Source organism: Canis aureus, unplaced genomic scaffold, assembly GCF_053574225.1.
Source record: "Canis aureus isolate CA01 unplaced genomic scaffold, VMU_Caureus_v.1.0 ptg000175l_RagTag, whole genome shotgun sequence".
NCBI classification, from domain to species: domain Eukaryota; kingdom Metazoa; phylum Chordata; class Mammalia; order Carnivora; family Canidae; genus Canis; species Canis aureus.
The window spans coordinates 308338-438647 of record NW_027554464.1 but is presented as its reverse complement, the minus strand read 5'-3'; the positions used below and the strand labels follow the sequence as shown (position 1 = coordinate 438647).

Below are 130310 nucleotides of genomic sequence, written 5' to 3'. Positions count from 1 at the left end.
CAGGTGCGTTGTTAGTGAGCAGTCATATTTTGAAACGAATCTTTTTTTTTTCTGAGCAGTCAGTTCAACAGTGGACTTAAAACATTCAAGAAACCATGTCATAAATAGATGTACGGTCATCTAGGCTTTGCAGTTCCATTTATAGAGCACAGATAGAAGGGATTTAGCATAATTCTGAAGGGCCCTAGGAATTTCATAATAGTAAATGAGCATTGGCTTTGGCTTAAAGTCACCAGCTGCATTAGCCCCTAACTTAGAGCGTCAGCCTGTCCTTTGATGCTTTAAAGCCAGACATTGACTTCTCTCTAGCTATGAAAGTCCTAACATCCACTATGAGGCTGTTTAATCTACATTCAAAATCTGCGGTTCAGTGTGGCTGCCTTCATTAATTCTCTTTGCTACAACTTCTGGATACCTTGCTGCAGCTTCTGCATCAGCACTTGCTGCTTCACCTTGCACTTTTATGTCATAGAGATAGTTTCTTTCCTTAAACCTCATGAAATAACCTCTGCTAGCTCAGACTTTTCTTCTGCAGCTCAACTAATTAATTATTAGGGCTTTTTTTTTTCCAGAGCAGTTTTTGAGTCACAGAAAAGTTGAGGAAAAAGTAGAGATTTCCCACATACCTGTCTCACCCAAAACACACACACACACACACACAGAGAGAGAGAGAGAGAGAGAGACAGAGAGACAGAGAGAGAGCCTCTCTTACGTCAAGATTTTCCAGCGGGCAGGGGAGGGGGGCACTTGTCACAACTGATGAATCGACACTGATACATCATTATTACTCAAGGTCCATAGTTTATATTATGATCCACTCTTGGTGTTATACATTCTGTGGGTTTGGAAGAATGTGTGGTAAAATCTATTTGTCAATATAGTATCATACAAAGTATTTTCATGACATTATTCTTGTATCCCGGGGATAAATCCCACTGGGTCATGGTGAATAATCTTTTTAATGTATTGTTGGAGCCTATTGGTTACTGTCTTGTTGAGAATTTTTGCATCTGTGTTCATCAGGGATATTGATCTATAATTTTCCTTTTTGTGGGGTCTTTGTCTGGTTTTGGAATTAAGGTGATGCAGGCCTCATAAAATGAGTTTGGAAGTACTCCATCTCTTTCTATCTTTCCGAACAGCTTTGGTAGGATAGGTATGGTTTCTTCTTAAAGTATTGATAGAATTCCCCTGGGAGGCCATCTGGCCCTGGACTTTTGTGTCTTGGGAGGGTTTTGATGACTGCTTCAGTTTCCTCCCTGGTTATTGGCCTGTTCAGGTTGTCTATTTCTTCCAGTTCTAGTTTTGGTAGTTTGTGGTTTTCCAGAAATGCATCCATTTCTTCTAGATTGCCTAATTCATTGGCGTAAGTTTTTAACATCGTTTGTATTTCCTTGGTATTGATGGTGATCTCTCCTTTCTCGTTCATTATTTTATTAATTTGAGTCTTCTCTCTCTTCTTTTTAATAAGGCTGGCTAATGGTTTATCTATCTTATTAATTCTTTCAAAGAACCAACTTCTGGTTTTGTTGATCTGCTCCACAGTTCTTCTGGTCTCTATTTCATTGAGTTCTGCTCGAATCTTTCTTGTCATCTTCTGCTGGGTGAAGGTTTCATTTGCTGTTTCTCTCCAGCTCCTTTAGGTGCAAAGTTAGCTTTTGTATTTGAGTTTTTTCCAGTTTTGAGACGGATGCTTGTATTGTGATGTATTTCCCCCTCATGACTCCTTTTGCTCTATCCCAAAGATTTTGAATGGTTGTATCTTCATTCTCACTAGTTTCCACAAATCTTTTTAATTCTTCTCTAATTTCCTGGTTGACCCTTTCATATTTTAGTAGATGGTCCTTAACCTCCACCTGTTTGAAATCCATCCAAACTACTTCTTGTGATTTCGTTCTAATTTCAAAGTATTATGGTCTGAAAATATGCAGGGGACAATCCCAATGTTTTGGTATCGGTTAAGACTTGATTGGTGACCCAGTATGTGGCCTATTCTGGAGAAAGTTCCATGTGCATTTGGGAAGAATGTGTATTCAGTTGTGTTTGGATGTAGGATTCTATAAATATCTGTGAAATCCATCTGGTCCAGTGTATCATTTAACACTCGTTTCTTTGGAGATGTTGTGCTTCGAAGATCTGTTGATTATAGAAAGCGCTGTGTTCAACTCACCAAGTATAAGTGTATTATTATCTAAGTATGTCTTAACATTGGTTACTACCTGATTGATATACTTGGCAGCACCCACATTAGGTGCATATATATTTATGATTGTTAGGTCCTTTCTAGTATAGATCCTTTAAGTATGATATAGTGTCACTGTTCATCTCTTACTACAGTCTTTGGGATAAACTAATTCATCTCATATAAGGATGGCTACCCCTGCTGTCGTTTGAGGACCATTTGAATGGCAAATTGTTCCACAACCTTTTACTTTCAGGTTGTAGGTGACCTTACGTCTAAAATGAGTCTCTTGTAGACAGCAAGTAGATGGGGCCTGCTTTTTTATCCAGTCAGAAACCCTGCACCTTTTGATGGGGTCATTAAGCCCATTCACGTTCAGAATTACTATTGAAAGATATGAATTTAGTGTCATCATGATACCTATTCAGTTCCTGTTTTTGTGGATTGTTTCCTTGGACTACCTCTTTCTTTTACTGAGTCCCCCTTAATATTTCTTGCAGAGCTGGTTTGGTGCTCATCATATTCTTTCAGTTTCTGCCTATCTTGGAAGCTCTTTATCTCTCCTATTCTGAATGAGCGCCTGCTCGATAGAGTATTCTTGGCTGCAGGTTCTTCTCATTTAGGACCCTGACTATATCCTGCCAGCACTTTCCGGCCTGCCAGGCCTCTGTGGCGAGCTCTGCTGTTATTCTAATACTTCTGCTCATAAGCGTTAGGGATTTCTTGTCTCTTGCTGCTTTAAGGATCTTCTCTTTATCTTTAGAATTTGTAAGTTTTACTATTAAAGGTCAAGGTGTTGAGTGGTTTTTATTCATTTCCCCAGGGCAGGGGTAGGGGGGAATCTATCTCCTGTATCTGAATGCCTGTTTCACTTCCCAAGTAAGGGAAGTTCTCAGCTATGATTTGTCCAAATACACCTTCTGGTCCTCTGTCTCTGTCGGTGCCCTCTGGAACCCCAATTAAACGTAGATTTTTTCCTGCTGAGGCTGTCATTTATTTCCCTTAACCTTTCCTTGTGATCTTTTTTTTTTTTCTTTTTTCCTCAGCTTCCTTCCTTGCCATCAACTTGTCTTGTATGTCACTCACTGGTTCTTCTACCTCGTTAACCCTCATTGTTAGGACCTCCAGTTTGGATTGCATCTCATTTAATTGATTTTTAATTTCAGGCTGATGAGATCTCAATTCTGCAGTCATGAAGTATCTTAAATCCCTTATCCTTATTTCTAGAGCCACCAGTAGGTTTAGAATTGTGTTTCTGAATTGGCTTTCTGAATTTGAATTGTATTCCAAACTTTGTAACTCTATGGGAGAGAGGATGTTTCTGATTCTTTCCTTTGTGGTGAATTTTTCCTTCTAGTCATTTTTCTCAGTGCAGAGTGGCCAGAAACAAGTTGTACTGGAAAAAGGAGAAAGATAGAGAGAGAAAAAAAAGGGGGGGGAGGCGGAAACAGAAAACAAAAAACAAGAGGGAGTATCCTCTGATTCTATATATTGTAAATCCCTCGACTTCCCCTGTTAGTTTCCAGCACTGCTTTGGTCAAGAACTTGCTTTCCCTGTCCTTCCAGCTGGTCTTCTGGGGCATGGGCCTGCTTCTACAAGCAATGCTGATTCTCAGAGGTGTGTGCACCTGGGGGAGCTGCCCAGCCCCCTGCCAGGTGCAGGGCTCAGTGGGAGCTGTTTATCCTATGAGGCCCCTGCTGAGTCCCTGGTAAAAAGTGACAGTAGGAGGAACAACAGTGGTGGCGGCCAGGTCTCCAGCCCTGGAGTCAGCTCCCGCAGTAATTACCACAGCTCCCAGTCCGAAGGGGCCTGGGTGCTCCACAGGCGGGCTGCACCCAGAGCAGGAGCCTCCTTACTGCCCTGTGTTCTCTCGGCTTCCGCCTGTCCCGGGGGGAGTGCCAGATCCTGGGCTGCTTCCCCTGGTGCCCTGGGATCTGGGGCCTATGCCGCTGGAATCATGCTCCTGGGCCATGCAGCCCCCTCGAAGCGGAGCCGCCGCCTGAGCCGCTCCTGGCCCCTCCGGGCGCATGCTGCAGCCCTTTAGGGAGCTCGGCCCATAGTATGTGGCGCCCTCTCCCTTGGGGCGCAGTTCCTCTGTTAGTGCCCCTGGGAGCCTGAGGGCATCCCTGCCCATCCTGGGATCCTGCCCGAACTCCCTGCAAGTGCCTTTCCTTCCGGGAAGATTGGTAAACCTGCATCTCTGGGACTGGCCTTTCCTGTACTGGGGTCACTTGCCACCAGGTCTGAGCCAGGCTCTTTGCGGGGCCTCCTCCCCCTTGGATGCTTTTTATTTTTTCCGTCTTCCTACTTTGATAGAAGTGAAAACTCTTTTCACTGTAGCATTCCAGCTGTTTTCTCTTTAAATCTCAGGCCGAATTCCTTGTGCTCTCTTAAGTAAAATCCTTTTTATTTTAAAAGTGGCTTAAAAAAATCCATGGATGCTACATTTGTGGTGAGCATAGTATAATGCATACAGAAACCGAATGCCTATGCTGTACACCTGAAACTACTGTAACGGGTTAACTATACTCAAGTAGAAAAAACTTTTAACTCAATAAAATAAAATAAAATAAAATAAAATAGGAGATAAAAGAACTGATGCCACAGATATACAAGTATCACAAGAGATTATTGTGAACCATATTGCAAGCACCCATATTGTGAAGTCTATATGGCCAAGAACAAGGAACAGCCTTGCTCTTCACTGAATATTTCTATACCCACACCTCCAAACTCAGGTTTTAAGTCTTAGTGTTCAATGTGATGATATTTGGAGGTGATGCCTTTGGTAAGTGATTAAGTCATGAAGGTGTAGTCCTCCTGATTTGAAATTAGTGCCCTTCTAAAGGAGGCTGGAGTGAGCTCCCTTGACCCTGTCCCTTATGAAGACATAGGAGGAAGACAGGCACTCAGAACCAGGAAGCAGACCCTCACTGGACACTAATCTGTCAGTGCCTTGATTTTGGACTTCCTAGACTCCAGAACTATGAGAAATAGTAAGATAGTTTATCAAGATAGCTGATCCTGGGGATCCCTGGGTGGCTCAGCGGTTTGGCACCAGCCTTTGTCCCAGGGCATGATCCTGGAGTCCCAGCATCTTGCAAGCCCAAGTCTTGCATTGGGCTCCCGGCATGGAGCCTGCTTCTCCCTCTTCTTGTGTCTCTGCCTCTCTCTTTCTCTCTCTCTCTACATCTATCATAAATAAATAAATCTTAAAAAAAGATAGCTGAGCTGATAGAAGCTCAATATGCAAAGTATTTTTATTTCTATAATCTATAAACAGGAAATGAAGTTGATTTTTAAAAATAATTTAAAATAGGATCAAAAGTATCAAATAACTGAAAATAAATCTAAAATATATCTTGCAGGATCTTTATAAGAAATTTTTTTAAACACTGAGAGTAGAGCAATTAAAATATTGTTTGGAAAACTCAGTATTATAAATGTCTCTTCCCTTCAAAATATTTATAGATTCAATGCAATCCCAATCCAAATCTTTGCATTGTAAAGCTTCATAAGTTGATTATAAAAGACCTATGGAGCCCTTTCCCCCTTTATCCTTTCCGTTCCCAAAGATTTCAGTCCAAAAGCACAGGAACAGAAACAAGGAGCGGTGGTGTCCCAGAGGGAGGTATTGGAGCCTGGCACAGAATTGGGAAGGCATAAATGTAGGAGTGCCACCTGAACAGTCTTAGAGCTCAAGACATAGCATCTCTGAAAGGTGAGTAACTTAGGATGAGGTATCACAGACTTCAAAGGTTCAGGAGGCATCCACACAGGGAAAGAACAGCCCAGCATGGGTTTTCAGAGCCTGTAAGTGAGGCACATCATCTGCAGAAGTGGCCTGGTACAGGGTATCTCAGAAAGGAGGTTTTTATATATCTCAAAGTACTTCTCCATAAAATACTAATTGTAAAGTGCAAAGTTAACATTCTGGGGAAGAAAACTGAAGATACTACTCCAGCGATCAACGTCACCAACCATGGGACAAATCAAAACTGTAGGTCACGTGATATGATGCAATGAGAAGAGTAGAGGACCAGTTCAGTTGTGCTCTTGCTAAAATACATATATGTATATGTATATAAATATAATCTTAATTTTATCATAAGGAAACATAAGATACGTAAGAAAAACCCACACTGAAAAGACATTCTACGTTACTGGAATGAACTCTTCAAAGGATTAAAAGTCACAAAAATCAATGGAAAGACTAAGGAACTGTTCTAAACTGAAAGAGACTAAGAAACACAACATCTTAGTTCAGTACATGGTTTTGAATAGGACCTTCCTTGCTATAAAGGATACTACAGACAAATGTCAGAGCTTTAAAAGAATATGAGGTTTATTTTATTTTTTTTAGAAGATTTTATTTATTCATGAGACACACACACACACAGAGAGAGAGAGAGAGAGAGAGATGCAGAGACACAGACAGAGGGAGAAGCAGGCTCCATGCTATGAAAGGAGCCTGATGTGGGACTCGATCCCCGGTCTCCAGGATCACACCTTGAGCTGCAGGCGGTGCTAAACCACTGCGCCACCGGGGCTGCCCAGAATATGAGGTTTAGATGATAGAGGGGATAGTTGACGTAGCAATTGCACAACTGGGTATTTACCCCATAGATACAAATGTAGTGAAATGAAGGGGCACCTGCACCTCAATGTTTATGGTAGCAATATCCACAATACCCAAACTGTGGAAGGAGCCAAGATGTCCTTCAACAGAGGAATGGATAAAGAAGATGTGGTATGGGACCCCTGGGTGGCTCAGCGGTTGAGTGTCTGCCTTTGGCTCAGGGCATGATCCTGGGATCCGGGAAGAGTCCCATGTCCGGCTCCCTGCATGGAGTCTGCTTCTCCCCCTGCCTGTGTCTCTGCCTCTCTCTCTCTCTCATGAGTAAATAGATGAATTCTTTTAAAAAAAAGATGTGATATACATACAAAATGGAATATTACTCAGACGTCAGAAAGGATGAAAACCTACCACTTACATCAATGGGCATGGAACTAGAGGGTATCAGGCTGAGTGAAACAAGTCAACTGGAGAAAGACAATGATCATATGGTCTCCCTCATAGGTGGAATATAAGAAATAGTGCAAGGAGGGGAAACTGAATGGGGAAAAATCAGAGAGGAAGACAAACCATGAGAGACTCAACTCCAGAAAACATACTGAAGGTTGCTGAAAGGGAAGTGAATGGGGAGATGGGGTAAATCAGTGATGGTCATGAAGGAGGGCATGTGACGTGATGAGCACTTGGTGTTACATGCAACTGATGAATTATCGAAAACTTTATCTGAAAACGATGACCCTTCTAAATGTTGGGAAATTGAATTTAAATTTAAAAACATAATGTATACCTAACATAGTTTGAATGGGTGTACTTATATGCCAATTTTTAAAAAACACAGTACTGTAAATGTATTTTCTCTTCCTTCTGATCTTTTTTTAAAAGATTTTATTTATTTATTCATAAGAGGCAGAGAGAGAGAGAGAGAGAGAGGCAGAGACACAGGCAGAGGGAGAAGCAGCCTCCATGCAGGGAGCCTGATGTGGGACTTGATCCCGGGTCTCCAGGATCACACCCGGGCTGAAGGCGGCGCTAAACCGCTGAGCCACCCGGGCTACCCTCTTCTGATTTTTCTTAATAACATTTTTCTCTAGCTTACTTTATAAGGAGAATATAGAATGGAATACATATAACACACAAAAAATAGGTTAATTGACTGTTTTGGTACAATATTCTGGTCAACAGTAGATTAGTAGTAGTTAAGTGCCTGGGGAGTCAAAAGTTCACAGATTTTCACACAGAGGATCAGTGCCCCCCTAAGCTCCACATTATTCAAGGGACAATTGTATTAGTGTTGATTTTCTGATTGGCAGGGTTGTACGGTAGCTATGTGGAATGTACTGACTTGCAGGATATAGGGGCCACAGGAATTGGGCATAAATTAACAATTTACTTTCAAACCATTCTGGAGGGAAAAGGTCGTTTTCTCTATTTTTTCTTTTCTCTAATTTTAAGACTCTTCTCAAAAAGTAAATTAAAAAAAAAGAAAAGATAAAAAGCCTTAGGCAAATCTTTTTCACCATGAGGAAAGAACTATGAATAATAAGTATTTAAAATTGAAATTATACACAGGGTTTATGGCACTATAAAAATTGAAATACATACAAACATTGGTGATAGCTTTAGCAGCAGTATATCAAAATGATGTGTGTCTAAATCCATATGTCTAGTAATAAAACATAGAAAATACAAAAAAAAAAAAAAAACTACCAATTACCAGCCCCAAAACATTATCAACAACTTGGTCCGATCTACTTGGGCAGATTGGAGCCTGTAAAACTCAATAATGCTGGTTTCCATGTAGAAAATATGCTTAAATTTAATCAGATGCCAAGAAACATAGCTTAAAATAATATATAAACCTTCATTACACACGATATAACAAAATTTCCTTTAATAAAGATTTTTTGTACATCAGATATTTACTGGGAAACAATTAAAATGTTATATTAAACATCTAGGTAATAAACTTTTACTATATATCTTTCAGATCATATACTTTCTATTCAAAATCTCTACATATTCTCGTGATGCTTGCAGTACTAGATCTTGATTTACATTTGATTCGTCAGTAGGTCCTAAAGGAGAAGATCTACAGAATCCTGATTCTCAATCATGAGCAACTGAAAAAGAGAAAGAATAATATTCTTTATCTGAAATACTTTGTAGTTAACTAGAAGTTAGTAAAAAAAAAGTTGGAATCTTCTGAGTGTTAAAAGGATGAAAAATATCTACATATAACTACAATATAAAATACAAGATTACTATTAAATCAAGTTTGCTCACGATTGCCCATTGAATTAATTACTACTGTGGATAAACACTAGAGCTTCTGGTTTTCTCATTATAAGATGAGATTGCGGGATCCCTGGATGGCGCAGCGGTTTGGCGCCTGCCTTTGGCCCAGGGCGCGATCCTGGAGACCCAGGATCGAATCCCACATCAGGCTCCCGGTGCATGGAGCCTGCTTCTCCCTCTGCCTATGTCTCTGCCTCTCTCTCTCTCTCTCTCTCTCTCTCTCTGTGACTATCATAAATAAATAAAAATTAAAAAAAAAATTAAAAAAAAAAAAGAGATTGCAAGCTGATGGCACAGTCCACCCCTGAACAATCATATACTATCAACTGAAAAATCTAACAGGCAATATCTAGAGTCAAATATATCATGGCAGGTTTAAAACAAGACATTATAAGAACACACAGAAGGGACATCCTGGTTTTCTATCAATATTGTCTGCTTTTCGGTGGAGGGAATAGGAAGGCTGATACCTGAAAGATTACTCTCTTCAAAGCAGCAGAGTAGGGTAATGGCGACAGAGAAGGCTCACCAATGTGGCAAGAACCAAATTGATTTGGGTGCTTATATTCCATGCTAAGAAACCCGGAATTTTACCCAATGGCAAAACCAGTGGCTGGAGATTGAAATGTCACCTGTCAAGGGACAGCTATATGAACTACATAATTGCTTAACTAAGTATTACTAAGACAAGTCTGGTCTGTTTGGTCTTCTATCACTAGCAGAAACAAGAATTTGAGAACGCCCACATTTTCAGATTGACAGTTCCATAGCGATGGCACAAGTGAAGGAAGATTACAGCCAAAAGTGCTAACAGGCATACAGGCTGCAGGTTTTTAAAAAAGGTATGAAACACGATGACCAAATGAGGAATAAGTCTCTTATTCATTATGTTTATGTTTTACATTTTTTATTAGATATATCTAGACAAATTTTAACAAGGGGAAGGGATGCCAGTTACTATTTGTGGTTTATTTCAGAAATTAATGACCATCTAAATTTGTAAATTTGGCAACATACCTTCTTTTAGTTCTCTGATTATACTGTCTTCCAACATCTGCTGCATCTGAAATAAGTTAAACGTTACTTACAATGTTCAAGTTAAACAAGAGACATTATTGTAGGAATTTTATTTTGCTTATGAAACGTGGTCTGGAAATGATACTTTTAGAAAGTAAAAGCTACAATTTGCTTAAATAGAAAGATAATCACATAAATAAAATAAATCCCTACTTATTTTAATCTGGATAACTGAGAAGAAACCTATAATGCTGTTTAGAGGATTCTAATAAAAAGTACAATTAATATTGATCAATCGAATATACAGAATTTCTGGAAGAAGAGGACGATGGTGGAGGAGTAGGAGACCCTAGTTTTGTCTGGCGTCTGGGATTCAGCTACATAGGTATCAAATCATTCTGAACACCTGTGGACTCAGACAGAGATCCAAGAAAAGAATTGTTGCAATTCTACAAATAGAACAGCGACCGCTTTCTGCAAGGTAGGAGGTGTGGAGAAATGAATCAGAGGCATATATCAGAAGATTAAACCAGGGGGGCAGGGAACCTCTGGAAGCCAGAAGGCAAGTCCTGGAAAGTGATATAGCAGCAGAGTGCACAACCAGAACTTTTAAGAGGTCTGTTCCAGTGAGGACATCCCTGTCTGAAAGATGCTCAGGTGGCAACGGGGGGCAGCATCCTAAGTGGGACGGACAGTGTGGTCTCAGGATCCCTGGGGGGGCGGGGTCACAGAAGGAATGGGGGCGGCGCCTGAGTATGGCAGTTGCCAAGGCGTTTGAGCGGGGAAGCCAGTTGCAATCAGTGAGCCCAGGAGTGGGCATTCAGCTCAGTGTTGCCATAAACCCCAAACCGAGGAACAGTCAGGTGACCACTTTCCAAGCAGGAAAAACTGGGCAAGACCTCCTCCTTCCCCCCGGAGGCACAGTGTGAATGGGGGCTACAGGGGTCTGCAAGGTTTGGAAAATCGAAAGGGGGTCTGTGCTTGAGATAAAAATGCTTGGTCACAGGCTGGGTGAATACAGAGTGCAGACAGAAACCAGGGAGACACAGTAGGGAGTGAGATCTTTCAATTCCAGGGCTGGAAATTAGGAGGCCACCATTTTCATTCTCATCCTCTAAAGCTGCCCAGAAAGCCTTCAGGGAACAAAAGCCACAGAGAGCAATCTGGAGCTGCTTACCTGGCCTGGCCCCCTGGCAAGGGTGGTGCAATCCCACCCTAAGCAAAGACACCTAAGAATCAGTGCAACAGGCCTTTCCCTCAGGAGGTCAGCAACAACTTCCTGCTAAGACCAACTTTACTCATCATACAGAGCTGCAGAACTCTAGTGCTAGGGGCAAACAGTATACAGAACTCATGGCTATTTCTCATGACTCCTTAGTCTTTCTATTTTAATTTTCTTTTTGCTTTCAACCAATTTCTTCATTTATCAACTCTTACAATTTAACTTTTTACACTTGCATTCAATCCTTTCATTGCTCTTAATATTATTCCTGTATATATTGAAGTTTTTCTTTCTGTACCATTTCGGGAAGTAGTTCCTTCTAAGAAATAGACTAAAATACAACCAGAATCTACTATACTGCTCTATTCTCTTCATCTGTCTGATTATAATATTTTTAAAATCTATCTTAATTTTCATATTTACAGTTACATTCTATCCTTTCATTGCATTTAATTTTATTTTTGCATATAATGAAGTTTTTCATTCTTTACAATTTTGGGATGTAGTTTCTTCTAACAAACAGACCAAAATAAACTTACGATATAGTATATTGCTCTGTTCTGTTCAACTGGCTGATAATATCCTTTTTATTTTGACTTTTAATTTCCATTTTTACACTTACATTCTAGACTTTCCTTGTATTTAATTTTATTTTTGTATATATACAAGGTTTCCTCTTAACCATTTGGGGGTGCAATTTCCTAACAAAAAGACCAAAATTCACATAGTATCGGTGTACTGCTCTGCTCTCTTGATCTCTCTAATTCTATTATCTCCTTTGTTAACCTTTAAATTGGCTTCGGGTCTCTTCTGATTTGTTTAGCATGTATTTATCTGGGGTCATTCTTGATATTTTTCTATTCTGTTCTCTCACTCATCTCTTCTTCTCTGGACAGAATGACAAGATGGAAAAACTCACCGCCACAAAGAGAACAAGAGGTAGTACTGACTGCCCGAAACCTAATCAGCATGGATAGAAGGAAGAGGCTGGAGCGAGAGTTCAGAAGAATGACCATCAAGATAATAGCTGGGCTTAAAAGACACACAGAGGACATTAGAGAATGCCTTTCTGGAGAAATAAAACAACTGATATCTAATCAAGTTGAGATAAAAAAGGCTAATCTTAGTGAGATGCAATCAAAAATGAAGGTTCTAACTGCTAGGATAAATGAGGCTTCACAGAGAAGTAGTGATATAGAAGACAAAACAATGGAGAATAAACAAGCTGAGGAAAAGTGAGAGAAACAACCACTGGACTATGACAGGAGAATTTGAGAGATGAGTCGTACCACACAGCAAAACAATGTTAGAATAATGGGGATCCCAGAAAAAGAGGGGAAGGAGGGGGCAGAAGGCATATTTGAGCAAATTATAGCAGAGATCTTCCCTCATCTGGGGAAAGAAACAGGCACTCGAGTGCCAGGAGGCACAGAGAACCTTCCTCAAAATCAATAAAAAACAGGTCAATATCTCCAATATAATAGCCAAGCTTGCAAATTTCAGACCCAAAGAGAAAATCCTGAAAGCAGCTTGGAACACGAGGCCCTGAACCAAGAAGGAGAGAAATATTCAACTGGCAGCGGATCTATCCAAAGAGACCTAGCAGGCCAGAGAGAGCTGGCATGATATACTCAGGGTGCTCAAGGAGAAGAGTCTACAGCCAAGAATTTTATCCAGCAAGGCTTTCATTCAAAATACAAGGGGAGATAAAAAGCTTCCAGCACAAACTGAAACTAAAAGAATTTGTGATCCTTAAAACAGCTTTGCAAGAAGTGGTAAAGGGGAAACTTTAAGCAAACAGAGAGCCCAAAAGTAACACAGACCAGAACACGGACTTTACACATAATACAATGGCACTACATTCATATCTTTCAATCCTTTCTCTGAATGGAAACAAGTCAAATGCCCCAACCAAAACACACAGGGTATCACAGTAGATAAAAAAAAAGCAAGACCCATTGATATGCTATCTGAAAGAGACTCATTTTAGACACAAAGACAACTTCACATTGAAGGTGAGGGAGTGGAAAACCATTTATCATATTAAAGGACATGAAAAAAAACTGGAGTGGCAATATTTATATCAAACAAATTGGATTTTTTTTAAGATTTTATTTATTCATGAGAGACACACAGAGAGCGAAAGGCAGAGGCACAGGCAGCAGGAGAAGCAGGCTCCGTGCGGGGAGCCTGATGTGGGACTAGATCATGACCTGAGCCGAAGGCAGATGCTCAACCACTGAGCCACCTGGTCATCCCACAAATTGGATTTTAAACCAAAGACTGTATTAAGAGAAGAAACAACAACAACAAAAGATGAAGAAACTCACTATGCCATAATTAAAGGGTCTATCCAAAACTAAAATTGGACAATTATAAGTTTTAATGTGTCTAAAGTGGGAGCAGCCAACTATATAAACCAACTTTCTGTTAAGATTTCATTTATTTATTTATTTGACACACACACACACAGAGAGAGAACACAGGCAGTGGCAGCAAGAAAGAGAGAAGCAGACTCCCCACTGAGCAGGCAGACTGATCAGGGCTTGATCCCAGGACCTTGAGAACATGACCTAAGCCAAAGGCAGAGCCTTAACCGACCGAGCCACCCAGGCCACCTTATAAAGCAATTAATAACAAAAATAAAGGAACACATGGATAGTCATATAATAATAGTAAGTACTTTAACACAACACTACTGTAATGGCCAGATCATCTAAGCAGATGATCCACTAGGACGCAAGGGCTCTGAATGACACATTGCACAAAATGGACTTCACAGATAACTTCAGAGCACTCCATCCTATGACAACAGAATACACATTCTTCTCGGGTGCACATGGAACAAACATTCTGCACAACAGATCACATACTCAGTCACAAATCAGCTCTCAACTGGTACCAAAAGACTGGGATCATTCCCTGCATACTTTCAGACCACAATGCTTTGAAACTGGAACTCAATCTTGACAGGAAATTTGGAAAGAATTCAAATACACAGAGATTAAAGAATCCAACTGGGGCACTAAGGCACATTTTAAAACCTCATAGAAACAAATGAAAATGGAAACACAACTGCTCAAAACATTTGGGATGCAGCAAAGGTCATCGAAAGAGGATAGTATATAGCAATGCAAGCCTTTCTCAAGAAATGAGAAAGGTCCTAAATACACAACCTAACCCTACACCTAAACGAGCTGGAAAAGAACAGAATATTAAAGCCTAAAACCAGCAGGAGAAGAAAATTCGTAAAGATCAGAGCAGAAATCAATGAAATAGAAACCAAAGGAACAGTAGAACACATCAATGAAGTCAGGAGCTGGTTCTTTGACAGAATTAATAAGATCGATAAACCCCTGGCCAGACATATCAAAAAGAGAACGGAGCCAAAAAATTAGGCAATCTAGAAGAAATGGACGCATTCCTGGAAAGCCACAAACTACCAAAACTGGAACAGGAAGAAACAGAAAACCTGAACAGGCCAATAACCAGGGAGGAAATTGAAGCAGTCATCAAAAACCTCCCAAGACACAAAGGTCCAGGGCCAGATGGCTTCCCAGGGGAATCCTATCAAACGTTTAAAGAAGAAACCATGCCTATTCTACTAAAGCTGTTTGGAAAGATAGAAAGAGATGGAGTACTTCCAAATTTGTTCTATGAGGCCAGCATCACCTTAATTCCAAAACCAGACAAAGACCCCACCAAAAAGGAGAATTACAGACCAATACCCCTGATGAACATGGATGCAAATATTCTCAACAATATACTAGGCAATCGGATCCAACAGTACATTAAGAAAATTATTCACCATGACCGAGTAGGATTTATCCCCGGGACACAAGGCTGGTTCAACACTCGTAAAACAATCAATGTGATTTATCATATCAGCAAGTGAAAAACCAAGAACCATATGATCCTCTCTTTAGATGCAGAGAAAGGATTTGACAAAATACAGCATCCATTCCTGATCAAAACTCTTCAGAGTGTAGGGATAGAGGGAACATTCCTCAACATCTTAAAAGCCATCTACGAAAAGCCCACAGCAAATATCATTCTCAATGGGGAATCACTGGGAGCCTTTCCCCTAAGATCAGGAACAAGACAGGGATGTCCACTCTCACCACTGCTATTCAACATAGTCCTGGAAGTCCTAGCCTCAGCAATCAGACAACAAAAAGACATTAAAGGCATTCAAATTGGCAAAGAAGAAGTCAAACTCTCCCTCTTTGCCGATGACATGATACTCTACATAGAAAACCTAAAAGCCTCCACCCCAAGATTGATAGAACTCATACAGCAATTTGGCAGCGTGGCAGGATACAAAATCAATGCCCGGAAATCAATGGCATTTCAATACACTAACAATGAGACTGAAGAAAGAGAAATTAAGGAGTCAATCCCATTTACAATTGCACCCAAAAGCATAAGATACCTAGGAATAAACCTAACCAAAGACGTAAAGGACCTATACCCTAAAAAGTATAGAACACTTCTGAAAGAAATTGAGGAAGACACAAAGAGATGGAAAAATGTTCCGTGCTCATGGATTGGCAGAATTAACATTGTGAAAATGTCAATATTACCCAGGGCAATTTACACGTTTAATGCAATCCCTATGAAAATACCATGGACTTTCTTCAGAGAGCTACAACAAATTATTTTAAGATTTGTGTGGAATCAGAAAAGACCCCGAATAGCCAGGGGAATTTTAAAAAAGAAAACCACATCTGGGGAAATAAGATCATGAATGAAAGAAGACAGATCACGACCAGCACCAGAGAAATACAGACAACTATAAGAACACATTCTGAGCAACTATATGCCAACAAACTAAGCAATCTGGAAGAAATGGATCCCTTCCTACCAAAACTGAAACAGGAAGACACAGGAAACCTGAACAGACCCATAACCAGCAAGGAAATGGGAGCAGTCATCAAATATCTGCCAACAACCAAGAGTCCAGGACCAGGTGGCTTCCCAGGAGAATTCTACCACACATTCCAGGAAGAATTAATCTATTCTTCGGAGCTGTTTATAAAAATTAGTAATGGAAGGGAAACCTTCCAGCGTTCTCTGTGAGGCCAGCATTACTCTGATCGCAAAACCAGAGCAAGACCCCACCCAAAAGGAGAATTACACTCCAATATCCCTGATGAACATGGATGCCAAAATTTTCACCAAGACACTGGCTGGGAGGATTCAACAGTACATTAAAGGATGATTCACCATGTCCAAGTGGGTTTTATGCCTGGGCTGCAAGGGTGATACGACATCTGCAGATGAATCAATGTGATACACTACAGAAATAAAAGAAAGGATAAGAACCATAGGATCCTCTCAAGAGATGCAGAAAAAGCAGTTGACAAAGTGCAGCACCCTTTCCGGATCAATACTCTTCGCAGTGCGGGGGGGGGGAGCATATCTCAATATCGTAAAAGCCATCTACGAAAAGCCCACACCCGATGCCATTCTTAAGGGGAAAAACTGAGAGCTTTGCCGCTAAGGTCAGGAACACGACAGGGAAGTCCACTCTCTGGACAACCAGTGTTGTTCGACATAGCCTCAGCATTTAGACAACAAAAAGAAATAAAAAGGCGTCTGAATCAGAAAAGAACTCAAACTCTCACTTTTCTCAGAGGACATGATATCCTATGTGGAAAACCCAAAAGACTCCACCCCAACATTGCTAGGACCCTTTCCTGAATTCAGCAAAGCAGCAGGATAGGAAATCCATGCACAGAAATCAGTTGCATTTCTATACACTAACAATGAGATGGAAGAAAGAGAAACTGAGGAGTCGATTCCATTGACCATTGCAGCAAACACCATAAGATGCCTAGGAATAAACCTACCCAGAGAGACAAAGGATCTATACTCTGAAGATGACAGGACATTCTGGAAAGAAATTGAGAAAGGTGTAAAGAACTGGAAATACATTCCATGCTCATGGATTGAAAGAATTAAATATTGTTAAAATGTTTATGCTAGCTCCATCAATCTACATATTCAATGCAATCTCTATCAAAATACTACCAACTTCTTTTCATACAGCTGGAGTAAATAACGGTAAGATTTGTTTGGAACCTTAGAAGACCCCGAGTAGCCAAACATATCTTGATAGAGGTAGCCATAGCTGGTGGCATTACAAGCCAGACTTCAAGCTCTATTTTAAAGCTGTGATCAACAAGACAGTATGGTACTGGCACAAAAGCAGACATGTCGATCAATGGCCCAGAAGAGAAAACCCAGAAGTGGACCCTCAACTCTATGGTCCACTCCTCTTCAACAATACTGGAAAGAAAATCCAATGGAGACAAAGCAGTTTCTTCAACAAATGGTGTGGGAAATCAGACCACCACATGTAGAAGAATAAAACTGGACCATTTTCTTATGCTATACACAAAAATAGAGTCAAAATGGATGAAACACCCAAATGTGAGATAGGAATCCATCAAAATCCTAGAGGAGAACACAGCCAGCAACCTCTGTGACCTCGGCTGCCGCAACTTCTTGCTAGAACATGTCACCAGATGCCAAATTGACCTCCTGGGAATTCATCAAGATAAAAAGCTTTTGCACAGCAAGGAAATAGTTGACAAAACCAAAAGACAACTGACAGAATGGGAGAAGGTGTTTGCAAATGCCTTATCAGATAAAAGGCTGGTATGCAAAGTCTATAAAGAGCTGATCAAAGTCAACACCCAAAGAAAGATAACCCAATGAAGAAATGGGCAGAAGAAATGAAAGGACATGTCTCCAAAGAAGACATACATATGGCCAACAGACACATGAAAACATGCTCAACATCAGCTGGCACTAGAGAAATACAAATCAAAACCACGGTGAGTTTCCCCCTCACACCTTTCATAATGGCCAAAATTAGCAAGTCTGGAAATGACAGATGTTGGCGGGAATGCAGAGAAAGGGGGATCCTCTTATGATGTTGGTGAGAATACAACCTGGTGCAGCTCCTCTGGAAATCAGTACCGGAGGTTCCTCAAAGAGTTGAAAAAGGAGCTACCTATGTAAAACCCAGCAATTGCGCTAGAAGGTATGAATCCCGAAGATCACTTTGGTCGGGATCCAAAGGGGCACCTGCACCCATATGTTTATACCAGTAATATCCTCAATAGCCAACCTGAGAGATATGGATGTTCTTTGAAAGAGGTATGCATAAAGAAGATGTGATGTAGATATAAATAAATAAGTATCATATTTATTTATTAGACAGAGAGAGAGAGGAAGGGAGAGAACAGAATATTACTCAGCCAATAAATAATTAAATCTTTGGACCTTTGGGTGGCTCAGTGGCTGAGAGTAGGGCTTTGGCTCCGAGCATGATATATATATCATAACATTATAAGCTAGTTAATTGAATTTAAATAAAAAATAGTAAAGAAACCAATGGAGCTAGGAATGTGAAATAAAAGAATATACATAACTTCTGAAGGATCTTTGTAACTTCTGTTACAAAATTGTAAACAAGAGTCATTTTACACTTTAATAGTTTGTGATTTTCAGAAAAAGTGCCCTTTATGAGAGATTAATCATTTGTTTAATAAATTATTCCTCCGAATGAACTTTCCACTTTTGCACTTTTGATTTTGCACTCAACAAAATCTTGAGGTATGTTGTATGCTCTATTTTTCAGCACAGACTCTTAAATACATAAAACAATGGAAGTGGGACTACATAAAGTCATGTGGAATTTCTCCTGGTAATATTGAGTAAAACTATTTTGTTATCTATATGATGACTGATGTACTTCTTTTCATGTGAACACAGAGATTTCAGAAAATCTGCTTCAGGAAAGGAAAAAATATAAGCTAGCACCAGTTTTCCAACTTAGTTTCGCATTGATAAGTTTCTAGAATTAGAAACAAGGAAAAGAAATTTTAACTGTAACTTTGTTTCCTTTCTATGAATTAGGACCAATTTTTGAAGCACCTGACTTACTATAGTTATCATTATCTACTTAATTATGAAATATTTAGGAATATTTCAGACTACAGTTGACCTTTGAGCAACACAGTGGTTAGGTGCACTTACCCCCGTGCAGTCAAAACTCTGTATAATTTCTGATTCTCCCCAAATTTAATTACTAATAGCCTACTGGTGATGGGAAGCCTTACCAATAACACAGTCCATTAACACATGGTTTGTACATTACATGTGTTATATAATATATTCTTAAAATAAAGTAAGCTAGAGAAAAAAAGGTTATTGAGAAAAACATAAGAGAAAATACAGTACAACACAACAGCCAAGAAAGTCCATGTGTAGGCTAACTAGACCTGCAGCTTCAATTCCATGTTGGTCAAGGATCAAATGTGCATTACAAATATTCCCATCTAGAATGCTCTTATTTCTTATAAAAGGCATCCTCTCATTGAATTCCCAAAATAGGGTCTAAATACGGTACTAAGTGGTGCCTAGGTGGCCCAGTCACTTAAGTGCCTGCCTTCATTTCCTTAAGGAACGATCAAAGTAATATAATGATCTTTTCGCCAAAAGTCTTTTCCTAAATACTTGCTTCTGTGACCCTGGTTTATTTCCAGGTGAGAATTGAGTTAGATGGTAGAAATAGCTTGCAATCCATTAATAAAGAGAACATACTTGCAATTTTATTTATACTTTTCCATTTATCAAAAACATAAGAGGGTAAGAAAATTATACACATAAAAACAACGTATCAGCAAATTTTAATTCGAAGACTCATTAATTAGTAGGATTTTCTCATAACAGTTTGTTTCCAAACTACCAATCATAGAAATCTAAGGTTCCATTGGGGATACTGTAGGATTGAGGGACAAAAGTCTACAGCTGTAGTCTCATCTCTCTTTTAGCTACACAGCTCCACTGGTCTCGGTTTTGTATAATACAGTTTAATGCAAAAACAGAAACAAACAAAAAAGCAAAACAAAACAAAAACAAATTAAGTTCCATTCTTTGAAAAAAATATTGTTTTCCAAAAGGTAGTCACTAATTTAGTCAAAGTCCCTAATTTTTTTATTTTAATTTTTATTTATTTATGATAGTCACAGAGAGAGAGAGGCAGAGACACAGGCAGAGGGAGAAGCAGGCTCCATGCACTGGGAGCCTGATGTGGGATTCGATCCCGGGTCTCCAGGATCACGCCATGGGCCAAAGGCAGACGCCATACCACTGCGCCACCCAGGGATCCCAAAGTCCCTAATTTTACATAAGAGACAAGAAGGCCTCAGAAAGATTGAAGTTTGCCTCAGGTCAAAAGACCAAAGAGTTGCAGGCCAGGAATGTGCTTTAGGCCCTCCTGAGCTGAGAGTTTTTATGCCAGTTACTTCATCATCTTCAGGAAAAATACCTACATTTTTAACTATAACTGACTGTAAATGAACACATAAAGGTTTGTCATGTGGCTCAATAACGACTAGGCATGAGGCACAAAACAGCTTTCTAATTAAATTATAAATTTTAAAGTCTAAAGTGTAATTTAAATTATAAATTTTAATGTTTTATGAATAAAAATACAGCAATGGAAATGATCTTTACTCCTATTGGGAACAGTTAATAGACTGCATTTATAAGCACAAATTTTTTAAACCACAAGACACGGAACTTGAAGGAGAAAATCTTTAGTTGAACCAAAGAGGCTGAAATGGAGGAAACTCTTCCTGGAAAGAATTATTCTTTTCCTCCAGATAAAACTTGGTTTACCAAAATCAATCAACAAATGAGTTATCTATGTTGTGGATTATTAAACACAAAACAGACTTCTCTTTACCACCTAGTATGCTCTGTCCAACCTCTCATCATTATGAGAGTTGGTATGTACAAAAGACAGGACTAACTTTAATTTAAATCCAGTCAGAAATTAGAGGTAAACCATCATTACCCACAAGTGGATTTATCTCTACCTCCCTCACAGCAGGAAGGGAGATTTGCCTAATGAGTGAATTGGGGAGAAGGCACTAGGCAGTGCTTAGGAGATTCCAAATCTCTTTTTTGAAAAGATGTGCTCACCCATGGTAACATGAATTCAGGTCTGCTCTCATCTTCGTGGGATGGGCATCAAACATTTGTTTCCTCCATTTACAACTGTGTGGGGAAGTGCCTAATTTGGGATAAAGAATTGGGAAGCCCACTGTGGCTACATACCCACCCAAACCACATCCTCCAATCTGTTAGCATGTATTAGTAACAAAGGCTACTAAGTTTAACTCCATCTGCCTGACTCCTGTGCTCTGAACTCAGAAAAAGAAGAGCACTGTCCTCTGCCACCTACCCCACCACAGCTCCAATGAGAGAAATGACCAGACAATACTTTGAAAAATGTTCCTTCTTGCTTGACTTTATAACTAACATTCATTGTTCAAAGCAACATATTTTGAAGAGGGAAAAGTTGGAAAGAACAATTTTAGAAACAAGCAGAGAAAGTCAGACAAAACGAGGAGACAGAGGAGTATGTTCTAAATGAAAGAACAAGGCCACGAGATAGAACCTCAGAAAAACAACGAAATGAAACAGAGATAAGGAGTCAGCCTGATAAAGAGTTCAAAGTAATGGTCACAGAGATGCTCAGCAAACTTGGAAGAATGGACAGATTCAGTGAGAACTTCAACAAAGAAAAAATATACAAAAGAACCAATTAGGGCTGAAGAATACAATAACTGAAATGAAAAATACACCAGACACAATCGACAGCAGATTAAAAGATGTGAAGAACAGATCAGCAATCTGCAAGAAAGGGTAGTAAAAATCATCCAAGCTGAAAAGCAAAAAGAAGAAATAATTTGAAAAATTAAGATACAGGGACCTCTGGAATAGCATCAAGTATAATAAAACTCACATTAGAGAGGTCCCAGAAAAAGAAGAGAGAAAAGGGTGAAGAACTTATTTGAAGAAAGAATACCTAAAAACTTCCCTAACCTGGGGAAGAAAACAGGCCTCCAGGCCCAGGAAGCATTGCCAGTCCCAAATAAAAGGAACCCAAAGAGTTTCACACCAAGACACATAATAACAAGTCAAAAATGAAAGAGAAAAGGAGAATCTTAAAAGCAGAAAAAAAAAAAAAAGAAAAGAAAAGAAAGGAAAAGCAATTAGTTATATCAAAGCGAACCACTACAGGGATATCAGTGGATTTTTCAGCCGAAACTGTGGCATGCACTCTGGAAAACTTTGTGGAGGTTCCTCAAAGAGTTAAAAATAGACCTGCCCTACGACCCAGCAATTGCACTGCTGGGGATTTACCTCAAAGATACAGATGCAGTGAAACGGCAGGACACCTGCACCCCGATGTTTCTAGCGGCAATGTCCCCAATAGCCAAACTGTGGAAGGAGCCTCGGTGCCCATCGAAAGATGAATGGATAAAGAAGATGTGGTCTACGTATACAATGGAATATTACTCAGCCATTAGAAACGACAAATACCCACCGTTTACTTCAACCTGGAGGGACCTCAAGGGTATTGTGCTGAGTGAAATAAGTCCATCGGAGAATACAGACATTAAAATGGTCTCATTCATTTGGGGAATATAAAATTTAGTGAAAGGGAATAAAGGGAGAGAAAATGAGTGAAAATATCGCTGAGGGTGACAAAACATGAGAGACACCTAACTCTGGCAAATGAACAAGGTGTAGTGTAAGGGGAGGTGGGCGGGGGGTTGGGGTGACTGGGTGATAGGCACTGAGCGGGGCACTTGGGATGAACACTGGGTGTTATGCTAAATGTTGGCAAATCGAACTCCAATAAAAATCGGAGAAGGACAAACATTATATGGTCTCATTCATTTGGGGAATATAAATAATAGTGAAAGGGAATGGAAGGGAAGGGAGAAGAAATGGGTAGGAAATATCAGAAAGGGAGACAGAACGTGAAGACTCCTAACTCTGGGAAATGAACTAGGGGTGGTGGAAGGGGAGGAGGGCAGGGGATGGGGGTGAATGGGTGATGGGCACTGAGGGGGGCACTTGACGGGATGAGCACTGGGTGTTATTCTGTATGTTGGTAAATTGAACACCAATAAAAGATAAATTTATCATATAAAAAGAAAGTTAAAAAAAAAGAAAAGAAATTGTCGCATGATATTTTCCAAGTGCTAAGAGGAAAAAACCTAGGATATTTTTGGCAGGTTTATAATTCAGAACTGAAAGAAAGATAAAGAGTTTCCCACACAAAACTTAAAGAAGTTCATCACCACTAAATAGGTCTTATAAGAGATGTTAAAAGGACTTCTTTAATCAGAAAAGGCCAGGGTACCTGGACGGCTGTCAGTGAAGAGTCTCCCAGGACCCTGGGATCAAGCTCTGTAAGGGACTCCCTGTTCCCTGCTCAGAGAGGAGCCTGCTTCTCCCTCTCCCTCTGCCCCTCCCTCCCCTTCACTTGTGTTCTCACTCACTTTGCTCTCAAAGAAAGAAAGAAAGAAAGACCATAACTAGAAATAAGAAAATGAGACAGTTTTTGTTTTAATTTTTATTTATTTATGATAGTCACAGAGAGAGAGAGAGGCAGAGACACAGGCAGAGGGAGAAGCAGGCTCCATGCACCGGGAGCCCTATGTGGGATTTGATCCCGGGTCTCCAGGATCGCGCCCTGGGCCAAAGGCAGGCGCCAAACCGCTGCGCCACCCAGGGATCCCCGAGACAGTTTTATCATAAAAACAAACATACAGTAAAGGTAATAGACCAATCATTTTTATAAAGCCAGTATGAGGGTTACAAGACAAAAGGAATAATATCAATTATATCTACAGTAACTAGTTAAGGGATACACAAAATACAAAGGTGTAAACTATGACATCAAATTTATAAAACAAGGCAGGGTGTAAAAATGCAGTGTTTTTAAAATCTGTTTGAACTGAAGTAACCATCAACTTAAAAGAGATTGCTATACATACACAGGATGTTATATATGAACTTCATAGTAATCACAAACCAAATATTTATAACGGATACACAAATGGAAGAAAAGCATCCAAACATAATACTAAAAGTCATCGAATCAGAAGAGACTAGAGCAAGAAAACAAGGAAGTCGAATGAAAGAACAAGACTAAGGCTTCATTTAACATGAGTCTATGCTACATTTTTCTACATTAATAAAACCATGAATATACTATCAAAATCATAAGCCTATGTGCATTGATTGAAATGGGTATTTTAACAACAATGATACACAATGGAAATGGGTTGTTATTAAAGGCTCCCTATCACTGCCATCTTAGTCATCAATCATTCAAGTGATGGCATCAAGGTAAATATATGTGAATTTCATTTGAAATATCCAATTATTTGTGGGGTGCCTGGGTGGCTCAGTCAGTTAAGTGTCAGAATCTTGATTTTGGCCCAGGTCATGATCTTAGGGTCATGAGATCCGGCTCCACTCTGAGCATGGAGCCTGCCTAAGAGTCTCTCTTCTCTCTTTCCCATTGCCCTTTACCACCTGCTTGCTTTCCTTCATTTTTTCTCTCTCTCTCTCTCTCAAAAAAAAAAAAAAGAAAAGAAAGAATCAAATATTTCTTTGACTTACTTATTTAGAAAATCTCTACAGTTGCTCAGCAAGCCATTTTATAAAAATTGAAATAGAAGTAATATAAGTTAAAAAAAAAGGTGTTATAAGAAAGCAATTAGGGATGTGCTCTCATGTAAGAAAATGCCAAAACTTACAACATTTTTTAAACTGTTTTATTTATTTATTCATAAAAAGTACAGAGAGAGAAGCACAGACATAGGCAGAGGGAGAAGCAGGCTCCCTATGGGGATCCTGTTGCGTGACTCAATCCCAGGACCTCTGGATCATGACCTGAGCCAAAGGCAGATACATGCTAAACCACTCAGTCATACGGGTGCCCCCAAAACATAGAACTATCAATTTAGTGTTACAAGTTTATTTAATTCATAAAAAGGACTTACCGTGGAATCGTTAAAATCATAAATATCCCTACATGGTTAAGCGTTTGGATTCTAATCATTCACTTATGCATAGGGGTGGAAAATTGAGTTACAGCAAACTTTAAACATAGTATAAACTATTGCTAATCAGAGAATAAGTCAAAGCATCTAAGTGTACTTTGGGTTAGTAGGTAATAATATTTACTTTCCAAAATCCAATTTAACATAGCTTTTCAAGGAAATGGGTCTGTTTGGGGGTGCCTTGGGAACTCAGTTGGTTAAGCATCCAACTCTTGATTCCAGCTCAGATCATCATCTCGGAGTCATGGGATCAAGCCCTGAGTCAGGCTCCACACTCAGTGGGGAGCCTGCTTGAGATTCTCCCCCTCCCTCTACCTCTCTCCCCACTCATGGGCACACTCTCTTCTCTCTCAGATACATAAAATCTTTAAAAAATAAGAAGATAAAATGTGTCAGTTTAGTGGTATTTATTGAATAAAGTTAATAATAGGTATCTCTTGACAATAAGAGCTCCAGGAGCTTTAAAAAATACCATAAAATTTCTGTCCCATTTCCTTATTAGCACAAACCAGTATAACTTTTACTTAATGAGTATTATTCAGTTAACTCAGAATTTCACCAAATTAAAAACAAAAATTTTATTGGAAATCTGAAACTCAAGAAAAGAAAGATAATATAACTAACCTTGAACAAGTGAGTTTCAATGCTGCTAACTGAAGTCTGCGGCCTTGAGGTAGGAATCATTACATTTTCTCTTGGAGTAACATTTCTATCCAGCAGTAAACTACTAGTCCAATTTCCAACATAAGGCCCTTCCAAGACTGGTCCCATAGTAAGAGTGCTGTGGAAAGGTCTGTTCTGCTGTCTCTCCACCAGATATTTGGTAGTGATATCTGCCAGCCTCTCATTAGTCCTGTGAAGATTACACAACACAAGTGCTTAGTATTTTATTTCTACCCAAATCATTCCTGCATGACCTGCATTTTTTTAAGTTTCCATAATAGCAAACAGAATGTGCCAGTAAACAGTGTTTTAACACTGAAAATGTGACAGAGCAGAGCTACTACATATATTTATAGGTTTAAAATTATTCCAAAGGAGTATATATGATTCCAGGGATAACTAACTAACAAGAAATTCAAATTAGGGGAGGGAAAGAAATGGCTGACAGTGATGCACATGGATTGACAGGTAATACTTGCTACCTTCTGGAATGGCTGTAATTACAAGATTCTGGAGAATGCCGTTACACATATTTGTATTTAGTAAAGCAGCTCAGAACATAAAAATAAACCATCCCTCAAAGACATTTTCAAGGATGTGCTTTCACCACTCTTGTACATTTTACTCATTGCCTCAGAGAAATTGAGGGTTTCGCACCGAGGAATACCTCAGACCAACAACCTCTAGGGGCCAGGTAGATGGCAGAGCAGTGATCAGAAGGACCGAAACAGCTCCAGAGGCAATTAGCTGATAACACACTTACCAAGGCCCTGGAAGTAGAATCTGCCCTTTTTGTCTTCCACACACCCCCTCATGCCCACCATGATGCTATTTTTAGCCACGTTGGGATTTATACTGCCTTTCACCCCAGTGTGAATCTTTCTCTGTTTCACATGTATACTTTTATATAAAGTAGAAAACATACAAAGGTTTCCCCCACCCTCAGGCTCTCTAGTAATAATACCAAAGACACAATCAAGAAAGTTAATTTACCAACCTGTATACTATTGGCACTTGATCTTTTGGGTTAAAGGTGTAATCTTCCAAAAATGAACTCATTAATATTTCTATTTAGGGTAATTCTGACAAAAAATTTTATAGTAATATGCTGTCTAAATACCCACTATTTGCTTCGACGTGGATGGAACTGGAGGGGAGGGTATTATGCTGAGTGAAATAAATCAATCGGAAAAGGACAAATATTATATGGTCTCATTCATTTAGGGAATATAAAAATTAGTGAAAGGGAATAAAGGGAAAGGAGAGAAAATGAGTGAAAATATCAGTGACGGTGACAAAACACGGGACACACCTAACTCTGGGAAACAAACAAGGGATGGTGGAAAGGGAGGTGAGCAGGGGGTTGGGGTGACTGGGTGATGGGTACTGAGGGGGACACTTGGGCGGGATGAGCACTGGTTGTTATGTAATATGTTGGCAAATTGTTATGCAACATGTTGGCAAATTGAACTCCAAAAAAAACAAAACAAAACAAAACAAAAAACCTTTTAAGTAGGGTTGTAAAGATGCAGGTATGTGAATCTGCTCTTTCCACTACAAATTTTATGAAGTTTAAATATAGACACGTATTCCCAATGAAAATTTAGTGTTCTAATTGAAATATACCATAATTGTAAAATACATGCTGGATTTTTAAGACTTCGAATGAAAAAAATATGAAATATCTCAGTAATAATTTTATATTGATCACAAGTTGAAAGGATATTTTTTGACGTATTGTGTTAAATAAAATATATCAACTTTAAAAAAATAATATGCTGTCTAAATTATAAAGTTTTAAACAATTAGTTTGTAAAGACAACAAGATAGAGTAACTGAAAATATTAACGGGAAAAAGTAAAATCATATACCCCCCCCACACACACACACAAAAAGAGGAGAGAGGCAAACTATCCTGGATGAACATAAAATGGTAAGTTTACTTACAAACGTTATTTTCCAAAATTATACTATCCAGTTGGCTTTCACTTCCTACTAATCTCATGAACCCATCTCCATAAAAATTATGCTTTAGAGGCAAATCAATAAGCTAAATCTATTTTCATTGATTCTGTTTTAACTTACTTGCTCAGTTTTTTTGTCAATGACATTCGCATTTCTGATTCTTCTAGGTAGAGTTGCCTGTACTTTTCCAATTCTATTTTAAGTTCCTGAGAATTTCTTATTTGGGATTGAAGTTCAGATTCCAGCTCTTTAATTCTGAGTGCCACTTGACTTCTTATTGAAGCATCATGACTTGCTCTTAACTGCTCTAAGTTTTCTTGAGATGCTGCTTGTCTCTAAAGCAAATTAAAAGCACAGTTTTAAAACAGCTAAAACTTGAGTAATTATAGTATATTTCTTTCCTTCAGTTGGGACTCAATGATTCAGAGAGCAATTTTAAATGTGTAAAAAAAAGCTGAAGTGTAAAATATTTATCACCAATGTCACCTGAATTGAATCTGAATGATAAAAATAAAGTTTAATCATTCTTATATTAGTACTCATGCAATCTGATACTTCAAAGAACAAGAGAATCAATTAAAAATTTTAAAAAGTGCATAATACAACTTGAGAATAACCTGTTTCTTGATTTCTGCTCAGAGCATGTTCTCAGTCAGAGGTCCTGAGGCCAAGCCCTGTGTCGCACCCAGTATGGAGTCTACCCAGGATTCATTCTGTCTCTCTGTCTCTCTGTCTCTCCCCCTCTGCCAATCCCCCTGCTCATGTTCAATAAATAAATAAGGAAATAAATAAATAAATGAAATCTTCAAAAAGGAAGAATAACCTAGGAATGGAACATGGAGCCCAATGCAGGGCTTGATTTCACAAACCTGAGACCAAGACCTGAGCTGAGATCAAGAGTCTGCTGCTTAACCAACTGAGCCACCTAGATACTCCATGGTAAAAGTTTTATTTTTTTAAATTTATTTATTTTTAAAGATTTTATTTTATTTATTCATGAAAGCCAGAGAGAGAGAGAGGGGCAGAGACACGGGCTGAGAAGGAGGCTCCACCCTGGGAGCCCGATGTGGGACTCGATCCTGGGACTCTAGGATCACGCCCTGGGTCAAATGCAGGTGCTAAAACCACTGGGCCACCCAGGAATCTCCATGGTAAAAGTTTTATTTTATTTTATTTTTTTCCCCATGGTAAAAGTTTTAAATCACAATTTTTTCTTTTCCTCTTAATAGTCTTGTTTCAGGGGATCCCTGGGTGGCTCAGCGGTTTACCACCTGCCTGCGGCCCAGGGTGTGATCCTGGCATGGAACCTGCTTCTTCCTCTGCCTGTGTCTCTGCTTCTCTCTTCCTCTCTCTGTGTATCTCCTGAATACATAAATAAAATCTCAAAAAAATAGTCTTGTTTCATACATACTGGTCATAAATCATTCTGAAAGATCAATTTAGTGAGAATAATGATGAAAACTGAAATCTTTACAGGGAGGAACGAATGCCTCCAGAAATATACCAAACAGATTGCTGTAAAGGAAGCAGAGGAAACCTACACAATGCATATAACCAAAGTGTAATTTGTAATGAAATAAATGAAAGCATATCACAGATCAATAAACTAACCTGGAAAAATAGATTGACTTCTTTTAATCTTTCTTCTACAATCAATCTTACTCTCTGGTCAATCTCCCATTTATAATACTTTTCTACTTGAATGCCTTGTACCACATTGACTTCTGCGTGACTTCTGAGGTTTACTACTTTTTCTTCCAAGTTCTTTTTAATCTGTTTTAGTTTTTCACATTCCCTCTCTGTTGCTTTCATAGATAATAACTCCTGTTGAAGAACTTGATTTTTTGCATCCAGGTCTATACATCTTGAAGATTCAGTTTCCAATCTTGCTCTAAGATCACCAATCTGCATGAATAGAACAATACAGTTCGGAAATGGAATGAAATTAGTTTAACTCAAAACTATAACCAACATTTTAAAAAACATTTTATGTTTAAGTCTCTGTACTGAACCGTAGGCTCGAATTCATAACGTCAAGATCAAGAGTCATATGCTCTACTGACTGAGTCAGCCAGGTGCTCCCATTTTAAAATAAATTCATTTGCAATAAAATATAATCTATATTGTAGTAGAGTCTTAGAATGTGGAACCCTGAAGCACTTAGAAAATTAAGAACAGTGTTAAAACCACTAGGAGTTATTAAAAAAGATCTCTGCTATCATTGTCTTTGCCACACAACATTTGTACTTCATTTTATGTATTTTTCTATGACTGCTTCAGATCTTTCCTCCATAAAATAACTGTAAGTCACCTCTTAGTATAAAGTCTCTTATATAGTCAAATTGAATTCAAATAAAATTTTAAAAAAGAAAAGAAAGTCTCTGGCCCCTTCCCCTATCCTAACACACCATAATTTTTAAAAATTATTTATTCATGAGACACATAGAGAGAGGCAGAGATATAGGCAGAGGGACAAGCTCCACAGGGAGCCCGATGAAGGACTCGATCCCAAGGCCCTAGGATCATGCCCTGAACCAAAGACAGATACACAAACCACTGAGCCACTCGAGTGTCCCAATGAATACTCCCATTAATTTTTAAAAAGTTTTAGTAATATCATATTGACTTATGTAGGTCTGAACCAATAAATGCTTCCTAAGAGAAGACCTTGAAAATAAGACTCTAATTATTGAATCTATAAATACTGATTCTAAGCCACAAGCCTTTTTCTGAATTACAAATGATTTACATTAATTTGAATTGCATTCCCAGGAGAAATGATTCTCAGGATTAAGAAACCACACCTCTCAGTATAAAAATTTAGTGAGATGAAACTTATACTTTCGGACAAAAAAAAAAAAAACCCGCCTAATTGAATAGTATTATCTTATAATCCTCTGTTACTCCCACAAAACAAGGGAACATACTAAGCACCAAAAACCACCACTGAAAAACCTGACAGGGTTTCAGTGATTCTGAGTTGGGAAGAACTTCTTTCTTCTGGATATGATTGATAAGACAGGGTAAGTGGATGTGGTGGTTTTATAAATTTTTTGACACTTCTCCCATGATAATCCCACCCCTTAAAATGTGCTGACCTTAGTAATTGGTTTCCAGTGAATAGAATTCGGCAGAACTGCTGTGTGATTTTTTTAAGGCTAGGTTAAAAAATGTGATATAGCTTCCATTGACATTCTTCTTCTAGGGAAACTAACCCTTAGAATCTAGCTGCTGTGGGAAGCCCAGGCCACCTGGTGTGTCTTCATGTAGACATTTCAGCTGAGACTGACCCAGCTAACGTCCTTGCCAAAAGCCAGCCTCAACAGCTAAACATTTGCATGAACATGATTTTAGATGATTCTAGTCCCCAGCTTCCAGTCATCTCAGCTGACACCAAATGAAGAAGAAATGAGTTGGCCTTACTCGGCTTTGCCTAAACTAAATACTTGTGAACCAAATAAATGCTGTTTTGAGCAACTAGGTTTTCAGGTGGTTTATGATGCCGCAATAAATAACTGGCACAGAAACTGATATTAAACATGGGGTGCTGACATTAAAATATTTAAACCTGAACCTCCTTTGAACCGAGAGGTAGGTAGAAACTGAAAGGATGTAGGGAAGAGTAAGAATGAAAACCAAAAGGGCTTCCAACAGACTGTTAATGGAAACCTGATGGCCCTTGAAGAGGCTGACAGTAAAGGTTCCAGGCAAGTGAAGAAAATGACACTAGAGGAAAAGGAACTTGCGCCACAAACCACTTGAAAGTAAAACGGGACACAAAAGATAAACTAAACAAGGTCTATGCAGTATGAAAGACCCAGACAAACTGGGTGCAAATATTTTGTCCACATTTATAGCCTTTCCATATGCTGAAATGTCAAATAATGCTAAAATAAAGAATTGCATCCTGGGTCAAGAGCAAATCCAGGAAAACATGGCCTATGGATGAAGCCAAGATTATAAAAACTTTTGTTAAGACCTCAGAAGGATTTCAGGTATGCCTCAAATTTCTTTTAAGGATCTTAAGAGTATGAGCTTCACAGGAGAGCCCAGTTGAAAAGTTTATCTCAAAAAGATCTGCGAGACTGGCTTTTCTACTGACATAAAATCAACCCATTGATTCTCACAGAAAAACTCAAGAAGTTAAGAAAATTATAGCATCAAAACCACTGTTTGCGAGCTTGGACTAAAAGAGACCTAGATAGCACGGACTGAAAATAGGCCTTTGGGTCTTAGAAGTCCCCACAGGGAGGCAGCAGGCTGAAAACACAACTGCAAACACAGGTCATTGGACAGAACCAAGAGCTCAGAGAGGAGAGACAGCAAAGAGCCATGGAGAAAAATTTCCATGGTTTCAGACTAAGTCTGACTGAAAAATGGACAGCATGCATCAGGCTGCATTTCAAACCTGCTATGGTCTAGTGTGACTTCCATCTTCTTTCTGAATGGAAGAGTCTTTAGCAAGTAACCAGAATGTTGTGTTTTCAATAGTAGAGAACTGTTCTCTTTAATTCTCAAGTCTTCATTCCTATTGAGAGAACCTGCACTCCAGGGACTAAAATTTAGACAACATAACCCTGGCACCTTATCCCCGCTGCACCTGATTAAGATGGCAAGATCTTGGACTCCATCCTGAACCCGATGCCATGATAACTGAGATTTGTCGGAGGTACTGGGAGGAGGTGAGTGCATTTTTCATGTGAAAGGAATATAGAACACTGTGGCCAGTGGGTAAATTACACTAAAAATTGCGTTCTTCATGTGTTCATAGGTGTTCCAGTATTCCATTAAAACTAAACAAAACAGGGATCCCTGGGTGGCGCAGCGGTTTGGCGCCTGCCTTTGGCCCAGGGCGTGATCCTGGAGACCCGGGATCGAATCCCACGTCAGGCTCCCGGTTCATGGAGCCTGCTTCTCCCTCTGCCTGTGTCTCTGCCTCTCTCTCTCTCTCTGTAACTATCATAAATAAATAAAAATTAAAAAAAAAAAAAAACTAAACAAAACAAAAAGACCGTGGGCTAACCTTAGTGACTTGCTACTAACGAACAGAATATGGTCAATGTGATGTTGTGTGTATTCCAAGGCTAGGCTACGAAAGGCAACACAGCTTCTGCCCTGTTCTGTATCTCAGCCTGCTTACTCGGAATTTAGCCCCTCCTCTTGTGAGGAGGCTCAGGCCACAAAGAGAGTCCAGGTGTGCCAGTGTAAGCATTTTGGCTGCCTGCCCTAACTATAAATCTAGGCAACAGCCAGCATCAACAACACCAGACATGAACTTTTTCTCTTGGTTTTTCCCCATTTAGGAGGACATTATCTGTGCATTTTTTCATATATTCCCTTTTTATGTTGAGGTATGTTCCCTCTTAAACCTACTTTGTGGAGGGTTTTTATCATGCATGGATATTGTACTTCATCAAACGCTTTTCCTACATCTATGGAAATGATGATGATTCTTCTTTCTTTTATTAATATGGTGCATCACACTGATTGATTTGCAGATACTGAATCACCCGTGTAACCCAGGAATAAATCCCATTTGATCATGGCGGTGATTTTCTTAATGTATTGTTAGATTCAGTTTGCTACTATTTTGTTAAGGATTTTTGCACTAGAAAATTGGCCTGTAATTCTCTTTGTGGTGTCTTTATCTGGTCTTGCTGTCAGGGTAATGCTGGCCTCATCAAATGAATTTGGAAGTTTTCCTTCCTCTTCTGTTTTATGGGACGGTTTGAGAAGAACGCATACTAACTCTTTCTTTAAATGCTTGGTAGAATTGGACTCTGAAGCCATCTGGTCCTGGACTTGTGTTTGTTCCAAGTTTTTGGATGAGTGATTCAATTTCTTGGCTGGTTAGCATTCTGTTCTACTTTCTTCCTGCTTCAGTTTTGGCAATTTATATGTTTCTCGGAACTTATCCATTTCTTCTAGGTTGTCCAATTTGTTGACATATATTTTTCATAATATTCTCTTATAATTGTTTGGATTTCTGCAGTGTTGGTTATTCTCCTCTGTCATGTGTGATTTTATTTGGGTCCTTTCCCTTTTCTTTTTGAGAACTATGGCTAGAGCCTTATCAATTTTATTAAATTTTTCAAAGAACCAGCTACTGTTGATCTGTTCTATTTTTATTTGTGTTTAGTTTCTTTATCATTTATTTCCACTCTAATGTTTTTTTAAAGATTTATTTATTGGGGCGGGGGGGAGGGGCAAAGGAAAAGGGAGAGAGAGAATCCACCAGTAGACTGAGGTTGGAGGCTGAAGCAGGCTTCAATCCCAGGACCCTGAGAACGTGACCTTAGCCAAAATCAAAGAGTTGGTCAGTTAACCAACTCAGCCACCCAGGACCCCCATTTTTCCTCTAATTTTTATTATCTCCATCCTTCTGCTGGCTTTAGGTTTCATTTGTTGTTCTTTTTCTAGCTTCTTTAGGTGTAAGGTTAGTTTGTGTTGAGATTTTTTTTTTTTTTTTTGCTTCTTGAGGTAGGCCTGTATTGCTATATATACTTCCCTCTTAGAATCAGTTTGGCTGCATCTGAAAGGTTTTGGGGGGATCCCTGGGTGGCGCAGCGATTTGGTGCCTGCCTTTGGCCCAGGGCGTGATCCTGGAGACCCGGGATCGAGTCCCGCATCAGGCTCCCGGCATGGAGCCTGCTTCTCCCTCCTCCTCTGTCTCTCTCTCTATCATAAATGAATAAATAAATATTAAAAAAAACATTAAAAAAAGGTTTTGGACAATTGTGTTTTCATTTTCATTTGTTTCCATGTCTTTTGAAATTTCTTCATTTATTTCCCGGTTGGCCCACACATTGATAGTACGATGTTATTTCACCTCCATGTATTTGTGGTCTTTTCAGACGGTTTTTTGTAGTCCACTTCTAGTTTCATAGTATTGTGGTCAGGAAAGGTGCATGGTAGGACTTCAATCTTTTTGTACTTCCTAAGGCCTGTTTTGTGGCCTAATGTATGATCTAGTCTAGAGAATATTCCAGATCTGTATTCTAATTTCATTTATTGCACTCTTCATCTCAGATTCTTTTTAAACTCTTCTATCTCTGTTGTAAGGGTCTCACTGATGTCTTCCATTCTTTACTCAAGTCCACTGAACATCCTTATGGTCACTGCTTTAAATCCTCCATCAGGCACGTTATTTCTCTCTCTCTCACTTAGATCTCTGGCCCTGTGGCATTATCCTGTTCTTTCATTTGAGATAAATTCCTCTGTCTTCTCATTTTGTCTAGGTCTCTGACAGTTTCTCTGGGTTAGAAAAGCCAGTTATGTCACTTGTTCCTGAAAGTAATGGACCACTGAAAATGGTCCCGTAGTGCCCAGGGCCTGGTGCTTGAGGGAGGGTCTCCAGGGTGTGCGGCATGCACTCTGCTACTGGGTTCTGGCTCCTCTATCCCTCAGGCCAGTCATCTGAGAGATAGGCTCTCAGTATCTGCTGTGGGCAGTGTTTGGTACTTGGCCTGAATCTAGCGGGTTTGAACTAGCTTGCGAAATGAGACCTGTCACAGTCCACTGGAACTGAGACCCTGCAAAACTCTGGTCAGGACACATGGTGTCCGCAGGGGTTTGTACTGGTCTTCTGGGGGAAGGGCTTGCTGTGCTGGAACTGAGGCAAGCATGATTCAAAAGGGCAGTTCCCCTGGAGTGCAAACGGGTGGTGGCTGGTGTAAGCAAGTTAGGCAGCTGGTGTCAGAGTGGCACTGATTCCCACAGGTGGCTCTGTGTTTGTGCTCAGGGCCAGGGGAGGGAAATGGCACCAGCCAGCTGCTTCCGTTCTGTGTGCCTCTCTCCAAGTATAGTGCCCTACACATTCTACCATAGCCAAGCCCAATAACCTTTAAAATTCCAGGCTTTAAGCCCTCCATAGTTGCAAGAACTCAGGAAATTCAGCCACTCTCCTTTTCCAAGCCAGTGGCTACGTGCATTCCCAGGTGTTCTCTCCTGCCCTTCGCTGGGACCACTACTCCCTCCCATCTGCTGCAGATAGGATCTCTTTCTCTTCTAAACTATATCTCTGTACTTCCGACTTTCTTTAAAGTGGCCTCTTCTCTCTCTTTAGTTGTGACCTTTGTTCTGTCAGTATTCAGGTAGATTTCTGGGGTATGTAGGATGAGTTGATAGGTATCTAGTTGTATTAGTGGGATGAGGTGAGTCTAGGCTCCTCCTACCCTGCCACCATCTTCCTTTCTCTAAGACATTTTTTCTAAAGAATCCCTTCAATTACAAATTATTAAAACTAGACAAGAACTCCTCTTTTAAATTTCCCCTCATGTTAGGGGAGAAAAACGACTGGCAAGCAGAGAGACATGTGATTTGAAGTATAACAGCTGAACAACTAGTAAAAGTTTAATAAGCAAAACGGAACCTTTTATCTGAATTCAAGTAACTGCAATTCTAAAAGAAAGGCAGCATTGAGTGCTTTTAAATCAATAATCTTCATTCTCCCTTCATCAGTGATGACATAAGGAGAACGTTATGGAATAATTTCTAATCTTTTCATTAGCGAAACAAATGTATTGTCCTTTGGCACACTTAAATTAAATATAATTTCTCCTTTATCTTACTGCAAGCTTATTTTTCAGGGGAGGTAGTAAGACTATCTCATCTTTATATCGTACTAGAATGCTTCTCCATATCATATAGGTTCACTTTGAAATTTTTTTGTGATTCAAATTGCTCGCCTACTATTTGTCTCTGATAATTTGATTGTTTTTAAAAATATTTAATTTATTCATGAGAGACACACACAGAGAGACAGAGGCAGAGACACAGGCAGCGAGAGAGGTAGACTCCATGAAAGGAGCCTGACGTGGACTCAATCCTGGGTCTCCAGGATCACGCCCTGGGCTGAAGGCAGTGCTAAACCACTGAGGACCCGGGCTTCCCTGATAATTCAATTAAATGCAACAAGATATTTTACAGGTGTATTCTTGACATAATGTAATGAAATGTTTATTCTATTAATTACGTATTGACCTATCAAAGTACAGCTATGCATATCTTTCTATTTCAGTAAAAGAAGATGGATACAGGCAACTCTGTTTTCCAAGAATGTAGGATCTGTGCCAAGAACGGGATCGGCGCCAGTCTTGTATGCACAAGAACCAGGTCAAAAGAGTATCTAATTGTGAACTTTAAGATGATGGATTAGCAAGACTTCCAAACAGGAAGGCTGATAACCCAGAGTTAATCCTTTATATCCTAGATGGTGAAATCTATGGGTGAGTCTATGCATTATAACAAGTTAATAAAACACAACGAAGTACATAGTAGACAGTGGATCCTACAACCAAGACGATGGAAATGGATGCGGGAGGCACTGAGTGAGAAACTACAGGTATTACTGGAGAAGAGAAATGGGACTCTATCTTTTTGAGCCTGGCTTCTCATTGTGTCAGGTAGTCAGCAAGACATAAGCTGGCAAAAGGCTCCTTCAAAAAGTATAAGTCTCTACAGGAGTAAAGTTAGGTTCTACTACATTGACTTATTACATAATTGTAATATAAATGAGTGGTAATTTGCAAGAGGACTAGGAAAGAATTCTCATAAAATTTGATTTGGTAGTGGCCTAAGGATAGACATATAGGTCAATGTATTAGAATTGAGAATCTAAAAATAAACTCTCAAATTATAAGGGGATCCCTGGGTGGCGCAGCGGTCTGGCGCCTGCCTTTGGCCCAGGGCGCGATCCTGGAGACCCGGGATCGAATCCCACGTCGGGCTCCCGGTGCATGGAGCCTGCTTCTCCTCTGCCTGTGTCTCTGCCTCATTCTCTCTCTCTCTGTGACTATCACAAATAAATAAAAAAATTAAAAAAAAAAAACTCTCAAATTATGGTGGATTGATTTTCAACAAGGGTGTCGAGACACTAAAATGGAATAAGAATAGTCTTTTTAACAAATGGTACTGAGACAAATGGATATCCACACACAAAGTAATAAAATTAGACCTCTACCTCACAACATATGTACAAACTTAACATGAAATATTAAGAGCTAGGGATCCCTGGGTGGCACAGCGGTTTGGCGCCTGCCTTTGGCCCAGGGCGCGATCCTGGAGACCCGGGATCGAATCCCACATCGGGCTCCCGGTGCATGAAGCCTGCTTCTCCCTCGGCCTGTGTCTCTGCCTCTCTCTCTCTCTCTCTCTGTGACTATCATAAATAAATAAAAATTGAAAAAAAATATTAAAAAAAAAGAAAAGAAATATTAAGAGCTAAAATTATAAAACTCATAGAAAAAACAGGTGTGTATGTTCGTGATTGCATTTGGCAACAGTTTCTTAAATATGGCATCAAAAGACAGAAACAGATTAAGGATTTCATCAAAATCTAAAAAATAAAAGCTTCTATGCTTCAAATGTAACCATCAAGCAAAAGTGAAAAGGCAAGGTGATGAATAAAATATTTGAAAATCATATCCCTGATAAGGGGTCTGTAGTTAGGATATAGATAGAACTCTTACAATAATGAAAAGACAGTCCAATATAAAAATGGGCAAAATAAATGATTAGTTCTTTAAGCAAGATATAGAAATGAATAATGACCACATATAAAGTGAGATGCTCAACATCACTAGTTCTAAGAAATATGCAAATTAAAACCACAAGACAGATGGAACTCAACAAGTGTATTATGCTAAGTGAAATAAGTCAGAGAAAGACAAATACCATATGATTTCACTCCTATGTGGAATTAAGAAAAAAAAAAGCCAACAACAGATGAACATAGGGGAAGGTGGAAAAAAAGGAGAGAAAGAGAGGCAAACCATAAGAGACTCTCAACCACAGAGAATAAACTAAGTGTTGCTGTCGAGGTGGGCAGGGGGGACTAGATGAGTGATGGGTATTAAGGAAGGCACTTGTACTGATGAGCACTGGGTATTTAAGTGAGGAATCACTAAATTCTACTCCTGACACCAAGATTACATGATATGTCAACTAACGAGAATTCAAATAAAAATTTGAAACAAATGAAAATACCCCTACAACGTGTCATTTTACACCCAATAGGATAGCTATAACAAAAACAACAGATAATGACAAACATTGACAAGAATCAGGGAAAATGAGAATCCTCAAACACTGGTGACATAAATGTAAAATGGTGCAGCCAGTTTGGAAAATAGTCTGGCAGTTCCTCAAAAGGTTTAAACCAAAAATGTTAAAGGTCCTTTAACATATGAACTAACAATTCCATTTATAAGTATATACCCAAGAGAAGTGAAATGTTCACGCAAAAGCTTGTACATGCGTATTCACAACAGCATTATTAACAACAGCCAAAAAGTGTAACAGCTCAAACGTCCACCAAATGATAAATACATAAATAAAACGTGGGCTGTCCATATGGTGGGATAGTATTCAGAAATAAAAAAATAATAAAGTTCTGACACATGGCACAAAATAAATCTAAAACCATGCTAAACCAAAGAAGGCAGTCACAAAGGATCAAATATTTGGTGATTCCATTGAGATGACCTGTCCAAAATCAGCAGCAAATCGATAGAGACAGAGACTAGAACGGTGACTACCTATGGCTAAGAAGAATAGGGAGGGGGAAACTAGCATGAGGTGCCAGTTAAAGGGCATAGGGTTTATTTTTACGGTGACAAAATGTTCTAAAATGGATTGTGGTAGTCTTTGAATATGCATCTTTTTTTTTTTAATTTTTTTTTAATTTTTTATTTATTTATGATAGTCACATAGAGAGAGAGAGAGAGAGAGAGGCAGAGACACAAGCAGAGGGAGAAGCAGGCTCCATGCACCGGGAGCCCGACGTGGGATTCGATCCGGGGTTTCCAGGATCGCGCCCTGGGCCAAAGGCAGGCGCCAAACCACTGTGCCACCCAGGGATCCCTGAATATGCATCTTATGTTCATTATATCTCAATAAAGTTATTACCAAAAATATATATCAAGTATGTAAGATTACTAGGAAAATCTGTATTTTACTGCTCAAAGCACAGAGGGATTTATTTCCCAATGATTTTAGAGTCCCAAAACTAATTAAAAATTACCTTCTGTCTTAGCATATTAATCTGAATTTCCATTTCCGTTTGACTGGTTTTTAAATCTCCATAGAAAGGAAGCTCTCCATTTTCATATTTACTTAATATCCTTCTTAACATGTTTATTAAGTGGTTCTTAAGCCTGCAGAAGGTATAGAATGAGTAAGTCAGGTCCTTTAAGAAGAAATATTTAATACTTATTTAAATAGATAATATGTTCTATCACATAAACAAATCTATACTTATGATATCTCATTTGTTCCAATCTCTCATTGTTTGAGAGAATACCAACTAAATTACATTGCTAAGTAAAAAAATATGGAAAAGATTTTTATGACACATATGGCAGTTGAAGGGTTAACAGGGTAACTATATTAAGAGTTCTTGTAAGTTATTATTAATATCTATTTTCAGTATGTGAATATAAAAATTAATCTATTATTAGGTAGTAGAGCCTAGTAATCCACGGTGAGGAAGAAAAGCATCCTCATCTATTAATGTTTTATAAAGACACAAAAATACATTTTGGTACCCACCTACCCCAGTCTAAAAGAAGGAAAGAAAATACAGACAAAAAACATCAAAGGAGATCATTCAAAACAGAAAGAGAAACAGGAAAGAAAAATATTTATAAAGTTTGAATTCAGAGGAAGAAGGAAGAGGCAGAGCTTTAGAAGAAAGGAAATCAGCAGAGAGAGAATGTATGATGATGGCCTATGAGACTGTTTTAAACAAAAATCTAATACCTTGGCTAGTACATTCTTAGGAAAGTGAAGGATGCCAAACAATGCAGAGAAACAAAGTTAAATGACAGAAAAGTTTTGGCGGATCAGAGCAAAACTTAAATACTCAGCAAATAAGCAGAAAGGAAGCCAGGTGGGAGCTTCAGAGACATCGGAAAGACTTTTTTAAAAATCTGAGTAGTGAAGTTGCTCATTTTATTCTTCATGAAGTCAGACATGTATTTTTGTATGAATGACATATTTTATAACTAGAAAACGCAGGAAGAAAATGTAAGCCACTTGAGTCAGAGATGGCAGAGCAAGAGGAGAACATAGTTTTGTCTGATCCCAGAAATTCAGCCAGAGAGCTTTCAAATCATTCTGAACACCTGTGAAATCAACCAGACATCTAAGGAAAGAATTGCAGCATTTCTACAAATAGAAAAGTGACCACTTTTTGCAAGTCTTGGTTAACTTTCACCTTCAGAGTTACATTCTATTCTTTCACCGTACTTAATTTTATTTCTATATACATGTAAGTCCTGCTTGTTTTTCCTTTGGGATATATTTCTCTAACAAAAAGACATAGGATATGGTATATTGCTCAGTTCTGTTCAACTGGGTGATAATATCCTTTTTTAAAAATTTATTCATGATAGTCACAGAGAGAGAGAGAGAGAGAAAAGAGAGAGAGAAAAAAGACAGAGAGAGAGAGGCAGAGACATAGGCAGAGGGAGAAGCAGGCTCCATGCACCAGGAGCCCGACGTGGGATTCGATCCCGGGTCTCCAGGATCACGCCCTGGGCCAAAGGCAGGCGCAAAACCACTGCGCCACCCAGGGATCTCTGATAATATCCTTTTTATTTTGACTTTTAATTTCCATTTTTACACTTACATTCTAGACTTTCCTTGTATTTAATTTTATTTTTGTATATATACAAGGTTTCCTCTTAACCATTTGGGGATGCAATTTCCTAACAAAAAGACCAAAATTCACATAGTATCGGTGTACTGCTCTGCTCTCTTGATCTCTCTAATTCTATTATCTCCTTTGTTAACCTTTAAATTGGCTTCGGGTCTCTTCTGATTTGTTTAGCATGTATTTATCTGGGGTCATTCTTGATATTTTTCTATTCTGTTCTCTCACTCATCTCTTCTTCTCTGGACAGAATGACAAGATGGAAAAACTCACCGCCACAAAGAGAACAAGAGGTAGTACTGACTGCCCAGAACCTAATCAGCATGGATAGAAGGAAGAGGCTGGAGCGAGAGTTCAGAAGAATGACCATCAAGATAATAGCTGGGCTTAAGAGACACTCAGAGGACACTAGAGAATGCCTTTCTGGAGAAATAAAACAACTGATATCTAATCAAGTTGAGATAAAAAAGGCTAATCTTAGTGAGATGCAATAAAAAATGAAGGTTCTAACTGCTAGGATAAATGAGGCTTCACAGAGAAGTAGTGATATAGAAGACAAAACAATGGAGAATAAAGAAGCTGAGGAAAAGCGAGAGAAACACCACTGGACTATGACAGGAGAATTTGAGAGATGATTCGTACCACACAGCAAAACAATGTTAGAATAATGGGGATCCCAGAAAAAGAGGGGAAGGAGGGGGCAGAAGGCCTATTTGAGCAAATTATAGCAGAGATCTTCCCTCATCTGGGGAAAGAAACAGGCACTCAAGTGCCAGGAGGCACAGAGAACCTTCCTCAAAATCAATAAAAAATAGGTCAATATCTCCAAGCAAAGCTTGCAAATTTCAGACCCAAAGAGAAAATCCTGAAAGCAGCTTGGAACACGAGGCCCTGAACTAAGAAGGAGAGAAATATTCAACTGGCAGCGGATCTATCCAAAGAGATAGCAGGCCAGAGAGAGCTGGCATGATATACTCAGGGTGCTCAATGAGAAGAATCTACAGCTAAGAATTTTATCCAGCAAGGCTCTCATTCAAAATACAAGGGGAGATAAAAAGCTTCCAGCACAAACAGAAACTAAAAGAATTTGTGATCCCTAAAACAGCCCTGCAAGGGGAACCTTTAAGAAAACAGAGAGCCCAAAAATAACACAGACCAGAAAGGAACAGACACAGTACACCAAAACACAGACTTGACACGTAATACAATGGCACTACATCCATATCTTTCAATCGTTATTCTGAATGTAAACAAGCCAAATGCCCCAACCAAAACACACAGGGTATCCCAGTGGATTAAAAAAAAAAAAAAAAAAAAGCAAGACCCATCGATATGCTATCTGTAAGAGACTCATTTTTAGACACAAAGACAACCTCAGATTGAAGGTGAGGGGGTGGAAAACCATTTTATCATATTAAAGGACATTAAAAAAAAACTGAGGTGGCAATCTTGATATCAGACAAGTTGTATTTTAAACCAAAGACTGCATTAAGAGATGAAGAAAGACACTATGCCATAATTAAATGGTCTATCCAAAGAGAAAATTGAACAATTATAAGTTTTAATGCCTCTAAAGTAGGAGCAGCCAACTATATAAACCGATTTTCTGTTAAGATTTCATTTATTTATTTATTTGACACAGAGAGAGAACAGAAGCATGGGCAGCAGGAGAGGGAGAAGCAGACTCCCCACTGAACAGGGAGCCTGATGAGGGCTTCATCCCAGGACCCTGAGAACATGACCTGACCAAAGGCAAGGGCTTAACCGACTGAGCCACCCAGACCCCCTTATGAACCAATTAATATCAAAATTAAAGGAACACATTGATAGTCATACAATAATAGTAGGCACTTTAACACACCACTCACTGTAACGGCCAGATCATCTAAGCAGAAGATCCACAAGGGCACAAGGGCTTTGAATGACACACTGCACAAAATGGACTTCACAGATAACTTCAGAGCATTCCATCCTACAGCAACAGAATACACATTCTTCTCGGGTGCACATGGAACATGTTCCATACTAGATCACGTACTGGGTCATAAATGAGGTCTCAACTGATACCAAAAGATTGGGATCATTCCCTGCATACTTTCAGACCACAATGCTTTGAAACTGAAACTTGATCACAAGAGGAAATTTGGAAAGAATTCAAATACACGGAGGTTAAAGAATCAAGCCAGGGAATAAAAGCACAGTTTTAAAAACCTCATAGAAACAAACAAAAATGGAAACGCAACTGCTCAAAACATCTGGGATGTAGCAAAGGTCATCCTAAGAAGGAAGTATATAGCAATACAAGTCTTTCTCAAGAAATGAGAAAGGTCCTAAGTACACAAGCTAACCTTACACCTAAAGGAGCTGGAAAAGAACAGAAGATTAAAACCTAAAACCAGCAGGAGAAGAGAATTCATAAAGATCAGAGCAGAAATCAATGAAATAGAAACCAAAGGAACAGTAGAACACATCAATGAAATCAGGAGCTGGTTCTTTGACAGAATAAGATCAATAAACCCCTGGACAGACATATCAAAAAGAGAACGGACCCAAAGAAATAAGATCGTGAATGAAAGAAGACAGATCACGACCAGCACCAGAGAAATATAGACAACTATAAGAACACATTCTGAGCAACTATATGCCAACAAAGTAAGCAATCTGGAAGAAATGGATCCCTTCCTATCAAAACTGAAACAGGAAGACACAGGAAACCTGAACAGACCCATAACCAGCAAGGAAATGGGAGCAGTCATCAAATATCTGCCAACAACCAAGAGTCCAGGACCAGGAGGCTTCCCAGGAGAATTCTACCACACATTCCAGGAAGAATTAATCTATTCTTCGGAGCTGTTTATAAAAATTAGTAATGGAAGGGAAACCTTCCAGTGTTCTCTGTGAGGCCAACATTACTCTGATCGCAAAACCAGAGCAAGACCCCACCCAAAAGGAGAATTACACTCCAATATCCCTGATGAACACGGATGCCAAAATTCTCAACAAGACACTGGCTGGGAGGATTCAACAGTACATTAAAGGATGATTCACCATGTCCAAGTGGGTTTTATGCCTGGGCTGCAAGGGTGATTCGACATCTGCAGATGAATCAATGTGATACACTACAGAAATAAAAGAAAGGATAAGAACCATAGGATCCTCTCAAGAGATGCAGAAAAAGCAGTTGACAAAGTGCAGCACCCTTTCCGGATCAATACTCTTCACAGTGCAGGGAGGAGGGGAGCATATCTCAATATCATAAAAGCCATCTACGAAAAGCCCACACCCGATGCTATTCTTAATGGGGAAAAACTGAGAGCTTTGCCGCTAAGGTCAGGAACACAACAGGGAGGTCCACTCTCTGGACAACCAGTGTTGTTCGACATAGCCTCAGCATTTAGACAACAAAAAGAAATAAAAAGGCGTCTGAATCAGAAAAGAACTCAAACTCTCACTTTTCTCAGAGGACATGATATCCTATGTGGAAAACCCAAAAGACTCTACGCCAACATTGTTAGGACCCTTTCCTGAATTCAGCAAAGCAGCAGGATAGGAAATCCATGCACAGAAATCAGTTGCATTTCTATACACTAACAATGAGATGGAAGAAAGAGAAACTGAGGAGTCAATTCCATTTACCATTGCACTAAACACCATAAGATACCTTGGAATAAACCCACCCAAAGAGACAAGGATCTGTACTCTGAAGAAGACAGGACATTCTGGAAAGAAATTGAGAAATCATAAAGAACTGAAATCATTCCATGTTCATGGATTGGAAGAACAAATATTGTTAAAATGTCTATGCAAGCTCGAGCAATCTCTACATTCAATGCAATCTCTATCAAAATACTACCAACTTTTTTTTAAGATTTTTTATTTATTTATTCATTAGACACACAGAGAGAGAGAGAGAGAGAGAGAGAGAGAGGCAGAGACACAGGTAGAGGGAGAAGCAGGCTCCATGCAGGGAGCCCAACGTGGCACTCGATCCTGGGTCTCCAGGATCACACCCTGGATTGAAGGCAGAGCTATACCACTGAGCCACCTGGGCTGCCCCCAACTTCTTTGCATACAGCTGGAGTAAATAATACTAAAATTTCTTTGGAACCTTAGAAGACCCCGAATAGCCAAAGGTATGTTGAAAAACGTAGCCAAAGCTGGTGGCATTAGAAGCCAGCCTTTAAGCTCCATTGCAAAGCTGTGATCAACAGGACAGTATGGTCCTGGCACAAAAGCGGACATGTCAATCAATGGCCCAGAAGAGTAAATCCAGAAGTGGACCCTCAACTCTATGGTCCACTCCTCTTCAACAATACTGGAAAGAAAATCCAATGGAGACAAAGCAGTCTCTTCAACAAATGGTGTGGGAAAATCAGACCACCACATGTAGAAGAATAAAACTAGACCATTTTCTTACACCATACACAAAAATAGAGTCAAAATGGATGAAACACCCAAATGTAAGATAGGAATCCATTAAAATCCTAGAGGAGAACACAGCCAGCAACCTCTGTGACCTTGGCTGCAGCAACTTCTTGCTAGACATGTCACCAGACGCCAAAATGACCTACTGAGACTTCATCAAGATAAAAAGCTTTTACGCAGCAAGGAAACAGTTGACAAAACCAAAAGACAACTGACAGAATGGCAGAAGGTGTTTGCAAATGCCTTATCAGATAAAAGGCTGGTATGCAAAGTCTATAAAGAGCTAATCAAAGTCAACACCCAAAGAAAGATAACCCAATGAAGAAATGGGAAGAAATGAAAGGACATGTCTCCAAAGAAGACATACATATGGCCAACAGACACATGAAAACATGCTCAACATCAGTTGGCACCAGAGAAATACAAATCAAAACCATGGTGAGTTTCCCCCTCACACCTTTCATAATGTCCAAAATTAGCAAGTCTGGAAATGACAGATGTTGGCAGGAATGCAGAGAAAGGGGGATCCTCTTACGATGTTGGTGGGAATGCAACCTGGTGCAGCCACTCTGGAAATCAGTACCAGAGGTTCCTCAAAGAGTTGAAAAAGGAGCTACCTATGTAAAACCCAGCAATTGCACTAGAAGGTATGAATCCCAAAGATCACTTTGGTCAGGATCCAAAGGGGCACCTGCACCCATATGTTTATACCAGTAAATATCCACAATAGCCAAACTAGGAGATCCGATGTTCTTTGAAAGAGGTATGTATAAAGAAGGTGTGATATAAATAAATAATCATATTTATTTATTTATTGGACAGAGAGAGAGAGAGAGAGGGAGGGAGAGAGAGAACAGAATATTACTCAGCCAATAAATAATGAAATCTTGGGACCCCTGGGTGGCTCAGTGGCTGAGAGTAGGCCTTTGGCTCCGGGCATAGGGGAAGGGAAGGAAAAGTAAAACAAGATGAAATCAGAAAGAGACACAAACCATAAGTCACTCAATACTAGAAAACAAACTGTGGGTTGCTGGAGGGGAAGGGATTGGGGGCGATGGGGTAACTGCCTGATGGGGATTAAGGAGGGCACGTGATGGCATGAGCACTGGGTGTTACATAAGACTGATGAATCACTGAACTCTACCTCTGAAACTAATATTACACTATAAGTTAATTAATTTGAATTCAAATAAATAATATAAAATAAAAAGAAATACAAGCAAATCCAAGATAACTTTTGATGTTGTTATATGACACAGTTAAGTTTTTAGAGATTAGGATATCTGCTCTAAGAAAAGAACACTATTAAAAGGAAAGATTACCTAAGAACAAAGATATCTTGCAGAAAAAATTCACGGTGGACAATGAAAAGCGCAGTTGACAATATATGTCAAAGGCATTGTTGTTATTATTTAAGGAATCACGGAAGAGTAAATGTAGTATTTTGGCAAGAATTTCTATTTAGGTTTTTATAAACTACAATTACAGATAAATTAGTTAATTAATGGTTAAAGTGATGTGAAATATTAGTCTTACCCAGTATTCTCTTTTTCCAATTCCTCATTTTTCTTCACTTCTTGATCCAACCTGAACTGCAAAGGCTGTTTTAACTCCATACATTTCTTTAGGTTTTCCTTTTCATCACCACACTTTGGAAACAATTTTTTAAGAACATTAGTTTCAAAAATCAAGAGACTCCTTCTTCTTTTATAAAATGCTATTTCTCATGAATCCATGAGTAATATGTGTTTAGACAGGTTTATAAAATACATATAAAATGTAGGTTATGAACCAAATGTCAATGAAAAGAAATCTCAAAAATAAGGATGTTTGTTAAAACAGCTTCAACTGAGTTTATATTTTCATCATTTTTGTTTCTAGAATTTAAATTGCCAAAATTTACTTGGGAAATACAGAGGTTTTTAATCCACATTAATGAAAAAATCTTTAAGGTGGCTATACTTACATCTGAGTTTCTAGAGATGTCCTAGAAGCAGTTTCACCAATGTCTTAAGATACTCTGGGTTTTGTGAGATCACAGCTTAAGATACAGTCTCTGAAAAATTCCCATACTGTCCCCATTATAATTTTGATGATCATCTGACTTTAGGATGAGATACTCTCCTTCTCTGCAAGCATTTCAAACATTTCTCTGCAAGATTTCAATGTCTTCTTTTCTATTGACCACTTTTCTCTCTAAATAAAATTCAAGGCTTCCCAATATTCTATAAAAACGTTTCCTTACTCTTGCAGCATTTTCGATCATCTTGCTTTTCCCCTTTCACTGGACTCGAACATTCTTTAATGTGTCATCTCAGCCACAGATTCATCTTTTCATCGCGTCTTTTACACTAAAATCTGACTTTCAATCCTGGAATTCCACTAAAAAGTTTTGACAATCATCAAGGATCTGTTTTTACAAGTCCTGATCCTGCTTTACTTCTCAGCAGCAGCTGAAAACAATGCCACATCTTCCCTCTGCTCTTCTAATCCCATTTCATTTCTAAATGACAGCAAACGCTGACATTCAGTCCTTGGACCCTTGCTATTCCTCTTTTTCACATCCTCTCAGAGTTCTCCAAATCCCAAGGCTTCAAAACCAGATGCTCTATTCTATACTTTCAGCCTTGACCCATTTACTGAGGTCATGTGTATGCTTCCATCTTCCTTCTAGTTCCTCATAGACAATATTTTCAACCACACATTCAATACCTGTTACCTGATGTGCATTACCTTTCTAGTTAGCTAATCTGTTATTTTTATATATTTTTTTAATTTATGTATTTGAGAGAGAGAGAGCATGAATGGGGAGAGGAGCAGATACAGAGTGAGAAGCAGACTCCCTGCTGCAGAGGGAGCCTGATGTATACAGGACTCGATTCTGGGACCTTGAGGTGATGACCTGAGCCTAAGGTAGATGTTTAACCCACTGAGCCACACAGGCACCTCACACAGTTAATCTTGTACATTTTATCTTGACTCTTTTTGGGATTACTTTGAGTTATTTTTTAAAGATTTTATTTATTCATTTATTTATTCATGAGAGGTACGGAGGGAGAGGGCGGGGGGGCAGGGAGAGAGAGGCAGAGAGAGAGAGAGAGAGAGAGAGGCAAAGAGACAGGTAGAGAGAGAAGCAGGCTCCATGCAGGGAGCCCCATGGAGGACTCCATCCCAGGACTCCAGGATCATGCCCTGAGCTGAAGGCAGACGCTTAATGAGAGAGACACCCAGGCATCCCGAGTGTATTTTTTTTTAATTTTTTAAAATTTATTTATGATAGTCACACACACACACACACACACACACACACACACACAGAGGCAGAGACACAGGCAGAGGGAGAAGCAGGCTCCATGCACCGGGAGCCCGACGTGGGATTCGATCCCAGGTCTCCAGGATCGCGCCCTGGGCCAAAGGCAGGTGCCAAACCGCTGTGCCACCCAGGGATCCCAGTGTATTATTTTTTAATCTGGGGGGGGGGCACCTTTACCCTCAGGATGCTGACCATTGTACTTTGTCTTGCTTTTCTTTTATAATGCAAAAGTTCAAAAAAAAATAATGCAAAAGTTCTTCCCAAGGGTTGGATTATGAACGGTTTGCCTTTGTTTCCTTTTGAATACTTTCCTATTCCATAGAGACGTGAACTTACGGAAGTCTTCTTCTAAGTTCTTTTCAGACACATACTTGACTATTTTCTTCAGAGGCTTAAGTCAGCTAGAGCTAACTCTTCTTCCCAATCCATATTTCTTCACCTCAAAATGGTGTCCATGAAATATCTTAACACAGATGTAGTCTCTGTCCTGGGGATTCATGAGGTGAGAACCTTCTAGAGAAATTAGGGCTATGAACTAAGTTGCTGGAAAGCTATTTAAGTTTTTATTTTATAGGGTAAGCTTAAAGTGGCTAATCATTTTATACCATAACCCTAATTCATTTCTATAGGAATATGCAGAATTATCTATGGATATTCTTACAAACTCTGTAATATGTGGTGGCTTCCTAATAGATTCCTGTGTGATATTGTAGGGGGACAACTCATGGCACTCTCAGTCAGAGAGAAGACTCCTTGTCAAGTTAACTGCATGAAAAGTACAGTAAAGCAACTTGAGCAGTTTTATATGAAGTCAGGAAAAAAAGTTTTTTTCGATGTTTCTTTGGCCACAGAAAGGACCAGTCAACAGAATGTGCTAGTTCCCCTGATAGGTATGATTGTTTAATGAAATTTGCATGTACCTAACTTATGTCACTGAAAGAAACTAGTTGTAGGTCCATCTACCTCATAGTTCCAACTTAGAAGTCCCAAAGCAATCTTCTCATCTTAAATCATTGGTAGCCACTCCTACAAAGGACGGTATGAATGGCACGATAATCCTGTACTGCTTATAAATGGTTATATAGTTTTCACTACCTATCAATAAACTGGAGTCCTGGATTGCACATTAATCTTTTCTGAGATTGGACTGTTAAATCTCTGAAAGTATGATTAACTCAAGGTAATAGAAAAACATTCGTTTCTGAACTTGCAATGAATGCTAGGAGCACTAGGTTACTCTCTAAGGCCCTGACTGAGCAGTCATTTCTACTTTTTCACTGGCATCTCTTTTCCTTTACAAAATCCAACAAGGAGAAAACTACATCCCTTTGAGAAAAATGTTTGCATAATTACCTAGTAGTCATTCTGCTTTTTTCTAAGATTCTATTTATTTATTTATGAGACACACACAAACACACTCACACACACACACACACAGAGGCAGAGACACATGCAGAGGAGGAGCAGGCTCCATGCAGGGAGCCCCATGTGGGACTCAATCCGGGGACTACAGGATCATGCCCTGGGCCCAGGGCAGGCACCAAACCACTGAGCCACCCAGGGATCCCCCTCGTAGTCATTCTTAATGAAGGCAACACACTACCAATTTGTAATTACAAATCACCACAAATTATTAGTAAAGTAATTCATTCTCAAAATCTCAGTGAAGGGTTGAGATTACAAGAGAAAGTCAGCATTCAAGATCAAATTATTACTCAAAGTTTGGGGAATTTTAAACATATTGAAAAATATTAGCAGGGACTCAGACATTAGTATACCAATATTCATAGCAGCATTACCAACAATAGCTAAGAGGTAGAAAAACCCAAATGATCACTGACAGATAAACAAAATGTGATATATATATATATAAAATACTGTTTTGCTTAGGCTATCACAATCCTTTTTATTAAAATCTTACTACAAAAATGATTAATTTATGCATTCAGTCAACTTTATCTATAAAGAGGAATTATACCAAGAGTAGTTAAATAGCAACCATATGAATATAATAAATATTTTTATGAGTGAGAATTTTCATATTATCCAAAATGTTCTTATACACTACTACTAGAGATATAAAAATTCCTTCTCCTTAGGACAGAAATTAAGAGACTGACTTACCGAACTTGAACTTAACAGGTCTTTCTGAAGCTGTTCAATTTGGCCTGCTTGCTCCTTGACTGTAACTTTTAACTCGGCATTTTCAACTTCAAGCCTAAAATGCATATTTTAAAATATTTATTCTCAGACACAAATTTTAAACATACCACATAATTTCTAAACAAACATCTAAAGGTCTTACATAAATTCTTAGAAATTTAAAAAGTAGATTTGGCAATTGTGCCATTTTTCTGGTTGTGTTTTGGGGTTAATGTACAAAATTTAAAGATCGTAAGCAAAAAAGAAAAAAAAAAGGATCGTAAGCAAAAATTATGCATTTCAAAATCCCACAAAGCTGATATTTTTACCCAGCTAAACAACGATGTATTTATCATAATGGATATATTTCTCATACTATACTACTTATCTGCTTTATAAATACTCAAGTTATTTTCTGTGCTGCTTTCACTTGTCCTGTTGCGGGACGCCTGGGTGGCTCAGTGGTTGAGAGCCTCCCTTTGGATCAGGGCACGATTCTGGAGTCCCAGAATTGAGTTCTGCATCAGGCTTCCTGTAGGGAGGCTGCTTCTCCCTCTACCTATGTCTCTGTCTCTCTCTGTGTCTCTCATGAATAAATAAAATCTTAAAATAAATTGCATACTTTTTTATGTCATCTCTGAACTTCTGAATGCACCTTACAACCTTTGTTTGTAACTCCTTTGCTTCTTGTCGCTAAAAAAGAAAAGAAATACTTTTAACTACTGACAATCTAGTATAAAACCACCATCATCTGTTTTTGTAAATACAATGTCACTGGACACAGCCACATTTTCCTCTACATACTGATTTAAGGCTTCCCCAGAATTATACTGCTACAATAGAGACCTATGACTTGCAAAGCCCAAAATATTTACAATCCCCTGACAGAAAAGCTTTCTGAGCACTCTTCTAGTATTAAAAAACAACATTCTAACGTTTTTAAATTATATTTTATCAGGTACACATACAAATTTACGTATTGTTCAAAGGCAGAAAGACAGGAAATTACCTTATGGTAAACTTTTCTAGTTTTCTATTCCAAGCACCACATCAATTATAATTTTAAATATTCACATTTACAAATCACCATGGGCATTCCAGTGATTATACAAGTTAACATGCTGCTTTCAGGGACACTCAGATATTTCAAGTAACAGCTTCTGAGGCAGGATCTCTGTAGGAACCAGAATGCCTGGATTTGAATTCCCAGCTCCCCTGGGCATTTGCTGTTTGACCTTGAAAAATTACTTCAAATTCTGTGTCTCAGTTTCTTCATGTGTAAAATGAAGTTAATAATAGTATCTACCTCACTGTGATAGTCGGAAGTTTAAATTAGGGAATATACATAAACTACTTAGAAGAGTATGTGGCACATACCAAATTCTAAGTGTCTGCAATTAGCATTATTATTGTTGTTGTGTTTTACGTTCTAATGATATTTGATATTTTAGGCAGACGGCAGGCCAATGAAAGTGGTCTCTTACACAAGTTATATTGAAATCATTCTTCATACCACTGAAAGCGGTAGCAAATGGGGAGCATAAGGCCCAGGATATAGCCTCAGGACTTCAAAACACTTTCACTACAGGTGCCTCAGTGGCTCAGTCAGTTAGGCATCTGCTGTGGGCTCAGATCATGATTTTGGGGTCCTGGGATTGAGACCCCAACATCAGGGTTCCTGCTCAGCAGGGAGTCTGCTTCTTCCTTTCTCTCTGCCCCTCCCCCTGCTTGTGCACTCATGTTCTCTCTCTCTCTCTCTCCCTCTCCCTCTCTCTCTCTCTCTCTCAAGTAAAATATTAAAAAAAGGGACGCCTGGGTGTCTCAGCGGTTATGTATCACTTGAACTGGGACTTGGCTCAGGCTTGATCCTGGAGTCCTGGGATCAAGTCCCACATCAGGCTTCCTGCATGGAGCCTGCTTCTCTCTCTGCCCGTGTCTCTGCCTCTCTTTCTGTCTCTTATGAGTAAATAAACAAAAGTTAATTTTTTTTAAATCTTCAAGAAAAAACTTTCAAAAGTTCCACTAGCCAATGGTACTTTCCTCCACTTATAATAATTTTAATTTACCTCCTCTCTATACTACTCAGTGAACAATGCTCATGGACTACAGTGCAAACAGTAACTCCTACACTGAGTGATACATAACTTACATGACCATCAGAGGCAAGGTAAAGCCACTGACGTGGAAATAATGGACTCTTGCTAAACCAATGTTCCCAAATCATTTTATGTTCATATTGTTCATCTTAGCAACTGTTTATGTTAGAGGGCTTTAGCAAGTACTCTGATGAGTAGAGATTAAGGCTCCGTGGTGTGGCATATCAGAAAAGCTGCCCTCAGGGGCACCCGCTGGCTCAGTTAAAAGAACATCCAACGGTTAACCTTCAGTTCCTGTTCAAGCCCCACAATAGATGTAATGATTATATAAAATAAATAAACTTAAAAAAAAACCTGTCCTCAGAGCTTTATAGTTGGTAAAGTGCTGGAACTCTGTAAATCTCAGTTCTGGTTGCATAATGAAGGCAGGCATATTTAGACTGTTTTGCCATAATCAGAAAAAAACAGCATCTGATTGAATACTTTGTCTGATCGGATTAAATGCTTTCAGTTTTACACTTAACTGCTTAAAATACATTTAGAATACAGCTTTGTTATGTCAATGTGTTTCAATCAGAAATTACTGCTATGGTATAAAGTACTTAATTTTATCCTAAAAACTGTTAAGATATTCTCAAATTTAGGCAAGGACAGGTACCATACACATAAAATATTTTCCCTCTTAGATACATTTGTACATAAGAAGACAGAATTATCGCTCATGAAAAAAAATAAAAACAATGTAAAATAAAGGACTAAACTGGTCTGCACAGACTAGATAATACATGTAAAATAAAGGACTAAACTGGTCTGCACAGACTAGATAATACGGGTGAAGAAAGTAAGTTCAGGGGGAGTTACAATAATCAGAGAAAGCCTCATGGAGAATGAGAGACAATGAGCCAGGACTCAATAGTGTAGGATTAGGCAAGAGGAAGGGAAACTAAAAAGACAGAAAGGGTAGAATGAGTAAATAAAAAAGGGTGAGAGATGGTAAAATCACCCCAATTAACTTAAAGGATAAAATCTGATGGCAGAGAAATACAGATGTCCACACAACTAAACCAATGTTCACAGCAGCATTATTAATGGCCACAAAGTGGAAATAACCCAAAGGTGCATTAAATGATGAATGAACAAGGGCGTTAGCCCACAATGGAGGACTGTCTGACCAGAAAAAGAAATGAAGCACTGACAGATGCTAGAACACAGGCGAACCCTGAAAACAGGAAGTGAAAGAAGCGAGTCGCAAAGGACCACACATGGTGTGACTCCCTTTATAGGAAACATTCACAATAGGCAACTCTATGGAGACAAGAAGTAGACTTCTGGTTGCCCGAGGTCAAGGGCAACAGCTAAGGGTTTTTTTTCAGGGTGACGAAAATGTTCTGATGGCAGTGATAGTTGCAAAACCCTATAAATATACTCAGCGACAACAACACATGTTAAATGGGTCAACTGTATGGTAGGTGTATTTATAGCTCAATAAAGCTTTTAAAAAGAGTCAATGGCAGGACCTAGATAATTTTCTTAATTCTCTCTTTTGGCTTTATATACATCATCTGAATATTTCCATGCATTTTAATATATAAATATTAAAAATATAAATATTTTATAATATTTATAAATAAATATATTAAAAATAAATATATAAAAGGAAAAGAAAATGAAGGAAATGCCTCAGTTCCACTAGTCGTAACCTTTCTTTACAAGTTTTCCTGAAATCAGTACAGAGTCTATATCCATCAATAAAAGTGAAGATGAGAAGTAAGACGATTTTCTGAAACATTCCGTTAAACCTTATCTTCTGATTTTATCTAGCTCGCCTCATCATGGTAATAGAGATCTCATTAGAAAACATTGTTTTTAGGGCACCTGGGTGGCTCAGTTGGTTTAGGCGTCCAACTCATGATTTCAGCTCAGGTCATGATCTCATTGGTGGTGGGTTTAAGCTGGCATGGGGCTCTGTACTCAGCAGGGAATCTCCTGGAGATTCTTTCTCTCTCCCTGTGCCCCTCCCCCTACTCATGAGTGTGCATGGACATGCATTCTTTCTCTCTCTCTCAAATAAATAAATAAATCGTTAAAAAAAATCGTATAGCAGGAGAAAAAAAGTCCCTCAATTTCTGTGAATGGGTAAATGGAAAAACATAGAACACAGAGAGAGCAGAATGAAAAGTCAGAATTTAATAAATAAGTGCATGGTGAAGACACTAAAATTATGCTAAATTGAAATGAAAATACAAAAGAAAGTGGTCCATGGAAATTAGCATCCTAAAACATTTATATTATTTAACCAGCTACAGATGAACTGTTGACATGTTATATGTAATACATATCTGACTTTCGATTTGATCCAATGTTTTTAAATCCTGTACCTCATCTTCTAAATTAATACGATAATGTGATAACTCCGGTGAAGCCTGTGACATACATTGCTTTTTTAGGGCATCAGCCAGTTCTTGTTGAAGTTCTCTCATAACTACCTAATAAGACCTTCTGTTACTGATTTTAGAAATCATCCTATTATTATGTTAATAATATAATTCTAACGTATGTACTTTATCACCACATACATCAACTCACCTTTTATTCCTAGAATGTACACACTGCTAAGTGAATTCAGTTAAAGACACAAAAAGTGTTATCCCTCCTGCCTAGTCAGTATTATGTTACACAGATAATTATTTCAGCCCCACTCTCCATTCCTTGTTGATGAATTTGCAAAGCTTCCCAGCCTGCTGAAGTCTCAAAAAGAAATGGGTATTGTATAGGTGAGACTAGCAGTGGTAAATTCTACATTAATCAAATATTTTCTCTCTTTTTTATTAGAGGCTAAAATTAGCTTCCAAGTTCTTCACATACTCAATCCTCTGCTCAAATCCTTCCAATAGGTTACTATCTCAGAACAAATGTGAAGTCATACTAATGGCCCTCAAGCCCCCTACATAACCTGGCTTCTGCCTCCCTCCTGGCCTCAGCTCCTAGAGATCCCTCCCCTGTTCATGCTCACTCCACTCCTGCTATACAAGAATCCTGCCATCCCTCCCTCAGTAGCCTGAAAATGGAGATCCAGTGCCAAATTAATAAATCACAAAGATACAATTCTATTGGAAAATTTTAAGCCCAAATGGTAGTTACCAATGGAGTTTTGAAATGAGCAAATTATTTAAAAAATGCTTAAATTATAAACCGTGGTGGGAAGATGAAATCAAATACAGCTTTGCTAAGTCACCAGTTATCTCAAATTATGATTTAGTGAAAAGTAGATGCCTTCAAAGAGTGAAAAGGTCACAAGAATAAATGATTTGAGACTAAACATTTAAATTTACATAAATAAAAATAAAAGTATGCTAACTGAAAATGCTTAAAAAGCTATCAAAAAAAAGTACTGAGATACAGCACCTACACTTCAGTTCATGTGACAAATCTGGAGTTAGTTGTCAAGGTAATCCACTTATTTGAACCTCAAGGTCAAAACACTCAGGTATGAGCATTTCCACTTATCTGTTCATCATGGTATTAAAACGTGGTGACAAGAATTAAAACTATTTTAGTAGTACTAACAATAAATTATTAATATCAGACTCCTTTCTTTAACAATGTATAACTTAACCTCTTGAAGTTTCTCATAGATGACGTGCATTTTTATTCAAATTAAAGAACCTTTCAGGTCTAATTTTTATTTGCTGGATACAAGTTATGAAGATTCAAAACTGACCCATAATCATTCAGGTTGTGATCTCGGGGTCATGAAGTGGAGCTCTGCACTGGGCATAGAGCCCACTTTGGATTCTCTCTCCCTCTCCATCTGCCCCACTCCCATTTAGGTGCAGGTGCACTATTTCTCTCCAAAAAAAAAAAAATAGTACTAATAAGCCATAACCAAACATTACTTTGAACTTTCTAATAGGAAGCTTGAAAAATATTTGTCTTTCTGAATACTTACTTCTCTTTCTTCTTTCTCATCTTCATATCTAAATGCTCTTTCCATTATCTGTTTACATTTATTGATTAACTCCTTATTTTTTTCTCGCAGTAGAAGAGCTCGTTTTTCACCTGCAACTCGAACCATTCTTACAATAACCTGAACCTGGTCTTTGAGATCAATTATAGTCTTTTCTTTGCATTCCACTCTGCTGTAGGCATCATCTAGTTGCTCTCGGAGCAACATATTTTCAATTTTTAGTTGAGATAATTTCTCTTCTAAGGATTCATGCTTTCCCATGTATTTATTCACTTTACCTTGTTCGTTTTGAGATTTCTGCTCAATTTCCTTCTTCTGACCCTGTGTTTGTTTTGGGTTTCTTTGTAAATGTTCTAAAGCCAACGTCTTTTCTCTGAGAGCATCTCTTGTATACTGGAGCTCAATTTCTAGGGCATTAAATTTACTTTCGACTTCAGAAAGTTGCTGAGAAAGCACCTCATTGTTATCTTTTAGGTTAGACATCTCAAAGTTCATTTTGTCCTGTAAATGACACCACTCATCTTTTGCTCTCTGGAAAGCAAGTTCTAGGTCTCTTTTTGATGCCTGACTTTGATCACGATCCTGTATAGCTGTAGCGAGTCTAGCTCGGTATGATTGAAGTTTTGCTTCCAGTCTTTCTCTGTTTAGCTTTTCATCCAGCAATTTAGAGTTCAGCATGGTATTCTCAGTTGTCACAACATTCAGCTGCCCACTAGATTGGAATACTGTATTTGTTAATGTTACCTCATTCAGTTTTATGGCGTTTTGAAGACTGTCATTCTTTTCTTTTTCAGTTTCAGTGTCTTCACAATACCTCTTTTCCTGCTTCTGATTCCTTATTGTGTCTATTTCCAGTCTTAGCATGGCAAGTTCATCTTGCAACATGCGGTTTTCATGTAACAGACCTTTTTCTTTTTCATGAGGAGGAGAAACCTAAGTAAAACAAGAGTCTTTTAGCTGGAACTCAATAAAATGACATTATCATGATTTTCTCTGAAATCAAAGAATATCCTATGTTTATACAAGGAATGGGTTGCAGTTAAGTGGATATCCAACTGGAAAAACACAAAGTTGGATCCAAGCTCAAACTTTTATACAAGCATAAATTCCCCAAAGTTCAAAAGTTTAATTGAAAGCAATGAATGCATGAAAGGAAAAAGAAATCATGACAAAATCCTAAGAATCTCAGAATTGGAAAGGTCTTTCTCTGGTTTACAACAAACTCAGAAGGCTTGAAAGAAAAAAACTAATACATCTGACTACACTAAAATTGAGTTTATAGTCTCATGTCTAACACAGTCCACAGGAAAACCCTTAGCTCTGCATATATTTGGACAGATTCAATTTCCTAACCTCACTTTGTCCTGAGAATATTCCATACGTATTCGACTTTTCTAACATTTCTATACTCAGTTATAAGAATTTTATCTACTGATAACTAATAAATCTAGGCATTGTACTACAAACATGTCTGCACACATTAATTATCTCTTTTAGTTATCACAATTCCAGAATGGAGAGGTTAAAAATACTAAGTGAGCTGCAGGACATTCCCCAGGTCTTTGTACCCACTACCACTATTCTGGCACCAAACTGCAGCTACTTCTCTAGTGTGAATCTTAAATACAAAAGAAGCCTTGTATTTCAGGAGTGGCTGGGTGGCTCAGTCAGTTAAGCCTCTGCCTTCGGCTGAGGTCATGGTCCCCGGATCCTGAGAGCAAGTCCCGTGTCAGGCTCCCTGCTCCACAGAAAGCCTGCTTTTCTCTCTCCCTCTGCCTCCACTCCCCCTGCTTGTGCTCTGTCAAATGAATCCATAAAGTCTTTTAAAAAGAAAATAAAAAGCCTTATATTTCAAAATACCAATACTAACTAAGGTAAAATTTATGTAGCTCCTAGAAAAATCATGAGATTATTTGTGGCTGCAACTAATTTTATTTCCTCTTCAGATGTTTAAAATGGCAATAAATGCAGAAGAGGGGAAAATACACTGAGCTATTTTACTAGGAACAAAAGACTTATCAATAAATTATCAGTAAGTATATATTACAGCATATGATTATTTCAAAAGCTCCTTGTAGGGATCCCTGGGTGGCGCAGCGGTTTGGCGCCTGCCTTTGGCCCAGGGCGCGATCCTCGAGACCCGGGATCGAATCCCACATCGGGCTCCTGGTGCATGGAGCCTGCTTCTCCCTCTGCCTATGTCTCTGCCTCTCTCTCTCTGTGACTATCATAAATAAATTAAAAAATTTAAAAAAAAAGCTCCTTGTAATGAAATCAGATACTACTTGGAGCAAATTGTTACTCATCTCAAAAGTAGGAGACTAACATCTGAAGTAAGGTCTTAAAACGGGCTACACTTTTCCTCCTGTTCATCAGTGGAAGTGTGAAACTAACCCCTCTATGAATATAGAGGTGGTGAAGGAATTGCCAAAAACTAAAACATATGTTGTTAGTAGCAAGAGTTTTGTGCTTATGGAAAGCTCATAAATTCCATACTATTTTCCAAAATAATAAAAACTTCTACTTCAGATAAGGGCATTATGAATGTCACTATTTGACACCTGCAGACAAATGCATTTAAATTAATGAATGGACTACAAACTTCACTCCTCCCTATATAGACCCGTATGTGTATGTATGTACGTATGTATATATGTATATACATACACACACACTCACCCACAAATATATATGTATTCTTTTAAAATCCTCTGTACTTACCATAATGTACAGGGTTGGTTTTTTAGAAATATACACATGCATGGAGAAAAATAATAATTCCAAAAAATAAAATATACATACGTACAAATACATACACACGTACTTCAAAATAACTAAAGAAAATACCTCAGAATTCATTTTAGTATGAGACATTTCTGACTCATTTCGTTTGCAAAGGTGATTGTTTAGAATCCCATCTTGGGTGGGGCGGGGGCAAGGTGAGGGAGGAGTAGGGATCCTCAAGCACCTGGCCCCACCAACTTACCTTGATAACTTTCAAATCATCCTGAACACCTACGAATTCGACCTGAGATTGATTGATGATTGATTTTTATTTACTTTTTTACTGGAGCTCGATTTGCCAACATATAGTATAACACCCAGTGCTCATCCCGTCAAGTGCCCCCCCTCCCCCGGCAAGTGCCCGACCTGAGAATTTTTTTTTAAAGATTTATTTATTTATTTATGATAGAGAAAGAGAGAGAGAGAGGCAGAGACACAGGAGGAGGGAGAAGCAGGCTCCATGCTGGGAGCCCCACGTGGGACTCGATCCGGGACTCAGCCCTGGTCAGCCCTGGGTCAAAGGCAGGCGCCAAACCGCTGAGCCACCCAGGGATCCCCCCGAACTGAGATTTAAAGAGAGAACAGTCAGAACGCTACAGAGAGAAGGGTTTTCGCTCCTAACAAGGTAGGGAGGCGGAGAAAAATAAAAAAGAATCAAGTGGGGAGGGGCACCGGAGGAGCCGGGCTGAGGCCTGCAGCGGGGAAAGCCTCCCAGGCGGGTAAGCGCAGCCCTGGAGAAGCAGACAAGTGGGAGCTTTAAAATCCGCCCCGGATTCCTCCGGGATGGAAAGGCGCTCAGCTGGGAACTCCGCCAGGACGTGGGGGGTGGGGACCTCCAGTCTCCGGGGTCACTGACAGAGGAAGTGCGCAGGGTCGAGCGCCCCCCACACCGGCCCAGCTCCGTAAAGGGCTGGAGCGCGCTGCGCGGGGCCTCGGGGAGAAGCCGGTGTGTCGGGAGGGGCTCCGGGAGCCAGACTCCAGCAGCGCAGGCCCCGGACCCCAGGGGACACAGCCGGGATCCTGCTCCCCCCGGGACAGGCCGAGGCGGAGAGGGCCCAGGACAGCGAGGACGCTCCTGCCCCTCCTGCCCCGGGAGCATCCAGGCCCCTGTGGACTGGGAGATGGGGGGAGTCACTGCAGGGGGCGCCCTCCAGGGCCAGGGAGACCTGGCCGCCGCCGGTGTGGTTGTCCCTCCTGGTGTCACCCGGTGCCTGGGAGAGGCGTGGCCGCCAGGGGACACGGGCCTCACAGGAGGTCAGGTCGGCTCCCCGTGACCCTGCACCCAGCAGGGGGCGGGGCAGCTCCCCAAGGTGCACACACCTGAGAATCGGCACAGCCCGCCCCTCCCCCAGAAGACCAGCTGGAAGGACAGGGGAAGAGCAAGTTCCCCACCCAGCAGCGCTGGAAAGCTCCAGGGGAAGTCGAGGGATCTACAGTATATAGAACTAGAGGGTACCCCTCTTCCCCGCCCCCCCCATGTTCCAGTACAACTCATTTTTATATCAGACTGTAAGTTTCCAATTTTCTTTCTCTTTTCCCACCTTAACTACAATATTTTGCCACCTCTTCATTTTCAGGTTTCTTCCTTTTTGACTCATATTTTTACAATTACACGTCTTAGATAGATTTTCCACTTCTAGATTCCCTTCAACATACTCAACTTAATTTTGGGAGCTAGACGAGATATGTTTTGTGTGTGTGTGTGCTTTTTTGTTTTCTCTACCTCATTTTGTTCTACAATGGCACAATACCTTCTAAAACAGGACGAGCATGCACCCAGAACCAAGTGGTATACCGTGCTGGTTCATTCTGTGAGACTCTATTCTCTCTTCGTTCCCATTCTGCCCCCCTTTTTATCTCATTTATGTTTTGGGGAACAATGTTGGGTCTCTCTACAAGTATTTCTGGTTTATAGAAATTTGGGACTCAGTATCTTCTAACATACAGAACTTAATACACCCAGGACCAAGAGGATCACCCCCTAGGACCCCTCAGGTAGACTACATTCTCCCTCCACTACAACTTCATCACCACCACCATGTCCCAGTCCCCCCCAACATTTTATTTTTCTACTTCTTTTTTTCTTTTTCCCCTCTTTACCCTTGCTTTTTTTTTCTCTTTTTTTCTTCCTTGGCATTCTTGGCCTTTTATTTTCTACTACTTTGTTTTAAAATTTGTTTTTCACTTTAGTGGTCATTTTGTGTTATTTTGTTCTTCTCTTCGTTTTCAATTTCATGTCATGGACCTTGTCAGAATCATCGAAGGATAAGAAACCTTGGGTGGCTCAGTGGTTTAGTGCCTGCCTTCAGCTCAAGGCATGATCCTGGAGTCCCAGGATCAAGTGCCACATCAGGCTCCCTGCATGGAGCCTGCTTCTCCCTCTGCCTGTGTCTCTGCCCCTCTCTCAGTGTCTCTCATGAATACATAAATGAAATGTTTAAAAACAATCATCTAAGGTGAAATTGACTTAGATTGTGGTTGATATTCTTGACTCAGCCCGTTCATACAGCCACTCTGCAGTGAGCAAAATGACTAGAAGGAAGATCTCACCACAAAAGAATCAGAAACAGTACTCTCTTCCACAGACTTATAGAATTTGAATTACAATTCGATGTCAGAAAGCCAATTCAAAAGCACAATTATAAAGCTAGTGGTGGCTCTGTAAAAAAGCAGAGAGTATTAAAGAAACTTCATGACTGCAGAATTTTGATCTACTTAGTCCAAAATTAAAAATTAATTAAATGAGATGCAATCCAAACTGAAGGTCCTAACGATGAGGGTTAATGAGTTAGAGGAAAGAGTGAGTGCCACAGAAGACAAGTTGATGGCAAAGAGGAAAGCTTAAGAGAAAACAGAAAAACAATTAAAAGACCATGAGGAAAGGTTAAGGGAAATAATCGAGAGCCTCAGAAGGAAAGAAAAAATATACGCATAATTGGGGTTCCACAGGAGGGCCAGAAAGGATATTTGAACAAATCATACCTGTGAACTTCCCTAATTTTGGGGAGGGAAAAAGGCATTCAGGTCCAGGAGATAGAGAGGTCCCCCACCAAGGGGAAGGGAAAAAAAGCAGAACTCGACATTTAATGGTGAAACAAGCAAATTCCAAAGAAAAAGAAAGTCCTTAAAACAGCAAGAAACAAGAGATTTCTAACTTATATGGGGAGAAATATTAGATTAACAGCAGACCTCTCCACAGAGATCTGGCAGGCCAGAAACAGCTGGCAGGAAATATTCAGGGTTCTACATGACAAGAACATGCAGCCAAGAATACTCTATCCAGTGAGCCTTTGGTTCAGAATAGGATAAAGAGCTTCTAAGATAGGCAGAAGCTGAAAGAATATGTGACCACCAAACCAGCTCTGCAAGTAATATTAATGGGGACCCTGTAAAAGAAAGAGGAAGCCCAAAGAAATAATCCACAAAAGCAGGGACTGAATAGACATTACAATGACAGTAAATTAACATCTTTCAATAGGTACTCTGAATGTGAATGGGCTAAATGATCCCATCAAAAAACGCAGGGTTTCAGACTGGATAAAAAATTCAAGACCCATCTATTTGCTGTCTACAAGAGACTCATTTTAGATATAAGGACACCTACAGCATGAAAATAAAAGGTTGGAGAACCATTTACCATTCACATGGTCTTCAAAAGAAAGCAGGGGTAGCCATCCTTATATCAGATAAATTAAAGTTTATCCCAAAGACTGCAGTTAAGAGATGAAGAGGGACACTATATCATACTTGAAGGGTCTATCCAACAAGAAGATCTAACAATCATGAATATTTATGCTTCTAATGTGGGAGCTTCCAAGTCTATCAATGAATTAATAACCAAAGTAGGGGCATACTTAGATAATAATACACTAGTAGTAGGAGACTTAAACACGGCACGTTCTGCAAATGACAGATCTTCTAAGCACAACATCTCCAAAGAAACAAGAGCTTTAAATGATACACTACACCACATGGATTTCACAGATATTTACAGAACTTTACATCCAAAAGCAACTGAATACACAGTCTTCTCATGGAACTTTCTCAGAATAGGCCACCCGATACCAAAACATTGGGACTGTCCCCTGCATATTTTCAGACCACAATGCTTTGAAACTAGAACTCAATCACAAGAAGAAATCTGGAAGAAACGCAAACACAGGGAGGAGAAAGACCATCCTGCTGAAAGATGAATGGGTCAACCAGAAAATTAGAGAAGAAATAAAAAGATTCATGGAAACTAATGAAAATGAAGATACAACCATTCAAAATCCTTGGGATACAGCCAAAGCAATCCTAAGCGGGAAATGCATTGCAATACAAGCATCCCTCAAAAGATTGGAAAAAAACCTCAAAGACACAAGCTAACCTTGCACCTAAAGTAATTGGAGAAAGAACAGTAAATAAAACCTACACCAAGCAGAACAGAGAGAGTGAAGATTTGAGCAGAACTCAATGAAATAGAGACCAGAAGAACTGTGGAACAGATCAACAAAACCAGAGGTTGGTTCTTTGAAAGGAAGAATAAGATACGTAAACCATTAGCCAGCCTTTTAAAAAACAAAGGAGAAAAGACTCTAATTAATAAAATCACGAATGAAAAAGGAGAGATCACCACCAATACCAAGGAAAACCTAACCAAAGAGATAAAGGATTTATACCCTAACAACTACAGAACACTTCTGAAAGAAATCCAGGAAGACACAAAGAGATGGAAAAATATTCCATGCTCATGGATTGGAAGAATTAATATTGTCAAAATGTCTATGCTAACCCAGGGCGATTTACATTTAATGCTTTCCTATCCACATACCATGGACTTTCTTCACTTTCTTCAGAAAGCTGGAATAAATAATCTTAAGATTTGTGTGGAATCAGAAAAAACCCCGAACAGCTAGGGGAATATTGAAAAAGAAAACCAGAGCTGGGGACATCACAATGCCGGATTTCAAGTTGTCTTACAAAGCTTTGATCATCAAGACAGTGTGGTACTGGCACAAAACCAGACAAATAGATCAATAGAACAGAAGAGAGAATCCAGAAATGGGCCCTCGACTCCATGGTCAAGTTATATTTGACAAAGCAGCAAAGACTATCCACTGGAAAAAGGACGCTCTCTTCAATAAATGGTGCTGGGGGGGATCCCTGGGTGGCGCAGTGGTTTGGCGCCTGCCTTTGGCCCAGGGCATGATCCTGGAGACCCGGGATCAAATCCCACATCAGGCTCCCGGTGCATGGAGCCTGCTTCTCCCTCTGCCTATGTCTTTGCCTCCCTCTCTCTCTCTCTGTGACTATCATAAATAAATAAAAAATAATAATAATAAAATAAATAAATAAATAAAATAAATGGTGCTGGGAAAACTGGACAGCCACGTGCAGAAGAATGAGACTAGACCACTCTCTTGCACCACACGCAAAGATAAACTCAAAATGGAGGAAAGATCTAAACGTGAGACAGGAATCCATCAGAATCCTAGAGGAGGGATCCCTGGGTGGCGCAGTGGTTTGGCGCCTGCCTTTGGCCCAGGGCGCGATCCTGGAGACCCAGGATCGAATCCCACGTCGGGCTCCCGGTGCATGGAGCCTGCTTCTCCCTCTGCCTGTGTCTCTGCCTCATTCTCTCTCTCTCTCTCTGTGAGTATCACAAATAAATAAAAATTAAAAAAGAAAAAAAAAGAATCCTAGAGGAGAACACAGGCAACAGCCTTTGTAAACTCGGCCACTGCAGCTTCTTGCAAGATAGATCTATGAAGGCAAAGGGAAACAATAGCAAAAATAAACCATTGGGACCTCATCAAGATAAAAATCTTCTGCACAGCAAAAGAAACAGTCAACAAAACTAAAAGATAACCTACAGAATGGGAGAAGTTATTTGCAAATGACCTATCAGGTAAAGGGCTAGTATCCAAGATCTATAAAGAACTTAGTAAACTCAACAGCAAAGAAACAATCCAATCATGAAATGGGCAAAAGACATGAGCAGAAATTTCACCAAAAAAGACATACAAATGGCCAACGAGCACATGAGAAAACACTCCACATCACTTGCCATCAGGGAAATACAAATCAAAACCACAATGAGATACCACGTCACACCAGTGAGAATGGGGAAAATTAACAAGACAGGAAACAACAAATGTTGCAGAGGAGGTGGAGAAAGGGGAACCCTCTTGTACTGTTGGTGGGAATGTGAACTGGTACAGCCACTATGGAAAACTGTGTGGAGGTTCCTCAAAGAGTTAAAAATAGAGCTACCCTATGACCCAGCAATAGCACCACTCGGGATTTACCCCAAAGATAGAGATGCTGTGAAAAACCGCGACACCTGCACCCCAATGTTTATAGCAGCATTTTCCAGAATAGCCAGACGGTGGATGCAGCTTGAGTATCCATCAAATGATGAATGGATATAGAAGATGTGGTCTATATATAAAATGGAATATTACTCAGTCCCTAGAAATGACAAATAACCAGCATTTGCTTCAATGTGCATGGAACTTCAATGTGCATGGAACAAACTAGGGGTGGTGGAAGGGGAGGAGGGCAGGGGGTGGGGGTGAATGGGTGACGGGCACTGAGGGGGGCACTTGACGGGATGAGCACTGGGTGTTAGTCTGTATGTTGGTAAATTGAACACCAATAAAAAATAAATTTATTATAAAAAACAAGAAGTAAAGAAGAGCAATATAGTAAAGAAGTTGAAATCAAACAACTTCAACTTAATCTTAGAAGACGAAACTTGGAATTGAAGGGTGTAAAAAATAATTTGAATCAGGTAAATTTTTGGCAGTAATTGTATATTTCCATCAATATTATTTATAGTATCCCTTTGATATAATACATATTGTTAGGCTTCAAATAGATTAAACATTTCATTTTAACCTAATAGCAACCATGATCTTTGTAGCCACAATTACTACCTTATTGGAATTCTTGACCTCTCACATATGCCCTATGTATATATTTTGAATGAAGGGATGGAAGGTAAAATGAGATAAATGTTATATTGATTTATTGATTTATGGAATTGTATTTATTTTTACACAGAGCATGGGCTGGGGGGAAAGGAGTAGAGGGAGAGGGAGGGAAATGAATCTCCAGCAGACTCTGGTTCTGAGTCTCATGATCTGAGTCTCCAGCCTCACCTGGTTCGGAGTCTCGTGATCGTGAGATCATGACCTGAGCCATAAAAAGAGTTGGACACTTAACCCACTGAGCCCCCAGGTGTCCCAGTTTTGAATTTTTTAATGTTGAAATATGAGCTAGATTTCCTTGAGATGCTGATGAAGCTAGTTAAATGTTTTACACAGAAATTTTATTTCACAATACTATGTCTACTTGTATTTTTACTCTATGGCACATTTTGCTGTCATTTAATTTAAAATTTGAATTATTCATTGAGGATGAAAAGCCTTGTTATAAAAAAGACCACTCTTGAACATTTTTTTTAAGTTCTCTTAAGCCTTTTGACTTTTTTTTAATGATAAGATCCAAAATCCTAATGAAAATGTGTCTCTAGGTTATAGAAGAGCAAAATGATGTTCAGAGGCAGCTTTCGCGAGAACAGAATGCCCAGAGTATTACATGATGGAATACTATTTTTTTTTGTATATTTGTTATTGGAGTTCGATTTGCCAACATACAGCATAACACCCAGTGCTCACCTGTCAAATGCCCCCTCAGTGCCCGTCACCCAGTCTCCCCACCCCCCGCCCACCTCCCCTTCCACTATCCCTTGTTCATTTCTCAGAGTTAGGAGTCTCTAATGTGTTGTCACCCTCTCTACTTTTTCCCACTGATTTTCTCTCCTTTCCCCTATAATCCTTTTCAGTATTTTTATAGTCCCCATAGAGTGAAACCATATGATGTTTGTCTGTCTATGATTGACTTACTTCACTCAGCTCTTCTTTACTTCTTAATTGCTCCTTAATATTTATATATAAAATTTCAGCACTTCTTCTTTTTTCTTTTTCTTGTTTTAAGGTCAATCTGCAAATGCATGTGTTCATTTTAAAATTTGTTTTGTTAGCAATAAAACTTTTATTTTATGATCTGGTTCCACATATGTTGGTTCATTATCCAAAGGAAATTTTTCTGTTCTCAATTTTTTTCCCTTTCTAGGGCTCATGTTTTTCAATTTATCACTTCAATATCTTCAAAAAGATATATAGTTTAAAAGAAGCAATGAGAAAGCATTTTGCAACTTAGTAAGTTTTAGTCAGTAATAACTCTGGGAGATGTTGTAAGCAAAGGAATTCTGAAATTATTTAAGAAAGGGTTCAAAATTGTCATTTTTCTCCACAAAGTCATAATTACACTTCAATTAAGACAAATCATTTCATTACTAATTAAAAAGAGAAGTTGCTGTTTATCAACAACTTTATAAATTCACTAGAAATACATTTTTATTTCACAAAACATCACAGGTACCTCTAAAAATGATCTTCAGTGTAAGACAGCATCAGCAGATGTCGTTTACACACCATACACCTGCAGATGACTCTGATCCAGCACTAGACTAGGGAGCCTAAAATCTATTGCCCATGCTTTTTATGTTTCTTATTCTGTAATATTCTCAACCTTGTTGATCATTATGTATTTTATAAATCATTTGAAAACTCCTTTGAAAACATCACAGGATCCATATTAATTAAGTAAAGAATAGAGTAAGATGTGCTTTCAGCATAGACTTTTGAATTAATTTTCTTTATATATGTGAGAAATGTTAAAAAAAACTTAACCATTAATCATTTTTCCATTTTACTTTTTAACCCCTGCATATGTTAAGAATAAACCAATTTTTCTGTCTTGAGAAAAATTGGCCATTTCACACTCTGTTGGGGGGCATATAATATAAAATTTCCTGAGAACAATTTAAAAATGTGGATCAGAGACCTCTACTAAATATTTTTATACATTAACACAATACTATATTAAAGAATTTATTCCAATTAACCAAGACTGTAGAAACAGAATTAAATAAAAGACATTCCTTATAGCATTAATTAAATTATAGGAAAATGGAAAACAACCAAAATTCAATTTGTTAAATAATGAGGTTTACATATGATGGACTTCTACATGGTCATTAAAATTATGCTTTAGAATATACATTAAATTATTAGAAGTATTCACTGTTAAAACCTTGCAGTATTATTTCAAAGAATCTCACACTTTACAACTTTTTTTTAAAAAAAAATTGGAGTTCAATTTGCCAACATACAGCATATCACCCAGTGCTCACCCCGTCAAGTGCCCCCCCTTAGTGCCCATCAGCCAGTCACCCCAGCCTCCACTCACCTCCCTTTCCACTACACCTTGTTCGTTTCCCAGAGTTACGTGTCTCTCATGTTCTGTCACCCTCACTGATATTTCCCTCTCATTTTCTCTCCTTTCCCCTTTATTCCCTTTCATTAATTTTTATATTCCCCAAATGAATGAGACCATATAATGTTTGTCCTTCTCCGATGGACTTATTTCACTCAGCATAATACCCTCCAGTTCCACCCACGTGGAAGCAAATGGTGGGTATTTGTCGTTTCTAATGGCTGAGGAATATTCCATTGTATATACATAGACCACTGCTTCTTTACCCATTCATCTTCTGATACTTCACATTTCTAACGGAGTTTCCTTCCCTATAAAATCCCAGAAGGCAAATTAGCAATTACAAAACTTCTCCTACACATCTGCAGCATAAAAGTAAGTATTTCAAGGGGTTCCTGGCTGGCTCAGTTGACAGAGCATGTGACTCTTGATCTCATAGTTGTGAGTTCAAGCCCCACGCTGAGTGTGGAGTCTATTAAAAAAAAAAAGTAAATAGTTGAAATATTTCCTTAAAACCAAGATCGTCATATCTTAAACTGTAGAGTTCTCGTTCCCATTCCACTTTTTGATGCTCTAACTGAGATTTCATTTCTTTTGTTTCTGATAGCAACTTTTCTAGTCCATTGACCTTATATTCCACTTTTAAATTTTTTCTTGTAAGTTGTTCACAGTCTTTTCTTTTTAATTCTATTGATCTTTTGTATTTAAGAATTGCATTCTGGATTGTCAATACGCTAACAGAATCTACACCAGAGGAAAAACAAAAACAGAAATAAAATACAGGAGGCATCAGGGTGGGTCAGGTGGTAAAGCATCCAATTATTGGTTTTGGCTGAGGTCATGATCTCACAATTGTAGGATTGAACCTGGCACTGGGTGCTGCACTCAGCACAGAGTCTGCTTAAGGTTCTTTACCCCCTCGTTCCCTCCCTCTCTGTTCCTCTCCCCATCTCCTGCTCATGCTCTCTCACAAATTTGTTCTTTTAAAAAGTAAAATAAAACAATATGAGTATTTTTTGCATATAAGGGACCGAGCATGTTCACATTAACTCATTCATACATGAAATAAATATTGAGTAACTTCAACGTAAAGAGATTATACCAGGTGCCTGGGTGGCTCAATCGGTGGGTGTCTGCCTTCGGCTCAGGTCATGATCTTGGTGTCCTGGGATCAAGCCACATGGTGGGCTCCCTGCTTAGTAGGGAGTCTGCTTCTCCCTCTTCCTCTGCCTCTCTCCCTGCTCATGCTCTCTCAAATAAATGAATAAAATCTTATTATCAATAGAACTTTAAAATCTTTTAAAAAGAAAAGAAAACATAACTGAAACCTTTCTAAACTGAATGAAAACTATAATCCCACAGACCCACAAAGGATCTGGCTAGGAGAGAAGAAATGGAAGTAAACTATTGTAATTTTAAAAAAAGATTTTATTTATTTATTCATGAGAGACATGGAGAGAGAGAGAGGCAGAGACACAGGCAGAGGGAGAAGCAGGTTCCCTGAGATAGCCTGATGTGGGACTTGATACAAGGACCCTGGGATCACACCCTGAGCCAAAGGTAGATGCTCAACCACTAAGCTACTCACGTGTTCCCTATTGGAATTTTCTTAAACTACATATAATGTGGTATAACACTACAAGAAGGTGGACTGTGATGCTTGAGTCATATGCTTTAAACCCTAAAGCAATCACTAAAATAGCAAATCTTAAGCTTTGTTAAGTAATAAACAAAGCCCATACATACACATATGTGTATATTTATATATATGTATAAATTGAACTCGTAAAAATTAGTTTATTAATCTAAAAGAAAGCAGAAAGCAAAGAAAATGGGAACAAAGCAGGTCAAACGGAAAGCAAACAGGATGAGAGATTTATATCAACTGTATCAATAATCAGAGTAAATGAAAATTGTCAAAAAATAAAAGAAAGAAAGAAAATGGTCTAAAAGCCTCGATTAAAAGGCAGACTGTCAGAATGGATAAAAATGTAAGAGACAACCATAGGCTGCCTATAAAAAATTCAATTTATATGTAAAGACACACACACACAAATAAATAAAATAAATAAATAAATAAATAAATGTAAAGACACAAATTTGTGAAAAGGACAAAAATAAGGATATACCACACACACTTGACAAAAGAAGGCTGAGCTTGGGTAGCAATATTAATGCCAGGCAAAATAGATTTCAAAGCAATATATATTCTCATGATGTATAAGGTCATTTGTTAATGATGAAAGGGTCGACAAATAAGCATAACAAACCTAAATGCTTATGAATCTATTAATAACATCAAAATACATAAGGCAAAAATCAACAGAACTGCAAAGAGAAGCAGGCAAATTTACAATTTTAGTCTGAGATTTTAATAGGCAGAAAATCATCAAGGATATAGAAGACTTGACCACCACCATCTTTCTCAAGTATCCATGGAGCATTTACCAAAAGAGATTATATTCTGGGTCATAAAATAAACCTTAATAAAGGGAGTTAAGTCAAAAGGATTGAAGTCATGAAAGTGTGTTCTGTGACCACAAAGTGATCAAATTAGAAATGAAGAACAAACCTACCTCTGGAAAATACTCAAATACTTGCAAACTGATTAATAATGCACATCTAAATAACCCCTGGGTCTGGGTACCTAGGTGGCTCAATGGATTAAGTGTCTGCCTTTAGCTCAGGTCATGATCTCCGGGTCCTGGGATTGAGCCCCATGTTGGGCTTCCCACTCAGAGGGAAGGACGCTTACCCCTCTGGACCTCCCTTCGCCTATGCGCTCTCTTTCTCTCTCTCTCCTTCTCTTTCAAATACATAAAAATCTTTAAAAAACCCTTGGAATAAAGAAGTAATGAAAAAAGAAATTACAAAGTATCACATATTGAATGAAAATAAAAACATAATATGTTAAAAATTTCTGGAATCCTCCAAGAGTAGCACTCATCTCACCATTTATAGCACTGAGGTATATATGAAAAAGAGAAGGAGGCGGGGCAAGATGGCAGAAAAGTAGGGTCCCGAAGTCACCAGTCCCCACCAACTTACCTAGATAACTTTCAAATCATCCTGAAAACCTATGAATTCAGCCTGATATTTAAAGAGAGAAGAGCTGGAATGCTACAGTCAGAAGAGTTCGCGCTTCTATCAAGGTAGGAAGACGGAAAAACATAAAGAAATAAAAAAGCATCCAAGGGGGAGGAGCCCCCATGAGGAGCCAGGCAAAGGCCACGCAGCTAGTGCCCCCAGGACAGGAAAGCCCAGTCCTGGAGAAGCAGAAACTTTACCAATCTTCCTGGAAGGAACGGCGCTTGCAGGGAGCTCGGGCAGGATCCCAGAAGGGGTACAGATGCCCTCAGGCTCCCAGGGGCACTAAAAGAGCAACTGCACTCTGGGGGAGATCCCTCCACACACTACAGGCTGAGCTCCCTAAAGGGCTGGACGCCGCGCCCAGTGGGGCCCCGGGAGCAGCTCAGGTGGCGGCCACTGCGCGGCCCCGGGAATGTGATTCCAGCGGTGCAGGCCCCAGAGCCCAGGGCACCGGGGACACAGCCCAGGATCCGGCACTCCCCCCGGGGCAGGTAGAGGCCGGGAGGACACAGGGCAGCAAGGACGCTCCTGCTGCCATGCGGCCCCGAGCTGTGCAGATCTATGCCCCCTTCCCCCGGACCACCCAGGCCCCTGCGGACTGGGAGCTGTGGTAGTTACTGCGGGAGCTGACTCAAGAGATGGAGAGCTGGCTGCCGCCACTCTTGTTGTTCCTCCTGCTGTCACCTTGTACCTGGGACTGAACAGGAGCTTCACAGGATAAACAGCTTGCACTGAGCCCTGCACCTGGCAAGGGGCTGGGCAGCTCCCCCAGGTGCACACACCTGAGAATCACCACAGCGGGCCCCTCCCCCAGAAAACCAGCTGGAAGGACAGGGGAAAAAGCATTGACCAAGCAGCACTGGAAAGTCCCAGGGGGAAGTCAAGGGATTTACAGTATACAGAATCAGAGGATACCTCCTCTTGCTTTTTGTTTTCTGTTTGTCCTCCCCCTTGCCCCCCTTTCCTCTCTTTTTCTCCTTTTTCCAGTACAACTTCTTTTTGGCCACTCTGCATTGAACAAAATGACTAGAAGGAAAAACTCACCTCAAAAGAAAGAATCAGAAACAGTCCTCTCTCCCACAGAGTTACAAAATCTGGATTACAATTCAATGTCAGAAAGCGAATTCAGAAACACAATTATAAAGCTACTGGTGGCTCTAGAAAAAAGCATAAAGGACTCAAGAGACTTTATGACTGCAGAATTTAGATCTCATCAGGCAGAAATTAAAAATCAATTAAATAAGATGCAATCCAAACTGGAGGTCCTAACAATGAAGGTTAAAGAGGTAGAAGAACCAGTGAGTGACATAGAAGACAAGTTGATGGCAAGGAAGGAAGCTGAGGAAAAAAAGAGAAAAACAATTAAAGGGTCATGAGGAAAGGTTAAGGGAAACAAATGACAGCCTCAGAAGGAAAAATCTAGTTTAATTTAGGGTTAATAGGGGTTCCAGAGGCCGCCGAAAGAGACAGAGGACCAGAAAGCATATTTGAACAAATCATAGCTGGGAACTTCTCTAACGTGGGAAAGGAAACAGGCAACCAGATCCAGGAGATAGAGAGATCGCCCCCTGAAATCAATAAAAACCACTCAACACCTTGATAGTTAACAGTGAAACTTGCAAATTCCAAAGATAAAGAAAAGATCCTTAAAGCAGCAAGAGACAAGAGATTCCTAACCTTTATGGAGAGAAGTATTAGGATAACAGCAGACCTCTCCACAGAGACCTAGCAGGCCAGAAAGGGCTGGCAGGATATAGTCAGGGTCCTAAATGAGAAGAACCTGCAGCCAAGAATACTTTATCCAGCAAGGCTCTCATTCACGATAAAAGGAGAGAGAAAGAACTTCCAAGACAGACAGGAACTGAAAGAACATGTGACCACCAAACCAGTTCTGAAAGAAATATAAAGGGGGACTCTGTAAAAGAAAGAGGAAGTCCAAGGAAAAAATCCACAAAAACAGGGACTGAATAGGTATCATGATGGCACTAAATTCATAACTTTCAAGAGTAACTCTGAACATGAATGGGCTTAATGACCCCATCAAAAGGCGCAGGGTTTCAGACTGGATAAAAAGAGCAAGACCCATCTATTTGCTGTCTATAAGAGACTCATTTTAGACCTAAGAACACCTACAGCCTGAAAATAAAAGGTTGGAGAACCCTTTACCATTCAAATGGTCCTCAAAAGAAACCAGGGATACCTATCCTTATATCATCTAAATTAAAGTTTATCCCAAAGACTGTAGTGAGAGATGAAGAGGGACACTATATCATACTTAAAGGATCTCTCCAACAAGAGGACCTAACAATCATGAGTATTTATGCCCCGAATGCGGGAGCTGCCAAGTATAACAGTCAATTAATAACCAAAATTAAGACATACTTAGCTAATAGTACACTAAAACGGGGAGATTTTAACATGTCGCTTTCTGTAAATGACACATCTTCTAAGCCCAATATCTCCAAAGAAACAAGAGCTTTCAATGATGCACTGCACCAGATGGATTTCACAGATATTTACAGAACTTTACAGACAAATGCAGCTGAATACACGTTCTTCTCAAGTGCACAAGGAACTTTATCCAAAATAGACCACATACTGGGTCACAAATCAGGTCTCAACTGATGATAAAAATCTGAGATTGTCCCCAGCATATTTTCAGACCATAATGCTTTGAAACAGGACTAAATCACAAGAAGAATATTAGAAGAAATGGAAACATGTGGAGGTTAACTACCATCCTGGTAAAAGATGAAAGGGTCAACCAGTAAATTCAGGAAGAATTAAAAAGAGTCATGGAAACTAATGAGAATGAAGATACGACTGTTCAAAATCTTGGGATACAGCAATAGCACTCCTGAGGGGGAAATATATCGCAATATAAGCATCCCTCAAAAAACTGGAAAGAACCCACATGTAAAAGCTAATCTTGTATCTAAAGTTGCTGGAGAAAGAACAGCAAATAAAACCTACACCTGGCAGAAAAAGACAATTAATAGATTTGAGCAGAACTCAATGAAATAGAGAGTCGAAGAACTGTGAAACAGATCAACAAAACCAGGAGTTGGTTCTTTGAAAGAATAAGATACACGAACCATTAGCCAGCCTTATTTTTTTTTAATTTTTTATTTATTTATGATAGTCACATACACACACACACACACACACACACACACACACAGGCAGAGACATAGGCAGAGGGAGAAGCAGGCTCCATGCACCAGGAACCCGACTTGGGATTCGATCCCGGGTCTCCAGGATCGCGCCCTGGGCCAAAGGCAGGCGCTAAACCGCTGCACCACCCAGGGATCCCCATTAGCCAGCCTTATTAAAAACAAGAGAGAAAAGACTCAAATTAGTCACAAATGAACATGGAGAGATCACCACCAATACCACGGAAATACAAACGACTTTAAACACTTAGTATGAGCAGCTATACGCGAATAAATTAGGCAATCTAGAAGAAATGGGACTCATTTCTGGAAAACCACAAAGTAGCAAAACTGGAACAAGAAGAAATAGAAAGTCCAAAAAGGCCAAACACCAGGGAGGAAATTGAAGATATCATCAAAAACCTCCCAAGACACAAAAGTCCAGGGCCAGATGGCTTCCCAGGGGAATTCTATCAAACATTTGTAGAAGAAACAATACCTAGTCTACTAAAGCTGCTCCAAAAGATAGAAAGAGATGGAGTACTTCCAAACTCATTCTATGAGGCCAGCATCCCCTTAATTCCAAAACCCAAGACCCCACCAAAAAGGAGAGGTAGAGAGAATAACCCTGATGAACACAGATGCAAAAATGCTCAACAAGATAGTAGCCAATAGGATCCAAAAATACATTAGGAAGATTATTCACCATAACCCAGTAGGATTTATCCCCGGGATGCAAGGCTGGTTCACCACTCGTAAAGCAATCAATGTGATTGATCATATCAAGAAGAGAAAAAACAAGAACCATATGACCCTCTCAATAGAGGCAGAGAACGCATTTGACAAACTACAGCATCCATTCCTGATCAAACCTCTTCAGGGTGTAGGAATAGAGGGAACATTCCTCAGCATCTTAAAAGCCATCTATGAAAAGCCCACAGCAAATATCATTCTCAATGGGGAAGCACTGGGAGCCTTACCCCTAAGATCAGGAACAAGACACGGATGTCCACTCTCACCACTGCTACTCAACAGAGTACTAGAAGTCCTAGCCTCAGCAATCAGAAAACAAAAAGAAATAAAATGCATTCACACTAGCAAAGAAGTCAAATGCTCCCTCTTTGTGGTTGACATGATACTGTACATAGAAAACCCAAAAGACTCCACCCCAAGACTGCTAGAACTCATACAGCAATTCAGCAGTGTGGCAGGATACCAAATCAATGTCCAGAAATCAGGGGCATTTCTATACACTAACAATGAGACTGAAGAAAGAGAAATTAAGGGATCAATCCAATTGACAGCTGCGCCCAAAACCATGAGATGCCTAGGAATAAACCTAACCAAAGAGGTAAAGGATCTCTACCCTCAAAAGTACAGAACACTTCTGAAGGAAATTGAGGAAGACACAAAGAGATGGAAAAATATGCCATGCTCATGGATTGGAAGAATGAATATTGGGAAAATGTCAATGGTACCCAGGGAAACTTATACATTTAATGCAATCCCTATCAAAATACCATGGACTTTCTTCACAGAGTTGGAACAAATCATCGGAAGAGTTGTATGGAATCAGAAAAGACACCGAATAGCCAGGGAAATATTAAAAAAGAAAACCAGAGCTGGGGTCATCAAAGTGCCAGATTTCAGGGTGTACCACAAAGCTGTGATCATCAAGACAGTGTGGTACTGGCACAAAAACAGACACCTAGGAAAATGAAAAAGAATAGAGAATCCAGAAATGGGCCCTCGACTCTATGGTCAAGTTATATTCGACAAAGCAGGAAAGACTATCCACTGGAAAAAAGACAGTCTCTTCAATAAATGGTGCTGGGAAAACTGGACAGTCACGTGCATAACAATGAAACTAGACCATTCTCTTAAACTATACACAAAGAAAAACTCAAAATATATGAAAGATCTAAATGTGAGACAGGAATCCATCAGAATCCTAGAGGAGAACACAGGCAACACCCTTTTTGAACTTGGCCACAGCAACTTCTTGCAAGATACATCCATGAAGGCAAGAGAAACCAAAGCAAAAATGAACAGCAAAATAAACAGTCAACAAAACTAAAAGACAGCCTCCAGAATGGAGAAGATATTGGCAAATGACCTATCAGATAAAGGGCTAGTATCCAAGATCTATAAAGAACGTAGTAAATTCAACAGCAAAGAAACAAACAATCCAATCATGAAATGGGCGAAAGACATGAACAGAATTTTCACAGAGGAAGACATAGACACGGCCAACAAGCACATGAGGAAATGCTCCGAATCAGGGGCCATCAGGGAAAAAGAAACAACAACCACAATGAGATACCACCTCACACCAGTAAGAATGGGGAAAATTAACAAGGCAGGAAACAACAAATGTTGGAGAGGATGTGGAGAAAAGGGAACCCTCTTACACTGTTGGTGGGAATGTGAACTGGTGCAGCCACTCTGGAGAACTGTGTGAAGATTCCTCTAAGACTTAAAAATAGATCTACCCTATGACCCAGCAGTTGCACTGCTGGGGATTTACCCAAAGATCCAGATGCAGTGAAACGCCGGGACACCTGTACCCCAATGTTTATAGCAGCAATGTATAGTAGCCAAACTGTGGAAAGAGCCTTGGTGTCCTTCGAAAGATGAAAGGATAAAGAAGATGTGGTCTATGTATACGATGGAATATTACTTAGCCACTAGAAACGACAAATACCTACCATTTACTTCGACATGGATGGAACTGCAGGGTATTATGCTGAGTGAAGTAAGTCAATCGGAGAAGGACAAACATTATATGGTCTTATTCATTTGGGGAATATAGAAATTGCATCCCCAAATGGTTAAGAGGAAACCTTGTATATATACAAAAATAAAATTAAATACAAGGAAAGTCTAGAATGTAAGTGTAAAAATGGAAATTAAAAGTCAAAATAAAAAGGATATTATCGGAGATCCCTGGGTGGCGCAGTGGTTTAGCGCCTGCCTTTGGCCCAGGGCGTGATCCTGGAGACCTGGGATCGAATCCCACGTTGGGCTCCCAGTGCATGGAGCCTGCTTCTCCCTCTGCCTATGTCTCTGCCTCTCTCTCTCTCTCTCTCTCTTTTCTCTCTCTCTCTGTGACTATCATGAATAAATTGTAAAAAAAGATATTATCACCCAGTTGAACAGAACTGAGCAATATACCATATCCTATGTCTTTTTGTTAGAGAAATATATCCCAAAGGAAAAACAAGCAGGACTTACATGTATATAGAAATAAAATTAAGTACGGTGAAAGAATAGAATGTAACTCTGAAGGTGAAAGTTAACGAAGACTTGCAAAAAGTGGTCACTTTTCTATTTGTAGAAATGCTGCAATTCTTTCCTTAGATGTCTGGTTGATTTCACAGGTGTTCAGAATGATTTGAAAGCTCTCTGGCTGAATTTCTGGGATCAGACAAAACTATGTTCTCCTCTTGCTCTGCCATCTCTGACTCAAGTGGCTTACATTTTCTTCCTGCATTTTCTAGTTATAAAATATGTCATTCATACAAAAATATATGTCTGACTTCATGAAGAATAAAATGAGCAATTTCACTACTCAGATTTTTAAAAAAGTCTTTCCGATGTCTCTGAAGCTCCCACCTGGCTTCCTTTCTGCTTATTTGCTGAGTATTTAAGTTTTGCTCTGATCCGCCAAAACTTTTCTGTCATTTAACTTTGTTTCTCTGCATTGTTTGGCATCCTTCACTTTCCTAAGAATGTACTAGCCAAGGTATTAGATTTTTGTTTAAAACAGTCTCATAGGCCATCATCATACATTCTCTCTGCTGATTTCCTTTCTTCTAAAGCTCTGCCTCTTCCTTCTTCCTCTGCATTCAAACTTTATAAATATTTTTCTTTCCTGTTTCTCTTTCTGTTTTGAATGATCTCCTTTGATGTTTTTTGTCTGTATTTTCTTTCCTTCTTTTAGACTGGGGTAAGTGGGTACCAAAATGTATTTTTGTGTCTTTATAAAACATTAATAGATGAGGATGCTTTTCTTCCTCACCGTGGATTACTAGCCTCTACTACCTAATAATAGATTAATTTTTATATTCACATACTGAAAATAGATATTAATAATAACTTACAAGAACTCTTAATATAGTTACCCTGTTAACCCTTCAACTGCCATATGTGTCATAAAAATCTTTTCCATATTTTTTTACTTAGCAATGTAATTTAGTTGGTATTCTCTCAAACAATGAGAGATTGGAACAAATGAGATATCATAAGTATAGATTTGTTTATGTGATAGAACATATTATCTATTTAAATAAGTATTAAATATTTCTTCTTAAAGGACCTGACTTACTCATTCTATACCTTCTGCAGGCTTAAGAACCACTTAATAAACATGTTAAGAAGGATGTTAAGTAAATATGAAAATGGAGAGCTTCCTTTCTATGGAGATTTAAAAACCAGTCAAACGGAAATGGAAATTCAGATTAATATGCTAAGACAGAAGGTAATTTTTAATTAGATTTGGGACTCTAAAATCATTGGGAAATAAATCCCTCTGTGCTTTGAGCAGTAAAATACAGATTTTCCTATTAATCTTACATACTTGATATATATTTTTGGTAATAACTTTATTGAGATATAATGAACATAAGATGCATATTCAAAGACTACCACAATCCATTTTAGAACATTTTGTCACCGTAAAAATAAACCCTATGCCCTTTAACTGGCACCTCATGCTAGTTTCCCCCTCCCTATTCTTCTTAGCCATCGGTAGTCACCGTTCTAGTCTCTGTCTCTATCGATTTGCTGCTGATTTTGGACAGGTCATCTCAATGGAATCACCAAATATTTGATCCTTTGTGACTGCCTTCTTTGGTTTAACATGTTTTTAGATTTATTTTGTGCCATGTGTCAGAACTTTATTATTTTTTTATTTCTGAATACTCTCCCACCATATGGACAGCCCACGTTTTATTTATGTATTTATCATTTGGTGGACGTTTGAGCTGTTACACTTTTTGGCTGTTGTTAATAATGCTGTTGTGAATACGCATGTACAAGCTTTTGCGTGAACATTTCACTTCTCTTGGGTATATACTTATAAATGGAATTGTTAGTTCATATGTTAAAGGACCTTTAACATTTTTGGTTTAAACCTTTTGAGGAACTGCCAGACTATTTTCCAAACTGGCTGCACCATTTTACATTTATGTCACCAGTGTTTGAGGATTCTCATTTTCCCTGATTCTTGTCAATGTTTGTCATTATCTGTTGTTTTTGTTATAGCTATCCTATTAGGTGTAAAATGACACGTTGTAGGGGTATTTTCATTTGTTTCAAATTTTTATTTGAATTCTCGTTAGTTGACATATCATGTAATCTTGGTGTCAGGAGTAGAATTTAGTGATTCCTCACTTAAATACCCAGTGCTCATCAGTACAAGTGCCTTCCTTAATACCCATCACTCATCTAGCCCCCCCTGCCCACCTCGACAGCAACACTTAGTTTATTCTCTATGGTTGAGAGTCTCTTATGGTTTGCCTCTCTTTCTCTCCTTTTTTTCCACCTTCCCCTATGTTCATCTGTTGTTGGCTTTTTTTTTTTTCTTAATTCCACATAGGAGTGAAATCATATGGTATTTGTCTTTCTCTGACTTATTTCACTTAGCATAATACACTTGTTGAGTTCCATCTGTCTTGTGGTTTTAATTTGCATATTTCTTAGAACTAGTGATGTTGAGCATCTCACTTTATATGTGGTCATTATTCATTTCTATATCTTGCTTAAAGAACTAATCATTTATTTTGCCCATTTTTATATTGGACTGTCTTTTCATTATTGTAAGAGTTCTATCTATATCCTAACTACAGACCCCTTATCAGGGATATGATTTTCAAATATTTTATTCATCACCTTGCCTTTTCACTTTTGCTTGATGGTTACATTTGAAGCATAGAAGCTTTAATTTTTTAGATTTTGATGAAATCCTTAATCTGTTTCTGTCTTTTGATGCCATATTTAAGAAACTGTTGCCAAATGCAATCACGAACATACACACCTGTTTTTTCTATGAGTTTTATAATTTTAGCTCTTAATATTTCATGTTAAGTTTGTACATATGTTGTGAGGTAGAGGTCTAATTTTATTACTTTGTGTGTGGATATCCATTTGTCTCAGTACCATTTGTTAAAAAGACTATTCTTATTCCATTTTAGTGTCTCGACACCCTTGTTGAAAATCAATCCACCATAATTTGAGAGTTTATTTTTAGATTCTCAATTCTAATACATTGACCTATATGTCTATCCTTAGGCCACTACCAAATCAAATTTTATGAGAATTCTTTCCTAGTCCTCTTGCAAATTACCACTCATTTATATTACAATTATGTAATAAGTCAATGTAGTAGAACCTAACTTTACTCCTGTAGAGACTTATACTTTTTGAAGGAGCCTTTTGCCAGCTTATGTCTTGCTGACTACCTGACACAATGAGAAGCCAGGCTCAAAAAGATAGAGTCCCGTTTCTCTTCTCCAGTAATACCTGTAGTTTCTCACTCAGTGCCTCCCGCATCCATTTCCATCGTCTTGGTTGTAGGATCCACTGTCTACTATGTACTTCGTTGTGTTTTATTAACTTGTTATAATGCATAGACTCACCCATAGATTTCACCATCTAGGATATAAAGGATTAACTCTGGGTTATCAGCCTTCCTGTTTGGAAGTCTTGCTAATCCATCATCTTAAAGTTCACAATTAGATACTCTTTTGACCTGGTTCTTGTGCATACAAGACTGGCGCCGATCCCGTTCTTGGCACAGATCCTACATTCTTGGAAAACAGAGTTGCCTGTATCCATCTTCTTTTACTGAAATAGAAAGATATGCATAGCTGTACTTTGATAGGTCAATACGTAATTAATAGAATAAACATTTCATTACATTATGTCAAGAATACACCTGTAAAATATCTTGTTGCATTTAATTGAATTATCAGGGAAGCCCGGGTCCTCAGTGGTTTAGCACTGCCTTCAGCCCAGGGCGTGATCCTGGAGACCCAGGATTGAGTCCACGTCAGGCTCCTTTCATGGAGTCTACTTCTCTCGCTGCCTGTGTCTCTGCCTCTGTCTCTCTGTGTGTGTCTCTCATGAATAAATAAATTAAATATTTTTAAAAACAATCAAATTATCAGAGACAAATAGTAGGCGAGCAATTTGAATCACAAAAAAATTTCAAAGTGAACCTATATGATATGGAGAAGCATTCTAGTACGATATAAAGATGAGATAGTCTTACTACCTCCCCTGAAAAATAAGCTTGCAGTAAGATAAAGGAGAAATTATATTTAATTTAAGTGTGCCAAAGGACAATACATTTGTTTCGCTAATGAAAAGATTAGAAATTATTCCATAACGTTCTCCTTATGTCATCACTGATGAAGGGAGAATGAAGATTATTGATTTAAAAGCACTCAATGCTGCCTTTCTTTTAGAATTGCAGTTACTTGAATTCAGATAAAAGGTTCCGTTTTGCTTATTAAACTTTTACTAGTTGTTCAGCTGTTATACTTCAAATCACATGTCTCTCTGCTTGCCAGTCGTTTTTCTCCCCTAACATGAGGGGAAATTTAAAAGAGGAGTTCTTGTCTAGTTTTAATAATTTGTAATTGAAGGGATTCTTTAGAAAAAATGTCTTAGAGAAAGGAAGATGGTGGCAGGGTAGGAGGAGCCTAGACTCACCTCATCCCACTAATACAACTAGATACCTATCAACTCATCCTACATACCCCAGAAATCTACCTGAATACTGACAGAACAAAGGTCACAACTAAAGAGAGAGAAGAGGCCACTTTAAAGAAAGTCGGAAGTACAGAGATATAGTTTAGAAGAGAAAGAGATCCTATCTGCAGCAGATGGGAGGGAGTAGTGGTCCCAGCGAAGGGCAGGAGAGAACACCTGGGAATGCACGTAGCCACTGGCTTGGAAAAGGAGAGTGGCTGAATTTCCTGAGTTCTTGCAACTATGGAGGGCTTAAAGCCTGGAATTTTAAAGGTTATTGGGCTTGGCTATGGTAGAATGTGTAGGGCACTATACTTGGAGAGAGGCACACAGAACGGAAGCAGCTGGCTGGTGCCATTTCCCTCCCCTGGCCCTGAGCACAAACACAGAGCCACCTGTGGGAATCAGTGCCACTCTGACACCAGCTGCCTAACTTGCTTACACCAGCCACCACCCGTTTGCACTCCAGGGGAACTGCCCTTTTGAATCATGCTTGCCTCAGTTCCAGCACAGCAAGCCCTTCCCCCAGAAGACCAGTACAAACCCCTGCGGACACCATGTGTCCCGACCAGAGTTTTGCAGGGTCTCAGTTCCAGTGGACTGTGACAGGTCTCATTTCGCAAGCTAGTTCAAACCTGCTAGATTCAGGCCAAGTACCAAACACTGCCCACAGCAGATACTGAGAGCCTATCTCTCAGATGACTGGCCTGAGGGATAGAGGAGCCAGAACCCAGTAGCAGAGTGCATGCCGCACACCCTGGAGACCCTCCCTCAAGCACCAGGCCCTGGGCACTACGGGACCATTTTCAGTGGTCCATTACTTTCAGGAACAAGTGACATAACTGGCTTTTCTAACCCAGAGAAACTGTCAGAGACCTAGACAAAATGAGAAGACAGAGGAATTTATCTCAAATGAAAGAACAGGATAATGCCACAGGGCCAGAGATCTAAGTGAGAGAGAGAGAAATAACGTGCCTGATGGAGGATTTAAAGCAGTGACCATAAGGATGTTCAGTGGACTTGAGTAAAGAATGGAAGACATCAGTGAGACCCTTACAACAGAGATAGAAGAGTTTAAAAAGAATCTGAGATGAAGAGTGCAATAAATGAAATTAGAATACAGATCTGGAATATTCTCTAGACTAGATCATACATTAGGCCACAAAACAGGCCTTAGGAAGTACAAAAAGATTGAAGTCCTACCATGCACCTTTCCTGACCACAATACTATGAAACTAGAAGTGGACTACAAAAAACCGTCTGAAAAGACCACAAATACATGGAGGTGAAATAACATCGTACTATCAATGTGTGGGCCAACCGGGAAATAAATGAAGAAATTTCAAAAGACATGGAAACAAATGAAAATGAAAACACAATTGTCCAAAACCTTTTTTTAATGTTTTTTTTAATATTTATTTATTCATTTATGATAGACAGAGAGAGAGAGAGAGAGAGAGGCAGAGGAGGAGGGAGAAGCAGGCTCCATGCCGGGAGCCCGATGCGGGACTCGATCCTGGGTCTCCAGGATCGCGCCCTGGGCCAAAGGCAGGCACCAAACCGCTGCACCACCCAGGGATCCCCCCAAAACCTTTCAGATGCAGCCAAACTGATTCTAAGAGGGAAGTATATATAGCAATACAGGCCTACCTCAAGAAGCAAAAAAAAAAAAAAAATCTCAAACTAACCTTACACCTAAAGAAGCTAGAAAAAGAACAACAAATGAAACCTAAAGCCAGTAGAAGGAAGGAGATAATAAAAATTAGAGGAAAAATGGGGGTCCTGGGTGGCTGAGTTGGTTAACTGACCAACTCTTTGATTTTGGCTAAGGTCACGTTCTCAGGGTCCTGGGATTGAAGCCTGCTTCAGCCTCCAACCTCAGTCTACTGGTGGATTCTCTCTCTCCCTTTTCCCTTGCCCCTCCCCCCCGCCCCAATAAATAAATCTTTAAAAAAACATTAGAGTGGAAATAAATGATATAGAAACTAAACACAAATAAAAATAGAACAGATCAACAGTAGCTGGTTCTTTGAAAAATTTAATAAAATTGATAAGGCTCTAGCCATAGTTCTCAAAAAGAAAAGGGAAAGGACCCAGATAAAATCACACATGACAGAGGAGAATAACCAACACTGCAGAAATCCAAAAAATTATAAGAGAATATTATGAAAAATATATGTCAGCAAATTGGACAACCTAGAAGAAATGGATAAGTTCTGAGAAACATATAAATTGCCAAAACTGAAGCAGGAAGAAAGTAGAACAGAATGCTAACCAGCCAAGAAATTGAATCACTCATCCAAAAACTTGGAACAAACACAAGTCCAGGACCAGATGGCTTCAGAGTCCAATTCTACCAAGCATTTAAAGAAAGAGTTAGTATGCGTTCTTCTCAAACCGTCCCATAAAACAGAAGAGGAAGGAAAACTTCCAAATTCATTTGATGAGGCCAGCATTACCCTGACACCAAGACCAGATAAAGACAACACAAAGAGAATTACAGGCCAATTTTCTAGTGCAAAAATCCTTAACAAAATAGTAGCAAACTGAATCTAACAATACATTAAGAAAATCACCGCCATGATCAAATGGGATTTATTCCTGGGTTACACGGGTGATTCAGTATCTGCAAATCAATCAGTGTGATGCACCATATTAATAAAAGAAAGAAGAATCGTCATCATTTCCATAGATGTAGGAAAAGTGTTTGATGAAGTACAATATCCATGCATGATAAAAACCCTCCACAAAGTAGGTTTAAGAGGGAACATACCTCAACATAAAAAGGGAATATATGAAAAAATGCACAGATAATGTCCTCCTAAATGGGGAAAAACCAAGAGAAAAAGTTCATGTCTGGTGTTGTTGATGCTGGCTGTTGCCTAGATTTATAGTTAGGGCAGGCAGCCAAAATGCTTACACTGGCACACCTGGACTCTCTTTGTGGCCTGAGCCTCCTCACAAGAGGAGGGGCTAAATTCCGAGTAAGCAGGCTGAGATACAGAACAGGGCAGAAGCTGTGTTGCCTTTCGTAGCCTAGCCTTGGAATACACACAACATCACATTGACCATATTCTGTTCGTTAGTAGCAAGTCACTAAGGTTAGCCCATGTTCTTTTTGTTTTGTTTAGTTTTAATGGAATACTGGAACACCTATGAACACATGAAGAACGCAATTTTTAGTGTAATTTACCCACTGGCCACAGTGTTCTATATTCCTTTCACATGAAAAATGCACTCACCTCCTCCCAGTACCTCCGACAAATCTCAGTTATCATGGCATCGGGTTCAGGATGGAGTCCAAGATCTTGCCATCTTAATCAGGTGCAGCGGGGATAAGGTGCCAGGGTTATGTTGTCTAAATTTTAGTCCCTGGAGTGCAGGTTCTCTCAATAGGAATGAAGACTTAAGAATTAAAGAGAACAGTTCTCTACTATTGAAAACACAACATTCTGGTTACTTGCTAAAGACTCTTCCATTCAGAAAGAAGATGGAAGTCACACTAGACCATAGCAGGTTTGAAATGCAGCCTGATGCATGCTGTCCATTTTTCAGTCAGACTTAGTCTGAAACCATGGAAATTTTTCTCCATGGCTCTCTGCTGTCTATCCTCTCTGAGCTCTTGGTTCTGTCCAATGACCTGTGTTTGCAGTTGTGTTTTCAGCCTGCTGCCTCCCTGTGGGGACTTCTAAGACCCAAAGGCCTATTTTCAGTCCGTGCTATCTAGGTCTCTTTTAGTCCAAGCTCGCAAACAGTGGTTTTGATGCTATAATTTTCTTAACTTCTTGAGTTTTTCTGTGAGAATCAATGGGTTGATTTTATGTCAGTAGAAAAGCCAGTCTCCCGGATCTTTTTGAGATAAACTTTTCAACTGGGCTCTCCTGTGAAGCTCATACTCTTAAGATCCTTAAAGAAATTTGAGGCATACCTGAAATCCTTCTGAGGTCTTAACAAAAGGTTTTATAATCTTGGCTTCATCCATAGGCCATGTTTTCCTGGATTTGCTCTTGACCCAGGATGCATTTCTTTATTTTAGCATTATTTGACATTTCAGCATATGGAAAGGCTATAAATGTGGACAAAATATTTGCACCCAGTTTGTCTGGGTCTTTCATACTGCATAGACCTTGTTTAGTTTATCTTTTGTGTCCCGTTTTACTTTCAAGTGGTTTGTGGCGCAAGTTCCTTTTCCTCTAGTGTCATTTTCTTCACTTGCCTGGAACCTTTACTGTCAGCCTCTTCAAGGGCCATCAGGTTTCCATTAACAGTCTGTTGGAAGCCCTTTTGGTTTTCATTCTTACTCTTCCCTACATCCTTTCAGTTTCTACCTACCTCTCGGTTCAAAGGAGGTTCAGGTTTAAATATTTTAATGTCAGCACCCCATGTTTAATATCAGTTTCTGTGCCAGTTATTTATTGTGGCATCATAAACCACCTGAAAACCTAGTTGCTCAAAACAGCATTTATTTGGTTCACAAGTGTTTAGTTTAGGCAAAGCCGAGTAAGGCCAACTCATTTCTTCTTCATTTGGTGTCAGCTGAGATGACTGGAAGCTGGGGACTAGAATCATCTAAAATCACATTCATGCAAATGTTTAGCTGTTGAGGCTGGCTTTTGGCAAGGACGTTAGCTGGGTCAGTCTCAGCTGAAATGTCTACATGAAGACACACCAGGTGGCCTGGGCTTCCCACAGCAGTAGATTCTAAGGGTTAGTTTCCCTAGAAGAAGAATGTCAATGGAAGCTATATCACATTTTTTAACCTAGCCTTAAAAAAATCACACAGCAGTTCTGCCGAATTCTATTCACTGGAAACCAATTACTAAGGTCAGCACATTTTAAGGGGTGGGATTATCATGGGAGAAGTGTCAAAAAATTTATAAAACCACCACATCCACTTACCCCTTCTTATCAATCATATCCAGAAGAAAGAAGTTCTTCCCAACTCAGAATCACTGAAACCCTGTCAGGTTTTTCAGTGGTGGTTTTTGGTGCTTAGTATGTTCCCTTGTTTTGTGGGAGTAACAGAGGATTATAAGAGAATACTATTCAATTAGGTGTTTTGTTTTTTTTTTTTGTCCGAAAGTATATGTTTCATCTCCCTAAATTTTTATACTGAGAGGTGTGGTTTCTTAATCCTGAGAATCATTTCTCCTGGGAATGCAATTCAAATTAATGTAAATCATTTGTAATTCAGAAAAAGGCTTGTGGCTTAGAATCAGTATTTATAGATTCAATAATTAGAGTCTTATTTTCAAAGTCTTCTCTTAGGAAGCATTTATTGGTTCACACCTACATAAGTCAATATGATATTACTAAAACTTTTAAAAAATTAATGGGAGTATTCATTGGGGCACTCGAGTGGCTCAGTGGTTTGTGTATCTGTCTTTGGTTCAGGGCATGATCCTAGGGCCTTGGGATCAAGTCCTTCATCGGGCTCCCTGTGGAGCTTGTCCCTCTGCCTATATCTCTGTCTCTCTCTATGTGTCTCATGAATAAATAATTTTTAAAAATTATGGTGTGTTAGGATGGGGGAAGGGGCCAGAGACTTTCTTTTCTTTTTTAAAATTTTATTTGAATTCAATTTGCCTATATAAGAGACTTTATACTAAGAGGTGACTTACAGTTATTTTATGGAGGAAAGATCTGAAGCAGTCATAGAAAAATAAAAGCATAAAATGAAGTACAAATGTTGTGTGGCAAAGACAATGATAGCAGAGATCTTTTTTAGTAACTCCTAGTGGTTTTAACTTTGTTCTTAATTTTCTAACTGCTTCAGGGTTCCACATTCTAAGACTCTACTACAATATAGATTATATTTTATTGCAAATGAATTTATTTTAAAATGGGAGCACCTGGCTGACTCAGTCAGTAGAGCATATGACTCTTGATCTTGACATTATGAATTCGAGCCTACGGTTCAGTACAGAGACTTAAACATAAAATGTTTTTTAAAATGTTGGTTATAGTTTTGAGTTAAGCTAATTTCATTCCATTTCCAAACTGTATTGTTCTATTCATGGAGATTGGTGATCTTAGAGCAATATTTGAAACTGCATCTTCAAAATGTATAGACCTGGATGCAAAAAATCAAGTTCTTCTACAGGAGTTATTATCTACGAAAGCAACAGAGAGGGAATGTGAAAAACTAAAACAGATTAAAAAGAACTTGGAAGAAAAAGTAGTAAACCTCAGAAGTCACGCAGAAGTCAATGTGGTACAAGGCATTCAAGTAGAAAAGTATTATACATGGGAGATTGACCAGAGAGCAAGATTGATTGTAGAAGAAAGATGAAAAGAAGTCAGTCTATTTTTACAGATTAGTTTATTGATCTGTGATATGCTTTCATTTATTTCATTACAAATTACACTTTGGTTATATGCATTGTGTAGGTTTCCTCTGCTTCCTTTACAGCAATCTGTTTGGTATATTTCTGGAGGCATTCGTTCCTCCCTGTAAAGATTTCAGTTTTCATCATTATTCTCACTAAATTGATCTTTCAGAATGATTCTCAGGAGAGAATCATTTTATTTTTATGACCAGTATGTATGAAACAAGACTATTTTTTTTGAGATTTTATTTATGTGTTCAGGAGATACATAGAGAGAGGAAGAGAGAAGCAGAGACACAGGCAGAGGGAGAAGCAGGCTCCATGCCAGGATCACACCCTGGGCCGCAGGCAGGTGGTAAACTGCTGAGCCACCCAGGGATCCCCTGAAACAAGACGATTAAGAGGAAAAGAAAAAATTGTGATTTAAAACTTTTACCATGGGGAAAAAATAAAATAAAATAAAACTTTTACCATGGGGATTCCTGGGTGGCCCAGTGGTTTTAGCACCTGCAGTTGACCCAGGGCGTGATCCTGGAGTCCCGGAACCGAGTCCCACATCGGGCTCCCAGCGTGGAGCCTCCTTCTTCTCTGCCCGTGTCTCTGCCTCTCTCTCTCTCTCTCTCTCTCTCTCTTTCTCTCTCTCTCTCTCTCTCTCTCTCTCTGGCTCTCATGAATAAATAAAATAAAATCTTTAAAATTAAATAAATTTAAAAAAATAAAACTTTTACCATGGAGTATCTGGGTGGCTCAGTTGGTTAAGCAGCAGACTCTTGATCTCAGCTCAGGTCTTGGTCTCAGGTTTGTGAAATCAAGACCTGCATTGGGCTCCATGTTCCATTCCTAGGTTATTCTTCCTTTTTGAAGATTTCATTTATTTATTTATTTCCTTATTTATTTATTGAACATGAGCAGGGGGATTGGCAGAGGGGGAGAGACAGAGAGACAGAGAGACAGAATGAATCCTGGGTAGACTCCATACTGGGTGCGACACAGGGCTTGGCCTCAGGACCTCTGACTGAGAACATGCTCTGAGCAGAAATCAAGAAACAGGTTATTCTCAAGTTGTATTATGCACTTTTTAAAATTTTTAATTGATTCTCTTGTTCTTTGAAGTATCAGATTGCATGAGTACTAATATAAGAATGATTAAACTTTATTTTTATCATTCAGATTCAATTCAGGTGACATTGGTGATAAATATTTTACACTTCAGCTTTTTTTTACACATTTAAAATTGCTCTCTGAATCATTGAGTCCCAACTGAAGGAAAGAAATATACTATAATTACTCAAGTTTTAGCTGTTTTAAAACTGTGCTTTTAATTTGCTTTAGAGACAAGCAGCATCTCAAGAAAACTTAGAGCAGTTAAGAGCAAGTCATGATGCTTCAATAAGAAGTCAAGTGGCACTCAGAATTAAAGAGCTGGAATCTGAACTTCAATCCCAAATAAGAAATTCTCAGGAACTTAAAATAGAATTGGAAAAGTACAGGCAACTCTACCTAGAAGAATCAGAAATGCGAATGTCATTGACAAAAAAACTGAGCAAGTAAGTTAAAACAGAATCAATGAAAATAGATTTAGCTTATTGATTTGCCTCTAAAGCATAATTTTTATGGAGATGGGTTCATGAGATTAGTAGGAAGTGAAAGCCAACTGGATAGTATAATTTTGGAAAATAACGTTTGTAAATAAACTTACCATTTTATGTTCATCCAGGATAGTTTGCCTCTCTCCTCTTTTTGTGTGTGTGTGTGGGGGGGGTATATGATTTTACTTTTTCCCGTTAATATTTTCAGTTACTCTATCTTGTTGTCTTTACAAACTAATTGTTTAAAACTTTATAATTTAGACAGCATATTATTTTTTTAAAGTTGATATATTTTATTTAACACAATACGTCAAAAAATATCCTTTCAACTTGTGATCAATATAAAATTATTACTGAGATATTTCATATTTTTTTCATTCGAAGTCTTAAAAATCCAGCATGTATTTTACAATTATGGTATATTTCAATTAGAACACTAAATTTTCATTGGGAATACGTGTCTATATTTAAACTTCATAAAATTTATAGTGGAAAGAGCAGATTCACATACCTGCATCTTTACAACCCTACTTAAAAGGTTTTTTGTTTTGTTTTGTTTTGTTTTTTTTGGAGTTCAATTTGCCAACATGTTGCATAACAATTTGCCAACATATTACATAACAACCAGTGCTCATCCCGCCCAAGTGTCCCCCTCAGTACCCATCACCCAGTCACCCCAACCCCCTGCTCACCTCCCTTTCCACCATCCCTTGTTTGTTTCCCAGAGTTAGGTGTGTCCCGTGTTTTGTCACCGTCACTGATATTTTCACTCATTTTCTCTCCTTTCCCTTTATTCCCTTTCACTAATTTTTATATTCCCTAAATGAATGAGACCATATAATATTTGTCCTTTTCCGATTGATTTATTTCACTCAGCATAATACCCTCCCCTCCAGTTCCATCCACGTCGAAGCAAATAGTGGGTATTTAGACAGCATATTACTATAAAATTTTTTGTCAGAATTACCCTAAATAGAAATATTAATGAGTTCATTTTTGGAAGATTACACCTTTAACCCAAAAGATCAAGTGCCAATAGTATACAGGTTGGTAAATTAACTTTCTTGATTGTGTCTTTGGTATTATTACTAGAGAGCCTGAGGGTGGGGGAAACCTTTGTATGTTTTCTACTTTATATAAAAGTATACATGTGAAACAGAGAAAGATTCACACTGGGGTGAAAGGCAGTATAAATCCCAACGTGGCTAAAAATAGCATCATGGTGGGCATGAGGGGGTGTGTGGAAGACAAAAAGGGCAGATTCTACTTCCAGGGCCTTGGTAAGTGTGTTATCAGCTAATTGCCTCTGGAGCTGTTTCGGTCCTTCTGATCACTGCTCTGCCATCTACCTGGCCCCTAGAGGTTGTTGGTCTGAGGTATTCCTCGGTGCGAAACCCTCAATTTCTCTGAGGCAATGAGTAAAATGTACAAGAGTGGTGAAAGCACATCCTTGAAAATGTCTTTGAGGGATGGTTTATTTTTATGTTCTGAGCTGCTTTACTAAATACAAATATGTGTAACGGCATTCTCCAGAATCTTGTAATTACAGCCATTCCAGAAGGTAGCAAGTATTACCTGTCAATCCATGTGCATCACTGTCAGCCATTTCTTTCCCTCCCCTAATTTGAATTTCTTGTTAGTTAGTTATCCCTGGAATCATATATACTCCTTTGGAATAATTTTAAACCTATAAATATATGTAGTAGCTCTGCTCTGTCACATTTTCAGTGTTAAAACACTGTTTACTGGCACATTCTGTTTGCTATTATGGAAACTTAAAAAAATGCAGGTCATGCAGGAATGATTTGGGTAGAAATAAAATACTAAGCACTTGTGTTGTGTAATCTTCACAGGACTAATGAGAGGCTGGCAGATATCACTACCAAATATCTGGTGGAGAGACAGCAGAACAGACCTTTCCACAGCACTCTTACTATAGGACCAGTCTTGGAAGGGCCTTATGTTGGAAATTGGACTAGTAGTTTACTGCTGGATAGAAATGTTACTCCAAGAGAAAATGTAATGATTCCTACCTCAAGGCCGCAGACTTCAGTTAGCAGCATTGAAACTCACTTGTTCAAGGTTAGTTATATTATCTTTCTTTTCTTGAGTTTCAGATTTCCAATAAAATTTTTGTTTTTAATTTGGTGAAATTCTGAGTTAACTGAATAATACTCATTAAGTAAAAGTTATACTGGTTTGTGCTAATAAGGAAATGGGACAGAAATTTTATGGTATTTTTTAAAGCTCCTGGAGCTCTTATTGTCAAGAGATACCTATTATTAACTTTATTCAATAAATACCACTAAACTGACACATTTTATCTTCTTATTTTTTAAAGATTTTATGTATCTGAGAGAGAAGAGAGTGTGCCCATGAGTGGGGAGAGAGGTAGAGGGAGGGGGAGAATCTCAAGCAGGCTCCCCACTGAGTGTGGAGCCTGACTCAGGGCTTGATCCCATGACTCCGAGATGATGATCTGAGCTGGAATCAAGAGTTGGATGCTTAACCAACTGAGTTCCCAAGGCACCCCCAAACAGACCCATTTCCTTGAAAAGCTATGTTAAATTGGATTTTGGAAAGTAAATATTATTACCTACTAACCCAAAGTACACTTAGATGCTTTGACTTATTCTCTGATTAGCAATAGTTTATACTATGTTTAAAGTTTGCTGTAACTCAATTTTCCACCCCTATGCATAAGTGAATGATTAGAATCCAAACGCTTAACCATGTAGGGATATTTATGATTTTAACGATTCCACGGTAAGTCCTTTTTATGAATTAAATAAACTTGTAACACTAAATTGATAGTTCTATGTTTTGGGGGCACCCGTATGACTGAGTGGTTTAGCATGTATCTGCCTTTGGCTCAGGTCATGATCCAGAGGTCCTGGGATTGAGTCACGCAACAGGATCCCCATAGGGAGCCTGCTTCTCCCTCTGCCTATGTCTGTGCTTCTCTCTCTGTACTTTTTATGAATAAATAAATAAAACAGTTTAAAAAATGTTGTAAGTTTTGGCATTTTCTTACATGAGAGCACATCCCTAATTGCTTTCTTATAACACCTTTTTTTTAACTTATATTACTTCTATTTCAATTTTTATAAAATGGCTTGCTGAGCAACTGTAGAGATTTTCTAAATAAGTAAGTCAAAGAAATATTTGATTCTTTCTTTTCTTTTTTTTTTTTTTTTGAGAGAGAGAGAGAGAGAAAAAATGAAGGAAAGCAAGCAGGTGGTAAAGGGCAATGGGAAAGAGAGAAGAGAGACTCTTAGGCAGGCTCCATGCTCAGAGTGGAGCCGGATCTCATGACCCTAAGATCATGACCTGGGCCAAAATCAAGATTCTGACACTTAACTGACTGAGCCACCCAGGCACCCCACAAATAATTGGATATTTCAAATGAAATTCACATATATTTACCTTGATGCCATCACTTGAATGATTGATGACTAAGATGGCAGTGATAGGGAGCCTTTAATAACAACCCATTTCCATTGTGTATCATTGTTGTTAAAATACCCATTTCAATCAATGCACATAGGCTTATGATTTTGATAGTATATTCATGGTTTTATTAATGTAGAAAAATGTAGCATAGACTCATGTTAAATGAAGCCTTAGTCTTGTTCTTTCATTCGACTTCCTTGTTTTCTTGCTCTAGTCTCTTCTGATTCGATGACTTTTAGTATTATGTTTGGATGCTTTTCTTCCATTTGTGTATCCGTTATAAATATTTGGTTTGTGATTACTATGAAGTTCATATATAACATCCTGTGTATGTATAGCAATCTCTTTTAAGTTGATGGTTACTTCAGTTCAAACAGATTTTAAAAACACTGCATTTTTACACCCTGCCTTGTTTTATAAATTTGATGTCATAGTTTACACCTTTGTATTTTGTGTATCCCTTAACTAGTTACTGTAGATATAATTGATATTATTCCTTTTGTCTTGTAACCCTCATACTGGCTTTATAAAAATGATTGGTCTATTACCTTTACTGTATGTTTGTTTTTATGATAAAACTGTCTCGGGGATCCCTGGGTGGCGCAGCGGTTTGGCGCCTGCCTTTGGCCCAGGGCGCGATCCTGGAGACCCGGGATCAAATCCCACATAGGGCTCCCGGTGCATGGAGCCTGCTTCTCCCTCTGCCTGTGTCTCTGCCTCTCTCTCTCTCTGTGACTATCATAAATAAATAAAAATTAAAACAAAAACTGTCTCATTTTCTTATTTCTAGTTATGGTCTTTCTTTCTTTCTTTCTTTGAGAGCAAAGTGAGTGAGAACACAAGTGAAGGGGAGGGAGGGGCAGAGGGAGAGGGAGAAGCAGGCTCCTCTCTGAGCAGGGAACAGGGAGTCCCTTACAGAGCTTGATCCCAGGGTCCTGGGAGACTCTTCACTGACAGCCGTCCAGGTACCCTGGCCTTTTCTGATTAAAGAAGTCCTTTTAACATCTCTTATAAGACCTATTTAGTGGTGATGAACTTCTTTAAGTTTTGTGTGGGAAACTCTTTATCTTTCTTTCAGTTCTGAATTATAAACCTGCCAAAAATATCCTAGGTTTTTTCCTCTTAGCACTTGGAAAATATCATGCGACAATTTCTTTTCTTTTTTTTTAACTTTCTTTTTATATGATAAATTTATCTTTTATTGGTGTTCAATTTACCAACATACAGAATAACACCCAGTGCTCATCCCGTCAAGTGCCCCCCTCAGTGCCCATCACCCATTCACCCCCATCCCCTGCCCTCCTCCCCTTCCACCACCCCTAGTTCATTTCCCAGAGTTAGGAGTCTTCACGTTCTGTCTCCCTTTCTGATATTTCCTACCCATTTCTTCTCCCTTCCCTTCCATTCCCTTTCACTATTATTTATATTCCCCAAATGAATGAGACCATATAATGTTTGTCCTTCTCCGATTTTTATTGGAGTTCGATTTGCCAACATTTAGCATAACACCCAGTGTTCATCCCAAGTGCCCCGCTCAGTGCCTATCACCCAGTCACCCCAACCCCCCGCCCACCTCCCCTTACACTACACCTTGTTCATTTGCCAGAGTTAGGTGTCTCTCATGTTTTGTCACCCTCAGCGATATTTTCACTCATTTTCTCTCCCTTTATTCCCTTTCACTAAATTTTATATTCCCCAAATGAATGAGACCATTTTAATGTCTGTATTCTCCGATGGACTTATTTCACTCAGCACAATACCCTTGAGGTCCCTCCAGGTTGAAGTAAACGGTGGGTATTTGTCGTTTCTAATGGCTGAGTAATATTCCATTGTATACGTAGACCACATCTTCTTTATCCATTCATCTTTCGATGGGCACCGAGGCTCCTTCCACAGTTTGGCTATTGGGGACATTGCCGCTAGAAACATCGGGGTGCAGGTGTCCTGCCGTTTCACTGCATCTGTATCTTTGAGGTAAATCCCCAGCAGTGCAATTGCTGGGTCGTAGGGCAGGTCTATTTTTAACTCTTTGAGGAACCTCCACAAAGTTTTCCAGAGTGCATGCCACAGTTTCGGCTGAAAAATCCACTGATATCCCTGTAGTGGTTCGCTTTGATATAACTAATTGCTTTTCCTTTCTTTTCTTTTCTTTTTTTTTTTTTTTCTGCTTTTAAGATTCTCCTTTTCTCTTTCATTTTTGACTTGTTATTATGTGTCTTGGTGTGAAACTCTTTGGGTTCCTTTTATTTGGGACTGGCAATGCTTCCTGGGCCTGGAGGCCTGTTTTCTTCCCCAGGTTAGGGAAGTTTTTAGGTATTCTTTCTTCAAATAAGTTCTTCACCCTTTTCTCTCTTCTTTTTCTGGGACCTCTCTAATGTGAGTTTTATTATACTTGATGCTATTCCAGAGGTCCCTGTATCTTAATTTTTCAAATTATTTCTTCTTTTTGCTTTTCAGCTTGGATGATTTTTACTACCCTTTCTTGCAGATTGCTGATCTGTTCTTCACATCTTTTAATCTGCTGTCGATTGTGTCTGGTGTATTTTTCATTTCAGTTATTGTATTCTTCAGCCCTAATTGGTTCTTTTGTATATTTTTTCTTTGTTGAAGTTCTCACTGAATCTGTCCATTCTTCCAAGTTTGCTGAGCATCTCTGTGACCATTACTTTGAACTCTTTATCAGGCTGACTCCTTATCTCTGTTTCATTTCGTTGTTTTTCTGAGGTTCTATCTCGTGGCCTTGTTCTTTCATTTAGAACATACTCCTCTGTCTCCTCGTTTTGTCTGACTTTCTCTGCTTGTTTCTAAAATTGTTCTTTCCAACTTTTCCCTCTTCAAAATATGTTGCTTTGAACAATGAATGTTAGTTATAAAGTCAAGCAAGAAGGAACATTTTTCAAAGTATTGTCTGGTCATTTCTCTCATTGGAGCTGTGGTGGGGTAGGTGGCAGAGGACAGTGCTCTTCTTTTTCTGAGTTCAGAGCACAGGAGTCAGGCAGATGGAGTTAAACTTAGTAGCCTTTGTTACTAATACATGCTAACAGATTGGAGGATGTGGTTTGGGTGGGTATGTAGCCACAGTGGGCTTCCCAATTCTTTATCCCAAATTAGGCACTTCCCCACACAGTTGTAAATGGAGGAAACAAATGTTTGATGCCCATCCCACGAAGATGAGAGCAGACCTGAATTCATGTTACCATGGGTGAGCACATCTTTTCAAAAAAGAGATTTGGAATCTCCTAAGCACTGCCTAGTGCCTTCTCCCCAATTCACTCATTAGGCAAATCTCCCTTCCTGCTGTGAGGGAGGTAGAGATAAATCCACTTGTGGGTAATGATGGTTTACCTCTAATTTCTGACTGGATTTAAATTAAAGTTAGTCCTGTCTTTTGTACATACCAACTCTCATAATGATGAGAGGTTGGACAGAGCATACTAGGTGGTAAAGAGAAGTCTGTTTTGTGTTTAATAATCCACAACATAGATAACTCATTTGTTGATTGATTTTGGTAAACCAAGTTTTATCTGGAGGAAAAGAATAATTCTTTCCAGGAAGAGTTTCCTCCATTTCAGCCTCTTTGGTTCAACTAAAGATTTTCTCCTTCAAGTTCCGTGTCTTGTGGTTTAAAAAATTTGTGCTTATAAATGCAGTCTATTAACTGTTCCCAATAGGAGTAAAGATCATTTCCATTGCTGTATTTTTATTCATAAAACATTAAAATTTATAATTTAAATTACACTTTAGACTTTAAAATTTATAATTTAATTAGAAAGCTGTTTTGTGCCTCATGCCTAGTCGTTATTGAGCCACATGACAAACCTTTATGTGTTCATTTACAGTCAGTTATAGTTAAAAATGTAGGTATTTTTCCTGAAGATGATGAAGTAACTGGCATAAAAACTCTCAGCTCAGGAGGGCCTAAAGCACATTCCTGGCCTGCAACTCTTTGGTCTTTTGACCTGAGGCAAACTTCAATCTTTCTGAGGCCTTCTTGTCTCTTATGTAAAATTAGGGACTTTGGGATCCCTGGGTGGCGCAGTGGTATGGCGTCTGCCTTTGGCCCATGGCGTGATCCTGGAGACCCGGGATCGAATCCCACATCAGGCTCCCAGTGCATGGAGCCTGCTTCTCCCTCTGCCTGTGTCTCTGCCTCTCTCTCTCTGTGACTATCATAAATAAATAAAAATTAAAATAAAAAAATTAGGGACTTTGACTAAATTAGTGACTACCTTTTGGAAAACAATATTTTTTTCAAAGAATGGAACTTAATTTGTTTTTGTTTTGTTTTGCTTTTTTGTTTGTTTCTGTTTTTGCATTAAACTGTATTATACAAAACCGAGACCAGTGGAGCTGTGTAGCTAAAAGAGAGATGAGACTACAGCTGTAGACTTTTGTCCCTCAATCCTACAGTATCCCCAATGGAACCTTAGATTTCTATGATTGGTAGTTTGGAAACAAACTGTTATGAGAAAATCCTACTAATTAATGAGTCTTCGAATTAAAATTTGCTGATACGTTGTTTTTATGTGTATAATTTTCTTACCCTCTTATGTTTTTGATAAATGGAAAAGTATAAATAAAATTGCAAGTATGTTCTCTTTATTAATGGATTGCAAGCTATTTCTACCATCTAACTCAATTCTCACCTGGAAATAAACCAGGGTCACAGAAGCAAGTATTTAGGAAAAGACTTTTGGCGAAAAGATCATTATATTACTTTGATCGTTCCTTAAGGAAATGAAGGCAGGCACTTAAGTGACTGGGCCACCTAGGCACCACTTAGTACCGTATTTAGACCCTATTTTGGGAATTCAATGAGAGGATGCCTTTTATAAGAAATAAGAGCATTCTAGATGGGAATATTTGTAATGCACATTTGATCCTTGACCAACATGGAATTGAAGCTGCAGGTCTAGTTAGCCTACACATGGACTTTCTTGGCTGTTGTGTTGTACTGTATTTTCTCTTATGTTTTTCTCAATAACCTTTTTTTCTCTAGCTTACTTTATTTTAAGAATATATTATATAACACATGTAATGTACAAACCATGTGTTAATGGACTGTGTTATTGGTAAGGCTTCCCATCACCAGTAGGCTATTAGTAATTAAATTTGGGGAGAATCAGAAATTATACAGAGTTTTGACTGCACGGGGGTAAGTGCACCTAACCACTGTGTTGCTCAAAGGTCAACTGTAGTCTGAAATATTCCTAAATATTTCATAATTAAGTAGATAATGATAACTATAGTAAGTCAGGTGCTTCAAAAATTGGTCCTAATTCATAGAAAGGAAACAAAGTTACAGTTAAAATTTCTTTTCCTTGTTTCTAATTCTAGAAACTTATCAATGCGAAACTAAGTTGGAAAACTGGTGCTAGCTTATATTTTTTCCTTTCCTGAAGCAGATTTTCTGAAATCTCTGTGTTCACATGAAAAGAAGTACATCAGTCATCATATAGATAACAAAATAGTTTTACTCAATATTACCAGGAGAAATTCCACATGACTTTATGTAGTCCCACTTCCATTGTTTTATGTATTTAAGAGTCTGTGCTGAAAAATAGAGCATACAACATACCTCAAGATTTTGTTGAGTGCAAAATCAAAAGTGCAAAAGTGGAAAGTTCATTCGGAGGAATAATTTATTAAACAAATGATTAATCTCTCATAAAGGGCACTTTTTCTGAAAATCACAAACTATTAAAGTGTAAAATGACTCTTGTTTACAATTTTGTAACAGAAGTTACAAAGATCCTTCAGAAGTTATGTATATTCTTTTATTTCACATTCCTAGCTCCATTGGTTTCTTTACTATTTTTTATTTAAATTCAATTAACTAGCTTATAATGTTATGATATATATATCATGCTCGGAGCCAAAGCCCTACTCTCAGCCACTGAGCCACCCAAAGGTCCAAAGATTTAATTATTTATTGGCTGAGTAATATTCTGTTCTCTCCCTTCCTCTCTCTCTCTGTCTAATAAATAAATATGATACTTATTTATTTATATCTACATCACATCTTCTTTATGCATACCTCTTTCAAAGAACATCCATATCTCTCAGGTTGGCTATTGAGGATATTACTGGTATAAACATATGGGTGCAGGTGCCCCTTTGGATCCCGACCAAAGTGATCTTCGGGATTCATACCTTCTAGCGCAATTGCTGGGTTTTACATAGGTAGCTCCTTTTTCAACTCTTTGAGGAACCTCCGGTACTGATTTCCAGAGGAGCTGCACCAGGTTGTATTCTCACCAACATCATAAGAGGATCCCCCTTTCTCTGCATTCCCGCCAACATCTGTCATTTCCAGACTTGCTAATTTTGGCCATTATGAAAGGTGTGAGGGGGAAACTCACCGTGGTTTTGATTTGTATTTCTCTAGTGCCAGCTGATGTTGAGCATGTTTTCATGTGTCTGTTGGCCATATGTATGTCTTCTTTGGAGACATGTCCTTTCATTTCTTCTGCCCATTTCTTCATTGGGTTATCTTTCTTTGGGTGTTGACTTTGATCAGCTCTTTATAGACTTTGCATACCAGCCTTTTATCTGATAAGGCATTTGCAAACACCTTCTCCCATTCTGTCAGTTGTCTTTTGGTTTTGTCAACTATTTCCTTGCTGTGCAAAAGCTTTTTATCTTGATGAATTCCCAGGAGGTCAATTTGGCATCTGGTGACATGTTCTAGCAAGAAGTTGCGGCAGCCGAGGTCACAGAGGTTGCTGGCTGTGTTCTCCTCTAGGATTTTGATGGATTCCTATCTCACATTTGGGTGTTTCATCCATTTTGACTCTATTTTTGTGTATAGCATAAGAAAATGGTCCAGTTTTATTCTTCTACATGTGGTGGTCTGATTTCCCACACCATTTGTTGAAGAAACTGCTTTGTCTCCATTGGATTTTCTTTCCAGTATTGTTGAAGAGGAGTGGACCATAGAGTTGAGGGTCCACTTCTGGGTTTTCTCTTCTGGGCCATTGATCGACATGTCTGCTTTTGTGCCAGTACCATACTGTCTTGTTGATCACAGCTTTAAAATAGAGCTTGAAGTCTGGCTTGTAATGCCACCAGCTATGGCTACCTCTATCAAGATATGTTTGGCTACTCGGGGTCTTCTAAGGTTCCAAACAAATCTTACCGTTATTTACTCCAGCTGTATGAAAAGAAGTTGGTAGTATTTTGATAGAGATTGCATTGAATATGTAGATTGATGGAGCTAGCATAAACATTTTAACAATATTTAATTCTTTCAATCCATGAGCATGGAATGTATTTCCAGTTCTTTACACCTTTCTCAATTTCTTTCCAGAATGTCCTGTCATCTTCAGAGTATAGATCCTTTGTCTCTCTGGGTAGGTTTATTCCTAGGCATCTTATGGTGTTTGCTGCAATGGTCAATGGAATCGACTCCTCAGTTTCTCTTTCTTCCATCTCATTGTTAGTGTATAGAAATGCAACTGATTTCTGTGCATGGATTTCCTATCCTGCTGCTTTGCTGAATTCAGGAAAGGGTCCTAGCAATGTTGGGGTGGAGTCTTTTGGGTTTTCCACATAGGATATCATGTCCTCTGAGAAAAGTGAGAGTTTGAGTTCTTTTCTGATTCAGACGCCTTTTTATTTCTTTTTGTTGTCTAAATGCTGAGGCTATGTCGAACAACACTGGTTGTCCAGAGAGTGGACTTCCCTGTCGTGTTCCTGACCTTAGCGGCAAAGCTCTCAGTTTTTCCCCTTAAGAATGGCATCGGGTGTGGGCTTTTCGTAGATGGCTTTTACGATATTGAGATATGCTCCCCCCCCCCGCACTGCGAAGAGTATTGATCCGGAAAGGGTGCTGCACTTTGTCAACTGCTTTTTCTGCATCTCTTGAGAGGATCCTATGGTTCTTATCCTTTCTTTTATTTCTGTAGTGTATCACATTGATTCATCTGCAGATGTCGTATCACCCTTGCAGCCCAGGCATAAAACCCACTTGGACATGGTGAATCATCCTTTAATGTACTGTTGAATCCTCCCAGCCAGTGTCTTGGTGAAAATTTTGGCATCCATGTTCATCAGGGATATTGGAGTGTAATTCTCCTTTTGGGTGGGGTCTTGCTCTGGTTTTGCGATCAGAGTAATGCTGGCCTCACAGAGAACGCTGGAAGGTTTCCCTTCCATTACTAATTTTTATAAACAGCTCCGAAGAATAGATTAATTCTTCCTGGAATGTGTGGTAGAATTCTCCTGGGAAGCCACCTGGTCCTGGACTCTTGGTTGTTGGCAGATATTTGATGACTGCTCCCATTTCCTTGCTGGTTATGGGTCTGTTCAGGTTTCCTGTGTCTTCCTGTTTCAGTTTTGGTAGGAAGGGATCCATTTCTTCCAGATTGCTTAGTTTGTTGGCATATAGTTGCTCAGAATGTGTTCTTATAGTTGTCTGTATTTCTCTGGTGCTGGTCGTGATCTGTCTTCTTTCATTCATGATCTTATTTCCCCAGATGTGGTTTTCTTTTTTAAAATTCCCCTGGCTATTCGGGGTCTTTTCTGATTCCACACAAATCTTAAAATAATTTGTTGTAGCTCTCTGAAGAAAGTCCATGGTATTTTCATAGGGATTGCATTAAACGTGTAAATTGCCCTGGGTAATATTGACATTTTCACAATGTTAATTCTGCCAATCCATGAGCACGGAACATTTTTCCATCTCTTTGTGTCTTCCTCAATTTCTTTCAGAAGTGTTCTATACTTTTTAGGGTATAGGTCCTTTACGTCTTTGGTTAGGTTTATTCCTAGGTATCTTATGCTTTTGGGTGCAATTGTAAATGGGATTGACTCCTTAATTTCTCTTTCTTCAGTCTCATTGTTAGTGTATTGAAATGCCATTGATTTCCGGGCATTGATTTTGTATCCTGCCACGCTGCCAAATTGCTGTATGAGTTCTATCAATCTTGGGGTGGAGGCTTTTAGGTTTTCTATGTAGAGTATCATGTCATCGGCAAAGAGGGAGAGTTTGACTTCTTCTTTGCCAATTTGAATGCCTTTAATGTCTTTTTGTTGTCTGATTGCTGAGGCTAGGACTTCCAGGACTATGTTGAATAGCAGTGGTGAGAGTGGACATCCCTGTCTTGTTCCTGATCTTAGGGGAAAGGCTCCCAGTGATTCCCCATTGAGAATGATATTTGCTGTGGGCTTTTCGTAGATGGCTTTTAAGATGTTGAGGAATGTTCCCTCTATCCCTACACTCTGAAGAGTTTTGATCAGGAATGGATGCTGTATTTTGTCAAATCCTTTCTCTGCATCTAAAGAGAGGATCATATGGTTCTTGGTTTTTCACTTGCTGATATGATAAATCACATTGATTGTTTTACGAGTGTTGAACCAGCCTTGTGTCCCGGGGATAAATCCTACTCGGTCATGGTGAATAATTTTCTTAATGTACTGTTGGATCCGATTGCCTAGTATATTGTTGAGAATATTTGCATCCATGTTCATCAGGGGTATTGGTCTGTAATTCTCCTTTTTGGTGGGGTCTTTGTCTGGTTTTGGAATTAAGGTGATGCTGGCCTCATAGAACAAATTTGGAAGTACTCCATCTCTTTCTATCTTTCCAAACAGCTTTAGTAGAATAGGCATGGTTTCTTCTTTAAACGTTTGATAGGATTCCCCTGGGAAGCCATCTGGCCCTGGACCTTTGTGTCTTGGGAGGTTTTTGATGACTGCTTCAATTTCCTCCCTGGTTATTGGCCTGTTCAGGTTTTCTGTTTCTTCCTGTTCCAGTTTTGGTAGTTTGTGGCTTTCCAGGAATGCGTCCATTTCTTCTAGATTGCCTAATTTTTTGGCTCCGTTCTCTTTTTGATATGTCTGGCCAGGGGTTTATCGATCTTATTAATTCTGTCAAAGAACCAGCTCCTGACTTCATTGATGTGTTCTACTGTTCCTTTGGTTTCTATTTCATTGATTTCTGCTCTGATCTTTACGAATTTTCTTCTCCTGCTGGTTTTAGGCTTTAATATTCTGTTCTTTTCCAGCTCGTTTAGGTGTAGGGTTAGGTTGTGTATTTAGGACCTTTCTCATTTCTTGAGAAAGGCTTGCATTGCTATATACTATCCTCTTTCGATGACCTTTGCTGCATCCCAAATGTTTTGAGCAGTTGTGTTTCCATTTTCATTTGTTTCTATGAGGTTTTAAAATGTGCCTTAGTGCCCCAGTTGGATTCTTTAATCTCTGTGTATTTGAATTCTTTCCAAATTTCCTGTCAAGATTGAGTTCCAGTTTCAAAGCATTGTGGTCTGAAAGTATGCAGGGAATGATCCCAGTCTTTTGGTACCAGTTGAGAGCTGATTTGTGACTGAGTATGTGATCTGTTGTGCAGAATGTTTGTTCCATGTGCACCCGAGAAGAATGTGTATTCTGTTGTCATAGGATGGAGTGCTCTGAAGTTATCTGTGAAGTCCATTTTGTGCAATGTGTCATTCAGAGCCCTTGCGTCCTAGTGGATCATCTGCTTAGATGATCTGGCCATTACAGTAGTGTTGTGTTAAAGTACTTACTATTATTATATGACTATCCATGTGTTCCTTTATTTTTGTTATTAATTGCTTTATAAGGTGGCCTGGGTGGCTCGGTCGGTTAAGGCTCTGCCTTTGGCTTAGGTCATGTTCTCAAGGTCCTGGGATCAAGCCCTGATCAGTCTGCCTGCTCAGTGGGGAGTCTGCTTCTCTCTTTCTTGCTGCCACTGCCTGTGTTCTCTCTCTGTGTGTGTGTGTGTCAAATAAATAAATAAATGAAATCTTAACAGAAAGTTGGTTTATATAGTTGGCTGCTCCCACTTTAGACACATTAAAACTTATAATTGTCCAATTTTAGTTTTGGATAGACCCTTTAATTATGGCATAGTGAGTTTCTTCATCTTTTGTTGTTGTTGTTTCTTCTCTTAATACAGTCTTTGGTTTAAAATCCAATTTGTGGGATGACCAGGTGGCTCAGTGGTTGAGCATCTGCCTTCGGCTCAGGTCATGATCTAGTCCCACATCAGGCTCCCCGCACGGAGCCTGCTTCTCCTGCTGCCTGTGCCTCTGCCTTTCGCTCTCTGTGTGTCTCTCATGAATAAATAAAATCTTAAAAAAAATCCAATTTGTTTGATATAAATATTGCCACTCCAGTTTTTTTTCATGTCCTTTAATATGATAAATGGTTTTCCACTCCCTCACCTTCAATGTGAAGTTGTCTTTGTGTCTAAAATGAGTCTCTTTCAGATAGCATATCAATGGGTCTTGCTTTTTTTTTATCTACTGTGATACCCTGTGTGTTTTGGTTGGGGCATTTGACTTGTTTCCATTCAGAGAAAGGATTGAAAGATATGAATGTAGTGCCATTGTATTATGTGTAAAGTCCGTGTTCTGGTCTGTGTTACTTTTGGGCTCTCTGTTTGCTTAAAGTTTCCCCTTTACCACTTCTTGCAAAGCTGTTTTAAGGATCACAAATTCTTTTAGTTTCAGTTTGTGCTGGAAGCTTTTTATCTCCCCTTGTATTTTGAATGAAAGCCTTGCTGGATAAAATTCTTGGCTGTAGACTCTTCTCCTTGAGCACCCTGAGTATATCATGCCAGCTCTCTCTGGCCTGCTAGGTCTCTTTGGATAGATCCGCTGCCAGTTGAATATTTCTCTCCTTCTTGGTTCAGGGCCTCGTGTTCCAAGCTGCTTTCAGGATTTTCTCTTTGGGTCTGAAATTTGCAAGCTTGGCTATTATATTGGAGATATTGACCTGTTTTTTATTGATTTTGAGGAAGGTTCTCTGTGCCTCCTGGCACTCGAGTGCCTGTTTCTTTCCCCAGATGAGGGAAGATCTCTGCTATAATTTGCTCAAATATGCCTTCTGCCCCCTCCTTCCCCTCTTTTTCTGGGATCCCCATTATTCTAACATTGTTTTGCTGTGTGGTACGACTCATCTCTCAAATTCTCCTGTCATAGTCCAGTGGTTGTTTCTCTCACTTTTCCTCAGCTTGTTTATTCTCCATTGTTTTGTCTTCTATATCACTACTTCTCTGTGAAGCCTCATTTATCCTAGCAGTTAGAACCTTCATTTTTGATTGCATCTCACTAAGATTAGCCTTTTTTATCTCAACTTGATTAGATATCAGTTGTTTTATTTCTCCAGAAAGGCATTCTCTAATGTCCTCTGTGTGTCTTTTAAGCCCAGCTATTATCTTGATGGTCATTCTTCTGAACTCTCGCTCCAGCCTCTTCCTTCTATCCATGCTGATTAGGTTTCGGGCAGTCAGTACTACCTCTTGTTCTCTTTGTGGCGGTGAGTTTTTCCATCTTGTCATTCTGTCCAGAGAAGAAGAGATGAGTGAGAGAACAGAATAGAAAAATATCAAGAATGACCCCAGATAAATACATGCTAAACAAATCAGAAGAGACCCGAAGCCAATTTAAAGGTTAACAAAGGAGATAATAGAATTAGAGAGATCAAGAGAGCAGAGCAGTACACCGATACTATGTGAATTTTGGTCTTTTTGTTAGGAAATTGCACCCCCAAATGGTTAAGAGGAAACCTTGTATATATACAAAAATAAAATTAAATACAAGGAAAGTCTAGAATGTAAGTGTAAAAATGGAAATTAAAAGTCAAAATAAAAAGGATATTATCAGCCAGTTGAACAGAACAGAGCAATATACTATATCGTAAGTTTATTTTGGTCTGTTTGTTAGAAGAAACTACATCCCAAAATTGTAAAGAATGAAAAACTTCATTATATGCAAAAATAAAATTAAATGCAATGAAAGGATAGAATGTAACTGTAAATATGAAAATTAAGATAGATTTTAAAAATATTATAATCAGACAGATGAAGAGAATAGAGCAGTATAGTAGATTCTGGTTGTATTTTAGTCTATTTCTTAGAAGGAACTACTTCCCGAAATGGTACAGAAAGAAAAACTTCAATATATACAGGAATAATATTAAGAGCAATGAAAGGATTGAATGCAAGTGTAAAAAGTTAAATTGTAAGAGTTGATAAATGAAGAAATTGGTTGAAAGCAAAAAGAAAATTAAAATAGAAAGACTAAGGAGTCATGAGAAATAGCCATGAGTTCTGTATACTGTTTGCCCCTAGCACTAGAGTTCTGCAGCTCTGTATGATGAGTAAAGTTGGTCTTAGCAGGATGTTGTTGCTGACCTCCTGAGGGAAAGGCCTGTTGCACTGATTCTTAGGTGTCTTTGCTTAGGGTGGGATTGCACCACCCTTGCCAGGGGGCCAGGCCAGGTAAGCAGCTCCAGATTGCTCTCTGTGGCTTTTGTTCCCTGAAGGCTTTCTGGGCAGCTTTAGAGGATGAGAATGAAAATGGTGGCCTCCTAATTTCCAGCCCTGGAATTGAAAGATCTCACTCCCTACTGTGTCTCCCTGGTTTCTGTCTGCACTCTGTATTCACCCAGCCTGTGACCAAGCATTTTTATCTCAAGCACAGACCCCCTTTCGATTTTCCAAACCTTGCAGACCCCTGTAGCCCCCATTCACACTGTGCCTCCGGGGGGAAGGAGGAGGTCTTGCCCAGTTTTTCCTGCTTGGAAAGTGGTCACCTGACTGTTCCTCGGTTTGGGGTTTATGGCAACACTGAGCTGAATGCCCACTCCTGGGCTCACTGATTGCAACTGGCTTCCCCGCTCAAACGCCTTGGCAACTGCCATACTCAGGCGCCGCCCCCATTCCTTCTGTGACCCCGCCCCCCCAGGGATCCTGAGACCACACTGTCCGTCCCACTTAGGATGCTGCCCCCCGTTGCCACCTGAGCATCTTTCAGACAGGGATGTCCTCACTGGAACAGACCTCTTAAAAGTTCTGGTTGTGCACTCTGCTGCTATATCACTTTCCAGGACTTGCCTTCTGGCTTCCAGAGGTTCCCTGCCCCCCTGGTTTAATCTTCTGATATATGCCTCTGATTCATTTCTCCACACCTCCTACCTTGCAGAAAGCGGTCGCTGTTCTATTTGTAGAATTGCAACAATTCTTTTCTTGGATCTCTGTCTGAGTCCACAGGTGTTCAGAATGATTTGATACCTATGTAGCTGAATCCCAGACGCCAGACAAAACTAGGGTCTCCTACTCCTCCACCATCGTCCTCTTCTTCCAGAAATTCTGTATATTCGATTGATCAATATTAATTGTACTTTTTATTAGAATCCTCTAAACAGCATTATAGGTTTCTTCTCAGTTATCCAGATTAAAATAAGTAGGGATTTATTTTATTTATGTGATTATCTTTCTATTTAAGCAAATTGTAGCTTTTACTTTCTAAAAGTATCATTTCCAGACCACGTTTCATAAGCAAAATAAAATTCCTACAATAATGTCTCTTGTTTAACTTGAACATTGTAAGTAACGTTTAACTTATTTCAGATGCAGCAGATGTTGGAAGACAGTATAATCAGAGAACTAAAAGAAGGTATGTTGCCAAATTTACAAATTTAGATGGTCATTAATTTCTGAAATAAACCACAAATAGTAACTGGCATCCCTTCCCCTTGTTAAAATTTGTCTAGATATATCTAATAAAAAATGTAAAACATAAACATAATGAATAAGAGACTTATTCCTCATTTGGTCATCGTGTTTCATACCTTTTTTAAAAACCTGCAGCCTGTATGCCTGTTAGCACTTTTGGCTGTAATCTTCCTTCACTTGTGCCATCGCTATGGAACTGTCAATCTGAAAATGTGGGCGTTCTCAAATTCTTGTTTCTGCTAGTGATAGAAGACCAAACAGACCAGACTTGTCTTAGTAATACTTAGTTAAGCAATTATGTAGTTCATATAGCTGTCCCTTGACAGGTGACATTTCAATCTCCAGCCACTGGTTTTGCCATTGGGTAAAATTCCGGGTTTCTTAGCATGGAATATAAGCACCCAAATCAATTTGGTTCTTGCCACATTGGTGAGCCTTCTCTGTCGCCATTACCCTACTCTGCTGCTTTGAAGAGAGTAATCTTTCAGGTATCAGCCTTCCTATTCCCTCCACCGAAAAGCAGACAATATTGATAGAAAACCAGGATGTCCCTTCTGTGTGTTCTTATAATGTCTTGTTTTAAACCTGCCATGATATATTTGACTCTAGATATTGCCTGTTAGATTTTTCAGTTGATAGTATATGATTGTTCAGGGGTGGACTGTGCCATCAGCTTGCAATCTCTTTTTTTTTTTTAATTTTTTTTTTAATTTTTATTTATTTATGATAGTCACAGAGAGAGAGAGAGAGAGAGAGAGAGAGAGGCAGAGACATAGGCAGAGGGAGAAGCAGGCTCCATGCACCGGGAGCCTGATGTGGGATTCGATCCTGGGTCTCCAGGATCGCGCCCTGGGCCAAAGGCAGGCGCCAAACCGCTGCGCCATCCAGGGATCCCGCAATCTCATCTTATAATGAGAAAACCAGAAGCTCTAGTGTTTATCCACAGTAGTAATTAATTCAATGGGCAATCGTGAGCAAACTTGATTTAATAGTAATCTTGTATTTTATATTGTAGTTATATGTAGATATTTTTCATCCTTTTAACACTCAGAAGATTCCAACTTTTTTTTTACTAACTTCTAGTTAACTACAAAGTATTTCAGATAAAGAATATTATTCTTTCTCTTTTTCAGTTGCTCATGATTGAGAATCAGGATTCTGTAGATCTTCTCCTTTAGGACCTACTGACGAATCAAATGTAAATCAAGATCTAGTACTGCAAGCATCACGAGAATATGTAGAGATTTTGAATAGAAAGTATATGATCTGAAAGATATATAGTAAAAGTTTATTACCTAGATGTTTAATATAACATTTTAATTGTTTCCCAGTAAATATCTGATGTACAAAAAATCTTTATTAAAGGAAATTTTGTTATATCGTGTGTAATGAAGGTTTATATATTATTTTAAGCTATGTTTCTTGGCATCTGATTAAATTTAAGCATATTTTCTACATGGAAACCAGCATTATTGAGTTTTACAGGCTCCAATCTGCCCAAGTAGATCGGACCAAGTTGTTGATAATGTTTTGGGGCTGGTAATTGGTAGTTTTTTTTTTTTTTTTGTATTTTCTATGTTTTATTACTAGACATATGGATTTAGACACACATCATTTTGATATACTGCTGCTAAAGCTATCACCAATGTTTGTATGTATTTCAATTTTTATAGTGCCATAAACCCTGTGTATAATTTCAATTTTAAATACTTATTATTCATAGTTCTTTCCTCATGGTGAAAAAGATTTGCCTAAGGCTTTTTATCTTTTCTTTTTTTTTAATTTACTTTTTGAGAAGAGTCTTAAAATTAGAGAAAAGAAAAAATAGAGAAAACGACCTTTTCCCTCCAGAATGGTTTGAAAGTAAATTGTTAATTTATGCCCAATTCCTGTGGCCCCTATATCCTGCAAGTCAGTACATTCCACATAGCTACCGTACAACCCTGCCAATCAGAAAATCAACACTAATACAATTGTCCCTTGAATAATGTGGAGCTTAGGGGGGCACTGATCCTCTGTGTGAAAATCTGTGAACTTTTGACTCCCCAGGCACTTAACTACTACTAATCTACTGTTGACCAGAATATTGTACCAAAACAGTCAATTAACCTATTTTTTGTGTGTTATATGTATTCCATTCTATATTCTCCTTATAAAGTAAGCTAGAGAAAAATGTTATTAAGAAAAATCAGAAGAGGGTAGCCCGGGTGGCTCAGCGGTTTAGCGCCGCCTTCAGCCCGGGTGTGATCCTGGAGACCCGGGATCAAGTCCCACATCAGGCTCCCTGCATGGAGGCTGCTTCTCCCTCTGCCTGTGTCTCTGCCTCTCTCTCTCTCTCTCTCTCTGCCTCTTATGAATAAATAAATAAAATCTTTTAAAAAAAGATCAGAAGGAAGAGAAAATACATTTACAGTACTGTGTTTTTTAAAAATTGGCATATAAGTACACCCATTCAAACTATGTTAGGTATACATTATGTTTTTAAATTTAAATTCAATTTCCCAACATTTAGAAGGGTCATCGTTTTCAGATAAAGTTTTCGATAATTCATCAGTTGCATGTAACACCAAGTGCTCATCACGTCACATGCCCTCCTTCATGACCATCACTGATTTACCCCATCTCCCCATTCACTTCCCTTTCAGCAACCTTCAGTATGTTTTCTGGAGTTGAGTCTCTCATGGTTTGTCTTCCTCTCTGATTTTTCCCCATTCAGTTTCCCCTCCTTGCACTATTTCTTATATTCCACCTATGAGGGAGACCATATGATCATTGTCTTTCTCCAGTTGACTTGTTTCACTCAGCCTGATACCCTCTAGTTCCATGCCCATTGATGTAAGTGGTAGGTTTTCATCCTTTCTGACGTCTGAGTAATATTCCATTTTGTATGTATATCACATCTTTTTTTTAAAAGAATTCATCTATTTACTCATGAGAGAGAGAGAGAGGCAGAGACACAGGCAGGGGGAGAAGCAGACTCCATGCAGGGAGCCGGACATGGGACTCTTCCCGGATCCCAGGATCATGCCCTGAGCCAAAGGCAGACACTCAACCGCTGAGCCACCCAGGGGTCCCATACCACATCTTCTTTATCCATTCCTCTGTTGAAGGACATCTTGGCTCCTTCCACAGTTTGGGTATTGTGGATATTGCTACCATAAACATTGAGGTGCAGGTGCCCCTTCATTTCACTACATTTGTATCTATGGGGTAAATACCCAGTTGTGCAATTGCTACGTCAACTATCCCCTCTATCATCTAAACCTCATATTCTGGGCAGCCCCGGTGGCGCAGTGGTTTAGCACCGCCTGCAGCTCAAGGTGTGATCCTGGAGACCGGGGATCGAGTCCCACATCAGGCTCCTTTCATAGCATGGAGCCTGCTTCTCCCTCTGTCTGTGTCTCTGCATCTCTCTCTCTCTCTCTCTCTCTGTGTGTGTGTGTGTCTCATGAATAAATAAAATCTTCTAAAAAAAATAAAATAAACCTCATATTCTTTTAAAGCTCTGACATTTGTCTGTAGTATCCTTTATAGCAAGGAAGGTCCTATTCAAAACCATGTACTGAACTAAGATGTTGTGTTTCTTAGTCTCTTTCAGTTTAGAACAGTTCCTTAGTCTTTCCATTGATTTTTGTGACTTTTAATCCTTTGAAGAGTTCATTCCAGTAACGTAGAATGTCTTTTCAGTGTGGGTTTTTCTTACGTATCTTATGTTTCCTTATGATAAAATTAAGATTATATTTATATACATATACATATATGTATTTTAGCAAGAGCACAACTGAACTGGTCCTCTACTCTTCTCATTGCATCATATCACGTGACCTACAGTTTTGATTTGTCCCATGGTTGGTGACGTTGATCGCTGGAGTAGTATCTTCAGTTTTCTTCCCCAGAATGTTAACTTTGCACTTTACAATTAGTATTTTATGGAGAAGTACTTTGAGATATATAAAAACCTCCTTTCTGAGATACCCTGTACCAGGCCACTTCTGCAGATGATGTGCCTCACTTACAGGCTCTGAAAACCCATGCTGGGCTGTTCTTTCCCTGTGTGGATGCCTCCTGAACCTTTGAAGTCTGTGATACCTCATCCTAAGTTACTCACCTTTCAGAGATGCTATGTCTTGAGCTCTAAGACTGTTCAGGTGGCACTCCTACATTTATGCCTTCCCAATTCTGTGCCAGGCTCCAATACCTCCCTCTGGGACACCACCGCTCCTTGTTTCTGTTCCTGTGCTTTTGGACTGAAATCTTTGGGAACGGAAAGGATAAAGGGGGAAAGGGCTCCATAGGTCTTTTATAATCAACTTATGAAGCTTTACAATGCAAAGATTTGGATTGGGATTGCATTGAATCTATAAATATTTTGAAGGGAAGAGACATTTATAATACTGAGTTTTCCAAACAATATTTTAATTGCTCTACTCTCAGTGTTTAAAAAAATTTCTTATAAAGATCCTGCAAGATATATTTTAGATTTATTTTCAGTTATTTGATACTTTTGATCCTATTTTAAATTATTTTTAAAAATCAACTTCATTTCCTGTTTATAGATTATAGAAATAAAAATACTTTGCATATTGAGCTTCTATCAGCTCAGCTATCTTTTTTTAAGATTTATTTATTTATGATAGATGTAGAGAGAGAGAGAAAGAGAGAGGCAGAGACACAAGAAGAGGGAGAAGCAGGCTCCATGCCGGGAGCCCAATGCAAGACTTGGGCTTGCAAGATGCTGGGACTCCAGGATCATGCCCTGGGACAAAGGCTGGTGCCAAACCGCTGAGCCACCCAGGGATCCCCAGGATCAGCTATCTTGATAAACTATCTTACTATTTCTCATAGTTCTGGAGTCTAGGAAGTCCAAAATCAAGGCACTGACAGATTAGTGTCCAGTGAGGGTCTGCTTCCTGGTTCTGAGTGCCTGTCTTCCTCCTATGTCTTCATAAGGGACAGGGTCAAGGGAGCTCACTCCAGCCTCCTTTAGAAGGGCACTAATTTCAAATCAGGAGGACTACACCTTCATGACTTAATCACTTACCAAAGGCATCACCTCCAAATATCATCACATTGAACACTAAGACTTAAAACCTGAGTTTGGAGGTGTGGGTATAGAAATATTCAGTGAAGAGCAAGGCTGTTCCTTGTTCTTGGCCATATAGACTTCACAATATGGGTGCTTGCAATATGGTTCACAATAATCTCTTGTGATACTTGTATATCTGTGGCATCAGTTCTTTTATCTCCTATTTTATTTTATTTTATTTTATTTTATTGAGTTAAAAGTTTTTTCTACTTGAGTATAGTTAACCCGTTACAGTAGTTTCAGGTGTACAGCATAGGCATTCGGTTTCTGTATGCATTATACTATGCTCACCACAAATGTAGCATCCATGGATTTTTTTAAGCCACTTTTAAAATAAAAAGGATTTTACTTAAGAGAGCACAAGGAATTCGGCCTGAGATTTAAAGAGAAAACAGCTGGAATGCTACAGTGAAAAGAGTTTTCACTTCTATCAAAGTAGGAAGACGGAAAAAATAAAAAGCATCCAAGGGGGAGGAGGCCCCGCAAAGAGCCTGGCTCAGACCTGGTGGCAAGTGACCCCAGTACAGGAAAGGCCAGTCCCAGAGATGCAGGTTTACCAATCTTCCCGGAAGGAAAGGCACTTGCAGGGAGTTCGGGCAGGATCCCAGGATGGGCAGGGATGCCCTCAGGCTCCCAGGGGCACTAACAGAGGAACTGCGCCCCAAGGGAGAGGGCGCCACATACTATGGGCCGAGCTCCCTAAAGGGCTGCAGCATGCGCCCGGAGGGGCCAGGAGCGGCTCAGGCGGCGGCTCCGCTTCGAGGGGGCTGCATGGCCCAGGAGCATGATTCCAGCGGCATAGGCCCCAGATCCCAGGGCACCAGGGGAAGCAGCCCAGGATCTGGCACTCCCCCCGGGACAGGCGGAAGCCGAGAGAACACAGGGCAGTAAGGAGGCTCCTGCTCTGGGTGCAGCCCGCCTGTGGAGCACCCAGGCCCCTTCGGACTGGGAGCTGTGGTAATTACTGCGGGAGCTGACTCCAGGGCTGGAGACCTGGCCGCCACCACTGTTGTTCCTCCTACTGTCACTTTTTACCAGGGACTCAGCAGGGGCCTCATAGGATAAACAGCTCCCACTGAGCCCTGCACCTGGCAGGGGGCTGGGCAGCTCCCCCAGGTGCACACACCTCTGAGAATCAGCATTGCTTGTAGAAGCAGGCCCATGCCCCAGAAGACCAGCTGGAAGGACAGGGAAAGCAAGTTCTTGACCAAAGCAGTGCTGGAAACTAACAGGGGAAGTCGAGGGATTTACAATATATAGAATCAGAGGATACTCCCTCTTGTTTTTTGTTTTCTGTTTCCGCCTCCCCCCCCTTTTTTTTCTCTCTCTATCTTTCTCCTTTTTCCAGTACAACTTGTTTCTGGCCACTCTGCACTGAGAAAAATGACTAGAAGGAAAAATTCACCACAAAGGAAAGAATCAGAAACATCCTCTCTCCCATAGAGTTACAAAGTTTGGAATACAATTCAAATTCAGAAAGCCAATTCAGAAACACAATTCTAAACCTACTGGTGGCTCTAGAAATAAGGATAAGGGATTTAAGATACTTCATGACTGCAGAATTGAGATCTCATCAGCCTGAAATTAAAAATCAATTAAATGAGATGCAATCCAAACTGGAGGTCCTAACAATGAGGGTTAACGAGGTAGAAGAACCAGTGAGTGACATACAAGACAAGTTGATGGCAAGGAAGGAAGCTGAGGAAAAAAGAAAAAAAAAAAAGATCACAAGGAAAGGTTAAGGGAAATAAATGACAGCCTCAGCAGGAAAAAATCTACGTTTAATTGGGGTTCCAGAGGGCACCGACAGAGACAGAGGACCAGAAGGTGTATTTGGACAAATCATAGCTGAGAACTTCCCTTACTTGGGAAGTGAAACAGGCATTCAGATACAGGAGATAGATTCCCCCCTACCCCTGCCCTGGGGAAATGAATAAAAACCACTCAACACCTTGACCTTTAATAGTAAAACTTACAAATTCTAAAGATAAAGAGAAGATCCTTAAAGCAGCAAGAGACAAGAAATCCCTAACGCTTATGAGCAGAAGTATTAGAATAACAGCAGAGCTCGCCACAGAGGCCTGGCAGGCCGGAAAGTGCTGGCAGGATATAGTCAGGGTCCTAAATGAGAAGAACCTGCAGCCAAGAATACTCTATCGAGCAGGCGCTCATTCAGAATAGGAGAGATAAAGAGCTTCCAAGATAGGCAGAAACTGAAAGAATATGATGAGCACCAAACCAGCTCTGCAAGAAATATTAAGGGGGACTCAGTAAAAGAAAGAGGTAGTCCAAGGAAACAATCCACAAAAACAGGAACTGAATAGGTATCATGATGACACTAAATTCATATCTTTCAATAGTAATTCTGAACGTGAATGGGCTTAATGACCCCATCAAAAGGTGCAGGGTTTCTGACTGGATAAAAAAGCAGGCCCCATCTACTTGCTGTCTACAAGAGACTCATTTTAGACGTAAGGTCACCTACAACCTGAAAGTAAAAGGTTGTGGAACAATTTGCCATTCAAATGGTCCTCAAACGACAGCAGGGGTAGCCATCCTTATATGAGATGAATTAGTTTATCCCAAAGACTGTAGTAAGAGATGAACAGTGACACTATATCATACTTAAAGGATCTATACTAGAAAGGACCTAACAATCATAAATATATATGCACCTAATGTGGGTGCTGCCAAGTATATCAATCAGGTAGTAACCAATGTTAAGACATACTTAGATAATAATACACTTATACTTGGTGAGTTGAACACAGCGCTTTCTATAATCAACAGATCTTCGAAGCACAACATCTCCAAAGAAACGAGTGTTAAATGATACACTGGACCAGATGGATTTCACAGATATTTATAGAATCCTACATCCAAACACAACTGAATACACATTCTTCCCAAATGCACATGGAACTTTCTCCAGAATAGGCCACATACTGGGTCACCAATCAAGTCTTAACCGATACCAAAACATTGGGATTGTCCCCTGCATATTTTCAGACCATAATACTTTGAAATTAGAACGAAATCACAAGAAGTAGTTTGGATGGATTTCAAACAGGTGGAGGTTAAGGACCATCTACTAAAATATGAAAGGGTCAACCAGGAAATTAGAGAAGAATTAAAAAGATTTGTGGAAACTAGTGAGAATGAAGATACAACCATTCAAAATCTTTGGGATAGAGCAAAAGGAGTCATGAGGGGGAAATACATCACAATACAAGCATCCGTCTCAAAACTGGAAAAAACTCAAATACAAAAGCTAACTTTGCACCTAAAGGAGCTGGAGAGAAACAGCAAATGAAACCTTCACCCAGCAGAAGATGACAAGAAAGATTCGAGCAGAACTCAATGAAATAGAGACCAGAAGAACTGTGGAGCAGATCAACAAAACCAGAAGTTGGTTCTTTGAAAGAATTAATAAGATAGATAAACCATTAGCCAGCCTTATTAAAAAGAAGAGAGAGAAGACTCAAATTAATAAAATAATGAACGAGAAAGGAGAGATCACCATCAATACCAAGGAAATACAAACGATGTTAAAAACTTACGCCAATGAATTAGGCAATCTAGAAGAAATGGATGCATTTCTGGAAAACCACAAACTACCAAAACTAGAACTGGAAGAAATAGACAACCTGAACAGGCCAATAACCAGGGAGGAAACTGAAGCAGTCATCAAAACCCTCCCAAGACACAAAAGTCCAGGGCCAGATGGCCTCCCAGGGGAATTCTATCAATACTTTAAGAAGAAACCATACCTATCCTACCAAAGCTGTTCGGAAAGATAGAAAGAGATGGAGTACTTCCAAACTCATTTTATGAGGCCTGCATCACCTTAATTCCAAAACCAGACAAAGACCCCACAAAAAGGAAAATTATAGATCAATATCCCTGATGAACACAGATGCAAAAATTCTCAACAAGACAGTAACCAATAGGCTCCAACAATACATTAAAAAGATTATTCACCATGACCCAGTGGGATTTATCCCCGGGATACAAGAATAATGTCATGAAAATACTTTGTATGATACTATATTGACAAATAGATTTTACCACACATTCTTCCAAACCCACAGAATGTATAACACCAAGAGTGGATCATAATATAAACTATGGACCTTGAGTAATAATGATGTATCAGTGTCGATTCATCAGTTGTGACAAGTGCCCCCCTCCCCTGCCCGCTGGAAAATCTTGACGTAAGAGAGGCTCTCTCTCTGTCTCTCTGTCTCTCTCTCTCTCTCTCTCTCTGTGTGTGTGTGTGTGTGTGTTTTGGGTGAGACAGGTATGTGGGAAATCTCTACTTTTTCCTCAACTTTTCTGTGACTCAAAAACTGCTCTGGAAAAAAAAAAGCCCTAATAATTAATTAGTTGAGCTGCAGAAGAAAAGTCTGAGCTAGCAGAGGTTATTTCATGAGGTTTAAGGAAAGAAACTATCTCTATGACATAAAAGTGCAAGGTGAAGCAGCAAGTGCTGATGCAGAAGCTGCAGCAAGGTATCCAGAAGTTGTAGCAAAGAGAATTAATGAAGGCAGCCACACTGAACCGCAGATTTTGAATGTAGATTAAACAGCCTCATAGTGGATGTTAGGACTTTCATAGCTAGAGAGAAGTCAATGTCTGGCTTTAAAGCATCAAAGGACAGGCTGACGCTCTAAGTTAGGGGCTAATGCAGCTGGTGACTTTAAGCCAAAGCCAATGCTCATTTACTATTATGAAATTCCTAGGGCCCTTCAGAATTATGCTAAATCCCTTCTATCTGTGCTCTATAAATGGAACTGCAAAGCCTAGATGACCGTACATCTATTTATGACATGGTTTCTTGAATGTTTTAAGTCCACTGTTGAACTGACTGCTCAGAAAAAAAAAAGATTCGTTTCAAAATATGACTGCTCACTAACAACGCACCTGGGCACCCAAGGGCTTTGACAGAGAGGTACAGTGAGATTAATGCTGTTTTTCTACCTCTAATACAACATCCATTCTGCAGCCCATGGATCAAGTGGTCATTTTCAACTTTCAAGGCTTAATATTTAAGAAACACATTTCATACAGCTATAGATGCCATAGATACTGATTTCTCTGATGGATGTGGGAAAAGTCCATTGAAAGCCTTCTGGAAAGGACTGACCACTCTAAATGCTATTAAGAACATTTGTGATTCGTGAGAAGCATTCAAAATATCAACAGAAATAGGAATTTGGAAGAAGTTGACTCTAAACCCCAGGGTTGACTTTGAGGGGCTCAAGACTTCAGTGGAGGAAATAACTGCAGATGGGGTGGAAACAGCAGGAGAACTAGAATTAGAGGTAGAACCTGAAGATGTGACTGAACTGCTGCAATCTCATAATAGAACTTGGATGAAATAAGTCAGTTAGATAAAGATCAATACCATATCATTTCACTTATATGTGGAATTTAAGAAATAAAATAGATGAACATAGGGGAAGGGAAGACAAAAAAGAGAAGCAAACCACAGGAGACTCTTATCTACAGAGAACAAACTAAGGGTTTCTGGAGGGGAGATGGGCGAACAGGGTGATGAGCATTAAGGGGTGCATTTGTGATGAGCACATGATGTTATACATTAGTAAGGAATCACTGTACTCTACTCCTGAAACCAATATTGCACCACATTCTAACCAACTAGAATTTAAGCAAAAACTTAAAAATTTTTAAAAGTACTAATGCCAAAAATGATGGCTTTAAAAGTGGGGGGAAAAAAACCTCAACCGATAGTGAGTTGCTTCTTATGGATGAAAAAAGAATATGATTTCTTGAGACGTAACCTATTCCTACTCCTGGGAAAGAATCTGTAAAGACTGTTGAAATGGCAATAAGGGATTCAGAATATTACATAAACTTAGTTGATAAAGCAGCAGCAAGGTTTGAGAAGACTGACTCCAATTTTGAAAGAGGTTGTACTGCGGGTAAGATGCTATCAAATAGCACCATATCCTACAGAGAACTGTTCATGAAAGGAAGAGCCAATTGATGTAGCAAATTTCATTGCTGTCTGATTTTAGCAAATTGGCACAGCTACTCCAACCTTCAGTGACTACCAGATGCGGACTTTAAAATAACTGTGATTGGGCAGCCCCGGTGATGCAGCGGTTTGGTGCCGCCTGCAGCCTGGGGTGTGATCCTGGAGACCTGGGATCAAGTCCCACGTCGGGCTCCCTGCGGGGAGCCTGCTTCTGCCTCTGCCTGTGTCTCTGCCTCTCTCTCCCTCTGTGTTTCTCATGAATAAATAAATGAATTCTATAAAAAAAAGTCTCTTTTCTTCTCTCTTTTTATTTTCTCTTCAAATATATTCATCTCTTTTGTTTCTTAAATTCCACATAAGTGAGATCATACGGTATTTGTCTTTCTCAGACTGACTTATTTCCCTTAGCATTATATTCTCCAACTCTGTCCATAGCATGACAGATGGCAACATTTCATTCTTTTTCATGGCTGAGTAATATTTCTCGCTCTGTGTGTGTGTGTGTGTGCACGCGCGCACACACATACACACACACACACACACCCAACACCTTCTTTATCCATTAATCCGTTGATGGACATTCGGGCTTTGTCCATAGTTTGGCTTTTGTTGATAATACTGCAACAAACATTGGGGAGCATGTGCCCTTTCTGATCACTGCATCTGTATCTTTGGGGCGAAAACTCAGTAGTGCAGTTTCTGGGTCATAGGGTAGCTCTATTTTTAACTTCTTGAGGACCCTCTGCATTGTTTTCCACAGTGGCTGCACAAGCCTGCGTTACCACCTACAGTGGAAAAAGACTCCCCTTTCTCCACATCCTCACCAACATCTGCCATTTCCTGATTTGTTCATTTTAGCCATTTTGACAGGTATGAGGTAAGTAGCTCATTGTGGTTTTGATTTGCGTTTCCTTGATGCTGGGTGATGTTGAGTGTCTTAACATGGCTGTTAATTAGCATATTTACACCACTGATATTTAACATGATCCTGAGTATAGTTAGATCAATATCTACCATATTGGTTACTGTTGTCTGTTATTGCCCTTGTTCTTTGTTTCTTTTTATGTCTTCCAGTGTTTTCCTGCTTCCTTTGGTTTTAATTCAACATTTTGTGATTGCATTTTCTCTCCCTCCTTAGTATCTAGATTATGCTTCTTTTCTTATTTTTTAAAGAGTTTGCAGGATGCATTTGTAAAGAATCCAAGTGCCCTCACAGGCTTCACACACAATACACATTCCTCAGAACAGAGTATTCTCAATTCCTCCTTCTCATGCCGTAGGGCCCTCATCTCACTTACTCATAAGCTGTGATCGCTGAGTACTTGGTTGCTGGTTTTTGAGCAAACCATTGTCTGTTGGGTCAATTAGGAATTCAAAAATTGTTTTATTTCACTTTTCTTTACTCATTTTCTTTTTTTAATAATAAATTTATTTTTTATTGGTGTTCAATTTGCCAACATACAGAATAACACCCAATGCTCATCCCATCAAGTGCCCCCCTCAGTGCCCATCACCCATTCACCCCCACTCTGGATAGTACATGTATTTTAGAGTAACTTTATTATAGATTCCAATGGTAAATTGGAACATATTAACGTTGAGAATTGAGAATTAATTTTGAGACTTGAATTTGAGAATTTGAACTATTGAAATTTAGGGAGCCTTTCTGAATCTTAATTACATGTATGAAGAAACAACCTGAGGATTAATTGTGAGAACAGGTGCGAGAATATCCAGTGTACCGTTTTGTGTAAATATTTGCATATGACTTTTCTTTTATGGAATTAGCCCGTGGCACTTATTTCAAGCAAAGGATTGGCATTATGCATGGAGGAACCCACTTTCTGTGATCATTTATTATTTATTTATTTTTAAAGATTTTATTCATTTATTCATGAGAGACTCACAGAGAGGCAGAGACACAGGCAGAGAGAGAGAGAAGCGGGCTCCCCACGGATGTGGGACTTGATCCCAAAATTCCGGGATCACGCTCTGAGCCAAAGGCAGAAGCTCAACTACTGAGCTGCCGAGGCGTCCCTCTGTGATCATTTAAATTTAGATCTGCATATCATTTTCCATTCATGTCATGCTATGTTCTAACTCTTCTCCAAAGAGTTTTTTATAATAGAAACTAGCTATGGCTGCTTGTTTAAGACAGGTGACACACATACAGTCTTCTTTCACTATTGTTGTTACCGGTTTCCCTATATTTCCAGAGAGAGCTATCCACCTTCAAGGGAGTGGACATTTTTATGAACATTCTGTGCAGTGACTGTTGTTATGTTTTGAAACAGTAAAGAGATATTTCTCTAATTTCATGAGTTGGTTGAAGGCTATTAAGATTCTATTGATTAAAACGCTGAATAAATGTGTCTTTTTTTAAATGTGCTGTGTAAAGTTAGTCTACTCTGAAGCCATCTTGGTAAACTACCCCAACAGTGTGAAGTTAGAATTCCTTCAGGGTGATGCCAGGTTCCACTCGAAATTTATTTGCAACCTGCTTGGGCACAGAAGCCATTGTCTCCACAAACCTTGGTGTGGTTGAACTGACAGTTAATGTGTTGTGACCTGGAGTTCACCGTTAAAAGGGTCACCCAAGCAAAGTCCTGGAGTTTATTTGGTTATTATGATTGTTGGCACATCCTATGCAATATATCTAAATTGAATTATGGTATCAGATAAAATTATAGATGGGATTAAAGCTTGTGTATCGTCCATTATCATGTGTAATCAATAAACGATTTAATATTCTCTTGAAAAAAAAAAAAAAAAAAAAAAAAAAAAAAAAAAACTAAAAAGCCACCATCTTAATCAAGTGATCAAACTTATCTGACCCATAATTGGATCCAAGCCATAGCATGCACCTCCTGGCTGATCACTAAGAAGGGCACAATATCATCTCTGTAGTAATCCACCAAATAAAGTTTGTCTTTAATTCAATCTTGAAGAAACAAGCAGAAAAATTTCCATTGAGGAACATCGTAGCTGGCTTAGACTCTTCAAAAAAAGTCAAGATCATGAAATGACCAAAAAAAAAAAAAAAAGACTGATCTATTTTAGATTAAGGAGACAACAGTGATATGAAAAATGAATGATTCTTTATTGGATAGCAGATTTTGAGGGGAAAGGAGGTTCTATAAGGGCTGTAAGAAACAATTTTGTGGGAAACAGAAATATGAAGAGGGCTTATATGATAGATAATAATTTCACATTAAGGTAAAAATTCTTGGGAGTGAAAACAGAACAGCTTTATGGGAGAATGTCCTGTTCTTTGAAGATATGTGCTGAATAATCAAGAGGGGAAGTGTCATGTCTGCCACTTCCTTTTAAGTGTTTTAGTGAAACTGTGTGTGTGTGTGTGTGTGGGTGATATATAGAGGGAAAATGATATAAGCAGATGTAGCAAAATATTGACACTGGTGAATATAGGAAAAGGAACCTGTGGGTGTTTACAGTAATGTCCTTGTAATATTTTCAAAGACTTGAAAGTTTTCAAAATAAAATGCTGGGTAATGAAACAAATACCAGGTTTACATTTATGTATGAATACTTCTCAAGAGAAGAATGTTAACTCTAGTAAGATGAAAGAAATATGATCGAGAATGATTTTTGGTTTACGTATCCATCTAGTTGGTCAACAAAAAAATCACAATTATCCTTCATTATTCTTTCCTGATCTTACTCTGACATTCTATTTATCAGCAATCCCATCCACTCTCCCTTGACAGCAGTTACATCGCCTCCCTCTCTACTGCTACCACCTTAGTCCAACCTCCACCATCATAGGTACCCTGGTAATAGAGGTGACTCACCTGGAAGCTTCCCCTCCTGCCCTCCCTCGATCCACTCTCCCAAAAGCAGTTAGAGTAAATTTTTAAAATTATAAATTAAATCATGCTCCCTACCTCTGCTTATAACTCTCTGATGGCTTCTAATCCCACTTAGAAAAATAAAGTTCAAATTCCTATCTCCATGACCAGTCTTCTACCTCCATCCCTGACCTCTGCTCAGGAGGAGCTTTTCCTTTCTGGCCTCGCTGTCCCTCCACTATTCTAAACTTCTTCCTGCCCAAGTTTCCCTGTCTCTACCTGGAGTGCTCCGTCTCTTCTTTGTGACATAGCTGGTCCCTTCTTGTCCTTCATAGCTCAGTTCAAATGGCACCTCCTCTGTGAGGCTTCCTGTAACTCTCCAAACTAAAGTAGTGCTCAGTCTCTCATCCGCACATTGCCTAGCCTTCTTCCTCTGAATTTTACATATTATTATCTGTCATTTTACATTTTTGTTTATTGTCCGTCTTCATGAAACTTATGGAGCTTCACAAGAACAGGCATACTGTTGGCCTTGTTTGCTGCTGTACTTTTAGCCACTCAAGCAGTACCTGCTACATTTAGATGCTCTAGAATTGTTGAATGAACTAAAGAAAAGGTAACAGTCTATAAATTACTGTGGAGGTATATCAGGAAGAGGCTAGCCAGAAACACAGAGTCCATGCTAGTTATTAAAACAAAAAGGAATGTGTTTCAGGGGATCGTGTCTAGGGGTGACGAACTGAGAAGCCAAGCAAGCTCCGTGAGATTATTAGCCACCATCACCCCTAGACTGGGGGCAAATGGAAGAAGTTATGCAGCTGAAGCTCCAGAAAGGTGTCGACTGAAACTGAAACTACAGAGAAGCATATTACTGATAGAGAAGCCTCCGAAGGCAGGGAAGAAGGAGGGGATTACCTATATATTCCTTTTCTTTGCTGTCTAGTCTCTGCTCAGTTGGAACCCAGGCAGAAGCTAGCAGACCCAAGAACTTGGGAAGCATAATCTGTGTACCAGGTCCCCTCCCTAACAGGCGGCAGGATGGGGGGCAAGGTTGGAATGAGGGCAGACTGAGCAGATCCCTCCTGGAGCAGGAACCTCTCATTGGGACGCCTGGGTGGCCCAGCGGTTGAGTGTCAGCCTTTGGCTCAGGTCGTGATCCTGGGGTCCCAGGATCGAGTCCTGCATCAGGCTCCCTTCAGGGAGCCTGCTTCTCTCTGTGCCTGTGTCTCTGCCTCTCTCTGTGTCTCTCATGAATAGATAAATAAAATCTTTAAAAAAAAAAAGGAACCTGTCATTGAATGAGAAAAATAAAAACCCATCCCAAAGCATTTATTCTTTTTTTTTTCGCCTTTTTTTTTTTAAAAGATTTTATTTATTTATTCATGATACAGAGAAGAGGGAGAGAGGCAGACACACAGGCAGAGGGAGAAGCAGGCACCATGCCGGGAGCCCAACGCGGGACTTGATCCCCGGTTTCCAGGATCACGCCCTGGGCCAAAGGCAGGCGCTGAACCACTGTGCAACCCAGGGATCCCCTAAAGCTTTTATTCCTTATCAGTGAAGGACGAGTTCTATTTAGGGGATCGGGATTGCTTGAGAATATCCAAAACATCTGGTAACAGAAAAAAAAAATAGACTATTTATTGTGGTCTTTTTCTGGGTGAACTGTTGACCCCTTGTTTTAATTTTTTAGCTATTTCAACTGTCTGGAGGTTAGCAAAAATTGTGTTACCTTACTATTAAAACATAAATAATATATTTTAAATCCTGTGTTTCCTGACTTGAAAGATACTGAGTAGTGTTCTGGCCCACATCTTTCTGGATTTTTAAGTATACACATTATTAGAAAGTAAAAATCACCAAAACATGCTTAATCATAAATTGCATTGATCCCAATCCACTTAAACTCTAGAATTCCTTAAAATTTGCAAAGATAGGAATCAGCAATTGAAGGAGGCCATGTCTATCTGGTCAATTGTGTCCTTGAAGCCACTGGCCCAACTGTGAGGTTGTGAAAGCAAGCCAGCTTGTGGACCTGCAGCTCCTTCTAGCAGGGTCAACCAGTTCTCCTCTTCCCACTCTTCCTCTACATGCCTGTCGTTTTATTTATCTTCCTGTTCCCTTCAGATGCAATAGGGATAGGAAGTACAATATCTCAGTACCTCCTCATGCCTCTGTCCTTCTCAAAATATCATGAAAGAAAACACAAAACAGAAAATATCGCAGATAACAGCTGTCCTAAGGGAAGCTACACTTCTACAAAATGAAAGTAAATGACTTTATATTTTGGTATATAAATATACCTGTGATGTTATATGGAACAGGCAAAGATTCTACTTAGGGTTCTAATCCCCCCAAGCTCATTAAGTAAGGGAAGAGGGAGGTTAGAGGAGGCACTGTTCAAAGGGTATGTCAATGTTCTTTTAAAAGTAATGGGTTGGACATATAAATCATAGGAGTAATGTTGTACAAAATAGTGAATGAAATATTTATACATTCCATTGAAGCTTAGCATGTGTTCCAGAGGGAGATGTCCTAGAGAGATGGGTTTTCCCCTTTGTTCTGAATCTATTTTTCCAATTGCTCTGACACAGCTGTTGGCTTCACAATCATTCTGAAGTTGATTAGATCAGAAAGCAAAGGCTTGCCTGCTCAGCATGACCAAAGATAAACATCAAGGTTGTGGGTATTCCAGGCTTGTAGTCTATATATTGAAGTTGTTTTTGGTGTTTTGTGGGTCTCCGAGTGGTTCTCTAAATTTTCATCCTCCTGTATTTATATATCATTTGTAACTGAAAGAGTACAGCATAATGTGCATTGCATACACTTGCATAAACTCTACCAATCAAGTTTGAAAATGGCTGTCAGATTTATGGAGCACAACTACAATTACATTCATACACATGTTCAGCTACAAAGCAGAAATAGAACCTTGTTACCTTTGTTTTGTTTGTTTTAATAAAACAAAACATTTGAATTTCACTTCAAGGAAGTAAATTCCTACCTGCTGAGAAATTCTTTTGACTTGCTGTTGGAATGATTTAATGTTTCCAAAGCATGGTGTAGGTGAGCCTGAGTGCAGATTCTTTTATGTCCAAAGGTCAGAGAGGTTTATAAAAATTCCTAAGAATAATCAGAGATGGGGATCCCTGGGTGGCTCAGCGGTTTGGTGCCTGCCTTTGGCCCAGGGCGTGATCCTGGAGTCCTGGGATCGAGTCCTGCATCGGGCTCCCAGCATGGAGCCTGCTTCTCCCTCCTCCTGTGTCTCTGCCTCTCTCTCTCCCTCCCTCCTTCCATGTCTATCATGAATAAATAAATAAATAAATAAATAAATCTTTAAGAAAAAGAATAATAAGAGATACTATACTAAGTGCTTTGCAATCACTATTTTATTTAATTTTCACAAAAACTCAAAGAGGGAAATACGGTTTTTATTTTCTGTTTTATAGATGTGGAGATTGAGGCTTTTAGATGTCTTCCTGAGACCTGGGTTAGCCTTTAGCACAGGTTCTGACCTCAGGTCCATCTGAGAACAAAGCTGCAGGTAGGGTAGTATTTTAGTGAAGTGCTTTTCTTCTTTTTAAAGAATTCTCCCAAGTGAGTATTGGTCTCTGGGTCTCTGTGACTATGAGCTTGGTCTGGAATGATTTGAGGTGGCATGGAGAACCAAACCTGGGTCTTTGCCAGCAACAGCATTGCTTCCACTTGCCTTTCTCAAGTCCCATTGCCAGCTTGGCTCCTTGAATGCTTTATCTTGCCATAGGTACCCAGTCTCGAAATGTAGGCTCTAAAGTCAATGTCATTTTAACTATGTCATCGGGAATAGCCAGCTGAGTTATTGAGTCATACAATTGTAGGGTTGGACATGACCTTATAGACCATCTGATGTAACCTCTCTTTCTCCAGGTGATCAGGCTGGTGGTCTCTAGGGAATGAAGAATTTGTCTAAGTCAAACTAGTGGGGTGGGGGCAGTCTGAATGAGAAACCACATATATTCACTCTTTCAACCATAAGGTATTAGTACACGCCATGTACTTTACCTTGGCAATAGATATTTTCCTCTTGACACTATAGTATACTATGTTGAGACGCCATTAAAGAAATAAATATTGAATAAGATTTTTTTTTACTTTTTAAAAATATTTTATTTTTTTATTTATGAGAGATAGAGAGAGAGAAAGAGGGGGGAGGGAGAAGCAGGCTCCAGGCAGGGAGCCTGACATGGGACTTGATTCCGGGTCTCCAGGATCATGCCCTGGGCTAAAGGCGGCACTAAACCGCTGAGCCACCTGGGCTGCTCAAGATTTTGTTTTTTAATTTTTAGAGAAAGGAGCTGTTTTTCATTTATTTTAAAATCCTTACTTGAAAAATCATTGATCATTCCTCATCAAAAAGAGAAACAGAAAATGAAATCGTTGTCTTAGAATATCCAGCAATAAAGATAAGCTCACAGGAGACCAAGACAACTCTTAAGGGTTTTTTTTTTTCTACTCATTCAAATATTACTACTTTGTAGGAATTTGGGTAAGAATCTGGAGGCTAAATCTCGATACATAGTTCCTTTAAGCTAATATAATTGCAACAACAAAAAAATGAGGAGTGGGCACGGAGGAGGATATCATATCCTAGATACTGACATTTCAAATAGCAGTAGTTGTGTGTTTCAGATGGGTACAGGCCGATGGGACACATGCCCTATAATAACCAGTACATTGCGGGTGTGTTTTGATGTCCTCTGCTCTTCTCACAAAATTTAAATCTGTTTATATAGTTCTTTGGCACAGTCATAGGACAAGAAGGCTACCTCCCCTGAAAGACCCTTCCTAATCACCAAAACTAAATTTAACCATCCTGTCACTACCAAATGGTTCCCTCTCAATCAACTCACCTTCTTTATTTTCTGCCTAGTGCTTATGGCTATCTGGAATTGTCTAGTTAGTCTACTTATTTACCTGCTTCTTGCCCATCCCAGCCACTCACATCCAAATGTGAAAGTGGGGATTTCATCGGTTCTGTTCACCACTGCTTTTCTGAGTCCAGCTGGGAGCCTGACACATTACCACCAAGCAATAAATGTCTGTTCAATAGATGCATGAGTTTGCAATGGCACAGACTTGACCTGAAGTATTTTCTCTGAGGGAGATAGAGTAACATAGGGACTGGGGAGGAGAACTTGGAGCTCTAAGTGGCTAAACAGCAAAGTGCGCTGTCCTGAGAATGTCGCAGCACCTCGGGAACCTGCACTTGATCTCCAGAATACCATGGGCTTACATTTCCCTGGACCAGGAGCTGCCCTGCTGAGAGTTCCATAGAGACTCTGGTCTCTTTGCCTACCGAGTCTAAGCATACTAGCATGTAGGTTAGCAGTGGGACAGCAATATGGTAATAATATGTGTGGGATGGATAGAAGGTATGTCTAGAAGGGATACTCCCCTGAGCTGTGAGAATCATCCTGGTGTGACTCAGGATCTGGGATACCCTATTAATTCCCCTTTGACAGATAAATAATAGATACCAGAACATACTCTATGGGATAGTACATTGTTAATTTTATAGTGATTCATCTGTAATCAGAAGTTCTGGGATACTCTCCTATTCTACCATAATTTAGTTATGATTTGATAATATCATTAGTACTTACCGAATACTGAATCTGCTAATATATTAGTAGGGATATTATAATCTGCTATTGTATTAATTTTTAGTTTGAGAAGGGGCATATGTTTTAAAACACAAGTGAAACATGAAAGTGGCATCGGGTTATCTGAAATTTATCATCATGTGTAATATATTTCTAATGTAAAACATATTTAATTAAGATATATCATCCATTGGTGTCAGAACTGGCAAATGATCCTATATATAAAACATATATATTTATGAATAACCGCGATATTGATCCCTTCAAATAAAATTGAGAATGTTCTTTTCTTCTTCTTCTTCTTCTTCTTCTTCTTCTTCTTCTTCTTCTTCTTCTTCTTC

The 130310-nt window shown here is 39.2% G+C and overlaps 2 protein-coding genes across 3 annotated transcripts; one reads left to right on the top strand and one right to left on the bottom strand.

Annotated features, from left to right (window-relative positions):
* Nucleotides 1-8635: 8635 nt before the first annotated feature.
* LOC144309698 (ankyrin repeat domain-containing protein 26-like) lies at nt 8636-58352 on the bottom strand. The gene is made up of 10 exons (XM_077890801.1): nt 57450-58352; nt 52027-52097; nt 51387-51480; nt 47486-47598; nt 39893-40025; nt 29482-29775; nt 27991-28205; nt 25867-26095; nt 10072-10117; nt 8636-8879 (listed from the first exon to the last, which is right to left on the bottom strand). Exons 1-10 carry the CDS (start codon nt 58350-58352, stop codon nt 8866-8868), a joined length of 2112 nt encoding a protein of 703 aa, XP_077746927.1. The 3' UTR covers nt 8636-8865.
* Nucleotides 58353-80149: 21797 nt separating this feature from the next.
* On the top strand, nt 80150-110808 carry LOC144309695 (ankyrin repeat domain-containing protein 26-like). Of its 2 annotated transcripts, XM_077890798.1 has the most exons (5): nt 80150-80300; nt 91237-91451; nt 93347-93575; nt 109327-109372; nt 110565-110808. In XM_077890798.1, exons 1-5 carry the CDS (start codon nt 80190-80192, stop codon nt 110576-110578), a joined length of 615 nt encoding a protein of 204 aa, XP_077746924.1. In that variant the 5' UTR covers nt 80150-80189; the 3' UTR covers nt 110579-110808. The 2 variants fall into 2 exon arrangements, with proteins under 2 accessions (XP_077746924.1, XP_077746925.1); XM_077890799.1 differs by lacking the exon at nt 109327-109372.
* Nucleotides 110809-130310: the final 19502 nt, after the last annotated feature.

Excerpts from the sequence above, each read along its gene's own strand:
- LOC144309698 (XM_077890801.1), bottom strand. The coding sequence starts at position 58,352 with ATGTTGCAAGATGAACTTGCCATGCTAAGACTGGAAATAGACACAATA. Across the intron at positions 47,599-51,386 it reads ACCTGTTAAGTTCAAGTTCG|TGTGGTGATGAAAAGGAAAA; the intron begins GTAAGTCAGTCT and ends TTGTTTCCAAAG. Across the intron at positions 29,776-39,892 it reads TTAATATGCTAAGACAGAAG|ATTGGTGATCTTAGAGCAAG; the intron begins GTAATTTTTAAT and ends CTATTCATGCAG.
- LOC144309695 (XM_077890798.1), top strand. The coding sequence starts at position 80,190 with ATGTTAAGAAGGATGTTAAGTAAATATGAAAATGGAGAGCTTCCTTTC. Across the intron at positions 80,301-91,236 it reads TTAATATGCTAAGACAGAAG|AGACAAGCAGCATCTCAAGA; the intron begins GTAATTTTTAAT and ends AATTTGCTTTAG. Across the intron at positions 91,452-93,346 it reads TTGACAAAAAAACTGAGCAA|GACTAATGAGAGGCTGGCAG; the intron begins GTAAGTTAAAAC and ends TAATCTTCACAG.